Consider the following 144,179-nt stretch of genomic DNA (forward strand, 5'->3'; position numbering starts at 1 on the left):
CTTTCTCTTAAATCTGAAGGAACAAGTAAAGCTCAGACTCTTGAACACTTGCAACATGAAATCATAATGAGGCATGAAACAGAATGGAGGGGACACAAATTCACATTAGCCAGATGTGGTGGTTAATGCCTTTACTCCCAACACTTGGGAGGCAGGGACAGCGTAGTCGACCAAGTAAGTTCCAGGATAGCCAGGGATACAGAGAAACCCTGTCTCAAAAAATAGAAAGTACATATAATTTGGTGACACGACAAAACTAAGAAATGTTAGGAGCTATAGTCTGTGTATTTTTTTTAAACCTTATTTACTTATACCTTATTTACTTTTTCAAAACAATAATAGTTTGAGTTTTGCACACTGCTTTTATTTATTCTTCTCTGGAACACAGCCCAGGTTGTTTTTAAACTTTGGACCCTCTTGCTTCAGATGTTTGAATTTACAGGTATATGCAGTGCTTTTATTATATCAAATTACCACTGTCACAATAAACATATGAATTTTTAGAAAGTTTACAGTAAAAGCCTTTTTTTCTCCCACCTGCTCTTCAGATGGCATCTTTCCCTGTTGCTCAGGCATGCCTGCCGCAGGCTCCTGAGATGCTGGGACCATATCTGGCCCCTATAAAGCCACATTTCTGTTGACCTCAGAACTATACTGTACAGAGACCTTTATAATAGCTAACATTTATTGAGTGCTGAACATTTTCCTAAAATTGCTTAAATAACACTTAATTTGCATTGAAAGTGCAAACTATATTACATAGGTTCCATTACCCTGTTTTAAGTATCAGACAAGTCAGTTTATGGAATTCTATCTGAAAGTCCCGAGACTGAAAACCAGGCATTCTAGCTAAAGAGCTCATATTGCTTTTAATTATGTGAAACTAATAAGAACTCAACAAATTTAGGTTTCTGGAATCGTTTTGTTTTGAACAATCATTCTGGTTCTCATTTGCTTCTGAAATGTATTTATGAAGACGAATATGAAAGCACTATGTAACAAAAAACAATCAACAAGCAGTTAAAAGTGCTGGTTGCTCTTCCTGGGTTCAATTCCCAGCACCCACATGGCAGTTCACAACTCTAACTTCAGTTGCAGGGGATCCAACACTCTCTATAGACATACATGCAGACAAAACATCAATGCACATAAAATAAATGATAAAAGATCAATAGGAAGGAAAGAGATTGTGTCACAGCACAGAATAATTCCACAGCATATTAACCATATATTAAGTTTGAAGAGCACCAAGTAAGTAAAATGGCCTGCGTTGGCAGACTCAGACACAAACACAACTTTTAAAAAAATCCATCAACTCATTTGTTATACTTGTAGTATGTGCATAAAGATGTCATTGAAGGATTGAATAGAAACGTATGAAATCATTTGTTCATTTATTCATTAATGTCGTCAAATTCGGTATTCTATACACTATGATGTTTATTCCATTTTTCTTCTATTAGATTACATATTTATAAAAATATCCAACTTATTTTTAGGAAGAAATTAAATATTTCTGAAAAAGAATCATTTTATTACTGCTCTCTAACAACAACCCTGAAGAAACACTTTCAATCAACTAGATACTTCAACACCTTTGCTCAGTGCCGGCGTCTAAAGCTCAAGTTTACATGGTTCTGTACCACAGAACACTGCTTCACCCTGTTACATAGGATACAAACATTTTTGTAAGAAACATGTTTCTCTTTGTTACAGAACAATTTTTTTTTTTAACCCTTCCCAGCAATCACGGAAATATATTAAAAATGTAACCTTCAAAAGGCACACACACTTACACTTTCAATTCTTTATTGTCTTAAAATTGTACAGGTCCTTTACAATACAGAATTTTGTTATTTAAATGACCTCTAAATGTTAATGTACAATGAATATCTTTTTTTGAAACTCAACCATGAAATGTGAGTTCATCAATATGATTCTTTGAAACAGTCCTAAAATGCCGAGAAGTCTGAGTCCTGCACTTGAAAACAGCAGTGGTGCAGACTCTTCTTTCCTGGAAAGCCCAGATGACCTGTGTGAAAAGTGCTTTAGAAGATTGCTCGTTATTTATGGCTGATCTTAATTAAAGTCAGTCAGATTACACTTTTTTTTTTTGAAACAGTAAAGGGTATTTTAAAAAAATGAAAGATTTTGCTTTAGCAGTCTTCTGAGGCAAACTCAAAATTACGATTATCTGCATGCAATAATAACACTCCTCTTTAAATAGTTTGGAAGGATTTCTACATTTTATAAAGAAAGTGTTCAGAGTGCAAGGACTCTTGAGTTCACAGGAGGACAAATGCTGGTAACAACACTGGTATCTATTCAGCTAATGTTTATTAACAGGCAATTAATGAGGCTAGTCACAAGCCATAGTGCAGGCTCCGCCCTTGGAGAACATCTAGTTTGGTCCGCATTTCTAGTTATTTGGGTGGAAACAAAACAAAACCATTTCAATTCAGTCAAGATTTTTAATAAATTTATTGTTCCTAAGATGTAGCCACTTAAAAGGTTAAGTGCAGTTCACCAATGAAGTAATATCACCATGTTGACTTTTGTAAAAAAGGATGGCCAGTTGTTTTTGGAGTGATTTATGAGCACTGGAGGACAAATCAAAAATGGTATCATATGAAGATATTTCTTTTGTGGCTATACTTTCTTATTCCATGACACAGCTTTCACTCTGTAAAACTTTGTCCCCAAAGGAACTTTAAATCTGTTTTGTGCCTAAGAAGGAAAGAAAAAAAGGGAAACCGAATGAGTCAAATTATACAAGTATCCTTCTACCATACTGCTTACAGCTTGAGTATTGGGGAGGGCATGAAGTAGTCTTTATATCAAACTACAAAAGATGATCTTAACCAAGGGAGAATATGTGTATGTGGGGAGCGGGGTGGGAGAGTGCTGTAGCTACCCCCTTCCTAATTACCCTGGATGCCCTGGAACTCACTATGCAGACTAGATTGCTTTCAAACTTCCTTCCCCTGCCCTGAAAAGGCTAGAATGATAGGTGCATATATTCATAGTTTAGGATGGCTTGGAACTGTTGATCCTGCGCTTCTCAAGTGCTTTGCTTATAGGTATACTAGAATCCTGGCTTGTCAGTTTCATCTTAGCCTCTAAATTAAAGACTTGAGAGCATCTTTCATCAATGAGGTACCAGATGAAAAGCAGTACAGACCAACTCTACATGGAGTTCACTGCTGCAAGCAATTATGCAGTGTGCTTTCAACCTGAGTTACACTAGCTGCTCTCCTTTGTAGGTGAATGAACTGCTGTCAATCTACCTCTTATATCTAAGGTAATAGCTCTAAGTGAGCAAAAATCTGAAAATACTAGTAACCATTTCCATATAAAAAAAAATTCCCAGGTTTACTATTACAGGGTACAGTTCTTACCTTTTTGGCTTGACAGTATTCCTTTTCCATTACTTTTCCCAGGACCCAGGGTCTTCTAGATGCACCTGAAGCTAATGAACAAATTGTTAATTTATTTTTTAAAGTCCATTCATGAAAAAAAAAAAAAAAAAAAAAAAAAAAACCAAAATTTCAGAATCAAAACAGTATACCACTGAAATATATTTTTTTTTTTTTTTACTGAAGAAAAAAATAATTGGTGCTTTCCAACATATAAGTATGTATGCTTTTTAAAATACTCACTACTCAAGAAATGCTAGCAATCTAAGTAGGAGTCATGAGCCAATAACTAACTTGACACTGCCACCTACTGAATGAACTATGATGATGACCTGTTTCTCAAAGTGGTAAAACACACTTACTTCTAGGGTCTAAATAAACCAGATCTCTGAGTGGCAGCCCTTGAGTGCGGGTTGGAACCTGCAACCACAGTGCCTAGCACAGCAATGTTAAAAGGACTGGGACTCAATAAGCAATTAATAACAGCAAAAATAAAAATAAAAAAAATTAAGTCTACAAGTAGACTTCCTGTGAAGAGAGACCTAGAACAGTGGAGAAGTGGAGAGTACAAGAACACTGATGAACATTAAAATTCATTAGAATAGCAGTGCACATTTTTGGATTTACATGTTTATAGATACACATAGGAAATAATTCAAGTAAGGCAAAATGTTATTCTTTATAGTTTATGAAGAATCATTTCATCTAAAAATGTAAAGAGCTGGGATATAACTTAGAGACAAGGCATTAGGTTTGATCCTCAGACTGTGAAAAACAAAATCCCACAAGTAAAGTTTAAACAAGTGAAACAGGAGCAAGGCCAGAGGAAAGGAAATGAAGCCAGCACTGGAGAGGTACAAAGAGATGGATCAGGAGTTCAAGATCAACCTTAGATTCAGAATAGTTTGAGACCAGTCTGGGATATATGAGACTTTGTGTCAAAAAGCCAAAAATGAGCAATAAGAAAACTGTTACCTCTCTCATGAATTCCAAGAGGAAAACAAAGTAAGCTGTGTGTTCGTCTTCCCACTGCTTGTGGCTACGTAACTGCTGTCCCATAGATATTCGGGACTACTCGTCTGCCACAAGCCAGGTGGAGTAGTCAGTGTCGCTGCCCAAGAAACACATCAGTTCCTATGGGTAAGCTGATTTCCGTTTTCCTTTCTTTGTTTTAAACACGGTTGCTCTGGGTAACCCTGGCTATCCTGAACATGCTCTGGCCTAGAACTCAGAGATCTGCCTACATCTGCTGAGACCAAATGCTGGCATTAAAGGCATACTCCACAATGCTTGCCTTGGTAAACTGATTTCTAAGCAGTTCTATTTAGTCGAAGAATTCCAGAATAGCTATTCTCCTCTCTGTGCACTCTTTAGTGATCTAACAAATAATGGGCATTGTTACTGGCATGTTTAACAAAGTTCATTGTTTCTACAAAACAAAACACCAAAAAACGATGATGATGATGATGTGACAAATCAATGAATACAATGAAACAAGGTAGGAAAACAAATCAGAAATAGTATAGGAAAGACACAACTACTTATTTCACCGATACTGGAAATATATCTGAGCAAATACGCATATACTAATTGTAAACAGAATGAACATGAGAATTCTGACAGTAATATTGCAATTACTAGAGGATATCATGTTTGAATACTTATGCAGTCTGAACTACAGTTGATCTACTATAAAACACTATATTCAAAACTAGAATTATCAATTAAATAAATAAAAATTATGTAGCTATTGTAGATTTCATTAAAAAAATAAGCAGATTTCCCTAATGACTTAATTTGTGTATATATAATACACATATAAGGGAGTAAATGTGTTTTTTAAGCTTTGTATCTTAGAACTATATGTGGCACTTACCTCCTTCTCCTGGTTTGAGATCCAGGGCAGGAAGAGATTCAGAATGCAGGAAATATAAAGTAGGACTGACAGTGAACAACACATAGTTGTCATGCCGCTCATCTAGGATGATGAGGACCAAATCTCCCACCTGAAAACTAAGGAGAGGTAGGTTATTGTCCTAGAGAGACATCACACATGCCATACAGACGAGAACATCCTGCTGGTGCTGGTCTGTGGGTTCTGTACCACTGGATTCAACCAATGATTCAGGCCTAACTGCTAGGAAAACGAAGCCTGTTTCTGCACGGAGATGTTCACAGAAGTTTCCTTTGTCAATACACCATGTGATAATACACCGTGATAACACTATTTGTGATGCATTTTGTTAAGTGTTGTAAGCAACGTAGAGATGAACTAACGTAGATGGGATGTGCATAGGTCACACACAAATACTGTACAATTAAAAGGAACTCGAGGAGGCTGGGAAGCTGTCTCACTGGGTAGAGGAACCTGCTGACAGACCTGTACATTTGAGTTCCATCTCGGGAACCCAATGGTGGGGACAAATCTACTGCAGACTGTCCCCTGACCTTCACACATATTCTGTGATGCATACCCACTGAAGTGGCTTGCTGGTCCCTGCAAGCCTCTTTCATTCAACATATAGTATGTTGAAAGCATACTACACTGCCAGCATCTTTTAGAGGATAAAAATTTCCTTAATGAATATTACATTATCTAATTAAAGAAAAAAAATTTGCATGGAGTTGAAAAAAATACATAGTCACAGGATAAATTTTCCCCCAATCTTTCATTTTATACCAAGAAACATCCCTGGAATTTGAGTTCTTAAATGTGACACTCAACATTTCAAAAGAAAAAGCAACTGAACTAAATCCATGTGCTTATCAGGCCTCAGAAAGCCACAGTACAGATCTTAAGGAGCAGATGAAGAAACAGTTATAATTGCTTTCATGCACACTTAACTAGTATCTACCTCTCAAAACGTGCTCAAAATATTAACAGGTTCTGAAGATCAGCCTCAGATTTCAGTTACCAGGGTAATTTTATGTGCTATGTCCTCTACATGACAAAGTCAGCTATGGAGCAAAAGTTTTCTCCTTCCCTTTTTTGAAAGAGGGTCTTGCTATGTGGCATAGGTTGCCCTTTGACTTGTAATCTTGCCTTCACTTTTTCAGCACTGAGACTACAGGTAGATGCCATGAGCATAGTCTGTGAAGAGTTTTAAATATGCTACTATGATAGGTAAGCATCGTTCTGACTCAACACCAAAAGCTAATATATTAAAAGGAGGTAAAAAGTCTGTTGAGGCACTTATGTTAAGCTCTGATTTCTTTAAAGACCAGTGATTTGATACATAGCCAGTTAAGCAGAGAGCCATCATGTTATTTCGTCACCTAGAGAAGATAAAGCTGGGACACTAGGGCCAGAACAGCAGGAATTTGAGAATCCTAAAAAACCTGACACAAATTTAAAAAACTTCAAATTAATGAACAACAACAACAAAACAAAACAAACAAACAAAAAAAACTACTATACATAAAATAAGGGTCTTCACAAATATTTAATCCAGAAGACGGATACTGTGATTCACCCCCTTTAATCCTAACATTTGAGGCAGCAGGGCAAGAAGATGGTATGCTGCAGACCAGGCTAGATTGTGAGGTTCTTGTCTTAAGAAAATCAAGTAAGTATATAAAGTTCAGTAATTCCTGCTCGGCAGGCCAGGGTTCATGAGTTTTTATGATTGCTTTTCTTTATTACTCCAAAGCTGCTGCCAAATAACCCAGGTGAGAAACAATTGCTTTTATGTGTTAATTTGGTCTAGGAAAGCTAAATGTTAAAACTGTTCAACAGATAAAAATTTCAAAGTATTCTCTGAATTTATAGCACATAAAATAAACAGAAAACAGAGGAAAGCATAGCAACCTAAAAATCAAGATCTTCTACTTTGAAATGAGGACTTAAGAAGATACAGATGTTTTCAGAATGGACAGCAGCTGAAATGTTAGCTAGCATCAAGAAAAGCTTCAACGGTTTTTGTGTGAATGGCGGAACTCTAATGGAATGACTCAGAACACAGTCCGCAAGGATACCTGTGGAAAACTCCGCTTTCCAATGAGCTTTTATCCTACCATTATGCACACGGCACTTGGCTCAATGAGCATGAAGCTAATGATCACTGTGACAAGACATTTTCATTAATTAACAATTTGAGTCAAAACCCACAAAACAAAAATGAGATACTTATAGTAAAAATAAGATACTTACTCTCTAATGGCTATTTTTTCAGAATGCCTTGGAGATACTGAGGACAAGCTCTGAGACATCTGGGACAAAACAAATGAACAAACAAACAAACAACAAAAAAAAAATGAGTTGCACATATTTAAAGTTCTGTACTCACCAGAAAGGTCTGGTGTTCCACACGTTTTAATCTATGTTCAAGCTGAAAAGTCCTCATTTATGTTAATATTTATGTTCATTAACTTAACACTGAAATCTAAATTTTGTGCACTAAGTTTCATATACTCCATTCCAAACACTATCTGGTACAAAGGTAGAGAACTGATAACACAATTATCTGACTAGGACGGCCTAAAACTAACAGCTTTCAGAGACTTGATAGAATTAACCAGAAAATAACATATTCTATAAGTTAAAACTGATCAGCCATTTCTCACACATGTTCAATTTTATTCAAATGTTTTAAAAGCTCACTCTACAAGAAAGGATCTAGGTTTAGAGAACAGCACGTAAGTACGTCTGTGTGAGGACAGTGAACGTGTGGCCACTAGGTCTAGCAGCACGTGCTAGGTCTCTGGGCCATGTGGAAGCACTTCTACGTCTCTGGTGCCTGCTTTTGTAGGTGCTAGAACAAAGCAGTTTAAAATTCTTGAACTCAACTGTCTTATATAAGCACAACAACAAAGTACTACTAAAAATTTTGGCCAAATAGGGCTTATAAATTCCTTTGGGACACCACATTAAAAAATGTGTTTGGTGACATCATCTGATGTCACAGGCACTCTTCTTTAAAACCTTCATTAGTAGTGCTGTCAGTATAGAACATCTAATTTTTGTTGTTTATGTGAAGACAAAAGAAAAAAGCAGAGGCTGGCAATGGTGGCACATATCCAGCTGCAACCACCACACTCTGGAGGTAGGAGTATACACTCCATGCCAACTACAGAGAGATCCTGTCTCAAAAACAAAAGAAAAGAGAGGAGATGCTTCACTGCTCATTATATTTAACTGTTTGTTTCTATGTTTGATTTTGAGACAGGGTCTCTCTATGTAGACCCACTATCCTGGAACTCTCTAGATAAACCAGGCTGGCGCTGAACTCTATCTGTCTCTGCCTCACGAGTGCTGGATTAATGGGTGGGTGTCACTACACTCGGTTCATGGTTACTTGTTAAAATAATCAATTGCAGGGGCCAGGGAAATGGCTCAGTGGGTAAAAGTGCTTGTTGCATAAGCCCTGATAACCCAATAAGTACAATCCTTAGAACCATGGCGGAAGAGAGAACTTTCAAAAGTTGACTTTTTACCTCCAAATATGTACTGTGATATGTGGGTATCTGCATGAAAAGTATTTTAATTTAAAAGTATTTCAATTTAAAAGGCGGGACCTGGGTTGATGCCCCAGGTCCCGCCTCTGAGAAAAAGGTATCTGACGGGTCTGATGCTCTTTGGGTGGATGACACCTAAATGAACATCGGTACAAAGTCCCAATTTATTTCTAATATCAGAGATCAGACCTCTACTCTTGCCTGATGCGTCTAAAACAAAAAGGGGGAACTGTAGAGAGCTGCGGAATGCTATGCCTTAAAGATGGAGCTGGTTTCCGCCTTCCGCCTTCCACCTTCCCGATGGTGAGTGCTCTCTGTCACGAACAATTCCACATTTGGCTAAGGCTGAGGATCTGGCTTACTTCCATGTATGTGGACCTATCTGCATTGCCCACGTGGCACGCCTGGGTTGGCTACCCAGAGGCTATTTAAGCTGTGGGCTGGCTTTCCCCAGGGTCTGAGGATTGTTCAAGGTTCCTGAATAAACTGCATTGAAAAAAAAAAAAAGAAGTAATGGCAAAAAATGTCTATACATATTCAGCACAAGCACAACTTTTATAAAATACTTTTGATCTTTAGTCACTTAACCCTGTGGGTGCTGCCTGCAGTTATCGAGGGCAGACTGTATAGATGTCCGTATTGTTAGTGGCATAAATATGGGTGATATGTGCTTGTGTGAAATGAATCCACATATGTAAACGTGTCAAGAGTACAGTGGAGTGGTCAGTATTCCCTGTCTTCAGCCATGACTCTGTTACTTGGATATATGTTCCCTTTTACTTATTTTATTGCAGTTTTGTCATTAGCATACAAGACATTAGATTAAAACATTTTTGAACGAAGTGAAAAAAAAAAAAAGAAAAAGCACTAAACATAAGCCTGAAATTACTTGTTTCCTTTAAAATATTCAATTATTTTAGGTGCTAAGAATACAACTGCTGTATTAAAACATGACTAAAGTGGGTTACTGGAGGAATGTCCAAGTCAGGACATAGCCAGTTATCTTTACTTACAAGATTCATCAGAGTAAATGTCAATGTTCAACAGGTTACAAAACATTCCTAACTCATGAGTTAAACACACAAAAGATTACAAGTATAAATATGAAATCAGAATAGCAGTTTTCTTAATAATACTATATTTTCATTTTTTTTTCTAAATATCATAGTAAGGTAGTCAGTCTACTTGGCTAAATTCTCACCAGAATATATTATCTTCAAGTCAAGAAGGACAGAACAGAGCCTAGGGAGATAGCTTAGTGGTTAAGAGTACTTGCTGTTCTTACAGAGGATTTGAGTTCAGTCCCAGCAGCCACATGATGGGTCACAACTATCCATATGCACTCACAGGGTGCATGTACACACACTCTCACATGCATACGCAAACACACGCACACAGAAACACACACACACATTCACACACACACCAGGGAAGACATTCATGTACATAGAGCAAATACATCTAGAAAATAAGGGGGGTGTGATTCTACAATCAGCCAAAATAGCAACTGTAACCTGACTCCATCCCTTGAGAGCCAGTGATGACCAATGTGCAAAATGGCTTAACAAACACTTGTATAAATAAATCACACACATTCTAGGCTCACAAGATGACATAACAGGTTAAAGGCACTTGCCACCAAGCCTGATGACCTGATTTCAATCCCTAGGCCCACGTGGTAGGTAGCAAAAACATTAGTTTGGGTAGTTGTCCTACAGTTTCCATACTGGCACCATGGGTGGCACACATGCTCTCTTCTCTGCTTGAAAGTACAAAAAAAATTTAGAAAACTGTATCCTTCAAGTACATGATGTCTATAGCAAAATACTAAATTTTTTTTTTTAAAAAAAAAAGAAACATAATGAGAAAACTCTTACCAGTCTCTGATTTAACCGCTTGTTTTCTTCTTCTTTCAACTGCAGTGTCTACAGGTAATAAACAGACCTCCCGTTTATCCTTCAATGATTAGTGAGGTTCTTACATTCAAACTGAGCATGTGTCAGGGACATCTATTCTAAGTATTCTGATCACTAACCACTTTGTTTAGTGTCCTAAACAAGAACTTAGGACACTAAGACTTGCTTCCTTAAGTTTTCAAATTTTGTCATTATCTATGTAATGTATTAATACACGATAAATACCTGCAATTATCCCCCCCCCCAAACTTGCTAGTTCAGAGGTGGAACCTACATTTGCAATGTATTGCTATATCTTGTGTGAGTCTAAGAAGCTTAGTCACAAAACAAGAACAAAATGGCTAATACATTTGAGCAAATTTAGACACATGGATTATTGTCACACCCAGATCTAAGCTTATACAGAAAAGAGACAACTGGTAAAAGTTCTTCATGAGCCAAAGAATCAAACTAGTTATATTGAGGGTTCATTCTGTTTTCAAAGTACTTTTGACTCATAAAAAATTGTCAATTTTTTTTTTTTTAATCTTTGGTGTGTTTGTGTGGTCTGTGTCTATGTTTCTGTGGTCTATGTGTGTGTATACAATTCTTGCACGTAAGTGGAAGGAAGCCCCTTACTGCCAACTTTGTCTTGCTCATTTCATTTAATATTTATTAAAAACTTCAATTTTCATTACTTCTTATGTTCTTGTTTATCTCGAAAAATTTACTCTTGCTTTAAAATAAATGTATTGATATTACGCTGTTGATTTCTGAGCTGTTATTAAGTAAAGCCATTATTTTGTATACTTATTTTATAAAATGTATCCTTTCTGCCTTCTATAGATGTCAATCACTGTGGAAGTTACATAGTGAGACCTGATCCCACAACTTCTCAGCCACTAGGAGCACAAGCAATAGGACTTTTCAAAAACACTAACCATAGAAAGTCTTAAATGTTTTCCACCTCATCGCATTAAATACTTCACAAACAATCCACTCACCCGCTCCAGAAGCATGATCCTCTGCTTCTCTTCAGATAGCATATTTTCTCTGAAAGTCAGAGAATGGCTGTTTTTAAAGTTCAAGCACTTCCATAGAATGTACACTCTGAATTCTACATTTATCAACAAGATTTCAGAAGCTTAGCCAGGCATAGTAGTGCATGCCTTTAATCTCAGCAGCACTTGGGAGACGGAAGCAGGCACATCTTGGTGAGTTCAAGGCCAGCCTGGTCTACATAGACTACATAGGAAGAACCAGTCTCAAACAAACAAACAAACAAACAAAAAATGCTTAGAGGCTTAAAACTAATTCAGATAACTTTAGTAGAGTAAGAGCTTATAAGTTTGTACTAAATTTTCAAAAGTAGCCCATATATATATATGATATTGGTAGTCTATATTCAGACTTAGACACTTCACAAAATTAAAACTTTGCATATTTATCTAGATAATTTCTTCAAAATTCATACTTTCCCAGATTAAACACTCTTTTCTTTACCTGAATTCATTTTGAAAGAAATGTGTATGAAGTTACATAGCTCTCTCCAAATATTTTATTGATTACAGTTGGCTTTAGATCCTTTTCTTTACTTCAGAATAGTCCAATGTCTACTTGAACATCAGTATCTATACATCTAAATAAAGGTGTGTTAAATTTTCCAACACAGGGCTCTTCCCAGAGCCTCATACTCCAACCAAGTACCATGCATGGAGATAACCTAGAACCTCTGCACAGATGTAGCCCATAGCAGTCCAGTGTCCAAATGGGTTACATAGTAATGGGAAGAGAGATTGTCTCTGACATAATCTGATTGGCCTGCTCTTTGATCACCTCCCCCTGAGGGGGGAGCAGCCTTACCAGGCCACAGAAGATGACATTGCAGCCACTCCTGATGAGATCTGATAGACTAAGATCAGAAGGAGAGGAGGACCTCCCCTATCAGTGGACTTGGGGAGGGGCACGTATGAAGAAGGGGGTGGGAGGATGGGATCGGGAGGGGAGGAGAGAGGGGCTTATGGGGGGATACAAAGTGAATAAAGTGTAATTAATTTAAAAAAAGAATAGTAAAAATAAATAAAATTTTCCAGTTGTAGAAACTCATTATTTTGTTAATAACAAAAGTGGGGAAAACTGTCAAATTTTATTTTATTTTTTTTTTATTTTTGGTGTGCATGTGTGGTCTATGCATACCACATATTTGAATGGATGTGTGCAAGTGTGAAAAGCAGAGGTCAACACCCAGAGTCTTCGTTGAGATTGCTTACTACCTTTTTTGAGCTCCTTAATTTTGCTAGAATAACTGGCCAATGAGCTCTGAGCATCTGCCTGCCTCTCCACCCACACCACCATAAGGCTGGGGTGATAGATGCATGCTCTCAGTGTGCCAAAACCCGGCGGCAGAGCAAGGAACAGTTCTTGAGTAGGGAGTGAGGACTGAAAGAAAAATTGATAAACCAACACACTACACATGGGATCTTTCTGAGAGGGCTCTAGGAGAAAGCAGCCGCCTTGCTTCATTCCAGTAATCCCTTTTTTAAGTCAGAGCAAAAGCATCTCAGTACAATGAATGAATTCATAGGGAAGTCAAAACTTCTTTACCTTCACCACCTGCATATGTGACCCTTACACAAACAAAAGGTGTGACCTTGACAAGACATCCCACCTGCTGTCTTTTTTTTTTTCTATATTGTTTTGCCTTAACTGCCTCTCCTGTGCACAGAAGACAGCTGGATTTATTTCTCCCTGGAGGTTATGTTTCTGCTCTGCATTAATCTCTATCATTTATGACTTCTAATACCACATTCTCTTAGGCTGAGAACAATTAGTGAATTTTCTAATTTAATGGAATAGCTCTACAACCTTTTTATTTTATTTATTTATTTATTTTTGAGGTGGCCTCAGCTTTATTGTTCAGGCAGGGTTTGAACTTACTCTGTAGCCCAAGCAGAGCTTTAACTTGTGATCCTCCTGCCTTGCTTAGGATCCTTCAAAGCTGAGATTACAGGACTGTCACACCAGGCTCAGGCTCAGGCTCAGTGTGGCACTGATGAATTTAAAAATCTCTGATGAATTCAATGGAAGATAGACCTACTTACTGGACAGACATGGTGCTTGTCTCCATTGCTGAATCCACTTTTCCTTCATCTACTGTCTCCATGGCTGATCTTTCTGTCTCACCTGAGAGCTCAGGTGCACAAGCTCCATAAAGCTCTGGGGCTGCAGCCATAGGTGCTGAGGGAATGAAACTGCTCGTGCGCAGTTTACTCACTTCTTCTTCAAGCTTTTTCTTCTCTTCAAGCAAACGAGCTCGATCCTCAGACAGTGACTCTATCAAATCTAAGACCCCAAATTCAAAACAGGATTAATTACTGAAAATATTGCACAAATATTTTTAAAATCATATTGTAAGATAACACTAACCTTTATCCCGCTCTTGTTGCTGCATTGTACTTTTTAACTTATCACTAAGATCATTTATTATATTTTCTTTCTTCATTTTCTCCCTTGTTAAGACTGTGTTGAAATTGGTCTGAAACAACAGTAAAAGTCAATTATCTGCAAATACTTAGCAGCCAATGAAATGCAAATAAGGTTGCAACAAGTACTCTTTTATGAGGTACATTTATGGAGTCACGTGACTATGCAAAAATGGCATGTGTTCCAGTACAGGTTATATTTTCTTGGTTTGAACTTACTATCTTGAAAACAAATTTTATTTTCTCATTGTTGCCTGTATTGTTAGAAGAAAGGCATTAGCAAAGCTTGAGTTTTAGGGAAAGAAGTAAAATAACAATTTAAGAATGCTGTTATATACTTGGCTTTTTCTTTAGGTAATTTTCCTTCCTCTGAAATTTTTCATCTTTGGCTAGCTCTTGATTACCACAGTAGTGTGTGATTCTGTTTCTCCCTTATTTATTTGAGCATGTGCAATGGCCTCTGGACTTCTATAGTGACTAGACTTATTACTCTTAGCTTTTACCAACTCCCATTGCATGAAGTTCACATGTCCAATTGCCTAGAGGGATCTTGTAAGACAGTTGGCAATTTTAGTTGCAGTTTCATTTACAAAGGATATTAAGCTTGTTAAACATTTCATTTCATTTATGGCATTTCATTAAATATAGTAATACATTAAAATATAACAAATACATACATGAGAAAATGATCTAACCTGATTGTTTTATCTGCTTAGTACTTTTCCAAAACCTTTTAGAAATCCATGAATAGCAACAGAAAGATTTAACAGGAAAATTATTTGAAAGTTTCAGACAGAAATCTAACAATAAACAACAAACTAAAACATAGTTTCTGGCTAGTAAGCACGCTGATAGAACCCTCAAAGGGAATGCAGCTTAGTACTACATTATTTCTTGTTATATATATAAAAGCAAATTAACCATTATTTATTTTCATGACTTTTGCTATTTCTATAATATGAAATGGATTAAGATGATAATCATAATTCTTAACAAACTTATAATAAGCAAAAGCCAGTGGTGAGAAGCAACTCGTGCTTTACTTCATATTGTCAAGCAGCTTAGAAGTCATCTCTCAAGCCAGGAGTGGTGGCGCACGCCTGTAGTCCCCGCACTTGGGAGGCAAAGGCAGGTGAGCCTGGTCTACAAAGGTAAGTCTGGAACAGCCAAGGCTACAACCCAAAAAAGAAGTCATCTTCCTAGTAGTTTTTCTTTTTTTTAACAAAGTTTTAAACTTTGGAAAACTTGAATAATTAATAATGATTAATTTGCGTAAGTTGTTAGTTTCAGACTTTTTAATTCAGTCAGTTAATTTAGCCCCTAATTCATTACGGAAATCTGAAATTGAGTATGTTTTCGTAAAAGAGCACAGTGAAAATACTGCAGAGGAAGAGCCCCAATTTTATGTGAAAGGAGTTGTACAAAAGAAGCTTTAAGGTCATACTTTCAAAAGCAGATTCCATGTCTACATGAGTTGATAATTCTTCCATAAACTGCTAGGTACATTCATGTGACAAATTATTGTTACATTTTCTTTTTTAAGTAAATGCTTTTATCATGAAAAAGGTCAAGCAAACATTAAGAAAGTCATGTAATGGAAACACAAATAACATACATGAGCACCCTCAGCTGTATCAACAAGAACTAGCTTGGCTAACTTCTATCCAGCATTCTCAGATCTCAAACACACCTGCTGTTCAGCAATCAAAGATGTTCGGACATTTTGCATTTCTTCATTCTTTCTTTTTTCTTGTTCTTCGAGTTGTTCCAGAAACTTAGCTTTTTCTTCCTGAAGCTTCTCTTGAAGTTCAGCAACTAAGCTTAAAGACTCTTCTCTGGCTGATTCAAAAGTGGAACTTAAAATTGAAAAGAGACTTTTAAGAAACAATTATGCATATAATCACAATATATCAAATATCACAGGTTATTATTAATCTCCCAGAAACCCAAGATAATGAGAAACATTATTTCTGTGTGAACGCCATCTTTCTGGCTAAAAAGTAAACTAGGAAAGCTGTGGTATCTGAAGCAACATGGCTAATGACAGCAATGAACATGGTATAAACAGGGCTTCCACTAGCACCTAGGAAACCAATGTACTTCTTGTGTACTCCAAGATTCAGCTTTTCTAGCCCTATAAACTGAAAAGGAACCAAATGCCTGGTGACTTCTGAGAAGGAAAATTTTATTTTCCATAAAATAGATTCTGGCTCATGAATACCTAATAAATAAATATATGAAGTTAAAACAGAATTCTTCACACAAAAGAAAATCTGTATTTCTTCACTGATTCATTTTAGTCAAAACTTGTTACTCTTTAGCAAGGCAGCAGAGATGAAAATGGCCAAGTGAGGCAAAAACAGCCCCAGGTGAATGATTATACTCTGGTCATTAATCTTAAATATTAATTTGCTTTCAACCTTTAAAACATTCCTAAATACTGCCTTCATCATCCTTAGTGATGCAGAAGCAGAAAGATACACATGGTATATACTCACTTTTAAGCGGATATTAGCCATATAATATAGGATAAACATACTAAAATCTATAGTCCTAAAGAAGCTAAACAACAAGGAGGTCCCTAGGAAAGATGCTTGAGTCTCACTCAGAAGGATAGACAAACAGGATAGACATCGAAAGTAGGAGAAGACAGGGAACAGGATATGAGCCTTCCACAGCAGACCTCTGAAAGACTACCCAGTAGGGTATCGAAGTAGAGGCTAAAACTCATGGTCAAACTTTGGGCACAGAGCAGAAAATCTTATGGAAGAAGGGGGAGATAGAAAGACCTGGAGGGGATAGGAATTCCACAAGGAGACCAACAAAGCCAAAAAATTTGGGTCCAGGGGAACCTACAGAGACTGATACTCCAACAATGGACCATGCATAGAGAGGACTTTAGACCCCAGCCCATAGCTCAGTTTCCATGTGGCTTCCCTAGTAAGGGAAGCAAGGGCTGTCTCTGACATGAACTCAGTGGCTGGCCTTTTGATCATCTCCTCCTAGGGAGTGCTCCCTTGCCAGGCCAGAGGAAGATGATGCAGCCAGTCTTGATAAGACCTGATAGGCTAAGGTCAGATAGAAGGGAAAGAGCACTGCCCCTTTCAGTGGACCAGGGGAGGGGCATAGAGGGAGGAGGTGGAGGGAGGGGGCTACAAAATGAAGGAGGGAGCTACAACGTGAAGGAGGGAGCTGGGCTACAAAGTGAATAAATTGTAATAAATAATAAAAAAAAATAAAAAATGTTGAAACAAACCAGGTATGGCAGTTCATGTTTATAATCCCAGCACTCAAGTTTTCTCCAAGCTTTCTTACCCAAGACAGCCTGCGCTTCATACATTATTAACTGAACCTGGGCTACATGGCAAGACACTGTCTCAAAACTCTCTCTACTCAAGTGTTAAAACATGCCACAACAAAATATAGGCTGTTTTGTCACTATTAGAGAATAAACTTTCAGCATGCATTTGCTAGATTTTAAAAGACACTGGAATGTTTTTGGTATAGAGGTACATTTTTATACAGGATTTTTGGTTAAAAAGATTGCTCATGCTTAGTTTTTTATTATAATTACAGTGGCAATGTACAATTAATACCAGAATAACTAAAATTACTCAGAAAATCAATGGGAATCTTTTATCCATACATCCAAATTTTTTTTAAATAATTTTTTTTTATTTTTTTTTATCAGTTACATTTTATTAACTCTGTATCCCAGCCGTGTCCCGATCCCTCATTCCCTCCCAGTCCCTCCCTCCCTCCCTCATCTCCTCCCTGCCCCTTTCCAAGTCCACTGATGGGGGGACCTCCTCCCCATTCATCTGATCCTGTTTTATCAGGCATCTTCTTTATCAGGACTGGCTGGCTGCAAAGCCCTCCTCTGTGGCCTAACAGGACTGCTCTTCCCTTCGGGGGTGGGGAGACCAAAGAGCCAGTCATTGAGTTCCTGTTAGAAATAGTCCCTGTTCCCCTCACTTTGGGAAACCAATTGGTTACTGAGCTACCACAGGCTACATCTGAGTGGAGGTTCTAGGTTATATCCATACATGGTCCTTGGTTGAATGTCAGTCTCAGAAAAGACCCTGTGCCCAGATATATTTGGTCCTTGTGGAGCTCCTACATACATCCAAATTTATAGATATAGAATCTGAACACTCAGGCAAATCTTCCTCCATAAGCACTTTGTGATGCAGTCTGATTTATGGCTGAGTGCAGAAATGGCACAATTTTCTACTTCATATAACACAACTAATTAAAAGGTAAAGGGGACTTATTTTGTTTCTCCTTTGTGGTGAAAGAAATGGGGCTATGCAAGTTAAAGAGTAATCAAAGCTAGGATGCAGTGGAAATATGTCTGAGAAACCCTGGAAGTGTAAATGAGAAAACATAATATAAAAAGGGATCAGAACTGTAACAGTGGATAAAACTAGGCATAGGCAGGGTCAACAGATAATCCTAATCAGCTAATGCAGTCCCTGAACAACTATCCTTACAGCTGGAAGATAAATGGCAGTAATTTATATATTCCAAATACATAAGGTCAAAGACAAATATAAGGTCAAAAACAGCTTAGTTAATAAAAGATAAATGGCAATAATTTAGAATATGGAGATTCAAAGCCACATTAGATAAGGAAGCAGAGCATTGTATGGAATGTACTGAAGTGGGGCTACAACTGGCAATGAACAGCCATACATTCAAATTTTACTATAAACAAACTACTTCTGTATGATACCATGATAAAGGAACAGAACACATGGCAAATACGGTTGAAAGAAAGGAAATTTGTATTACTAGGAATGACACAGTACAGTTCAAATTGTGTGACTGTGGCCATGTTTGTACAATGGCATACCTATCATTTCTAAGTGTTCTTCATCTTTGGATTTCCAGGTGCACTGTTTTAGGATAACTGCTGGGATAAGATGATACAGGTAGAAGAGATGATTCTAGTCAAGCAAGCATGTACAGTTATCATACTTTTTCTCTCTCTGAAAAGAGCCCATCATCCCTCAAAACAAAAAGACTGATTAGCACAATTATAGTACACAATGACCCAGAGGATTGGGAGGAAATAAAAGCTTAAGATACAGACACCAATTATTATCATGGGCTACAAAGAAGGATGTTTTGGACTGGCTGACCTCTACTTCACATCTGTTGCTGAGGATGACCATGCCCTTCTTTCTGCCTTCGCTGGTAGGGATAGAATCCAGGCTTTATTCTAGCTAGACAAGCACTCTATCCAAGAGATAGTTTCAAGGACCAGATCCCACATTTCCTGTTGGCTATTACCAGGATCCCAAGCTGACTGCCCGAAACCTGGATCAAACAACTAATATTAAAGGAAGATGAAAAGACTGGGCTCCTCTAAAAGTTGGTAAAATCAGCCCACCACCCATTTTGCAACTGAAGTCTTCCTAAAGCACCACCATAGCCATTATTTAACTTGTCTCATTGCTCTCTTGCTACAATGTTACAAATGAATAGTTTAAATACCCACAATCCTCAGATATTTATATACTGGCCCTCTATAAAGGGTGTAAAGCCATTCTACACCTGAAAGCTTCAGAATTCTAGCTGCAGAAGCCTGGAGGTAACAAATAGTTTCAGAGGATGGGCTTAATGGCTGTTTTCCTAACAGAACGGCATTTGTCTTTTTCATCTGACACGTGCATTGACGGAAATCCAGGCATCATAACAGAAATTAAGAACAGTAATACAGAACTATACCTCTGACACCCAATCCTTCACCATAAAGGGGGAGAAGGGAAGGTATTTTTCCTTGTTATAAAAAAATTTAATTCTTCCTTGAGTATGTATCATTTAAAATTGGAAATACTTATAAAGTTCTTTGACCACTAATGAAAGTATAATAAAATATGTATCTCATGTAAAAGTACATGTACAAATGTTGTGGGTATGTATTTAGCTGTCTGTATTTCAAAACATGTCAAATTTTGGAAAATCTATATAATTTAGTGAACTCGTGTTTCCCAAATGACCAATTTATGGTGCTCACAAAAATCACACACAAGTGAAGTATCTATTCAGTGTGCAAAACAGATTAATGTATGTGAAAATTATGTAAAGCTCACTGGCCGTTTCATGCTCCACAATGAAACCAATGAAAAATTAACACCTACTGTATTTTACTTTCATAAATATTACAGGAAGACTACTTAAATATTATTCTCCAAAATATATATTAATATAATGCTGTATTTTAGTTTCAACCAAAATATGCTGCTAAAATGGGTGGTCAAGTCATTCATACATACACACACCAAGAAGGGTTTTAAAATATATTTATGACTCATTACTACTACTTTTTTCATTTGTATAAATATATACCCATATGTCCAGAGTCAAGTAAAGATTTCTCAGGCACAAAGGTAGAAAACGTTAAAAAATTTCCCTAGTGGTCAGCTGGCATCAGCACATACAATGGATTGAATAAAGGCTTACTAAACCTGTATAAACAAAACAACAAATCCTTAATTGTGTGTTTGGAAATCTAAGTCGTCTAAAGAATTGTATTTTCCACTGAATTACGAGACCAGGCAACTCCACTTTGTTTCTTTAGACATCGGGGAGGGCACACTACAGCTAGTACGCTCCAGAACCCACTGTGGCTCACCACAGACATTATGTGTTGAGACTGTGTGCCATGGGGTTGCAGAGCTCTGGAAGAGGACCCAGGTTTGATTCCCAGCTCCGACATGGCAGTTTACAATCACCTCTAATTCCAGTCCCAAGGGATCTTCTTCTGAACTCTGAAGGCGCCAGGCTTACAAATGGTGTACTTTTACACGCGCAACCAAAGCATTCATACACACAAATTAAATCCTAAAGAACTGCTAAAAAACAACAAAGGTGTTGCTTGTCTCCCCTGCATTTAGGGAGGCAGAGGCAGGTGGTTCTCTATCCAGATCACCCTAGTCTCCAGGACAGCCAAGGCTACACAGAGAAACTGTTTCCAAAAAACCAAACTTGGCCACTGGGGTGGAGGCCAATTAGGAATACCTGCAGTTCTTACAGAAATTAGTTCCTAGGACCCACATGGTAGCACAGAACTCTCTCTAGCTCCAGGGGATCCACAAACCCTCTTCTGGCTTGTACAGACACACAGACATGGTACACAGACATACATGCAAGCAGAATACTAAAACTAAAAAGACCTTAAAACAAAAAGAAAGACTGTTAAGACTCGGGGCCAGTAAATCCTTCACCTGAGCTAACTACCCTACAATTTGTAGCTAAATAGACACAAAGCAACTTAGCAAAATCCCTATTTGTTTCCTCACTCATAAACAATAATATTATGGTCAAAAAAGACCAAGTAAAATCTAGAAGTCTTCTTCATATGAGCAGTGACAATTTCTTAACACATTCTTATTTAATCTATTGTGCTCTAAAGCTAGATGGCAAATGGAAAGTAGCCACGGGTTATGGTGAATTCTATCAAGGACTAACTCCAATGCAACTGTTATTTCAATATCACCTTGTTAGATTTAAACAGCAAGACTCCTACTAACTGGCAGGAAACTAGTGACTTTAGTGGCTCAGCCTCCCCATATAAGCTCCTAATAGTACAGGAACAGGAACCAAAACCTTCTGTTACAGTAAAAATGTTAACCTAATGATCTCTGTTCTAACTATTCAACTTTGGCAAAAGCAGTCACTGGCAACAAAGACTTAACTTACAAATTAGGCAAAGAAAATAATAATCTTGCAATAAAATGTAAATGTGCCCTCTCTAGATATCCTAGCATAGTATACTCAGCATACAAGTCAGGAGGGATGGGAATATCTTCCTGGTGAGATGAAATGAGGTAAATGAAGCCACTGTGTCAGAAAGCAAGGGTACTTCACCTCCCTTAGAAGAGGGATGATGTACCATACTGCTGCTGAAACTAAGGAGAAGATGGGGAAGCTGGAGGTGGGAGTATGTGATTTGAGAAAATGTACATGCTACCTATGAAGACAAATGGTGGACAGAGCCCCAGATTCCAGCCTGTCAATCCACGACATAAATCATCTGCTGTTTAATTTTAGGATTATATTAATTCTCTAGTCTTTTGTTAGAATCTGGTAAAAAGGAATTAAGAGTTTGACTTCAAATTTTCATTAGAAGCTGGCCTTACTGGACAGAAGTCTTAGTAGTTTACTAGTAATGACAAATGGTTTAGCCTCCACAAACAATTCTGTTTGTACTTCATTGTCTTAGAAAACACCCACCCACCCTCCAAAACAAAAATTCTAGTTGGCAGACATGCTGGTCTTCCTCCTCTTCTGGACATCATACTAAGTCTAACACATTTAAAGGCAATGGCTGGTTAAACCTCAATCAGGAAGGAACTACGTAGGCATGACACATGAAGGACACAATGGCCATGGATTGTGCAGGGTTAGTCTGACATGTTTCCTCTCCAAGGGACAAATATTGCTGGGTAAGCCTCTGAATTCTGGAGGTACCACATTCCCACCTGAGTACGTTGTTTTGAGCCACTTACCAAAAACTTATAAGCCATCCTATTTGTACATGGCCCAAAGCAAAACCCACTCTTTTAGTAGGTCTTGATGAGGATACAAGCTGCTTTATCCCTTAGGCCACACATCCTAATAGATACTTGTCATATGAATAGCAGAAATAAATGCATAGAAATTCACTGGGCACTAAAGAATAATCACAATTAAGATCCTAGAGTTTGTAAGTCAATATTTTCCATTCTGAAGTTATCATTAAGCTTTCTACTTGGTTTATGTACAGACTAAAAACAAGTCTCCTAAATTTCTATGAGAGACCATAGCTGCTCACCATGGGTACTGTCTATTAGTTACCTTTCTGTTGCTGTGATAAAACATTTTGAGCAAGGCAACTTCTAGACAGATTTTATTTTGGCTTATGGTTTGAGAATATAAGTCTTTCATAATGGGAGGGAAACTTGGCAGCAACCAGCAAACACGGTGGCTGGAAGGAGCAGTTGAATGCTCACATCCTCAACCACAAGCATGATGCAGAATGAACTGGAAATGGCAAAGGCTTTTAATCCAAAACCAGCTCGCAGTGATGTACTTTCTCCAGCAAGACTGCAGCACCTAAACCTCCCTAGTGCCACAAACTGGGCACCAGTTGTTCAAATGCCCAAGACTGTGGTATTCATTTCATATTCAAACCACTGTACTGTCTTAACTCATTAAAAGCACTATGCATAGCAGCACCCTTACCAAGCAGATAGAGATGTAAGTTTCTCCTACTTTGCCTTTTCTGTACTTATCAGTGGCATTCATAATGAGGGGAAAATTAGGGAAGCCTAACTCCCAATGATTCTGCATAAATGCTAACATCTTTCAAAAGCACAGGGCAAGCATCAAAGCCACACTGATGAGCTGCAGCAGAACAGAAGGGAAGGGCAATCTTTTCAAAGGCACAGTTATAAAATCATGCAGAACATTTAAGGTAAATAAAAGGAGAAAAGTGAAGGAGTGTGGATCTATAATGATTCGAGGCTGGGTAAAGAATTTTCCAGACAGTGGACTTAGAAGGAAATTAGAGTAATTTGGTGACAAAGCTATTCATAGTGGCACAAGACTGTAATTCAAGCACACAGGAAGTTAAGGCAAGATGTTGAGTTCAAGGATAGACTGGACTATATAATGAAACCCTATATTCCTCTAATTCCCCCCACCCCCAAAAGCTGGTGATGAGAAACTTGTGAAAGTAGGGGCTAGAGATAGTTCAGTATTACAACTGATTGCCTGGCATGTTGTAAGCTTTAGTTCAGTTCTCAGTATTGAAGGGGCCAGGAATGAGATGGGAGGGGGACTTTGCGGAATGATATGGATATATTGCTCAAGTTGAGAATGGGATGTGAATGCCTTTAAGTCCTCAGCAAGGAACCTCTTAGGAATTACATTTCAATAATTCAGCAAAACTCACCCAGTCATCTGATGACAGGCTGAGCACACTGGACATCAATTAAAATGAAAACAACAACAAATACTAATCTGTCTCCACAAGGCCAGTCATTCTCCACATGGACTGAATTTTTATACTAAACCCTATTTCTGCCCAGACTATTGTTCTTCTACTTTAAAAAAAAAAAAATCTGTTTTCAACTAAGGACATTTTTAGACAAAGACTTGTATCCTTAGTCTCGTACCTATATAAGCCTTGGCTCTTATGTTAATTCCTAAAGCAGTTAGCCTGATACAACTGTGGTCCAATCTACTGATGACCATAGTAGAGAAGAGTGCCATTTTGCAAGGATGAGGTAAAGTCCAAACGTAGTAGTGCTCAGAGCCAGAGACCACTTTGTGACAATTTTCCCAGCTATATGTCACAAAAAAGGAACTTAAAACTGGTATAAATATTAATCTAAAGAAAAGCAGCAGATTTTTGGCCTATGCTTAAGAGAAGTAATTTAGTTCTCCAGAAAGCAATTCTTGGTGGTGAGACAGTTAAGTGGGTAAAGTGCCTCCCATACAAGGATGCTGAAACTACATAAAGCCACGTGTGGTAGTAGAGCTCTGTACGCCAAGCACACCTATTGGCAACCTGGGAGGTGTAAACAGAAGAGCCCTTGGAGGCTTGCAGGACTGCTAGTCTAAGCATTCAGCAGTGCATGGTAACAAGTAAAGAGGCCGTGTTTCAAACAAGGCTGTCCTTTGATCTCTACACATACAGCGTAATAGAAATGACCACCTTCCTCAAACATTTCCTGAGTTATGTTACCACTTTAGCCCCTGAGGGGCCCTGACAATGCTGAACCAATAAGTAAAAATGCAGTCTGCTATATTGCTGATTTAACTTCATACTGTCTGACAGAATAAGGATAGAAAAGACTATTAATGTAACAGATTTTTCTACGTTGTCTCTAGGCAATACCATGTCTAGTAATGGAGGGAAAAAATGAAATTAATGAAAAACAAGGTATAATAATCATAGTTACCCTGCATTTTTTTTTCAGCTTTTAATGTATAGAATTTCGGTGATTGTGAAAGGACAAAAAGAAATAGAAACAAATGTCTAATCAAGAAAGGATAGAATAATGTCAATTTGAGTCTTACCTTTGAAAAGAGAAAGGATAAGAAAATCTCAGGAATATGTGGGACAGAAGCTGCATCACGTGAAACAAACTTGGTATTAATTAAAATGTTTTTATTTAGACAGTCAATAAGGGTAAGTAAATAAGTACATCTGACTATACTAAGTTTTAAAACAGGGTACAATACCAGACTGTTCCCCCACAGCACTGCTACCACCTCTTTTGTACTCTCTTACATACTTCAGGGCAAAGACTCTACATTTCCCACATTCCCTTGAAGAGCTTCAAGTATGCTAATAAACGAACACCTGCAAGGTTTGGAGGACAGAAGAGAGGCCCAGTCCTATTCCCCAGCTGGGCCTATTCCCCAGAAGTGTTTGTAGCCAGCTACCTCACAGTAACCTCCTGACAAGTAACTGAGAACTACTCATTTTCTGCTGCAGAGAAAGCCAACAGTTGACGATTTTGATTTTGAGGTTCTTGAGTACTGTGGCAGCTCCCCAGTGAGCCAGAGAGTCAACTTTGATGAGGGCTTTCAGAGTCAGTCTTCTTGGTAGTTCATGAGAGCTTGACACACACACACTAAACATTAGGCTCTTTTATACTCCAACCTTGACAACCGTCCTTGTCAAGCTTGCACTGCTCAACTGTAGCACGTAGTTTGATAATTCAGTCTGGAGAAAATTCCCCACTCCTGTTATCTGATCTCTTTCAATATTGGATCAAATTCTTCATCTCCTACCCCTAGTTTCTTATCATTCTAGCTTGGTATCAGCAAGACTCTTACAAGGTCGGTTTGGCTAAAATTTCCTTTCATTTGATTGCTTTCTCTTCGTAAAGCTCCTACTGGTCCTGACACTGTTACCTAAAATAAACCTGAACTGGTCCATTCTGTACTAAGAACTAAACTTGAGAGTTTGTTTTGCCGACTGCAAAAATTCCTTAATATAATGTTATTACCAGTTTAGCATCCAGTTCTGGTTCTTTAATGAACCTTTTTACAGTAATTACACTGTTTTGACTTTTGTCTCCATAGTTCTGTAACAATTTCCAAAAGGCTTATATCTCTGTTAAACCCTCTCATTTGTTTCTATTTCTTTTTGTCCTTTCACAATCACCGAAATTCTGTACATTAAAAGCTGAAAAAAAAAAAAATGCAGGGTAACTATGATTATTATACCTTGTTTTTCATTAATTTCATTTTTTCAGCTCTTCTGAAATCAGTATTACATTACAGGCAGCCAATTAAGAGTATTTAAAGGTAAGAGTCAGGGATTAAATATATACACACACAACACACACTAAAAATACTTACTTTGAGAACTAACAAGATAGGACTAAATGAGTGATACATGAACCATACTCTACAAACTATTGGGCAAAATCCAATCACAAAGTTTTAAGTGGAAATACTAAACCCACCTGTGGTAATTAAAAATATAACAAAACAATAAAAAATAATAAAAAGAAATCTATAAGAAGTCTAGAATTTAAAAACATTATCTGACCAGAGAAAATTAATGAAATTGTAGTATCAAGAAAACAATAGCCAAACTTTGGGTAGAGTCCAAGGAACCTTACAGAAGAAGGGGGAAATAGACCTGGAGGGGACAGGAGCTCCATAAGAAGACCCAAAAAATCTGGGCCCGGGGGGGGAGGGGCTAAATAAACTGATGAATCAACCAAGGACCATGCATGGAGAGGACCTAGAGCCCCTGCTCAGATGTAGCCCATGGGCAGCTCAGTCTCCACGTGGGTTCCCTAGAAAGGTGAGCAGGGGCTATCTCTGGCATGACCTCAGTTGCCTGCTCTCTGATCACCTCCCCTGGTGAGGTGGCGTAATTAGGCCACAGAGAAAGAGGATCCAGACAGTCCTGATGAGACCTGTTAGGGTAGGGTCAGACAGTAGAGGAGGAGGACCTCCCCTATCAGGGGACTAGGGGATAGACATAGCGGGGAAGGAAGAGTAAGGATGGGGCCAGGAGGAGATGAGGGTGAGGGGTATAGCTGGGATACAAAGTGAATAAATTGTAATAAATAATGATGATGATGATAATTTTAAAAGAAAGCAATAGTGAACATTCTGCATATTTCCATCTGATTTAGCCAGGGCTCAATCCTAAACTGAGGAAACAAACTCTAGTACAAATATAGGAAAAGAACAAAAGTAATTGAAGAATTTAGTAAAAGCTACAAATCAAAAAGAAATTTTCAATTACAGTTTTCAAACAAGTATTTTGTCTGAAAATCCAAAATACTGACACACTTTGTTTCCTTTTCAAGATAAGGTCTGGCCTGGAACTAGTTCACCCTGAGCCCAGACTTGAGCCCACAGCAACATGCCTCAGCCTCTTGAGTAATTGTACTACAGGCACAAGCTATCATACTTAATGCTAACAATACTTAATTTCTTCCTTCGTCCCTCGCTCTTTCCCTCTCCTTTCACTCCTTTCTATCTTTTTTGAGATAGGGGTTTCTGCTTCCCTGGGTGCTGGGATTACAGGCACGTACCATCATGCCTGGTACAACAGTAAATTGATGAAATGTTATTTTCACATTTTTGATAAGTAGTATTTTAAAAGTAAAATTTCTTTGTGAAAATATCTCAGTTCTTCTAATTACAGTAAAGGAATAATTCAAGGTACTCTGAATAACACATACATGTGAAGCACAACAGTAAATTTATGAAATGTTATTTCCATGTTTTTGATAAATAGTATTTTAAAAGTAAATTTCTTTGTAAAAATATCTCAGTTCCTCTAATTACAGTAAAGGAATAATTTAAGGTACTTTGATAAATATGTACATTTGATCCATCAGTATTTAAATTCTAAGCTTAATACTTACCTTTTGGCTATTTGATTCTCAAGATCCTTAATTTTTTCTAATAACTCTTTCTCAACAAGTTCCCTCTCCAGCTTAAATTCATTTAGCGCAGTTTGAACAGCTTCGTCTTTTTCACAATTGAGCTTCTGAATTAACTGTTCTTTGTCTTGTTCGTGGGTCATGACCAATTTCTCCTTGTCTTTCTCAAGGTTCTGGATAAGTGCCTCATACTTCTCTTCTTGTTGGATTATTATTTCATCTTTTTGTCTTTCAAGAACACTCAGTTCTGAGTTCAATTTACTCTGTAGTTCAACTATTTGTTCTTTCAGTTTTTTTTCTATTTCAAATGCTTGGTGATGCAAAGATGTTACATTGTCTAATTCAGCCTTAAGTATATTAGATTCTTCTTCATGTCTACTAATTAACTCTGAAATGCACTGATCTTTTTCAATTGTCATTAAAGCTCTTAACTCTGATAAGCCCACCTGGTAATTCTCATTATTCTCATGAATCTTTTGGTTTAGTTGACTTATTTCTGTTCTCAAATTTTCTGTCTCTTGTTCAAGGAGAGACTTCAAAGTTTCCTTCTGCTGTGTTTTGCTCTCTTCCAATAAGATCTTTATCTCATCTGTTTCTGCTTCCTTTAATGCAAGTTCAACCTCTAATTTACACCTCATGTCCGACAAATCAGAAACCTTGAGTTTCAATTCCTGTAACTGTTGTTCTTTTTCCTGGACAGCTGAGGCATGAGATTCTAGTATCTGGTCAATTCTTTGTTGATTTTCCTTTTTTAATTTCTCCAAGGACACTTTGTGGTCTGTCATAACTTTCTCAAACTCCTGTATATGCCTGATGTGCAGCATGTCCTCTAATTCTTTCAGGTGGCTTTCCTCTATGCACAGAAATTCAGCTTTCAATGACTCTATTTTCTCATTATTTTCAACATGCAGCTTTTTCAGATCTTCTAACACCATCTCTCGTGACTGTTTCAGTTCTTTAATCTCACAATTTTGAGTATGCATTATATTTTCCATCTCTAACAACTTCTGATCCTTTTCATGCTGCACGGAGATAACAGCATCCTTTTCATGTTTAATCAAAGCAAATTCATTGTCTTTATTTTGTAAAGCCTCCTCAAGGGACACTAAATCTCCTTTCAATTTTTTAATTTTATTTACGTTTTCTTCACTGTCTTTTACTAGAGCATTGAGTTTACACTCATACTCATTTTTTAAAGATAGGAGTTCTTTATGATGCTTTTCCTTTAGTGTTGTTTCTAGAGAACATTTTACTTTTTCAATAATATTTCTTATTTCTAAAGCTGTACATTTTAAAGAATTTGATAAGTCACACTGCTCTTTTTGTATAAATGTTCTGAAGTCACACAGATCTTCCTTGATGGTTTGTATACTGGTGTGAGAATCCTGGGCAGCAACTCTGTATTTCTCCAGCTGGACATGCAGAGCTGCATGATCGCCAAAGCCCTCTTTTCCACGTGCACTCGTGTCCTGCATGCGCCTACTATCGATTGCATTGATGACTGATGAATAAAGAGATTCTACCATCATTTCTGGACTTTGTGGGTCACTTACAGGGTTCGGAGATGACAAGTTCTCTTCTATCACAAATTCATTCACAGCAGACATGAAATCAGACTCGGGACTTTCAGCTAATGAATCCAAGTCTATCGAAGCTTGGTGAATAGTTTGTTCTGTGTTTGGGTGGGAGATGGTTTCAAAATCAAACGTATGAGCATCAATGCTATCTGGAGATAATTCTTCTAAGGGACACACTGCCGGACATACGGTATCCTGAACAGTTAGTGGAGGAGGAGTTTTCGGTGAGGTAGTAGTTGTAATGCCTGTTGTACTTTCTATCCTTGGAGAAGCAGCTGACTGTGGGGATGCCTGACTTGTGGACACCTGGAACACAGAGTAAAACTTTTAAAGATCTGAAACAATGTAAACACCTGATACTAATTTTAAAACAATTCATTTGCCTTTTGTTCATTCAGCAGATCTGTAATGGTCTGTGACATTTCATCCAAACTTTGTGCTGCTTTTACCAAATTATGTAGGGCAAGTACATGCTGGTGTAGAGGTTCAAAGTCACAAAGTAAGGGGACCCTGAAAAAGAATGCAAGCAAGGTAGATTCTTAGTTTCTTACAAAAGCTGCAAACTCTCATAAAAACAATACAACGGCATGAATAGTCCTTCTTAAAGCAAAGATAGGCAAACTGAAAGAACCTTATATAATCCTAAAAAAAACCCCAGCATGCCAAGTCAGGGAAGCCATAAGAAAATAAATCATAAATTTCACCATTTTAAGATCAACCCAAGTCAAAAATACTTTTAGCCTTTACCTGAGGAATGGCTGCACTTCTGAAGGACAAAATGATTGAAGAAACTGTAAATCTTTTAATGATATATCTGGAAGTTCACAGTCAAATTTTCTAGGCTTCCGAGTCTATAAATGGAAAAAAAAAAACTTTACCAATATGAAGGATGAATTTATATTTCTTGCTACAATTAAAAACAATAAAAGAGATTGAAAAAATAAACATGTCAAATGATCTCACTACAATTAACGGAGAAAAATAATAGAATTAAACAAAAGATCATGCAAGAATGACAGGGCACATTAACTGTCAATCTTTAACAGTCTGGACACTGAACTGCTTGGTGGAAACTATTATGTTTGTTTTTCCCCTTTTGTCCTTAGCACCATTTTATAGAAACTCTAGGGTCCCACTAATACTAAATGGTGCCATGGGGTGCAATGTGCATTTGTTATTCCCAAATTCTCCTTTGACTTACAGAATGATCACAAAGGTCTCTAAATAGTAATCTTTGTTGCTGTACATTAGGAAGATGTCTGTCTTTGTTCTTCTCATTTTGAAAACTCTAAAAGTATTAATTTTAAAGTCCTACTAGTTGTTTTTTTTATAATACTGGCAAGAATTGGTATCTTTTTAAAATAACTCTAATTAACCACTAGTCAAAATTTAAATAGCAGGATAATCAGACATAAAACAGGTTCATAAATGTGAATTCCAATTATGCTACGTATCTACATTCTTAAGAAATACTGCTTGCAGAAACATGTCTGAAATTGAAGTTTTAATATGGGTGATAGACTCATAGCATTTCGTAAATTTCTTTGATCATGAAATGTTTCTTTTCATTTAAAAAATTAACAGACCCAGCTAACTGACCTTAAAATATATAAAATGATATTTTCATGTTTAATTTTAATGAAGATTTATTCAAGACTCAAGCTACTCTGACTCAAAGAATGACGTGGTATGGAGACAATAGGATAAAAAGACAACAGACAACAGAAAGATTATAGAAATAAAATGATGGGCTAGAGATGGCTCAGTGGTTAAGCGCACTGTATGCTCTTCCAAAGGACCCAGGTTCAATTCTCAGCACCCACATGGCAGCTCACAACTGTAACTCCAGTTTCAAGGGATCTGAGACCTTCACACTAATGCACATAAATGATGTTAAATAAATTTTATATATATATATATATATATATATATATATAAAATATATATATATATTTCTTTATATATATATAAAGAAAACAAAAGAACTGCATTCCCACTGACGATGACAGCCCAATGTGTGTTCTCAGGTGATGAAGCAGTGGCACACAAACTTTGGCAGTAACCAAGAGCTCTCTACTCAAACTTAAGACCTGCTCAACAGAAAGAGACCATGTCTGGTACTAGAAACTTAGCTAACGACTCAGTGCTCATGAAATCATGATTATTGTAGGAGAATCTACAACCATTAATTTACTAAGCCCTAATCCCTAACATAATCCCTAACAACAATCTATAAATATTTTTCCTTATAGTCAAAGATAAGTGTGCATCTTTTCTCCTAATCAAGGAAACTTCTCTTTGCAACAGAAACCACTACAGAAAAGCAAAATCAATCAAAATAAAGAGTTGTAGAATCTAGTACCAAAAAATACATCTACAAATAGTCCAGCACCAGGGCTCAAAAACATTGCAAAGTGGGAACAGAAAGACTGTAAGTGACAGTGACTTTTGTCTTCTAGTAACATCAGAGGCTATACCCACAATGTCTCACCAATATGACCATCCAAATGTGACCTGAACAAGGACTCCAATGAACTCACCAAGCTGCATGGGAAAAAAGGTTCACAATGTGCTAACCCTACACAAAGAACACAGGCAACTAAGTAAAACTGGGAGCAGCTGGGAGTAGAGGAGGCGGCCTTCCCCAGGATGAGCACACTTTCTAGTGCCAAATGGTCAATTCTGAAAATATACATACATGTAGCATTATATGGACTCAGATTATATTTTTAAATATTTCTGTATAAACACACAGGCATACAAGAACAATTTTTAAAAAGGCCATGAATCTGAAGAAGAGCATGAGGGATATATAGGAAGTTTTAGAGGGAGAAAAGGAAAGGGTAAAATATTATAATTAAAGTACATTTCAAAAATTAACAAATTAACATATTAAAGCTTATACCAAGTAACCCTTAGAGCCAAAACCATTTTATGCTGATTTAATTGTCACTCACAACTTACTCTGTTTCTGAAATGTGCTTCTAACCCTGAAAAAAAGAACAGGTTTATAATATACAAATTTGGTCATGGTTAGAAAATAAATACATACACAAAATGAGGGGGGCCAGGAGTCCAGTCCCTTAAACAGACGATTTCTTAAAAAGGACTTCCCTATATAAAGAAAGCAGGAACATGGTTATTTTACAAATTATTTAAAAGACAAAAAATAAAAAAGGAAAACGGTAAATAAATTAACACTTACTAAATAATTTCCCAAAGGATTCCCTTTTTGACCTTTCAGCTTCATACAATTGTTTTCCATCTTTGACTAAAGCACCAGCCCACTTAGAAGAGGAAAAGTTTATGTTAATAACATATAGTAATTATTAATGTTCATGTATAATTAAACAGTTAGAATTGCTTACCTCTCTGTAGTGTTTAATGAACATTTTCCTCCTTACAACCTCAACAACAGCTAGGCAATACATCTGAGGAACAGTACTAAGAGCCTCAACAATTCTGACTCTTTCTAACAGCTCTATTACAAGGCGGAGCAGTGCTTGTAGTTTTTCTCCATCTTGATCAGCATGAAGCATCACAAAACAACACCACCTACAGAATAAGATTCATTGTTTTCAACAGCCCCAACATTTGCTAAAAGTCATCTTGTAGGTAAGCTATGAAGATCAAGACTATATAAAGTCTAATTCCAGGAACAATCAATATGCATTTCAATGTAATCATAAGGGGAAATTACTCTGATTACTAGGAAGATAAAAACATGAACTCTAAAGAGCCCAAATTAAATATGACACAATCTTACTTCAGTCTGACATGCAGATTGTTTGCTAGCTCTTGTTTGGCAGTGGTACACTTCTGTTTAATATCCAACAGTTTTCTGTGGTTTTGCAACATAATCATTAGCTGATTTGCATGACTCAGGCACAGATCAGGTAGCACAGATGCATCCTTCAAGTTTTCAGCTCTCATCTGATTAGCTAAAAATCCCTTAAAGAAAGTTTTAAAAATATTTTGTAACATAAATGACATAAATACTCAATTAAGAGGAAAACAGACAATGGATAACTTTTCATTTAGAACCCTAAAATCTATTATCTCACACTAACAGGCAAACAAAACAAACAAACAAACAAACAAAAAGGCAACTCCAAGGACTAAAAACCAACTTACAATAATCTGTATCTTAACATATATTAATATAATTGACCCAGACTAACCCAAAAACAAACCAAAAGCCAATTCTTTAAAATGTCAGGGAAACACAAAATTTAAGCTACCTTAGACTTCTATAGTATTTCTTTGGTTTTTATTAAAAATAAGCACATGAAACATCAACATCAAAAGGAATAAAAAAATTTAACAACCAACAGAAGCCACAACACTCCAAAAGCAGAGGCAGAAGGACAACCTAGGCTACATAGGAAACTTCTATTCCAAGAAGTATAGAAGGTGGAATGGAGGGAATGACAGGAGGAGGCATGGTAGTACAAAATGAAATTTGGCTACTTGGTTCTGAGTTGGGGGGATTAACAAATGGTCATAACTATAAAGGATTAGTCAATTTTCCAAGATTTCTCATTTTTCTTCTTTTATTTATTGTCCTATGTTTTTGAGGGAGAATACAAGGTACTTATCAGTACAACTTTTTATTATATTATTTTTTAACACATCAAAAATAATCACTTTCATTCCAGCTGTGGCTAGTACTTTCATGGTTTGTATTTCAGCTTTCATCCACAGAGCCTGAATTCAATTTATCAAACTCAACCATTTAGAGCATGCCTTAGTTACATGTGATAACAGTTACCTGTAATCACAACACTTAGAAGGAGGCAGCAGCCTATCCTGTGTAACAAAATGACAGCCAGTCTCAAATGGGAATAACAAGATAGAACATGTCTTTTTTTCTGTTATGTGGTATATTGTTATAAATCTGAATTTTTCTCCACAAGTTCACATTTTGAGTGCTTGGCCCTCCCTTGATGCTGTTCTGAGAAGATACGGAACCTTTGGGATATAAGAATTGGCTGCAGAGATGAATCACAGGGGTATAGGCCTTTGAAAACTCTAGCCCAGCCAGCCTGTTTCACTCTTTGCTTCTAGATCCTATTTTCTTTCTAACCTGCCAAAAGCTAAGTTTTACTTCTATTAACATTGACATTGTATTTCTGCCTTTCCTGCATCTGCTTCTGGTGTCCTGACTTTCCCATCACCACAGACTATATCCTTCTTAGCTTATCAATCAAAACAAACCTCTCCTTCAAATTTTTGTTAACTACACAGTCATAGCAACAAGCAAGGAACACTCACGGATATAATGCACTCCCAATAGTCAAGGAAAAGTAAACAAATGGCGCATACCAAACAGACATCATGCTTAAGTATATACAAATGACCAATACCTGAGCAAGCTCTTTCTGTTCATTTACCAGCCGGCCACAGCTAGCAATCATCTGGTCCAGGGCATAAAGCCGATCTTCAAGCCCTTTGATGGCTTTCATATTCTGATTATCAAGTTTGGCAATAGTTTGATGGCATTCTAACATAAACGGCTGGATAATCTTTGGGTCAAGCTAAATGAGAAGAAAGCACATATGAATAAAATCTCCTGGAACCAGTTTTAGCTGTATTTCATAGTAACTGGACAGAGAATCAGATACAAAAGTGGTAGAAAATGACAGAAAAACACACAGGAAATAAAATATACTTGCAAAGAAAGGTTATCAGGACTAGTCTCATCATCCTAAACAACTAATACTAAACAAACTACAAAACAAAACAAAACAAAACAAAAAATCAAGAGCATATTTCCAGGAATCACAAATCTCAACCAATATTATAATTTAAACAATTCTCAATATCCCTAAGAAAATGTTATTGCCAAGGACATCAAGGTTATATAAAGTAGAGCTAATGACAAACCCATTCTCTGGTAGTAATTCTTATCAATTCACTTCTTTCAAAGATATCTTCCATACCAAGCAAGTTGGCATATGCTTGTAATTCAGAACTCAATAAGGCAGGAAGACCAAAAGTTCAGGCCAGCATAGGCAACACAGTAACACCCCATCTTTAAAAAAGCAAGATTTTCTTCCCAAGTGGGACAGAGAGCTTTATGCTTAATTTCTACAGCAAGGAAATGGCTTGATCAATATGTTTTCTTAATCTTAACCCTTCCTATTCTGACTTCCTACAATGTGTTTGACATAGACTGTTTTCTAGTAAAAACTCTGTGGTCACAGATATCAAATAACCTTGTTTTGTTAAAGGTTCCTGAAACTGTAGCACAGCAGACAACTTTTGCTAATCTTCTTATCCTCAGGTTCTGCTGGTTCCTTCAGATAGGACTCTGTGAGCCTCAGACTGATTACTCTGTGTGGCATTAGGCATAACATAATTTTTTTGTTTATTTTGAGGTAGGGTCTCACTCAAGGGACTCACACTACATACCTCAGGCTAATCTCAAATTTCCAGTGTTGAGATTATGGGCGGGAGCCACTGACAACAGATTGAAAGCACATTTTACTGCTTTATCGTTATTATTGCAGTACTAAAGACTAAACCCAGGGCCTTGGTAGGCAAGTGTTCTACCTCTGAGGACAAAGACATGCCATAAAACAAGCTCTGAAAATTTTCTCCTTTCACCATGTGAGTCCTGGGGATTAAAATGAGCTATCCATGCTTTTAGCCACTGAATCATCTTGTCAGATCCTGAGCTCACTTTTTAATGGAGGAAAACTAGTACAGCTTTTCAAGCCTCCGATGGGATTCTGAAACTCGTGCTAATATTAACATGTGGATATCAACCAACTTATCTTTTTCAGCTACATTTATATGTAATAGATTGCATACATTTGTGTGAGCATGAATGTGACCTCTTAAAAACCATGATATACATATAGGGGTCAAAGGACAACTTATGACAGTCAATTCTCTCCCACCAACATCTGGGACCCAGATATGACGCTCAAGTTATCCCACTGAGCCATCTCATTGATCAAGGTCTTTTTGACTGTCCTTCTGATCTGTAAAAAAGAAATTTGACTAGGTCCTTTAAATGGCATTAGAGAGGGTAAAACAGGAAGACAATTCAAGTGATGTGAACAATGACCAGAAAGAGAAAAACAATGGATTAACCTTGAATTAGTTTAACATAATTCCTAAATTATGCTGTAACAAAATTTTATTTAATATTTTGTAAAATATTTCATTCCATTTTCCCAAAAATGACAAAAACCATAACTTCCAGATAATTTTTGATTAATATTAATCATAATTATTTGTCCAGATTTCCATCATTAGATTAATTTCTACTCATGCGCTCTCTTTGACAACTGCATGGTCAACATACAACAGTTGCATTAAAGAAGCTGTAAAACCAACTCTAATCTTCTCTGGTTTTAACTATACAACTTTCAAACAACTGTCCTCCATACAGTAAGCAAATAGCTGGATGTATTGGTGTACATCTTTGCTCCCATCACTTGAGGAGCAGAAGAAATTCAAGGCCAGCCAGGGCTACAGAATGAAACCCTGTCTTAAACAGATGGGTAGAGTGGGTGCGTGGGTGGGTGGATGGGTGAATGAACAGAGAGACAAGCAAATAAATAAATAAACAAAATAATAACTTGATAGATACTAGAAGTACTAAGGGTCAATAAACTCTGGGAAGTTTAAACTGAGCTAAGCATACATGTAAGCCATCTATTAATCAGAAGCATAAATCCTCTTCATCTGTGTACTAGACATCTACAAAAAAAATAAATCAGCAATTACAGAATGTTGTGCATAAATTAAAACTGGGCTGTAAACAAAATAACTATGGAAATTATCATCTATCAAATCAGTCCATACAAATGTAAAACTAGGGATTCAAATTGCTAAGAAAACACCTTATAAACACAGGAGTAATCCACAAGTGTCAGGGGTAGAATTTAGAAATTTCAAAAACTAAATTCCAAAAAAAAAAAAAAACCAAAAAAACAAAACAAAACAAAAAAACCCCTTATGTCCCAACTCATTTCCAGAGGTAGCTATTGGAATTTTACAGTTGGAAATATACATTATGAATTATAATAGACATCGGATTAATCTATGAAACTAAGGGCTTTAAACAGAATTCTTTGAAAATAAAGGCATTAAATCTAAGGACCTTTATTTGTTATATTGCTGGCAAACAAAACTACTGCTATGAGATAAACATTACTCACTGTATGAGAGAGAGAAAACCAAAAAGTCTAATGCTGGTTTGGGAGAAGGCCTGTAATCCCGGCTACTCCAAGGGTTGAATCACAAGGATTACAAGACTACACTGGACTATACAGTTAAGTTCAAAGTGAGTCTTGGAAAGTTTGTAAAACTGCCTACACAATTCAAGGGGATACAACACAGTGCGAGAGTGCTTCCCTAGCTAACATTATTTTATGTAAAATTATTCTGAATTCTAGCACAGTTCTAGTTATAAAAATGACACTGGTTATTGGGACCACTGTTATGTAGTCGTTGTCCAGACACGGAAATTTCATCTACAAAATATTATTACTTAAGCAGAAACACTAGTCTAGCTTTCACTCTTTTAGTGTTTATATTCTGACAACTAAATCTTCAAAACATTAATGTTTTGTGTCACTAAACAACTTCCTTTCTGATATAGGTGTTTTGCATCAACTTACAGAGCAGATAGGAAGAAACATTTATCCCAGGTTTACTTCTCGAATTAATTTTAACTGAAAGCACAACATCTTACTGATGAATTTTCAAGGAGATGGAATAGTTATAATTTCTCATGAAGGGAGGTGCTCACTGGATAAAGACAACTTTCTAGATCATGGAAATGTTCAACACTGTAATTTAGTTGGTAGTGATTTATCCTTGAACCACTCAAAACCTATTTATGTAAACCCTTCTAACTACACTAAAAATTTGTACTCTCAAATAATCTTCTCAAACAATCAACTCTCAAATAATCTTCTCAAACAATCAACTCAAAAGCATGGTTACAAGTAATATGATCCAGCCTCCACGTTCCAAGGCAAGGTATGCCGCTTCAACTATAACTTAATCACCCCCACTCTATACACACACCACTACTTACCCTGCTCATAGAATCAAAGCACTTCCTGACCAAAGATTCCACATCATTAGGTCTATCTTGAACATTTATCCAGTCTAACAAAGAAACATTAAAAAAGGGCAGATCACTGTCTTTAGCATCTACTGAAGCTTCTTCTTGATGGACAGTACTTTGACAAGATTCCCTAAGTTCTTTGCCATGTTCAGCATCGGTGGGATCTGGAGCTACATGCTCCACTGACTTGTGAAATGAGGTTAACAAAGATGTGTTAGTTGTTCTAGGCATATCAGGAGAGAGCACCAGTTCAGTGGATCTTTTCATCTCAGCTTTCTCTGAGCCTTCATGTTCACTTAAAGAATTCAGTCTTCCCAAACATTCCCTGTAACTATGTCTGGTTAGGCACTCCAACAGTGGAATCTTGGCCATTACTGAAACCGCAGTTCCTAAACTTAATATACAAAACATGAGTCAGTAAAACAGTACGTTCAAATATCATCCAATGAAATCATATTGAACTTCAAAATACCAGCCTTAACCACTGCTCCCTGTATTATTCACATATAAGCTGGTTTATTAGCTAACTAAAAGAATAGCTTAGAGCCAGGCGTGGTAGCACAGGCCTGTAACCCGAGGATTCAGAAGGCAGAGGCAGGTAGTTAAAGGTCAGCCTGGTCTACAAAGTAAGTCCAGGACAGCCAAGGCTACATGAGAAACACTGTCTCGAAAAACCAAAGAAAAATAAAAGAAGTGCAGCTTAGTAGAGAGGTAACCATTAACATTAAAATACCAATTTATAGCAATGCTAGCTAGATTATACTAAATAAATAGGCAATGACTTTTTAACCAAACCTTTTCAAATAAAACCTCTTTATTAAAAACATTAAAATTTATGAAGGCTGATCATAGCAGTACCTCAAACTATAACACTACCTTTAACACAATCATATATACTTAATATACTGAAAGCATAGGATAAAATTAACAATTTTAGCTTTAAGATAACTCATACTCACCACATCAGGGAAACAGACTGAGAGATACAAGCTGTTAAAGGATATTGGGGAAAATATGAAATCTTTGATATTGCCTAAGACTATGGAAAATGATGAATCTTAATGTAAACTGATGTGGTTAGGAGGACTCCCTTAAAAATAGATATCTGGAAAGGATGTTGTAATAAGTAATTTTAAAATGATCCTTTTAATGCTAGTTATGCATTCTCTTTCCTACCAATATTTCTTCCCAAGTCAACTAAGACCAAACATGTCTTAAATAGTCAATCTACAATACTAAGGAAACTGAGGGAAAGGAGGAGTCATGTGGGCTGGGATGCAACTTAAAGAGTAAAAATGCTTGTCTAGCCAGGCTTGGTGGCACACGCCTTTAATCCCAACATTTGAGAGGCAGAGGTGGATTGTTGTGAATCTGCTGTAATAGAACTGGTCCAGGACAGCCAGGACTACACAGAAAAGCCCTGTCTTTAAAAACAAAATTAAAAAAAAAAAAAAAATGCTTTTCTAATACAGGAAAGGACTTGAGTTGAGTTCCCAGAATAAAGAAAAACAAAACCAAAAACCTGAATGTAAAATCAGGAGTACATATACTAGCATACATTCAATTGTTAATCTAAGGCTGAGTTATTATTCATTTGCACATTAATTTTAGATTATAGTCGCTTCCTTCCAAAAGCCAATGTAAAAGACTTATATTGTGATGGCATTACTTTAAAAGTAGCTAAAATTTTCCATATATATTGGCTTTTTAATTTATATGAGGTGAGATATAGGTTATAGTCTTTTTTTTCTCTCTCCTCCAATTTACATTTTCTCTGCTGCGCAAAAGACAGGAAAAGATTCTTAGTTTTATAAATTACTCTATCCAAGCAGTTTATATAATTAAACCAAAAAAAAAAAAAGGTATGTGGGGGTCAAATATGTATTTTTTTTAACACCTACATTTAAAAACACAAATTAAAGCCAGGGATGATGTCAAATGCCTTCAATCCCAGCACTTGGGAGGCAGAGGCAGGTGAATTTCTGTGAGGTGGAGGTTAGCCTGATTTACATAGTATGATCTACGTAGTGAGTTCAAGAAGAGTCAAGAGCTACACAGAAAGATTATCTCAAAAAAGCAAAAAAAAAAAAAAAAAAAACCAAAAAAAAAAAACAAAAAACAAAACCCAAAAAACCACGAGTAGAGCATGACTCTAAACTGGGCCCGTGAGGTGACTGAGAGGCTAACAGGATTGGCCTGAACCCCACAGTGGAAAAAGAAAATCAACATCCAAAAGTCATAAGCACCAAGAAACATACATACCTCTACTTACATACACAAAAAAACAATAATAACAATGCTTTAAAAAACTCTAAAATAAGAATTATTTAAATAAACATGCTGTCTAAGGAACAAACATCTAGTAACAAAAAACTACTGTTAAACGACATTTTAAACATCCACTTAATGATAAACATACTGGGTAAGTTTTAACTTGATGTCTTCTATGGATTGCAGATAATCTGAATAAATACTTTCAAACTTGAAAAGAAGTTTTTGGTATGAATTTCCACAGTCCTCCAGATTGGCCATAATGGCAGCCCAGCCTTGGTGCTGAAGATGTTCATCATGGACAAGGCCTTCACAGAAAGAGCATAGCTTCTTGGCAACCTCATACATTTCCTGTTTGAAAATGGGTAAGAATAAAAGAAAGTAATGATCTGTGTGTATATGTTTGCAGATATATACGTACATATATTTTTGCCAAACATAAAGGACTGAGAATACATTATCAATATAACACATTTTGAAATTGTAACGTTGGTCCTCAAAATAAAAATTATTTTCCTTATGTTTGCATATATATGAATGTGTTTATGTGGTACGTGTGCAGAGTATGAGCCTGGGATACTGAAGAGGATGTTGGGTGTCCTATCACTTTCCACTTTATTCCTTTGAGAAAAAAGTCTGAGCCTGGAGCTGGGCTGGTGGCCAACGAACTATTATGTCTGTTGACTCCCAGCCACTGGGATTAGCACATGCCATTATTCCCAGCTTCTTGTACAGGTGGTGGGGACTCAACTTTTCATGCTTGACCACAAGCGTGCTTACCAACTGAAGTACTCTGCAGTCCTAAGAGTCAGATAATTTTAAAGAACAGATGAAAAGCAATGTAGGAGATTTCTAAATAAGAGAAGTTCCCTGTCACAAAAGATTCTAGGCCTGTAGAAAATAAATAACATTACTCTGTCCTAACTACGAAAACAAACAAAATCCCACAAACAAAAAGATAAAAAAAAGTGAAGACTTTCAGAAGTTCATACCACTTATTTCTGAAGTTATAAAGAGAATATGAACATAAATTAGGAAAGAAAAAAGAAGAGACTAGAGAGATAAATGTCTGAAGACTCACAAAATGCTAACAAAAAAAGGAATCAGATTTTATTGTGGGCTGGCACAATGATGCATACCTGTAATACTAGCATTAGAGTGGCAGATGTATGAAGAACACACAGACATGGTATGTGCCGGGGGAAGTACAAAAAAGTTAATATTTTAAAACAAACATAGTAGTGTATACAGAACATGTACATTAAGATGTCAGTGGAGTAGTGTGTTAGAGGACCAGGACCCCCACCCCCCCACACACACAGAAAACACAATACAAATACCAATGTTCTTGGTTGTCCATCAAGACTTTGTGGTAGGACCCTAGGACTATATAGCTGAAGACAGCATACACACTCATCACAAGAAAGGAAACAAGCTGCTGCTGATCAGGAAGCTTCATCCCTGTTGGCTAGCTCTCACAGTACTGCAAGCTGCTATTTAAGCAACTAGTAATTGGAGGGTTAAGGGTTGGAGGGTCATCAACATTCTCATCCAGCTATAAACTACAAAAACTGCACGACTCGGTTAAGAATGTTGATCTTGTAAGATATGCCCATAGGTGCAAAATGTTACTGGGGCAATCAACCACTGTATGATTTAAGGTAGTTCCACAGGAGGAAACACAGGCATCCCTGGTATTGTAAATCTGGTGAATAATCCATGAGTGGAAACTCATAGCACCTAGAGGTTAACCTACTATTATTGTGCAAAATGCAGAAAGTAAATGTCAGTGGAACAACAGGATCAGCCATCACCCACCCATGACACCTGCTCACCCTTAGCGGAGTCAATCTATATGTGTAATGAAAATTAGAAATGAGAAAATACAAAAGCACAAAATAAGAATATTCAGAAAATAGCCAGGTGGTGGCACATGCCTTTACTCCCAGCACTTGGGAAGCAGTGGCATGCTGATCTCTGAATTCAAGGCCAACCTGGTCTCCAGAGTTCCAACACAGCCAGGGCTATACAGAGAAACCACACAGCTCACATATCATCCTTAATACATGAGAATAATCCTGCTATCTTTTCCCTGTATACTCATTTTTCATGCTTTTGTTTACATTTTATTACCATTCCCTCTAATCAGTTAAAATATATTAAATATTTAATATTATATTTTCTTAGGAGACCAAGAAGTTTATATAAGAAAATGATGCCACCTGACCTCAGCCTGACTCAACGGTTATGATGATGACAACAGCAACAGAATGGACTCAGCAATCCTGGGTTAAGTCATTTCCTACTACCCAGAAAATCACAAAGCCAGAATGCTTGCACACAAGAAGAAAAACATCTTTAAAGTCCATGACTAATATACGGACAAATCTCAAATAAAAAATCAAATAAAAGCTTGCTGCTCACTGAAGAGCAACTTCATCAGCATTCATTCCCTTCTGCGTCCAACCAATCAGTGTGCCTCTTTGACTGTAATGTGCAAATTGTTCTAACCTCTCTCTCCCTGCCACAAAAGAACCTTCTGTCCACATCAAATCGAATTCCTAACACTGAAACTTTATTAAATACTACCCTTTTAAAATAGAATATAAACTGTGCTACTTCATAGCTTCTAAGAAATATTTTCTTCCTTATCTAAGAGTCAAACAAACAACTTCTTGCTAGCTTGGAGTCAATGGCACTACAGTACAGTAAAAGTAAATTATAAGAGAAAACAAGCCATGGTGCATGCCTGTAATTCTAGACTATCAGAGCTAAGACAGGAGGACTGACAGTTTGAGGATTTCAGGAGTTTCTAGAAAGACCCTATCTAAAAACAAAACAAAACAAAACAAAAAAAAAAAAAAAAACTCTTAATAAAACAGAAAAGTAATTGCAACAATATATGGGGTTCCAAGTACTGGTTTAAGTCGTATGGACTGGAAAAGAACTCAGCTCCTTCTCCGAGAACTAGAAACAAATAAGGAAAACAATTGTTACTAAAGCCATCTGAGCTCTATTGTCTATTCTAACATGGGTACCTAATCTATTAAAAAATGTTCAAAATTAATTATCTGACTATCACCAGCTAAAGGCGATGCTGGCCAAGTCATATTTAAGACAACTCTCTCACGCTATCTAGTAATGCGGAGGAATAAAATTTTAAAATTTAATATATTAACCATAAAACATGAATAAATATTTTAAAGTTTTTTTTTATTAATTTAAATTGTGTGTGTGTGTGTGTGTGTACACCAGATAAGTACAGGTTCCTGTGGAGTGAAAGGTATCATATGCCCTAAAGCTGGGGTTTCAGGCAGTTGTGTGTCATCCAACATGTGTCCTGGGAACCAAACCCAGGTCCTCTGGAAGAACAACACAGGCTCTTAAACACCAATCTATCTAACTTTACCCCCAACCTTAAACACTACGTTTAAGTAGAAGAGGAGGTTACAAAGAAGCCTGTCTTTAAGAAGAGGCCTGTGAGAGCTCACCACCAAGTATCTGAGTTAATCCCCGGAACCATATGGTGGAGAGAACCTAGATGTTCTTTGACCTCTATGATTTTCATGCATGTACATGTATACACAAGTGCACACACAATAAAATACAACACAACAGTAATAATATTTAAAAAAATTATAAGAGGAGAAAAAGTTGGGTATTTTTCATGTTACCAAAGTAATTTTGACTTCCCCGCTAGCTAGTCTTGAATGCTTTCAGGAGCAATTAGTAAAAAGTATTGTTTATAGCCTACCACTGCAAGCTGTGTCCTTGAAGCAACAGTGTGAAAAACTGCAGGCATCATAAGAGACTCTTCAACTTTTATTTCCATGTCATTTTCTGTTGAAAAGGTAGTTTTAGGAATAGCAGGTGCACGGTCACATAAGATCATTTCTTTATTAAAAAGAAAAATTGGATTTGTGTCCTGTATCAAAAAAATGGAGAAATTATAGAAATATAGATGTTATAAATGATGAACTTGCACACCACCCTTAACACAAAAACAGCATCCCCGATCCCCACCTGATGAGAAAGCAGACTGCGCAGTACAGGGCTCTGACACCTACCGTCCCAGCACTGTAAGTACACACTCTTCGATCTGCAGCCATGCATTCTCCTCCATTGACCACTAGCACCTGGTGCTGAATAGCAATCTTGTATTTGCTTTGAATGGCATGCTTAAGGTCAGCCACACTAGAAAAACAAAATCGAGTATTTACATATGCCTACTGCCTAGATAAAAGGACTTCATAAAACAATACACACCATAATAAGACTACAGAATTTCAGTCTAACATTTTCTCAAAAACCAGCAGTAAACATTTTCTATTCTTAAAATTAGATACCACAATCAACTGGCTGACTGGGAATTAAATCAATTAAATGCCTATTTAATTCACTATTAAATGAATTAAACTCCTACGCTGTCACATCTAAAAGTGAGTCCATAAAATACGAGCAGCACACACAATTACTCTTCTGGGTTTTGCATAATGGCAAAAGGTATTAATGAACAGACGTGTGTTTAAGCTGGCATCTAACTTGGTAGAACTCAGAATCAAGGATTTGGATTAAGATTTTACAATACATTATAGAAAGTACATTAAATCTAAGTCATGTGGGGAAAACAAAAAAAAAAGAGTTCATAGCCATACGTTATCTATAATCCCAGAAGGAGTCTGGCAAATTTTAGGCCAGACTGGAATTAGATATTGAGAAAAGTTATCACTTCAAAGTAAAACTATATCAATAAAAACAAATGTATTTAAAACACAAGTAAGGGCGGAGGAAATAGCTCTGTGGTAAAGTATGCATTGTATAAGCAAAAGGATCTGAATTTGAATCTCCAGCACTCATATAAAAGCAGAGTGGTGGTCCAAGTCTGTAGCCCCAATACCAGCGTGATGTTTTGGCTAGCCAGGCTAGGCAATCAGAAAGCCCCAGGTTCAAGGAAAGTGGCCCCTCTTCTGACAGTCTCAACGGGGGGGAGGGGGAGTGCTGAGGGTAACAAAGCAAGACATCAGACATCTCCACATCTCCACACATGAACAATGTACACAGCCTGCACCATGTATGAAACAATCATAAAATAACCCCTTAGTAGCATTTGTGTATTCATATGTATTTGGTGTGTTTACTGGTGTATTTGGTATTTTTACTGATATGTTCACCTGTGACTGAATGTGGATATGAGCAATTGATGTTGGGTATCTTCTCCATTGCTTTCCACCATATATTTTGAGTTGGGATTTCCTCACTGTTTTGGCTAGATTGGGCGGACAGCAAACACTACAGATTCATCTGTCTCTGCATGCTGGACCCCCTGTTATCTCCCTTCCACTCTCACTAGTCTCCTTCCTTTTCAGTATACTTCCCACCTTTCTTCTACTCTCAATCTGCCCCGCCCCCTTTTAAGTTTAATTAGGGTAACTTCAAGGGCATATACAGGAGTATAAGCAACTTAGTAGTGGATCCACTAATAAAATATCTCTGCCTCCAGCACTCACTAACTACAAATTCTCAAAGAGAAGTAGAAATATTGAGGCTCTCCCCCCAACCTTAGTACCATTAAAAACAAAACACTTCCTAGTTTGTGTAGGAGTGCCTTTCCTGCATACACATATACACATGGCTATGAACCACATGTATGTCTTGTGCCCACAGAGGCCAAAAGAAGGCATTAGATACCCTGGAACTGGAGTTAGAGGTGGTTTGAGTCTGTTCTATGAACAGAACCTAGTCCTCTGCAAGAGCAACAGTGCTCTTAACTGATGAGCCATCTCTCTAGACATCTTACTGCCAATTATTTGTAGTAAATTCAGTATGTAAATGTTCTGCAATGTGATCGAATCATTTCAAGAAGGTAAATGTCCTTGAAAGTGTATACTGCTTTTCTTCTTCCTATAAAACCTCAAAATAATTTCACCTTGCTCTGAGAGGTAATCTTTGCATTTTATAAACTTAGAAGAACATTCAGTCAAATATTTGACATCCTGGTCAAAACAGAAAATGATTAGAAATGAGTTGCTAATTTAGAGAAAAATAGTCCATTTGTTTTATTCTCTCATTGATAAGCACAACAAACTCACTGACTTTATTCACAAGAATAAAAACAGCAAATGGACAAGATGGCTCAGTGGGTAAAGGCATTTACAGTCAAGCCTGAATTCAATCTCCAGGATCTGGATGGTAAAGAAAACCAATCTGCACAAACTGTCCTCTGGTTTCCACATTTGAGCCTTTGCACATCCATGTGCACAAATAAAATGTAACACAAAATTTTAAAACAAATTACGGCAAACAGCATAATGTAATACATATTGCTGCAATAAACTTTTAATTTGGAATAACCAAATTATATATGTTTATTGTGAATAATATAGTCATGCAAAAGTCACAAAGCACAATTTAAAGAACTTTAGCATTTTCAGAAAATAGCAATTATATATGATGAGTAGGGAAAGGGTACTTAAGATTTAAGATTTGCTATACGGTTACTGTTTTTGTTTGTTTGTATTGAGACAAGGTCTCACTGAGCATTCCTGGCTGTCATGGAATTCAGTTATCTGCCTACCTCCAAGGTGAGTGCTGGGATAAAAAGTGTTTACCATTCCCAGCTGGCTACTTTTTTTTATTATTATTATAGACTGATTATTTGAAGAGAATAGATTTATTGATTTCCATTATTTTTTTATGTGTATTGTGCATTACATTATGTTTCTGGTGCCTGCAGAAGTCAGAAGAGGGCACTGGATCCCCTGGAACTGAGTTGTGAGCTGCCACATGGGTGCTGGGACTCAAACTGTTGTCTTCAAGAGCCACAGGTGCACTTTAGTCGCAAGCACACTCTCTACCCCCAAGTTGTTTTAGAAGTAGAGTTTTTAAATGTTCGTACATGTATGCATGTATGAGTGTAGGTGCAGATGCCCATGAACAGGATGTTACATGAAAGCTTCATGTAATCCTCAGGAAGACGATTTACCTCCTTGAAGATAGCATCTCTCACTGTCTTGAAGTTCACCAAATTAGGCTATCTTGTATTCAGATAGTCCCAAGGATCTTCCCAAAGTTCGATTACGAGAGCACACTATGATACCAAACTATCATTCCTATGTGAGTTACGGGCATTAAACTCAGATTGTACTTGCAAAGCAAGTGTTCTTATTGTCTACGCCATCCCTACCACAGTGGGATGTTTTCTCAAAACAAGGTAATTCTTTTCAGTAAGTCAAGATGAAAAACCACAGGATAAGTGAAATACAACTCACGTTTGCACAGTTAGCTCAGTGTCAAATGTCAGAGTGGTTCCAGTGTTAACCAGAAACACATACAACTTCATGATGATCTTTCTGGAATCTGTGAGCTGTACCTCACCCTTCGATGTCGTTCCTAAGCGAAAAAAATAAAGGGAATAATTCAAGAATAAGTTCAAATACCTTCATCACTATGATAGAACAGTCTTACTCTACAACAAAAATAAAATGTGTGTTGATTTTATTCTAGAAAGAGCATACCACTAGAAAAGCAATGTGTATAATTTTTCTTGTCTTTCTACATTCAGAATTAAAAATCAGGAGATCTGGAGTTGTAGTTCAACAGAATAATTGATTTCCATGTGAAAGATTCTAGGTTTAATCCTTCGTTGAGGATTAAAACAACATAAAAACAATGTGTGTCTATGTTGGCAAGGGGATTACATACTTGTAATCCCAGCACTCAGGAGGCTGAGAGGGGAAGATGGCTTGGAGTTCAAAACCAGCCTGGGCTACATATTAAGTTGCAGACCAGCCTAAGAAGCAGTTATTTTGATCTCAAAACAAATAAAAACCTAACCCCCAAGGCACTGCTCCATCTTCTTCCTATTTCAGGAAGTCAACAAAAATAAAATTAGTCTTTATTAGGCTGGGAAGATGGCTCAGCAGGTAAAAGCACTTGCTGCTCAATCACAAGGATATGAGTTCAAATACCAAGCACCCATGTAAACAGCAGGGCAGGCCATGGGCAAGCTGATAATCCAAACACTGTGAAAGGAAGAGACAGGAAGCTTAATGGGGATTGTATACTGCCAGGTTTAGAGACAGATCTTGTCTCAAAGGAAAAAGGTATAAGAGTAGCAGAGCAAGACAACTGACATCCTCCTCTGGCCTGGATGATGCCTTGATACAAGACCATTCATATATAGCATACACTCTGTGCACACATACCCAGACACAGAACAGCCACTACTTTCAAATTAAAGAAAGTCACCCTCCCCCAATTCCTTCTACTTGGTTGCTGCTTAATCTGTATTCTGTCTCCATAATGAGCTAGATTACTCCACAAGAACCTTTTATCAAACCCCCTTTTTACCCTCAAAAGCCAGCAGCCAGAAGCTGGACAGATGGCTCAGTGGTTAAGAGCATTTGCAGCTCTTGTAAAAACTAGGTTCAATTCCCAGAGCTCCTATGGTGGCTCACAACTTTCTGTTTTTTTTCCCCAGAAGATTGAATGTTCTCTTCTGGCCCCTGAAAGCACCAGGCACAGACATACATGCAGGCAAACAATTACAAACAGAAAATAAAAATAAATACATCCTTAATTACAAAAGATCATCCTCTACTACTGTCTATAAACCAGGAATCTGAAAATAGAAAAATTTAAAGCTACTCTGCCATTAACTTGTTCAATTTAAAAAGTCATTTATGAAAGTTTCATAATAAAATACGAAGACTGGACTTTAAGAGTGTCATTATTTTAATATTTTTTAACAAGCAGAAAAGAAATCCTATAGACAAATAAAAAATGATGACATTAACCTCTCAGACTAGTTATATTTATTGTCTTCCCTTCTGGGTCTTCCAAAAAAATTTTTAGGTAAAAAAAAAGGCAAATAAAGGTCTTAAAATGTGTCATCAGTACATCAAAAACACAGCTGTGAAAGTCTAAGTGTGACTTACCTCCAGGTACTGTGAAGAGCACTACTACTTTTCTTAAAAGATTACAAGTGTCTTATATGTGCTTGCTTGATATTGGCAACTGAGTGGCATTACTGATGAAACCCAGAGAACTGGAAAAAAAGAAATTTCAAAGTCATTATAGAGAAATAATTCATGTCAAAAGAATATAAAGTTAATATAAATAATATAAACATTCTTTTCCTTTATCTTTTCCTGCCATCTATTATAGCTCTCTGCCTGATCTGCATATTTACTGAATCCACAATTATGATGCAGACTTCTAATGCTCCACTAAAGACAAAACCAAATGAACTTCCGTAACTGCTTTTTCTGCAGCTATCTTTTACACTGTAAAATGTAATGATCAGACAGGTATGGTGACAGGAGGGGAATCAGGGGATACTCAAGATCATCTTGGGCTACCCTAAAGACACGATTAGAGTAACAATAGTAAGGAAGAGCCCAGGCTGCAGAGCCAGGAAACACCTCATAACCTTTTCTTAAAAAGATGAATTATTTCCAGTGGTGTTTATTTATGTGTGTGCATACACTTGTGTACATGCATATCAATACAAGTGACTACTACACCCACAGGCACTGGGTCGAACTAGAGCTGTAATTGCAGGCAAGGCAGCTGTGTCGTTGCTGGGAACCAACTCTACCAGAGTAGTATTCACTCCCGATGGACAATCACCTCTTAATACACTCTCATTACTTTTAGACACTTCAACCATTTTAGTACCTAGGGTGGGCTAGATGGCCCAGAGTCACACAAGATTACACGATGCAAAGCCTGATGGTGGGCGGTAGAAAAAACGAACTCCCTCAAACTGTCCTGTGAATTCCCACACATGAACTGTGGCATGCACATATTCATATACATGCATATACACACAAAATAAAGAGTAAAAAAAAAAAAAGACTATATAGACCAATGAATTCTCAATGGATTGAATTTTGACAATTACATGACTCTAAACAGAACTTTTCCCAGCTGATCATCCTACAAAATACAAGGTCTAGATATAATAATATATTTGTTGCTTAAAATAAACACATTTATATTACTCAGCACATATTTATTACTCAGCAAGAGGTAATTAATACAGTACAATCTCACCAAAGGTATGTCATGACAATAAGAAAGAAATGAATGTAAGAACATAGGGAGAGGCATAATATTGTAGGTCTCCAACATCTCAGCTGGAGAAACAGGCCCCCATCCTGTGTAAAACAATGTGTACAACTCCTATGGCTTTAGATACTTACACTGCTGACTACCAACTCTCAAACCTAGCCCAAGTCTGAATCATCTATAAGAACCCTCTGAAGTTCAACATATCCAATTACTTCATAATACACACATCTTCAATCTGGATCTTTGTAAAACTCAACTCCTAATTCTCCATGCTTTTAATTTTTCATTTCTCTTTGCTTACTGATTCTGCATTCACCTAGTCTACCACACTCTAGTGCTTCTAACAGGCACAAACATCAGCACAGCTATCCTGACAATTTTCTTAAAATTTTATTTATTATGTATACAGTGGTCTGCCTACGAATATGCCAGCGCCCCAGAAGAGGGCTCCAGATCTCATTATAGATGGCTGAAGTCATGCGGTGGCTGGGAACTGAACTCAGGACTGCTGCAAGTACAGCCTGTGCTCCTAACTAAGCTTCCAGACCTTATCCTGACAATGCTAACACTTAAATATAGATTATCTACTCCTATTCCTACTTTTACTGTAGTAAAACCAGATTCTCAATGCTTACAGCAGCTGTTCAATCTCTTTATTTCCACATCTCTAATACACTATCTCTCACTGCCTTCAAAGACAACAGTCTATATAGGAAGCAAGGCTGTATTAGTAGTGTAGCCTGAAATCAACACTAAAGCCACAGAGCAAGAAAACTGCAAGTTACAGGGCAGTCTGAGCCACACAAAAGATTACTTTCATCCAACATTACCAGGAAAGGACAATGACAAAGAGAAAGGTTCCCTGCACTGACATTGCCCATGGCAGCTCAGTCTCCAAGTTGTTTCCCTAGTAAAGGGAACAGAGACTGTCTCTGACATGAACTCAGTGGCTGGCTCTTTGATCACCTCCCCACAGAGGAAGACAATGCAGCCAGTCCTGATGAGACCTGATAGGGTCAGATGGAAGGGGAGGAGGAACTCCTCTATCAGTGGACTTGGGGAAGGCAAGGGAGAAGAATGAGGGAAGGATGGGATTAGAAGGGAACAAGGGAGGAGGCCACAGCTGGGATACAAAGTGAATAAATTGTAAGAAATTAAAAAAAAAATTAAAAAGAAAAAACAAAGACAAAGAGAACCTTGTTATAAATGCTAAATGAATCCAGGTTCCCCTGCTCTGTAAGCTTTATTGAAATCAGCTGACAGCAGCAGCTACCAGTCTGTAAGTATTTACAACTAGGAAGTTGTTTATATGGTTTCAAGTTTTTTGAACTAGGCATTCAGGTTTTAGGCCAGACCGCACTCAAAATCTTCATTCTTCTGTCTTGAGTTTCCAATGCTGGGATTATAGGCAGTCTTTACCATGTCCAGTTTTCTATGTTTCCTTAAACACATTCATTGATCTTTGGGGGGGAAAAGCATAATGTTCATATTGTTGTTTTATGGTAAGAAAACTAAGAAGTTAGTATCATAAGTAAATGAGTGCTGACTCAAAGTTACATAACCCAAGGCTTTTTAGCTGTTAACAATTATTGTAAATATTGAAGACAGCAAACTTACTGTTCTCATCCTTCTAGGCCTAAATACCATATTGGTCAAACAAGTTGGTGTCATCTCTGAGCCTTCAGGAGGTAGTTTTTCCTGGTTAGAATTCTTTCAGTCCCTGTAATTCTACACATTCTGGTGTGATCACTCTTTCCTCCTGTCATACCTTCACACACACACACACACACACACACACACACACACACACACACCCGTTTTCTTTGATAGGCAATCACATGAAACTCATTATTTCATTAGTTATGCTTTATATTCCATGTAATTATGTTTCTCCTTACCTCTATTAAAAAGGGAGCTTTTCAAAGCAACTTGGCTCAGCCCAACACAAACATGTAACTACCTAGCCAATTCTTGTAGACACAGCAATGCTGAAAGGGCTGAGCCAGTCTCAGAAGACTTTGGACTTGTAAACTGTTGAGATTGGGAAAGACTCTAGGGACATTTGGAGTTAGAATAAATGCATTTTTCATTATGATATAGCCAGGAATACATGGGGCCAGAGAGTAGAATGTGGTAGCATCTAAATGAGAAATGTCCCACAGGTTCACATATCTGAACAATTGGTCCCTAATTGGTGGTACATTTTGGGGGTTCATATAACTTTTAATAGGTGGCACCATGGTAGAGGAGTTCCATCACTTGACAAGGAATTTGAAAATTCACTTCACACTGCTCCTGAAGGTATGATCTCAGCTTCTTGCTCCTCCATGCCTCACCACGATACACTCTTAGTTCTTTACAACTATAAGCCAAAATAAGCGCTTTCATCTATAGGTTACTTGGGGGCATGGTACCTTATCACAGCAATAGAAAAGTAGCACATTAACACTGACTAAAAATTATTTATGGTTAGAGTAACTAGTCTTTTGCTGAATGTAGAGAATCCAGTAAGAATGGCAAGTTGCTGTCTCCAGGTAACACACCTGGGTCTTTAAGTTAAGCATTATCACAAATGCTTCCTAGTCCCCAATGGAATACTAACGCCTAACAAAACATTCCCTTTTGAGACTACACTATATATTTACTTATTAGCACTCAGAGTTTAATCTCATAGCATATACTCACTTCTTATACTTAGGATTCTTTTGAAAAGACTGATTTCTTAAGAAGTAAAACTGGTATATTAAAAGAGTATTTGTTGGTTTGTTTGATGTTGAGAAATAGCCTCACTATGCAGCCCAAACTAGCCCTAAACTTGTCTCAAGCTCCAAGTGCTGGGATTACAGGGACACACCACTATTCCTGACTGGAAACATTTATTATTTCACAGCTACTAGATTATGTTACTAACTTGCTACTTTTACCAATTCATATTCCTCAGATATATGTATCCGATTTACAGGGTTACCATAACCCATGCCAGTAATAATCCACTTCTTTATATTTGTATGCCATCTTTGACTGCCAATAAGGCTGTTACTCATTGAGATTCCCTACTGTGGTCTTTCCATGATTTGAATGCTTGGCCTAAAGGGAGTGGCACTATTGGGGGTGTGGCCTTGTTGGAGTAGATGTGGTCTTATTGGAGGACATGTGTTACTGTGGAGGCCGACTTTGAGGTCTCCTATGCTCAGACTAAGTCCAGAGTGGCACTTCTGTTACCTGCGGATTAAGAGATTGAACTCTTGGCCCCTCCAGCACATAAATGGACTAAACCTCTGAAACTGTAAGCCAGACCCAATTAAATATTTTCCTTTCTAGGAGTTGCCCTTGTCATGGTGTCTCTTTACAGTAATGAAATACCTACTAAACACATCAGGCACTATATTAGAGTATAACAATGCAATCACCAAGAAAGCATAGCCTCTAAACTAGTATAAACTTCAGTCACTAGAAAAGAAAAATAGGTTAACACGGTATAGGGCTATATTATTTAAATATTAGGCAAGGCCACCGACACACAGCCACAACTCATATTTTATACACATAAGTGCCAAGCATTTGTTATTTAGCTCAAGTACAACAATTTCTAAAGATATGTTGAAAAGCAACCTCTGACCATGCTTTCATCCACTGTTTTTTTCTTTGGTTGGTTTTGGTTGTTGCCTGTTTTTGTTTGTTTGTTCGAGACAGGATTTCTCTGTGTAGCCTTGGCTGTCCTGGAACTTGGTCGTTTGTAGCCTTGAACTCACAGAAATCCACCTTCCTCTGCCTCCTAAGTGCAGAGATTAAAGTGCCTGGCTTCATCCACTGTTTACAACTGTAAGGCTGATTTGGGGTGACTACTGTGAATTCCAAGACTGGCAGCTTGACTAAGAAGCTCCCTCTTGAATCTGCACCCTGATTCTCTACACACTAATAACTGCAACTAACAAAGTCCTGCCCAAGAATAACAGAGACACCAAATCACATAATAAGGTTCCACCCAGCCCCAAAGCAGACAAGCAGCCACAGAACAGAAGCTGTAGAAAGGTTAACTCCAAAATGCTTAGGGAAAGCTTGCTTTCAAACAGACAGAAAGAAGAAAAAGGAAAAGTATGGTTTTCTGAATAGTTAGAAAAGTGAGCAAGGCGACTTCTGAAACCTTGAGCTGCAGGGCTATCTCTCTGTAAGCAACAGCCTGACTTTATTTTGTATCCTTTGTAAAAGTTGTAACTCAGTATAGTGTTCTCCTAAGTTTGTGAGCTATTCCACCCAAGTCGGGGGGTGCTCATCAGATGTTGGGGGTTTTGTCTGTTGACCTAAAGCTAGAGAGGACCCGTGAATCACCGTGCTTTCTGTTAGTCTCCAGAACCTTTCCTAACTCAAGAGTTGGATTAACTCACTGACCACTCACACTGTGGTTTCTAAAGGGGCCATAATAAGTGGCTGAATTTACTCTACAGCAAAAATGTCCAAATCACATACGACTAGAACATCTTAATGTTCCACGGGGCAAGAAAAACTAATTAAACCATGATAAAAAGGCAAAGAAACCAAAATGGCTTTCATTAACACAGTTTAATCATAAAAAGTATTAGAAATAACTGAATAATCTCAAGTCCATAAAAACTCATGTGTCTATAACAATACCTTAAAAAAACCAAACCAACCAAACAAAAACCCCTGGGGCTAGTGAGGTAGCTAAGCAGGTAAAAAAGCACCTGCCTGACAACCAGAGACCATCCCCAGGATTCAAGCTGGAGAGAACGGACTCCTACAAGTTGTCCTCTGACTCCCACAGACATAAGCTGTGTGTCCTCTGACCATATACACAAAACAAATAAATGTAATTTAAAAATTAAAATAAATAAAACACCTTGGTAAACAAGTTTCAGAACCCATTATAAAAACTGGAGAAAGAAAAGTTAAGCTCTTACCTTTCTTACATGAAATGTGCTTCAAGATAACCCACTACCAGATAACACACAGAATACTTACATTGAAGAACACCAACAAAAGTACGGATGAAATATAAGGATAGTCTTTTTGCACTGAAATTACAGATCAACAGATCATAAATATGATTAAATCCCTGGAATTACTTAAAGGTAGGAGGGAACCAACTCTAAAGTTGTCCTTTGACCTCTACTGTGGGACACTCATGTCATACACATATGTATGGTGTCCAGAATATGTGCGCTGGTGCCTGAGGAGACCACACAGTTAAAGCAATCTGGGAAATTTTGACAGAGTAAGGAAGGCTAAAAGACATGAATGGATCCCTTGGCACTCTGGGCAGGAGGGTATGATAATGTAAACATCTCAAATGATTTAACTAGATACATTTTGTTGCCTACCTCCCAAAATTAAGTTTCCATACCGATCAACCATACAGTGAATACAGAATAGATAAAAGCCTAATTAGTCACCATATGAACACAATCTACTGAATATAGAATGATGATCATTCCCTAGGACATCAATCTAGCTTCTTCAACAAAACAGCCCCTCCCCCAAAAAAAAGCTCTTAATAAATTTACAAATAATAAATGCATGTACAGACCTACCTGGGAAAAAAAAGCCAAACAGCCAAAGAAACTAACCAAAACCAAGTTTTAGATTAACCTTGAAATCTAAGCCCAAGTTGGGTATCCAATATTAAAGAATCTCAAGCTGGAAGTTTGTTACCATGGAATACTTGCCTAGCATGCATAGGGTCTTTTAGTTTGATCTCTAGCACAAACCCCATTCATCCAAAATTTCCTTTCTTTTTCAGGCTGGACACTCTGCTGGGGGTTAAGAACTACTGCTAATTTTCCTGGGGCCCTGAGCTCAGTTCCCAGCACCATATTGGGGTGGTGGCTCCTAACTCAAGCTCTAGAGGGATCCATTGCCTCTGGTCTCCACAGGGACCAGCACACAACATTATCAAAATAGTATTTAGAAACTTGCTTTCGTTTGGTTGATAATGGTTCTGTAGTTAGAACAAAATAAACTCTGAAAAACTACCATGTTAAATGATACTTGATTTAAACTATTAGTCTAATGAAAACAAGTGAAGAAAGGTGAGCAAAAATGAATTTTGTTGAAAGATAAACTTAATGTTGAATGGTGGCCCCCAGCAAGTGAAAAGGATACAAAATATTCACTAAAACTAACTCTGTTCACTTGTCAATCTGCACAATAAAACATTAAAGTAATAAATCATTTTAATCATATTCAACATTCATACTAAAAGTATCAATGTATTATTGTGAATAATAATAACCCTTTAAGCAATTGATACTTGTTAGGGTAAGCAATGATTCTATAAACAAAGACTCTATAAGCAAAGATTCAGACTTCCCTTAATTCAGTAATAATACTAGAAACCTCACACCTTTTTCTTTAAAACTTCCGTCAATAGAAATGCCAGTTTTAACAAGCACAAAGTCAAAAAAACCAACAATGCCAGATATTGAATTTCTACTGCACTGCCTTTTGAACACACCAGCAGGAGGGAACTGATGAGCACAGACACTCAAGACAGTACAATAAAGAATAATAAGAATAAAGAATAATAAGGAAATAGTAAGTACAATAACAAGGAAATGATGGCCAGGCATGGGGGTGCTAGCCTTTAATATCAGTAAATTCTCTTCAAGTTCAAAGCCAACCTGGTTAACAGAGTGAGTTCCAGGACAGCCAGGGATACACAAAGACCCTGTCTAAATTCCTCCCTACAAAAAGAAAACCACTTTCCAAGGTGATTAAAATACATAAAAAATATTTTACTATTATCATTAATAATAAACACGGGGTTACTCATTCTTTTTGTGTAGGTATTGTAGGAAACATGAGATATGTGTAGAGAAAATGTTGAGGAGTGTTTAGAGAGAAAATTATGAAAAATGACAAATCTCTCTTAAATATTAGGTTAGCAACAGTCTTACAAAACAGTAAGCTTTTATGAAAACATACTACTTTTATTTTTTTGAGACAGGGTCAGACCTTGAACTTGTGATCTCTCCCTGCTCTAGCCAGAGAAATGCTGGAATTACAGACATATAGCACTATGTCTGTTACCTTCCTGCCATAATATGCCCCCAATAGACATAAAAACAACTGAATGCTAAAAAAACAAAACAAAACCTCAACTGATCTTTCAAATCCCTGTAACACTATTTCTAGGCAGCAAAGTATTCTGAGGTCCAGCTTTCTTTGCAAAAACAGGTAACATTCCTTGCAATGCCAAATAAGAAAAGGAAGACAAAAGTCTAGCTAAAGCAAGCTGAGAACTAATGGATGCTACTGCGATACAGTGTGGATATACTAGTCTCCCATGGCCAGGTTTTTGTTTATTGTGTCTGTAAAAACAAAACCAACCAACCAAACAAACAAAAAACCCTGCAATATAAAAGTAAATCTTACTTTACTTACTTACTTTACTTACTTGATTAAATATCAAGAAACAAGTTATGCAAATACTATACTAGGTAACAGAAAAGAATCCACACAAAGAAAGCATAAAAATCCATACAAAGGTGGCACAATTTAAAAAGGGGGGGGGGTCACTTCTCTGTCCTGCTTGTGGACAAGAATACAAGCTCCCATACCATGTTTATCTGCCTGCTGCCAAGCTCCCTGTTTTAGGGTCACAGACTCACCATCTCAAACAAACTGTGAGCTCACAATAAATTGTCTTCTATTAACAGAAAAACAAAACCCTGCACCTATAAAATCAAGTGCAGGTAGAAACTAAGTTTATCCTCACTGAGCACATTACCAAAACTTACATTTACACAACTAATCCTAAAACAACATTCCAGGGTGGCAAGATGGCTCAGAAGGTAAAGGCACCTGCACTCTCAGCACCCGACCCACATCGTGAGAGAAAAGGACTGTCCCTAACTATCCTCCCATCTCAACACTGCACTCCAACACACACACACACAACAATAACTTAATTGGTGCTCTGATCAACTTTTAACTTCGGGCTCGCTCACTGTTCATCATACACACTTGCCCTTAATTTGTGTATAAGCCCTTAACTCCATGAGTTGCTTGTATGATCTGAACTTAATTGTTGCATTTAATTTTCAGAATTAGCATAAAAAACTCACTGTGGCTTGAGTGTTACAAATGTAGTCATCTTTTTTCTTTATTCTTGAGAAGATGATCCCATGGATTCCCAAACCTCTGTAGCAAGTCCTTTATCTAAATGTTGTAGTGTTTACCTGACATACAGCCTCCTGAGTGTTTTAATCTACAACACTATAAATGTTTGTTCTTAGCGTGAACTGCTCGTGGGAGTTATTACTGGAAAACTTTGTGTATAGTACTTACAGAACTGCTTGCTTACTGCTTTTTATCTGAAGTTCTCTCAATACTCTTGCCTTGGCCTGAGCTCTGGAAGTTCCAAGTATGTACCACCATAACCACTCACAATCTTTTAAAGACGTATTTTTATTTTGTGTGTATAGATCTTTTGCCTGCATTTTTGTAAGCACATCACATGCATGCCTGCTACCTATGGAGGGCAGAAGCTGTATCTAATCTCCTGGAACTGGAGTCACAGAAGGCTTTGAGTCTCCATGTAGGTACTATGAATAAAATGTGTCCTCTGGAAATGTAACAAGTACTCTTAACTGCTGAGCCATCTCTTCAGCCTTCCCCCGCCCCGAATTCCCAACTCCTATTATCTGACTACCTGCTTAAGTATTGTCACTTTTTGTCACTAGTTTCTGCTCAATAAGATAAAACTATTAATGTATATTTCACTGGGCCAACACTAGAGAGAAATATCAAAACGTATCAGTCATGCTCAAACGTACTAGTGTGAAAGAGATACACAATTTTAGGATTTCAACTGGAGGATGGAAAAGTTGAGGGTTTTTTTTTCTAATCGTAGTATTATGATGATGTAACCCCTGAGTGACCCCAGCACTCTGGAGCCTAAATACCCTGGAGGATGGGTTACAGGGTATGGAGTATAGGGTATGGGATATGAGGAGGACGGGGATGGCCTGAATATACAGCCAAACCATATCTCAAAACAAAAATATAGTTACAAAAAAAAAAGGAGGTAGGGGAGGGCATAAGGAAAATCCACTATCTGTATATATACACTAAACTAAGAAATGAGAGCTAAGATGGCTACAACACACCATTTTTAGTGTTCAGATTGCCATTAATTATTAAATGCTGAAAATGTAACTAAGAGTGGGGTAAGGTGGCATACACCTGTAATCCTAGCACTCAGCGAGGCAAAAACAGGCCTCGAACTCACTGAGTTTGAGGTGTACAAAGTGAGTCCAGGACAGCCAAGGCTACACAGAGAAACCGTCTTGAAAAACTTGAAGGAGGAAAAGGAGGAGGAGGAAGAAGAAGAAGAAGAGAAGAAGAGTATGTAACAGTGCACCTTCTGGTTCGTTTCCTCTTTCTTTTCTCTCCCCTTCCTTTCTGTATTGAGACGAGTATGATCCTCCTGTCTTTGTGGTCTGTACCTGGCTCTACTGGCAGATTTCTGACAGGAATATAAATTGGTGGAACTCTTAAGGAGAGTTAACTTGCAATATCCTGGTAGCCTCCAACTCAAATTCTGACCTCATTGACTCCACCTCCTAAGGATGGTATTAAGTGTATGCCACCACATCTGCTTGTTTGTTTGTTTGTTTGTTTGTTTGTTTGGGGGAGGGCTTGTCTGCTTATTTATTTTGAAATAGGGTCTCTATGTAGCCCTAGCTATTCTGAAACTCACTATGAAGACCATATGTAGCTCTGTTCCACCTTGATTCCCTGTTGGGGTTGTTCTGGAGCTAATACGTATTCAAATGCTAACTGCTTGCCCCCAAAGATTCTTACTGTCCTATGAGCAACTTCAGGGATTCAAAATGACTTTGTGTAAACTTGCCTCTCAAATTTATCCCTGATTAGATAATAAAAGTTGCTGACAGCCTGTAGTTAGGCATAGAGAAGTGTTAGGTGAGACTTCCTAAGAAGGGGAAACTCTGGGAAGAGAAAATCCTTTCACCAGGAAACATGAAAGGAGACAGACTACAGGCCTGGAAAGTATAGCTAGCTGCGTGGCTGGATGGGGCTAGGTGCTCCGGTTAAATAAGATGAACTAGTTGAGAGTCTGCCCCGCTAAGGCCTAAGGTTTGAAATATTATAGAGTTTTAATATTTATTTTTATACATTAAGGGCCACCAGGATCTCACAACACCACCAAGGGTCATACAACTCATATTTATTCCTCTAATTGCTATCATTAGAGAGACAGAAGAGCAGATGACACTGGGTGGTGATGGTACATGCCTCTAATCCCAGTACTTGGGAGGCAGAGGTAGTTGGGTCTCTTTGAGTTTGAGGCCAATCTGGTCTCAGTTATAGAACAGCCAGAGCCATACAGAGAAACCCAGTCTTGAAAAGCAAAAGCAAAACAAAACAACACAATCAACAACAACAAAAACCAGATGACTCAGAAAACCTATATTCAAACCCTACCCTACTATGTAACCTTGACTGGCCTCATCTACCAATTTTCTCTCATTTGATAAGAAAATAGAGAGAAATCATTTATTCTCCAAGATGGTTCTAAGAAGCTGAAGAATAATCTTCATATATATGATAAAATTATACAAACTCTTCCACATGTATATGAAAACATTAGTTAATGTCAGTAACAAATTCAGACCTGCCCCCAACTCAGAAATAGCAGTGGCTGGTACGAAATTATTCCCAACTACAAATCTTACTGTTAAACACATGTCTACAAAGGAATTTTAATCCAGCAACATGACTACTCTGGCTGAAATACAGACATCACCTTTAATCCTAGGTGACAGAGGCAAGCAGATCTCTTGAGTTCAAGGCCAGCCTGGTATAGAGCAAGTTTCAGGAAAAAAAAAAGAAAGAAAGAAATTTACATCCAGGCCTGGTGGTACACACTCTTAATCCCAGTACTTAGGAGACAAAGGCACACAGATCTCTGAATTCTCTCAGTTGAGAGTTGAGAGGCAGTGCTGTAGAGTTGAGTTCCTGGCAGTTCAATTCATAGACAGTTTTCACTGGAAGCATTTTACACAAAGAGATTGAAAAGAAAGTAAGTTAGACACTGGTGAAGATAGATCAAGCCAGACAATTTTACCAGGACAGTTTTACAGAGACAGGATGAAGAGAGAAGACACTAGACACAGGTACACACAAAACAATGAGGAGCCAGGTTAGAACAGATTGCTAAAGTTAGTTTGAGGCCAAGCAAAGCAATTCGGTGAGAAACTGACAGAAGCCAGATTGAATCAGTCAGCTTAGAGAGGAGTTTGAGCCAGAACAGCTAAGTTAAATCAGCCAGTCAGGGTTCAGACAGAACTAGAAAGGGTGGGCTTATTCAGCAGTAAGTCTCAGAGGCTGAAAACACTGTAGGTAAGATTGTATGAAAGCTTCCAGGATTAGGCTTAAATTAGCAGATGAAGGTAGTAAGCCTCTGAGACAACAACTGAAACAGGCAAATAAAAGTTACTTTTACATATATTTAAATTCTTTTCCTTTTCTTTCCTGATTTTGGGAATTGAATCCAGTATATGCTAAGAAATAGCTGCCCTGCTCACTAGTAGGGATGGTGAGGCATGTCAAGAATCCTAGCATTGGGATATAGGAATAGACCTGGGCCTCACAGGGTGACTTGACCCCAAAAGGGTTTGGAGGTATAAAGAGCTTGCCCAGTAAGAGCATAGATGAAGCTTTGGGTTCACTACCCAACACTGTATAAGCCAGGTGTGGTAATAAGTACCCCAGTAAGCACAATACTTGAGAAGCGGGGGAGGCAGGATGATCCTAACTTCAAGGTTATCTACATAGTTTAAGGCCAACTATCTACACAGTTTAAGCTGAGCTACTAGTGACCCTGTCTAAAACAAACAAAAAGCTAAAACCACGTAAACTGCTGACCTATATAAACATACCCACCCAAAAAACACAAATTTCAAATTGATACTTTCCCTTTAAATCTTTTTCATCACTTTATTGTGTACAAAACTATCATTCCCTGACGCCCAAACTCATTTCCTTTTAAATTCTGCCATCTTTTCCTTTAAAATGTAACTCCTAATTTTCAATGGCATAACCTTTGGAGTCTGCAAATGTTAACTTTCTATTCCACTCTAATCCTTCTTCAACACTCCTACAAGCTGGCATCAAATTCTGTTTCTCATTATCTTTCCCTGCCTTCTCTGAAGCTATCCTTTGTGTGCTGTAAGGTTTGGCTAGGCACCCTAATAATTCCATTTACTTCCTTTATTTAGTTGGCAACCCCACTGCATATGTGAACTTGACAACTGTGACACATAATTAACCTAGAGAGATAGTGTTTGGAACAAGATTTATCTGTATTTAGATTCTACCTACTCCCCTGGGACTCAATAATTCAACATTTGAATTTATGCCCTATAATCTGAAATGATACCTTTACAAAGTTGGTAAGGAGAACAATAATGTACATTAGAATCCTTTACAGTGCCCAGGAGTGAATTAAAAAAAAAATCACTAAAAGTGGTGGATATTAAGCTTCAATATTTAATAGCATCATAATTAACTCCAGTTCCCTTTTCCAGAAGTATTAGTAAAGGATCCCATACAAGAAGAAAACTATACCAACATTTTATATTTTCAGGACAGGTAAAAATCCCACCACTATCAAACTCTGCTTATCTGAATTTTATAGTCCAAGTATGGTCCTATCATCATTTCTGAGAAACTGTCCTGAGCTCCAGGTAACCCACAGAATTATTTTCCCCTCTCAAAAAACAGACCTCTAACTACTACATAAGATAGTAAGGTGGCAGGAAAAGAAAACCCACACAAAAGGACAATTTGCTCCTCCTTAGTTAGATCCTTTGCATTTATAATTAGTTAAAAATGATGAAGGGAAGATCTATAGAGATGACTTAGCAGTTAAGATCTGTTCTGTTCTTTAAAAGGGCCTGGGTTTAGCCAGATGTGGTGGCATAGTCCTGGAATCCGAGCACTCTGGGAGGCAGAGGCAGATGGATCTCTATGAGGCCAGCCTGGTCTATAAAGTGAGTCCAGTACAGCCAAGGCCTCAGAGAGAAACCCTGTCTCAGAAAAGAAAACAAAAAATGCTTAGGTTCAACTCCCAGAATCCATACGCCAACTCCTATGGCTACACACCCATACCCAGTCAAAAAGTCCAAGTTTCAATTTCATGCTTCTCCTTGAAATCTTTCCCTTCACTTTACTGTTTACAAAACTATAATTCCCAGTATCCAAACTCCTTTCCCCTTAAATTCTGTCCATCTTTTTCTTTAAAATGAAAATAAATCTAAATTCTAAAAGAATGTAAAAATTCTTTTAAAACGTTCCCCTCACTTTATCATTCTCCTGGCATCCAAACTCATTTCCATTTAAATTCTGTCTTTTCCTTTAGAATGTAATGCCTAATCTTCTATGGCATAACCTACAGTCTGCAAATTCTTCCAACTTTTTATTCTACTCCCCAACTCCAATTCCAGAGTACCCAATTCCACATGAAATAACTTAAAACAATAAAAATAAAAATGATCCCATTATATTTATACAGAATATGTAGGTGATGCTTGACTTCCACGTCCATATATAAAATAACCAGAGTTGGAGGTCAGCCTGGTCTACATAGCAAGTTCCAGGCCAGCCAGAACTACATCAAGAGCACCTCTTTCATTTTATTAACTGTCTAGCCAACTTTTCATTTGGGGTAATTAAAATTTTCCTCTTGAAAATTACCACTGTGAAGATAAGACTCACCAGTCTAGCCTTACCATCAACTTTCTAGTAACACACTAAAAGCTCAGAATTAGCTTTCTTACATAGGGGAATTAAAGTGAGAAACCCCAAATAAGACACTGTGATTTCTAAAACTAAACAGTCACTAGACCCCCAATACTGGGGGAGGGGGAGCTAAACAAGCCAGGTATGGCACTAAGTTCTGGGAATAGAAATACTTTCAATGTGCTTTCAAGTTTAATGAAGCAGGAGATCTGGATGTTACCAAAGAAAGCAAACGAAAGGCCTCAAAGAGAAAAGCAATTTGAAATAATTTTGTCTGTTCTTAGCAATCCTATCACTGAGTGATCACTGGTTGCTCTATCAATGCAAATAACATCCATCACGGAAACCATTCATGTGGCCCAAAGCAAGAACAGAGTATCAGCCTCTGCAAATCAGATGCACCCCCATATAACGCCACTCTTGATCTGCCAAGAAAAAAAGAGAGTAAGACAGGCATCTTCTTCACATTCTACAAAAGAAAACCTTTTTCATAAAGGTTCATAGTCTAATGTGTACAGTCTCTGACACTAGACAAGCATGCTCAGATAAGCATCAAATGGAGATAAAATATGAAAAGCTTCCATCGAAACCAGAGCAGAAATACTTCTAAACCAGAAATGGAACTGAGGAATATATCCTTAAGATTTATTCTTTGAACATTTGGAAAGCACATGCATATACACAATAATGTGGTTGTATAAAAATGAGGCCAGGCCAACCATAGTTAAAAGTGTCTGTGCCTTGTCTGTCTCTCCCTTCTTCTCTACACACACACTCTAAATAATAATGTACGTGAACATGAGTGCAGGTACCTGAAGAGAACAAAAGACGTTGGATCCCCTAGACCTAAAGTTACAGGTGGTTGTGAGCAATCTAATGTGGGTGCTGGGACCCAATCTAATTGGGGTCCTCTGGAGGACCAAGTGTTCCTAACTGTTGATACATTTCCAGCCCCCAAATTTTTAATGATTACATTTATTCATTTTATGACTGCACTTGCCATAGTACATGTAAAAATCATAGAACAAGTAATAATATCCAGTTCTTTCTTTCAACCTTGATGTCATACATACTAATGTCTACTTGCCTGGACTACATAATATGGAAATCATTCCACACAGGATATTATCATATTTCTTATTTTGGTGTCCTATCTAATTCATCAAAACTATATAAAACCCACAACTTTAGGGAAAAAAAAATTTAGTTGGATATTTTACTTTAAGGTGTATAGTAAGTATGAAACAAGACCAAATTACCTATACATAATGCTGAATTAGCTTTTATTCCATTAAACCAAGACTATAAACATTGGGCAGTATCAAAAAAAAGCAGTATCAAATGACCATGGAAAAAAACAGTATAGTACTGAATTCTTATTTTGATACATATTCTATAGGCAGTTACTCAATTTTTGTATGGGTAATGAAGAAAAAACTGATGTATACAGTCTCGAATTGTAACAAGATGAAAACATATCAGTTACTTTGTTTTCATAATTACAAGTCAATAATATCAGCATTCAAAAAAGCAAAATCCTGTGTGAATGTAAATGTAACTTTTATTATCCAGATGTAATTGTAGTCTTGGAGGATTACTGCCTCTGTCTGCTAACCTAGGCCTGGAAGCTTCTGGCCTCCATACAATCTAATCTAGACCTAGAATGTTTCCAGCCTCTGAGACTTACTGCTGAATAAGCTTACCCTTTCTTGTTTTTTCTGAGCTCTGGCTGACTGGTTCAACTCAGCTGTTCTGGCTCAAGTTCCTCTCTAATCAGAGTGATTCAAACTGGCGTCTCTCAGCTTCTGACTGAATTGCTCAGGTTGGCCTCATACTAACTTTGGCAATATGTTCTAATCTTCTGGGTCCTTCTCATTTTGGCTTGTTCTCTCTTCAACCTCTCTCTGTAAAAACTGCTTCCTCTCTCTTCCTACAGTACTCTTATATAGCCTCCCTCTATGATTTTCTCCTAAGGGTTGGGTGTGTATTATTCTGTCAAATCTTTCTCTGATTCATCACTTTGTCTGCCACTCAATTACACATCACTTTCAAACATAGGTGCTTCCTTCTGCAAACTAACTTTACCTTCACTGTTTGGGATTAAAGGCGTGTACCACCATACCTGGACCTAAGCTTTTCTTTACCTGAAACTTGCTCTATACCAGGCTGGCCTTGAACTCAAGAGATCTGTTTGCCTCTGTCTCCTTTAAAAGCAAGTGCCACCAACACCCATCATTGTCTGCATTCCATTGGGATCACTCAGACCTAGAGAGTCTTTGGATGTGATCTCTTGCAATGTTCTGAATTAAAATTCCTCCACAGGTGAAGAAAATGTTAATTTTATAATCTTCAGGCACTCATTAAACACCTGAGAAAGCTGAAACTACTTATAAAAGGCTGCTTGTGAGCATGCAAGTTCCACATAGCTTTACAAAATCTCACTAGAATCTTTAGAGAAGAGTGGAAGGAAAATAATGTTTTAGGACCCTGGACAATGACCAGTTTTATAAGCAAGAATACTAGAAAAATGTGCTAAGTAATATTATGTTTTTAATCTAAAAAAGTACACCGTTCAACCTCATACTCTATAACCTGCTTCTCTTTCTCTTTTCTAAACCTTCTTTAAAATGTTCAGTTGTCATATAGACACATACAAAGCATGTATTCATCCTGTTCACTGGTACATTCTTGAATACAAGTGTACTTTGTAGGTTCAACTAACATTTGGGGGATAGTTGGGTCCAACTATTCCTCAGACTTGCTGGATCTACTGACACTCAAGTCTGTGACTTTACACATGCAGAGTCCATACGGTCTTTTTTTTTTTTTAGTATGATTTATAAAACATGAATGTCTACAAACACCTCTTCCTACTACTGCCCCTTTCTCCCAGCAGCCCATCTTCAATAACCTTTCTCAAGGATAGACCTTTAATCAGAGCCTTTTCTATTTCTTCTCCCCGTCACCCCTCCAAAAAAGTCTTTTTGTCAGGTACTCATACTTCTTAAATTCTCTTGGGTCTTTACTCAAGTCAATAAGAGACCCCTTATCTAAAGTTTCAAACCCATCCTCCAATACATATAGACACACTCTTCGTAACCTTCCTTCCTTGCCTAAACATCCATTATACATTCTTACTCTTCTTTTGAATGATAAGAGATTTGAGTTTGTTTGCTGCTCCATACTTACCAAAACTTATCAAAACTATGAGATGTGTTGGGTATGACAGCTCCAGCAAAAGGAGACCAAGAGCTGTAGGACAACGTGAACTACACAATATGCACCTTTAAACAAAGCTTGCTGAATCAGTGGTGGAAACTTTTTCTCAGGTCTAACAGTGGCTCAGGGACGTAGCACTTTGCAGAGCAAATTTGGAAGCTCTAAGTTCTATTCCTAGGAGTACAAACAAACAAGGCAAGAAACAAAAAATAGAATGGTGATGAGGGTCTCAGTTCTTATCTCTTTTTTTCCTTTAGCTTTGTTGGATTTATATTTAAAGTCAATCTGCTGTGCATGCTAACCCTGACGCTTGTCATAAAGAGCCAAAAAAAAAACCTCTCTTCTCTCTAGGCAGAGGACTGCTTCATTGTCTTCCCTGATTTCCAGTAACACAGAATCAGGGCCATAATAATAGCTCAGAATTTAATCAAAACAAATTAAGATACTTTTAAAATATGGCCTAAGTCAACTAACTAATTACATTACATGGGGTCTGACACACCATGACCTATCTATCTAATACCATTTTTGCTGTTTTTCTTTTTTCAAGACATCCTCTCACTCCGTTTCCCAAGGCCACAGTAACCCAAACAGCCTAAAGCTATCCTCCTGTCTCTGCCTCCAGGAATGCTAACCGTAGATTCTAGCTAGATTCTAGGTAAAGATAAAGATGTAAACGCTAAAAAAAAAAAAAAAAAAAGACAAACACGTAAATGGAAACGGAAGGTTCCACATTTTGCCACATTTTGTAATAACACTAAATAAAATGTTCTCGCAAATAATAATAATAGCAGCCCATTTATCGATCCAATAATCCAAAAAACAAAAACACCTACTTAGATACAGTAAGGACGTTTGATTAAGCACACATGCCGGTCCATTTTTAGGCTGTTTCTAAACTGCTAGGTTTGCAAACACTCAGATAAGTAAGTCTCATAGGGCCTAAAGTCCTTAACAGAAAATGGTTAGCAAAATGGGCAATTTTTAACGCTTATAATAGACATGACAACATCCCCACCCAATTGAATATCTTGCAAGGACTGTATCAGTGAGTGAGTGCACGAGTGTTCGGTGGCAACAGGCCTATGCCAGTGCATGGAATAATCACACTTTAAGGACTCATGACGGAAAGGGCAGGATTACGAAATCATAGAGATAGTCACCATAGCACATCCACCACTCTGTAGAGAAACTGTAAGACACTACGCCCGGAAGCTGTCATTTTTGCCAAGTTTTGGAACCCCGTAAACACCCCCACCCCAAATCCATCAGTGGGGCGGGAGGAGGCTGAGTCATTCCGAGGAGTAACTTTACACCGATGCTCGCACTCTGGGGTCGGGACAAAGGCATCACCTCTAGGTTCCTTCCCTCCGTGCACTCTGTTCGGCCGCGGCCCAAACCCTCTCGGGTTTCCCGAGGCCGACACGACACCGCGCCGGGCCCCGGCGGCGGAGGCCGCGATCCAGGCCGTGAGCACCGGCGCCCCGCCGCTCCCGCGATCCCGTCAGCGGCCGGTGGGCATCGCGGTCCCCGTAGGGCTGGCGCGGCCGCGACCCAGCGAGCCGGTGCCGACCGACGCTCCGGCGGTGGCGGCAGGTGTCCACCTGCCCGAGCCGAGCCCGCCGCCAGAGGTGGGCAGGGGCCGCACTTACCCGGCAGCGCCTCCTCCGCCCGCGGCAGCAACACAGCCGGCGGCCCTCCGCACCATCTTCTGCCGCCGCCCTGGCCTCGGCGGCGGCTACCAACCGCCCCTGCGGCGCCGCCAACCGACACAACCGTCGGCGCCCGGCGGCCGAGCGCCCGGCGCGGCCCGGAGGTCCGGCGGGACGGGAGTCGGGTGCAGCCGCTGCTCCGGCCCCTCGGCTCCGCGCGGACACTGGCGTCCGCGAGCCGAGGCACTGGCACCCGAAGCGACCGGAGCTTGGCAGGGCTGGGTCGCAGCCGCCGTGGGGTTTGTTATTGTCGACTCGGCCCTTCCGCCGCAAGGCACGCCGGGAGACAGCCGGCCGGGGGAGGGGCGCGCCTGGAGGCTCAGCCGGGCATCTGCGCAGATCCGGAAGTCGCTGGGACGCCTCTGCCGGCGCGGCTCGGCCGCAGAGCTGAGCGCCGGGCCGGCGGCTTGTCTGTCCTTCCGTGACCCGGGAAGGTATTCTGGTGCTCGCCGTGGACGGCCCCAAGGAGAGCCTGACCTTCTGGCCGCGGGAGGCCGACCCCGCCAAAGCTGGAGCAGCCCCAAGCGGGGAACCCGAGGCTGGAGAGTGAGAACCAACACAGCTCCGGGGCCCTTGTAGGCCGCCCCGAGGTCCGTGACTGGGTCAGCCGACTGTCACCTGGGTCACTGAGCCCGGCCGCCGGGATGGCCAGCAACTAGGAAACTATGCTTGGCATCTTTGCAAGGGTGGGGGCGGCACGATGTCAGTTCAGGTAAGTAAAGAGCACGTCCAGCAGAGAGCCGAAGCAAAGTGGACTGGACTGTCAGCAGCATGACGGTACAACATTGAGGTCGATAATGGGTCAACAGTAGCATCAAGATTGGAGAAGAGGACGTCAATTTCGGAGAATATGGCATTTGTATTCGGGCTGAGGCAAAGACTTGAAGCTACAAAACTTGAGTATTAAAATCTGATGAGCAGATGTTACGTGCAGACTAATTATGCGACATAAGCTTCTTAAATTGCTATTTCCAGGAATGCCTGGTAGGAGTAAAATTTTAGGAGTGCTCTCTCTAAGCAACAATGAGACGTAGCGAGTATAAGCCTGAGATCTTAAGTCCTTTATATATTGTGGTGGAGACTGGAAAACACTGGTAAACATTAGCTGCATTTCAAAGTTGTTTTGGAAAGGAGCTTGTTTATATCACTTTGTTTTTAACTTTACCCTATCCCAGAAAAATCTTGTCTTTGTGTATTGACTGTTGTATTTAACTGGAATTTTATTATATTACCCCGGCAAATAAAGCAAAAGTGGGGGGGAAGAGCACTGAATTATTATGCACCAAGAAAAGTAGTGAATTGGCAAGACTAAAAAGAAAATTTTCATTAGCACATCAAATTAACACATGTAAGCTGTGTGGTATGGAAGAAGAATGGAAAAGAAAAACAGGGCTGGTGAGATGGCCCAGAGGATAAGGTCATCTGCTGACCACCAAAGCTGAAGACCTCAGTTTCTTCCTAGGACCCGCATGGTGGGACGAAAGAACCACTACTCGAAGTTCACTCACACACACACCAAAGAGCAAGCCGGGGCTTGCGTTCCCCCACAGCTAATCAGTGGCTTCCATCGGTGCAAATGCAGTCCAGATTGCAAATGTTAAAGCATCCCATATCCTCATGACCATCTGTTAAAAAATATGATATACTTCTCCCAGACTTCTTTGGGAATCTGTTACTATAAATGTCTGATTGTTGCTTTAAAATTACTCCAATATAAATGTTTAGAGTTTATATGCAATTATTTACCAAGACTAAGGTGAAAATATGTTACATGAATTCTGCTAGTTACACCTCTGAGTACATAGGAGATAAATGTTACTAATTATGAATATCCTTAAGTTTTCTGTCAGAAGCTATTTTCCCACATTCCCTTGAACATTCGATTCTCTAAAATAGACAACAGACTCTTCCTGCAACACCACCTGAAGCTTCTTAATCTAGCCTTGTTTTTGGCTTCTGAGCTTCTCTCAATGAAACTGCAAACAGATTTACAAGGACCTTAAAATTATATTTTATGGACAGTGCTAAAACTGTATTTAAACTTACTAATGCATGGGCCATTCTTAATTCTCACTTTTTGTGTTGACTGTTGACTCCTTCATGCTGCCTCTACATACATCCCTGTCCGTTCACTTGATTTCCCCCCTATTCTCAAGTAATAAAATACTGTGAATGATGATGCAAAGATGAGGTGCCATGTGAGATGAGAAAGCTACTTATTCTTGGCCTCCACTGACTTTTAAATTTAACATCTGTAAATGTTTCAGTGAATGTTCAGTAAAGGAGAATAAGTAAAGATGCTTTCAACCAAAAAGTGACTCCATCTCTTCCACATGTGTGACAAAGCAAGCCCAAGCACATGCACATGCATGTGGAAGCGCACACACACAAACACACACACACACACACACTAAATAAGTGTAATTTACAGCCTGGTGCAGTGGCATGTGTCTATAATCCCAGCACTTGGGGAAGAAGGGCAGGTGGATCTACAAAATGAGTCTAGGACAGCCAAGGCTACACTGAAAAACCCTGTCTCAAAAAAAAAAAAAAAACAAAACTTGATTTACTTTAGAAGTGTAGAGGGATTATTCAGAGTATTGATAAACACCTGAGTACTTCAAATCATTCAGATTGTTAAATCTATTTTTCTCAGCTTTAACTTTAGTGTCTCCTGGTCTTTACCTGACACATCTGTAACTCTGATCTTTTAAGTGTCTAACATGCTGATTGTAAGCACCTGTTCAACTGTTAACTCTGTCCCCTCCATAATGATATACAATCAGTACTTGCAGTTGTTGACAGCACCTCACAGCATGCTCCAGCCCTGTTTCTGGCTGGCCTTGTACTAGCCTTCATTATTTTTCTATCAAAAACTGTCCAATTATGTCTCTGTCCTTCCTAAGAATTTTCAATGATTTAATTTTGTATATGGATACAGTTTGAACATTGCAGGATAGCACAACAAATCTTACCTGGATTGGGATTAGATACCAATCCATCTCACACTATAGTTGATTAGATTTTCCCCTTCCTATGAATTTTTAAATGGAATGAATTTTTAAATTCATAAGATTCTGGAGAAATTGACAGAAATCATAAGATATTTATAGAATACAATAAATTTTATAAATATTAAAGGCCAAGTAAGTTTCTATGAAAAAATCTGTCCAGTCCTGTATCTGTACATTGAGATGTGGTACAACTACTGAAATTGTATTTCAGAAAAACATTAGAAGACAATGGAATTCGACTACTGTAATTCACATTTTCATATTAATCCCTGGAAATCTGAATACATTTAACCATGGGTAAGGATCCTAAAACCTGGCCATTCATTCTCTATGCAAATAATACTTCAAAAGTGGTAGCTTGGAAAATAAAATTCTAAAGATTTTATTTCTAGAAAAATCTAAAGTGAAGATGTAAACAGGTAGTGGTATGATTAAAAAAATAAAGTAAAGAAATTTATCAAAACATGTTTTCCCTCCTTTGGTTTTTCAAGACAGGGTTTCTGTGTGTAGCCCTGGCTGTCCTGGAACTCTCTGTAGACCAGGCTGGCCTTGAACTCAGAGAACAGCCTGCCTCTGCCTTCCAAGTGCTGGGATTAAAGGCGTGAACCATTACCTTCCAACAACCAAGACTCTTTAAGTAAAATGCAGTGATTTTTTTATTCCTACCTTTTCTACATCTTCTGAACTCTATGCCTTTTATAACCTGAAATTAAAGTTTCTTTCCAGTTTGCTAAAATTCTTTTATTTTAGTACCAATTTTTTTCAAGTGTATGTCCTCAAATGTTCTTTCAGTTTTAGTCAACTTGCCTCTTTACTTGTGTTTATGAGAAGACACCTTGCAGGAGACAGTTATCTCCTTCAATCAATTATGTGGGTTCTAGAAATTGACTCAGGTTATCAGGCTTGGAAGCAAGCACACTTACTCTACGAGCCATCTTATAAGCCTCTCCCTTATATTTAGTGTGACTTAGTTTTAAATAAATGTTGAACTGAATGACTACAAACCTGTGTTCTCAATTTTACCTTTTCCTCTACTCTCCAAACTGTACTCCCCTCAAATTCCTAGTCCCTATCCTGTCTCTAAATTCATGAGAGAACTTCCACACTTTTCTGCCATTGAAATCTTCAATTTTAGTCGAATCTGTTGTCATGCCAGTCACTGTTCTGAACTTTGTGTTTGTGGTAGTCAGACTTTAAATACAGCCCATTTTACATCTCAGTTTGTCTTTCTGTAAAACCACTTGATAAGTGCTATGAGCTACCAGAGAAAAGCCGCATCTCCGTTAAAGTTGTAAGGGTTGATTGGAAACCTCCTGATTGGAGAGAGCTCAGATAGTGAGGCTTCAGAGGTAAATTATCTTAGGCTAACAACCCTCTTAGAATCCATTTGTTGCCTACCTCAGTATGACCTAACAGTCTTGTGAGTTATGTGACATGTTTTGGAATGTATTACCCCAGCAGATGGCTCACTTCCTTCAATCCAGAAGCAAAGAATGTCATCAAATAGCAAGTATCTCAGACCCAACTGGGGCTGCTCCCTCTGTGCTGTACCAATGTTTCCACCAGTTTGAAAAGTACCTTGATTTGTGGCTTTTGTTTTTCTTTTTTTTTTTTTCTTTTTTTTTTAAAGGCAGTTTATTCAGGAACCTTGAACAATCCTCGGACCCTGGGGAAAGCCAGCCCACAGCTTAAATAGCCTCTGGGTAGCCAACCCCAGCGTGCCACGTGGGCAATGCAGATAGGTCCACATACATGGAAGCAAGCCAGATCCTCAGCCTTAGCCAAATGTGGAATTGTTCGTGACAGAGAGCACTCACCATCGGGAAGGTGGAAGGCAGAAACCAGCTCCATCTTTAAGGCATAGCATTCTGCAGCTCTCTACAGTTCCCCCTTTTTGTTTTAGATGCATCAGGCAAGAGTAGAGGTCTGATCTCTGATATTAGAAATAAATTGGGACTTTGTACTGATGTTCATTTAGGTGTCATCCACCCAAAGAGCATCAGACCCGTCTGATACCTTTTTCTCAGAGGCGGGACCTGGGACATCAACCCGCATGCAATCAGACATGCTCTTCTCTGGGTCGAAAGCTGCTGACCCTGAGTGCAGTGCTTAGCCTCGCATCCTGAGCGTATCATTTTAGCTTTTTATGGTATCCAACCATGCTTGGGGAGAATGTCCTGCTTCAATGGCTGTAAAGGCCTGAATGATCATGGCTGCATCACACTGTTGTGAGACTCTAATCTTGCATATATACCACAGGCAAACCAAGGAGACCAACACCAGAAGGCCTGCTAACGCGCTTTTGTTTTTCTTAAAGATGGCCTGGAACCCTGTATTTAGACCAGCCTGGCCTCAAGCTCAAAGATTTCTCTCACATAGTGCTGGGTTTAAAGGCCTTTGCTACCATGCCTGGCTTGACTTTCTTAAACTACAAAAACTTAATAAAACTATTACAATGGTAGAACAGGTTATTTGGGGTAAAATGAATAACAGTATGATGAGGCCTGTTTCTTTTGGGTAGCATAACTATAGCCATTTCTGTTTCAGGTCTAACAGCCACATCACCTGAGCTTGTTGCTGATAAGGAAAAAAAGAATCACTGTACAAGGTCAAGTTGACAAAAAACTACGTTTGTGTTCAGCATACCCTGTGGCCTTGTTCCCAGAAATTCCCCAACCCTAAGCTTAACTGGCCCTAACCATGAACTTTACTTGGGATGAATCAAATTAAAGGTCAGCTAGAAGGACCAGTGTGGTGGCACACACCTGTAATTCCCTTAATCTTTATTTAAAAAAATATGTATGTACTTTACACATAGATAGCTGATGAGTTTGGTGACAAATAGCTGAAAATTGTGGGGTTCATTTACACTTGGACAGTGATCAAATCCTTTTTGTTGTTTGGCTATTTCTTATATTAAATAAATTTAAATACCAGATGTGTTAGTGTATACCTTTAATCCCAGCGTTTGGGAGACAGGAGAGGCAGGTGATCTCTGTGAATTAGAGGCCAGCCTGGTCTACATAGATGCTCCAGGCCAGATATATTAGTCAGGGTTCTCTAGAGTCACAGAACTTATAAAATGAACACACACACACATACACACACAGAGAGAGGAAATTCATTGGAATGACTTACTGGCTGAAGTCCAATTAATCCAACAATGGCTAGAGTGAATGAAAAGTCCACAAATCTAGTGGTCGCAGAACCCCAAAAGGCTGGTGTCTCAGCTGGTCTTCTGTATATGCTGGAATCCCAGAGAACTAGACTAGCAAGGCAAGGGCAAGCAGGCAAAGAAAAAAACAAAAAAAAAAAGAGCTTTCCTCTATTGTTCTTACATAGGTTTCCAGCAGAAGGTGTGGCCCAGATTAAAGGCTTGTCTTCCAGATTCAAGATGTGGATTAAGGGCTTGGCCTTCCAACCTCAAGGTCTGAATCAGAAGTCTCTGTCTTCTAGCCTCAAGATGTGAATTCAAGGCCTCTTGTCTTCAGGCCTCAAGATCTGGATCACAAGATATAGTCAAGTTGACAACTGAGAATAGCCACAAGTCCACCCCTCATTCTACTTGACTCACAATCCTTAAATCATGATTAATATCCAAATGAAAACAATAACCAGGTCACAATAATGCCTAAACATAATATAACTATCCCATGTACAGTTGCAAATGCCTTATATATTGAACCAGGTCATAATTACCACTAACATGATATAACCATCCCCCATAAAACTACAGAGGCATTATAAAATTGGGGGGACATCCTATTAGCATCCTCTTAATTCATGCTATAACATATAAGAAAATTGAAAAAAAAAAAACAACAAATATCTGTACAAATGCATTCTTAATGAAACGAAACAGAATACTCCTGTCAATGATGATTTTCAACTGGTTATGTGGCCCTAGATGGTATTTATAACAGCTGTCCTTTACCATGCATTCTGTATTACTTCTGCCCTCTTCAAGCACCCCCGCAGGTCTTGGTTTTTTTCCTGGAGAAGTGACCCATACTTTTCATTCCTGATGGGTCTTTGCCCTTTGTCATCCTGAGCAGATTAGACTGTTGTGGCTTCCCATTGACTTTAATCACAGGACAGGATTGTGCCAAGAGATGCCCTAAAGGGTCTCCTGTACTCCCAGACATAATATTTCTTACCTCCATTGTGGAGAAACAATCCAATTTCCCCATGGTAATATGGATCTATTACCCCTCCTAACCCTGTTACTCCTTTTAGCCTGTTGCTTTAAGGGCATTAGTAGCCCAGAGTAACTAAGGGGTAGTCTGAGTCTCCAGTTCTATAGAATATTTGTTGTAGCTCCTGGAAGGTACACTCCTCCCTCTGGAACCAAAATTTCTATGCCAGCAAAACTTAGTGTTGTGGGAACAGAAAGAAAAAATTTAGTTAGTTGGTTACTGGGGGATGGGTAGAGAGGAATGCATTCCCCCTTCTTCTCCTTGATTCCTGGACTCATGGATTCTGCCTGAGAGACTGTACTATGTATTGGGTGCTGATTCAAAGCATATACCACCTGGAGAACCCTGCCCCAGTCCTCCAGTTCTGCTGCCACCTAACTGGAACCCTTACTGAGTTTTCAAAAGGTCATTTCATTTTTCTATTAGGCCAGCTGCTTCAGTATGGTGGAGAACATGGTGAGCCTGTGTCTTCTGGCGTCAAGATATGGATCAAAGGCATGCTATCTTTCTGCATCAAGATCCAGATCACAGATGTGTCCTTCGTTTCTAGACTGTCAGTTCGCTTCAACTATAGTCAAGTTGACAACCAACTGTAGCTATCACAGCAGCCAGCATTGAGCACCACTGGCTTAATTTATAAACTATTGGCCTAGTTTTGTGTTGAAGAATAGTTAAGTGGCTAAGCTTTGATCTAGCACATTTTCTCTCTTTGTTTTTGGTGATAACTGTACTGCCAGCTTTGTCATCTCCTATTATAATTTACACTTTTATTTTTGTTGTTGTTGTTGTTTGTTTTTGTTGTGATGGGGTTTCTCTGTGTAACTCTGGCTCTCCTGGAACTTACTATGTAGACCAGACTGTCCTTTGAACTCAGAGATCCAACTGCCCATGCAATTAAAGGTGTGCACCACCATACCCAGCTTCATTTTACTCTCTTAATAAGTTGCCCCACACATCCAAGTACTCCCCTTTCCATGTGTGGTAGGATACAGAATATACTCACAAGGCTGTGAATTGAGTTGGGCATATTTGAGTTTAACAGCACATTAAAAATAATGATAGCAAACCATGACTGTAAAATGGCCAAGACACAAACCAAGGGAGTTCAGTCCTATCATTCTGTGTCTGAGCAGATGCCCCTCAGAACTATAGCATTTTTCTAAACATCTTGTGACCACCTCAGCCTAGCTTAATAATATCCATTCACATAATAAAAAACAACAACAACAACAAAAAACTACTGATCCATTACATTCTCCCGGCCCTTTTTTGCACTTTGTGTAAACTTACTGGGAAAAGTTTGAATTTTGTAATATTAATCAAAACCAATAAAATATTGCTGATTCACATATTTTTCATTTTGTTTAATGAGTATGAAAAATAATTGCCTTAACTGGCTATTGGGGCACATGCCTGTAATTTCAGCACTCAGGTGGTAGAAGCAGGATGATCAGAAGTTAAGGTCATCTTTAGGTACATAGGGAATTCAACACCAGTTAAGGCTAAAGATCCTGTCTCAAAATATAATAATTTTGGGCTGGAGAGGTAGCTCAGAGATTTAGAGCACTGGCTGTTCTTCCAAAAGTTTTGAACCATGTGGTGGCTCATAACCATCTATAGTGAGATCTGGTGTGTTCTTCTAACATCTAGGTATACTTGCAGGCAGAACACTAAATAAATAAATCTTTTAAAAATACACACACACACACACACACACACACACACACACAAACAAATGTATATATAACACAGGATAACCATACTAAAATCCACAGACCTAAACAAGCTAAATAACAAGGAGGACCCTAGGGAGGATGCTTAATTCTCATTCAGAAGGGCAAATAGCACAGACACCAGAAGTGGTTGAAGAGAGGGAATAGGATGGATGCTGACCATAGATGTCCTCTGAAAGACTACCCAGCAGGGGATTGAAGCAGATGCTGAGTCTCACAGCTACACTTTGGGCAGAGCACAGGGAGTCTTATGGAAGACTGGGGAAATAGAAGGACCTGGAGGGAACAGGAGCACCACAAGGAGACCAACAAAGCCAACAACTCTGGGCCCAGAGGGTCCTGCAGAGAATGATGCACCAACAAAGGGCTATGCATGGAGAGGACCTAGACCCCTGCTCAGATTTAGCCTATAGGCAGCTCAGTCTCCAAGTGGGTTCCCTAGTAACCCCAGTAAGGGGAACAGAGACTATCTCTGACATGGACTCGGTTGCCTGTTCTTTGATCACTTCTCCCTGCAAGGCCACAGAGGAAGAGAATGCAGACAGTCCTGATGAGATCTGATAGGCTATGGTCAGATAGTAGGGGTGGAAGAGGAAGGAAGGGTGGGAGCAGGAGGAGATGAGGGAGGGGGCTACAGCCTTGACAAAGTGAATAAATTGTAAATAATAATAATAATAATAATAATAATGAGGAGGAGGAGGAGGAGGAGGAGGAGGAGGAGGAGGAGAAGAAGAAGAAGAAGAAGAAGAAGAAGAAGAAGAAGAGACATGTTTTCTGAGCCCATAGTAACTGTTACTTTAGTATTCTCTAGCCCTTTAAATTGAGTTCATGAATGCTGTACACATTAAGAGCCATTTAAGGTAAGAGCCTAACATTCTGTTTTTTGGGACTTCAGAACTACATAGTTTTCATAGTACTATATAGTTTTCAATCACTTCATAATCATCCCCTAATAAGTGCATTTTACTCATCAAGATAAACTGATGAGTATTATCCTTTGGGTTACTGTTTCCATCTCAGTTTTCAGTTAGATGTTACTTTTATTTTATTTTGTTTTGTTTAGGGGTTTTCTGTGTGGCCCTGTTTCTCTTAGACTCACTTTGTAGACCAGTCTGGCTTTGAACTCACAGAGATTCTTCTGCATCCTCCTCCTAGAGTGCTAGGCTTACAGCCGGGCTACACTGTAGGTTCTTTAAATCTACAGTTATGAAAATCGTGGAAAATATTCATTATAGGGATTGGATAGAGACCACTTTGCCTCAGGATTTCTAACATGTAATATGTTCTGTTCTAGCCTCAAAACACACGACACAATTATTACATAATACCAGTGTACAGTTATAAAGTTCTTCAGTGAAGCTTCCTCTTTGTCATGACATGTGGGCTTGAATTTGAGCTCTACAGAACTGGTGCATCACTTTCTCAGAGTGACCTAGCCAGATATAAAAACTCTGTGTAAATACAGCTGGGTGTGGTGGCTGTTATGGAGCTTGGACTATTTCTTCCACGCAAAAGATGACTCACAGGGCTCTGTTTACCTTAGAGTAGAAAAACTGGTCTTGATGTAGTTTCTTTGACCCAAGATTTTCTTTTTTTTAAATTCTGAATTGAAAGAGTGAACAGAGTCGCCAGGAGGTGATGGCTCACACCTTTAATACCCAGCAAAGGCAGGTGGATCTCTGTGAGTTTGAGGCCAGCCTGGTCTGCAGACTGCACAGTGAGTTCCAGGACAGCAAAGGCTACAGAAGAGATCGAGATCATGTCTGGAAAAAAAAAGTAACCAGACTCGTAAGAACAATAAAAGGTTATACAGGACATGGGAATGTGGCTCAGTGGTATAGCACTTGCCTAACAAATAAGAGGAAATAGACTCAAGCTACCATTGCAAATAAAAACAAAAAGGCTATAACCTGTCAACCTAACCTGTCCATCCTAGTCTTGACACCAGCTGTGTCTTGAACCACTTCCTTTAGACATTACAGTTCCTAAGGATATCAACAATCGTCTGCCAAGTGTCTACACCAGGATGCTCAGCATGCCTTGCATTCAGTGTCTTACTGATTTATGGTAAGTTCACTCAACAAATACCTGTCATGGATCAGACACTCTAACAGGTATTTTTGTATAGCTAATTACAGCTATGTTACCCATGCTGTTCCTCGCCTCATGGCATACTGGCATCTGCCTTGTTCACCTCCTATAACAAGTCCCGACAGAGCTCTTGAAACATGTTGTAGAGAATAAGCTTAATTATCCATCAGAAGGTATACAGACAAACTGTAATACATTCACGCAACTGAACACCACTCTGTAATAGATAAAAAGACACAAACAACAGCCACAGCCATCAGTATGGATATGTAGAAAAAACATTTAAGTGAAATTTTAAGCATTTAAAAAGATAATGTATTAGAAAGAATGAAAAGGTCAGGCATTATAGCCTGTCTTGGTGGTGCACACCTTTGATCCCAGTACTAGGGAGGCACAGGCATGTGGGTCAATGTAAGTTCAAAGCCAGACTGGTCTACCAAGTGAGTCCAGAAACAGCCAAAACTACACAGAGAGACTGATACTCCAACCAAGGACCATGCATGGAGATAACTTAGAACCCCTGCACAAATGTAGGCCATGACAGCTCAGTGTCCAAGTTGGTTCCCTAGTAATGGGAACAGGGACTGTCTCTGACATGAACTCAGTGGCTGGTTTTTTGATCACCTCCCCATGATGGGGGAACAGCCTTACAGAGGAAGACAATGCAGCCAGTCCTGATGAGACCTGATAGGCTAGGGTCAGAGGGAAAAGGAGGAAGACCTTCCCTCAGTGGACTTGGGAAGGGGCATGGGAGGAGATGAGGGAGAGAGGGAGGCTGGGATTGGGAGGGGATGAGGGAGGGGGCTACATCTGGGATTTATAAATTAGAGTTCTAATTTATAAATCAAAATAAACCAAAATATATGAAAAAAAGAAAAACAAACAACAACAAAAAGAAAAGAAAAAGTCAGGCACATTTTGAGAGTATACAAATACTGCCATCTTAAGGAAGAAGATTTTGCCAATTGATTTGATTACAAATTATAATTAAAAGTAGCGAATCTAATTTCTCCTATACAAGTATTTGAATGCACAGAAAATAACATGAACAGTAACAGTTGATACAATATTGTTTGGGGATAAAAGACTATCCTCTACTAGTGAAGAGACTCATTAAATCGTGGTACAAAATAATCCTCTGTATTCAGGAGAAAGGAAAAAAGAAAGAGAGAGAGAGAGAGAAAAAAAGAAAGGGAAGGAAGGAAGAAAGGAAAGGAAAGGAAAAGGAAAGAAAAAAAAAGAAAGAAAAAGGAAATACATACAATGTATATAATTAGGTCTAAGACACTTATAGAAAACAAGAGTGCTGTAAACTTCCCTTATTTCCAGAAAGTTATTCTGTGCACCTGGGGTAAACTTGTGAAAAAGAAACATTTCACTGTGCCATGGAGACCTTTGTGTCTTGAAGCATATTCTATCCATTAGAAACTTTCAGCTCTCACACTGGAGGGAAGGCGTGAGGTGGGGCCCAAGTTTAGGGGCACAGAGCAATGTGGCCCCTCCAGAGCTAGACTCTCAAAATGAGTAGCAGCAGGTGAGGAACTTTAATCTGGCCTCTGTGTAGGCCTCCTGCTTTCTATAAATGTTCTTAGGTTGCTGTGGTCCTAATTTAGAGGCAGTAAAATGGCAGAGACTGGGTTGAAACTAGCTCTGGACCCTACCCATGCCTCTTAGCAGATGAATTATCTCAAGCAAACAAACAAACAAAAACAACAACAAAAACCTCACTACCACCACCACTACCAAAACCAAAACCTCCAACTTTGCCAGGAGAGGTGGTGCTCGCCACCTGGTGTGATCTACAAAGCGAGTCCAGGACAGCGATAGCCAGTATGACCAGCTTCTAGTATGCCTTTCCCTATTCTCCATCATCTACTGGCAGTTCCTGAGGCATCTGTCTCTTCAAAGATGGCTCTACCAGTTCTAAACAAAGCAATGAAAGAGTTTTCTAAAAACGATGATTGTGGGGTTGGGGAATTAGTGCCAGTGGATGGCACATACCCATAACTCAGGACTTGAGAGACTAGGTCAGCTGTATCACAACTAGGAGGCCAGTATGGCCTGCCCTGCCTTGAAGAAAAAGCAAACTGGGTTCTTTTATGTATGTTATATTTCATTCTGCCATATATCCGACTCTGTCTTAAAACACTGTCTAGTTGGGGGAACACTGTGCATCAAAAATAGAAAAAGAACTGTATTCGGTAGCTCCTTTTCTTGTTGTTATAAAACTATAATGCAATTTGTGAACAAATGAATTTTTTTCTTCCCCTCTGCCACTTTTCTCCTTTGCCTTTCTCTCTCATCTCACCATGTCCTATGAAAGATTTAAGTAAAAACTGTCCTTATACAATTGTATCTAGGGTTAAACCTCTGCTCATGACCTGAGCTACCAATAATTTCTTTTTGTTTGTTTGTTTGTTTGTTTGTTTGTTTTGTCTTGTTTCTCGAGACAGGGTTTCTCTGTGTAGCATTGGCTGTCCTGGAACTCTTTGGAGACCAGGCTGGCCTCGAACTCACAGAGATCTGCCTGCCTATGCTGGGACTAAAGGCATGCACCACCACTTCCGACTTTACCAGTAATTTCTTAAATATGAAGTCTTCTCTATCATTCATTTAAGATACTGCTATCTTAAATTGTTAAGTAAATTGTTAAGTAAAAAGTTGAGGTTTGACAAAAATGAATTTGCATATTATTTGCCCACTCCTGCCAGAAACTATTCCAAAGATAGCATTGGGTGCAGGAATTATAACTCAGCTGTAGAATACATACTTACCATGGAACAGGCCATTGATTTGATTCCCAGCATCCACCTTCCCAAAGCTGCCCAAAAATGGCCTGTCAGATTACAGATAAGGAGCCTGGAAAGCGTGGCACAGTTGATGGAGAGCTTGCTTAGTATTCATGAAGCTCTGGGTTTGATGCCTCATACTACGTAAGTCTGGTACGTTGGTTCATATCTTTTTTTTTTAATTTCTTTTTTTTTATTTTATTTTTCTCATTAGTTACATTTTGTTAATTCTGTATCCCAGCTGTATCCCTCATTCCCTCCCCAATCCCACCCTCCCTCCCTCATCTCCTCCCTGCCCCTTTCCAAGTCCACTGATAGGGGAGGACCTCCTCCCCTTTCATATGAGGTTCATATCTTTTATCCTAGCACTTTTAAGAAGTTGAGGCAGTTCTAGGCCAGCCAGAACTACACAGTGAGACTCTGTATCAGAAAGATAAAAGATTATAGAAATCTGGCCAGACTTGGAGTATGTTTCCAGACAAGAGGATGAGAAGTTCAAGGTCAGTTTTGGGTACTAAGCCAGAGGCAGACAGAGGGGGGGGGGAGGGGTGCTAACACACTGCATGCCTTTCTTTATAACACCAGAGGTCACTGTGAGCTAGAAATTTTCAACACTCTTAAAGGGCTGAGCTGATGCTGTTCACAAGACTTAATCTGAATACCTGCTTATTCATGATATTATTTCTAAACCTCCATTTTTACTGCTCTATATTATTACACTTAAACATTTAAATTGATTTTTATTCAATTAAAAATAAAATTTATTTAAGATTATAGAAAGCATTGACTCAAAGTAGTTTTCCTTGAAGTAGCTTTAGAATCCTTTTTCCAGCAAAAATTTAATGCAGTTTCCTAGTTCAGGAGCTAACGCCAGACTTGGAATTAGAAGACGACGTGGATTGTTAAATTTACTTAATGTGGGCTTTGGCTTAATAGATCTTCATTCCTGACCCTGCTCACATTTCTGAATTCTAACTAAAAAAATCACAATTTTCCCATTCTACCTATATTTCCCTCTGCTCACTAAATAAGTGTTTTTAAGAGACTCATGGAAGCCAGGCATGGTGGCACACACTTATAACCCCAGCACTCTGGGTAGAAGAAGCAGTCGGATTGCTGTGAGTTTGAGGCCATGCTGGTCAGTCTACAAGTGAGTCCAGAACAACCAAGGCTACACAGAGAAACCCTATCTTGGAAAAGAGAGAGGAGAGGTGGGACTCTTAGGTTTAAGAATGCAGGCTGAGTGGCTAGAGAGTTGGCCCAGTAGTTAAGAGCACTATCTGCTCTTCTAGCCATCCTGAGTTCAATTCCCGGCAACCACAAGGTGGCTTATAATCATCTATAACGTGATATGATGCCCTGCTCTGGCATGTAGGTGTACATGTAAATAGACCACTTATGTACATTAAATAAAGAAATAAATCTTTAAAAGACGTATGTTGTTCTTGCAGAGGACTGGAGTCTGTTTCTGTCTCCACACCGGATAGCTCACAATTACTTGTAACTCCAGCTCTGGGGGAATCCCGTGTTTCCGTCTTTGCATACCCACACACATACACATACTGAAAAAAAATCTTTAAAAACATTCATATTATGAGTTTGATAAGGAGGCCCTCTATTAGACCAACACTTTTCAATGTGTACAGGAACTATGGCAGAACATAAATTGAGGGGGGCTGGGGGCAAACTCTGTGTGCAGCAGATACTCCATGTTCAAGGCTCATAATTAGATGTCCTGAACAAAATATATTAAACAAAAAAGAAAGGAGATGGGCACGGAAACTCATGAAACAAAATGAAGCTCTCATCTCAAAAGGAACAAACGAACACTTATTCTGAGGTAAATCAGTGGGATTCTTTCCTGCAAACATAAAGTTGCCTCAAGTAAATGTTCTAGTGTGAAAGTAGTTACATGAACTTTCTTTTTAGACTCCCAGGAGCCTCTCCTGTCTGAGAGATGCATCCCCCCACCCCATCTGATCCCCACCCCATTATCTTCCCACTTTCTCTCCCACCTAGCTGCCTCCCTCTATCTTCTTCAGATGTCCATTCTATTTTCCCTTCTGAGTGAGGTTCAAGCATCCTCCCTTGGGCCCTTCTTATCTTCTGTGGGTCTGTGGATTGTACTATGGTTATCTCGTACTTTATAGCTAATATCCACTTACAAGTGAGTACAAACAACACGTTCTAGTGTGAAAGTAGTTACGTGAATTAAAAAAATAAATAAATAAAAAGGTCATGAAACCACCCTCACTTTGTAGTCCTGACTGACCTAGAACTCATTGCACAGGTCAGTGTGTTCTAGGACTCAGATCTGCCTGCTTCTGCCCCATCCAGGGCTGAGATTATAGATGGATCCATCAGAAATTTACATGCGGGTTCTGGGGATCCCACCTCCATTCTCCAGGCTTACGTGAGCCATTTCCCAGCCTTTAGTGTTCTAGCCTGTCAGTTCTGAAGAACTTGAAAAACGGTTGTGTCTTGTTTCAGAGGATTTCGGTTACTGAATGCTGGCCTGTAATCCTGAAATAGGCACTGAAAAAACCAACTTTACTAAAAAGCATTGACTGCTTACTTGGGCCAACAAGATTAACTGAAAGTAAGTTAGAAGCTTGGCATCTCTGCCTTCATTTTGTGTTTGTGTCACTCTGACTCAGGCTTCAGCTTAGCTTGCTTAGGCATGTTAATCATTCAAGGAGTGTCTGTTGACATAGCCAGTCTTAGTACTTCAAGGTTGAAGGTAAGGACTTCTTATTTTCCTATAGCTGTATCCATCTGAGATTCCAGGAACAGCAAGGCCTCCAAGGATAGATCATAGGAAGATAAGGGTAATTAAAGCAGAAAATGAGGCACCTCCTTATAGCTTAAGTAATCAACTTGTAGGAACAAAGTTGCTCAAGTCAGGACTTCTTCAGATCACTTTGCAGAGCCAGAGCTGAAGGACCGATCAAAGTCAACACAGTGACCAAGATTTCTGATAGTTATACATCTTACCCTATTTCCTAGGAACTGTATTTATTACATTTAAGCCTCAAGGTCTTGTCAGAACCCTCCAAAAAAGGAAAATGAGGGTGACTGAATTCTTTTATTTGTTCCTTTCCTCAACAGGTCGATTAAACCTCTGTCTTTTATCTCTTTAATTGTTGAGTTGGTGCAGAGGCCAAGCCAAGCTTGTTGAGACTGGAGCTTTTGTCCTTCCATTCTGATTACAGTTTCAGCACTGCAGAGACTTGCAAGAGTATCATACAGGTGGAGGAATCCAGGGCAGCAGACCTGTGCCATGAGCCTCATCCTCAAACATATGGGAGAGGAATGCTTGGCACACATGTGGCCACTGGACCCCAGAACCTTCTTTTTTTAAACGATATTAACCTGTGCATTGTGTTTCACACCTGTAATCTCAGCACTTGTGAAACTGAGGCAGGAGGATTGCCAAGAGTTCCAGCTAGGATATAGTGTATTATGTAACATGCATAGAGTTGCTTCAATAGTAGGTTTCTTTTTAAATCCAGCTTTGCCATGTTTTAGCTGGGTAGTGTTGGGGAAACTATTACACCATTTGTTTGACTTTGAAAAATTAAATCTGATCAAAAAGTGCTCAAAGTGCTAATAAAAATTTTTAAAAATTAAAAGTATAGAAAAAAGATGTACAAGACACAGTCAGGAGTTCAAGGTCACCCTTGGCTACATACACACCCTTGGACATCAGCATAGGACATGCATCAAAACAGATGCCAGAGTCAGGAGTTCAAGGTCATCCTTGGCCCCATACCTAGTTGGAGGCCAGCACAGGCTGCAGGACACCATGCATCAAAACCAAAAGAACAAGAAGCGTGTATGTTAGTTACTTTTCTGTTGCTGTGACAAAATATCATGACGAAGGCAATTAGAGAAAAGCAAATGCTTATTCATATTTTGTTTCTAGATGTCTAGGAGGCTCTCATGACAGGTAAGCATAGCAGCAAGTGGCAGGCTTGCAGAACAAAGCAGAGATCAAACAGGGAAGGGGGCTAGACTTTAAACATGCAAAGCCCAATCCAGTGCCATCCAGCCAGGTTCTACCCTCCAAAAGTTCCACAGCCTCCCCAAACAGCACCACCAACCAGGAAACAAAAGTTCAAATACCGGATTATATGGAGGATTTTTTATTTTTTCATTTAAGCCATCAGTGTGCAAGATGGTTAGTCGTCAGGGAGATACAATTTGAAACGATAGTCAAGCTACTTTACACCCAACTAAATACTAAAATGATTTCAAATATGAAATATTGGCAAAGATAAAGACTGTAACTCTGTGTTCCCCTGAAATTGAAAATGATACAGCCACCATGAATCAAATTTGACAGCTAAAGTCTTATGCTACTGAGCAATCTTTTGCTTGTATTTTGTCTGGAGAAATGAAATCATATATTCACATAGAATAGAGCATGGTCCTAAAAGCTCTGCTCACTAGAGTTAGTGTCAGGACAAGGACGTAGTTCAAATGGCGGAGTGTCTCCTCAATATATGCAAGGCCTTGGGCCCACTCCTGCCACAAACAGAGACAGTGTCCATCAGTACATGAGTGAGTCAGTCAGGGCAGATAGACTTCTGTAGGGTTGGAACTATCACTGGTCCAATCCACAGAATCTGGCAACAAAACATTGGCATCTCCAAAGCATTGAAGAGTGAAAGAAGCCAGACCAAAAGGGGTCATTCTATACCCACCCCTACATGGAACATTGTTTATTACTTCACTCTGTTTCTATGACACTCTAGGAAAGGAAAATAATTCATAACCCCAGAAGATACCATGGGTTCTAGGGACAGGCAAGATACTGACTTTAATGGGACTTTCTTGAGAGAGGGCAAGATATTGTACGTTTGGGGGGTGAGGAGGGATGAGGTCTCAATCTGTAACCTAGCATGACCTTCCTTGAACTTGAAGCATCCTGGAGAGGAATGGGTACCATGAACTGAACCCAGGGTCATCATCTATACCAATTCAATTTCCTAGCTGAGCTAAGTTTGCCACAACCCCATTGGCAGTCTTTTATATGGTAATTTGGGTGATGATTACATGGCTTCATATACTTATCAAAATACAACTTATACATTCAAAATTATGTTTTAACTTTAGGAGGAGGCAGGTGTGGTGATGCTTGCCTGTAATACTAAATATCTGAGGTGGAGATTAGATACAATGATTTCTAGGCTAGCCTGGATACAAGAGACTTAGTCTCTAAAAATGAAAGAAAGGAAAAGAAAAAATGTACCCAACTTGGTGGTTACCAAACTGGGTAACCCAGCCTGTAGTTCACAGCATTAGTGAGTTTGGGCTAGAGGACCCCAAATTTGAAGATAGCCTGGGCTATGTAATTGTTGCTATGTCTGAAAATAGAAGAAGGAAGGAAGGAAGGAAGGAAGGAAGGAAGGAAGGAAGGAAGGAAGGAAGGAAGCAAGGAAGGAAGGAAGGAAGGAGGAAGGAAGGAAGGAAGGAGGAAGGAAGGAAGGAAGGAAGGAAGGAAGGAAGGAAGGAAGGAAGGGAAAGAAAGGAAGAAGGAAAGAAGGAAAGAAAGAAAGAAAGAAAGGAAGGAAGGAAGGAAGGAAGAAAGAAAGAAAGAAAGAAAGAAAGAAAGAAAGAAAGAAAGAAAGAAAGAAAGAAAGAGAAAGGAAGAAAGAAAGAAAGAAAGAAAAAGAAAGAAAAATTTGATTTATGGGGGTTGTTTTTTTTTCGAGACAGGGTTTTGTGTAGACTTGGCTGTCCTGGACTCACTTTTTAGAGCAGGCTGGTCTTGATTTCACAGAGATCTGCGTGCTTCTGCCTCCCTGAGTGCTGGGATTTCAGGTGTGAGCCACCATGCCTGGCTTATTTTTTACTTTCTTTATTTTTTGTGAAGTATAACTGACCAGATAAAACTTCCGTAGAATTTCTGATGAAAATAGTAAGACACAGAGAGAGCCAGACAAGGGTCTGAGATTACAGAAATCTTGAAAGCGAAGCTACAGACTGCTTACTCTGATGCAAGGTATTGGATAATTGTTAGGTGTGCCAGGGGTGGGACAGGATGCCCTTACTCTCCTCACCACTTGGCAGCGCTACGCCAGGGGGTAGAAAAGGGTAAGGGAAAGAGTCTATGAAGTATCAAAGGAATGGTAAGCAGACTATGACAATGAAACTAACTTTAAAAAAGAAAACTAAACACAGGAGGTTGAAACGCTGCACAAAGTAGGTGGTTTTGGTTCCCGCCCAGCTGGCATTTGACACATAAGGCAGTGGATAGTTTGTCTAGAAGCACATTTCCTCCAAATGCTATTTGTTGGTTTGTTTTGAGACAGCACCTTGCTCAACGTCCCAGCTGACAAGGAAGTTATTGTGTAACCCAGGTTGGCTGCAAACTGAAGGCAGACCTCTTGTGTTGACCCAGCTCCCTAAGTGCTGAGATTGCAAGGGCCTGTGATAATAAGCATCTTAGCAAACCGCTGTGTTTTGGTGAAGCTTTTTGTTTATTTTTTTCTTTAGTGTGGTAGTATGAATCCGACTGTCCCCCATAGACTCATGTATTGAAAGCTTGGTCATAAGGAGTGGCGCTATTCGGAGGTGTGGCCATATTGGAGAAAGTGGGTCACTGGGGCAGACATTGAGATCTAAAACACTCAAATCTGGCTAGCGCACCTGAATCGTCAGTTCTGCTACCTGCGGATCAAGACGTAGAACTCTCAGCTCCTTCTTCAGCCCTGTGCCTGCCTGCTTGCTGCCATGCTTCCAGACAAGATGATAGTGGACTAAACCTCTGACACTGCAAGCCATCCGCTATTAGATGTTTTCCTTTATAAGGGTTGTCATGGTGTCTCTTCACTGCAATAGAAGCCTAACTAAGACACAGGGTCTTCTGTAATCCAGGCTGGACTTTAACTCACCCTGTATCTGAATATAACCTTGAACTCCAGATTCACATGTCTCCTCCAGCCAACAGCTGGAATGGCAGGCATGGCAACTACACTCAGTGGCAACTGCTTTTTGACAACTTGGATTCTGGAGCAGTGGCAACAGCAGACAGATCTCTGTGAGTTTCAGGCCAGCCTGGTCTACATAAATGTAGGTCCAGCCTAGTCAGGGTTCCATATCAAGACCATGTCTCAGAAAGAAGAAGAGGGAAGAAGAATAAAGGAAGTGTCAGAGTTAGTCCTCCTGTCATAACTTTCCCATGTGACTCTGTAGTGTTGACTTTGCAAATAAATTTACAAACAAATTTACAAATGAGACATTTGTTCATCCCACCAAGCAAAAATAAAGACCACCATTCAAATTAAGGCCAATTAAGTAAGTTTTATTTACTATGCATAGGATTTGACTCTCCAAAGCAGGATTTGAGAAAGCTGTGGATTTTGAGCCTTCTTTTATAGAGAAAAAGGTGCAAACTGGGGGTTTTCAGGAGGATTTTGCTAGCATAGGACTTGGCAAGCAAGTTACAGAAGCAGACAACAGATAAGAATATTTGACAGAACATCTCAAGAGATCTCAAGATGCCTTGGCAGAACATCTTATTAGGGCAGAGTTCAGGTTATGTTAAAAATATGAGTTAAACTCCTTAGGGTGGGGAACATGTCAAATTCCAGAAACAGGTGAAAGCATGATCAAACTTGAGTTTTACAGTAAACAGAAACAAACTTATTCTTACTTTGTAACAAAATGTCCCTCCAACCTTAAGATGGAGTCAGGCTGGCCCATCATTTCCCCCTTCTTTTATATGTCTCCTTGGTAGGGAACTATCATTTCTGTCAGCTGCATGGGCTGATGCAGAGGGCTGGTATTTTGACACTTTCTATTTTGCAGTAACAAAACTTGTAATGCATCAGAAGATACATAGCCTGATTGTGAGCAGCATCAGAAGGGCGTAAGTGGGCCTCTAGCACATGAAATGTGAGTGGTTAGCCAGGAAAACTATTGGGGGATGTTTTTTGCATACTGTGCATTCAAACGATGATTTCTGTTCTCAGAGAGTTGGTTGCAGTCTAGACTTTGGCATTGTCATCATTATGAAGCATCTCCTGTTTTGGTATCTTGCAAACACTTTTCTCCATCACCTTCTGATTGGTCAAATAAAGAGCTGAGCAGCCAATAGCTGGGCAAGAGATGATAAGGCGGGAGTTCCACCTAGGAAGTTCACCCAGGAAGTCCAGCCCAGGAAGAGGGACGCAGGTGGGGACAAGAGAAAAGAGAAGTTGCCATCGGGCACAAATGAAGAAGGTAGTACCAGGGTGAGACTAAGATGGCAGGTAACAAGCCTCATGGCTAGGAAGTAGGCCAGGCCACTATTGGTGGACTAGAATAGCTGAGTGTCTGCTCAGATATAGTTCTTGAAGCTTTTTAATAAAGATAAAGGTCTCCCATGTGTGGGAACAGGGGAAAAAAAAACTTACCTTTACATAGGGCCAGTTGAATAGGGGTTGTAGCAATTATTTCCTCCTTGGCAATCCTAGAATTAGCTTTTAAGATCACTTCTTACTACAGCTCATGGTTTCTCTAATTACTCCTGATTGGTTAGCATAGAAACAGCAAGTTTCTCTCTCAGCTACACACAGCCCTCTTGTTTCATAAAGGGCAAGATGAGACCTCTGCTGTCTTGCAATTTTGCCAAAGCGTCTACTTGTTCTAATTTAGGGACTGAGTTTTTCAGAAGGCCCAAATCCTGTTTAATTTGGACATTTAGGGTTTTTGAACCCTTGATCGTATAGATCTGGTACTGATGTTCCCAGCACTGCAGGAGCAGCTACTCCTGTACCCACTAAAAGTGGAATTAAAATGGGAGCCACCCGCATGGCTCTGGGATGGTCTGATGTTACAGCTCGATGTAAGGGGTCTGCATCCCCATCATCAATATAAATTTGAGGGATAATATAAGTGAAAATACAAAAAGAAATGGATGTGCCCCATGTGCCGTGTGGTAGACCAATTAGCAATTCCATCAGTGCAGGCCTACCAGGCATCGGAACAAGCAGGAAGAAATGGCCGCTTGTTCTCTATGCCAGTGGTAGTTAGGTTCCACACAATGGTCACACAATCAGCCAAATAAAAAGATGTCAATGAAGCCTGGCACAGTGGTGCATGCCTGTTATCCCAGAACTCAGGGAGGCAGAGGCAGAAGGATCTCTGTGAGTTTGAGGCCAGCCTAGTCTACAAAATGAGTCCAGGACAGAGTGTAAGTAGTTTAGTAGAAGCTGAAATAGCCCTGAGAGTAGTCAGCAAGTCCTTAGGATGTGTGCTGGCTGTGGCAGATTGTGGACGTGATAGAAGACTCTGAAGCACAGGGAGAAGAGTTTTTAATAGGGCCTATAGGTTTTGGCCCCAATTTCTGGTTGAAACTGTTTTCTTTGAATTATAACAAAGGTAGCTGTCAGGGACCACCTGAGGGAACTCGCCAACTTCAGAGGCCACCTGTGGAAACTCATCAACCTGCCTCAACTTGCCCGTTCCCTTACCTGCAGTAAACATACTGCTTGGAGATGTCCGTTCCCTTACCTGCAGTAAACATACTGCCTGGAGATGCCCGTTCCCTTACCTGCAGTAAACATACTGCCTGGAGATGTCAGAGACCACCTGTGGAAACTCATCAACCTGCCTCAACTTGCCTGTTCCCTTACCTGCGGTAAACATACTGCTTAGCAGCAGCAGAGATGTGCTCACAGAACCGTGGCTTATCACAAGATGTTTCAGGCCCCTGGCCGAGAAGAATCTGTAACGTTTCACCCACCCTACTTCCTCATCCTGAACCCTTTATAAAAGCTGATTCTGCTCAGTAAAGTTAGTCCTTGACAAGCACCTGTTTGCTTGGACTCGTTTTTTTTCTCTTGCTCATCTTTTCACAGGATCGGATTCTCTTCTATCCCCCCGAATAACAAGCTCCGCTGGCCGGAGCAGGTAGCAGGTAGCAGGATCATGTCCAGAGAGATATAACCTAAGTCCTGACATTCATCTAGTATTTCCAGGAAAACCAGGTATCTTCCACAAAGTGTAAAGGTTACAGGATTGAATGATCCTTGCTAATAACTGGGGTCAGCCTCACTAGGGTTTAGGGTCATAATATTAAGATCAAATTTGGATATTTCCCAGGGAGAAATAGTTACACAGCTCTAAGAAACACAAAAAATACTCACGCTCACTCAGCAAGCCCCATAAGCTGGCCGGGCATAAATCTGGGTGCCTTGTAGGCTTTCTTCTTGGCTAAGATTACTACATGTATGTCTTTTTTTTGAGCAGGCACCATGCCAACCCACTTGATTCATGCCAAACCCATAACTAGGCCATGCATTACCAGTAAGACCTGGGTTGAATAAATTGCAAAGGTCAGTCCTCAGCCTGGGTTGGTTCTGTGTCCTGACTGTGATCCTGTTGTTGCTAATCTAAATTCCCAGTCCCAGGAAGGAGGTTTGTGGAGATTACCACAGCTAGATCTTAAGGGAATGAATATAACCCAACAGATTAGGACTGTCATTTTGGTATACACAGCAATAAGAACTTAATCTTAATAGGGTCACATTCTGTCACTGCCCATTTTTGTTGGCCAATTTTATATTCTGTAAATATAAGTAAATACCCTCCTCGGGTACCTTCTTGAATCCAGGCAGGAATACCAGCAACCTTAACAGCAGTGGGCAAACGAAGAATCATGATATAAGGTCCTTTCCACCTAGGTTCAAGCCGGTCAGTTTTGAAGAGGCAGATAAGTATAACATCACTGGCTGAAATGGATGGTCAGGTGGGTGGTAGCCAACAGGCTGAGCAGCCTGAGGAAAGATGTTATCCAAAGTTAACTGTAATCCTTTTAAGGATCTGGAGAATGGAGTGGGGCAATCGGAGAGTCCTTTGTGTACCTGAGTGATCATGGGGAGTCTTTTCCCATATCGCATAAGAAGTGAATTTTTGTCAGCACAGGGTGTAAGGAGCCCTCAGGGGTGCATGAGGCAACCCTATTACCACCAGTCTCAAGATTATATCTAGTTAATTTTTTAAATAGTTCTATTCATTCTTTCTACCTTTCCTAAACATTGAGGATGATACACACAATATAATTTCCAATTTATGTTAAGAGCACTGATTTTCAACCTTCCCGACGCTGGGACTCTTTAGTACAATTCCTCATGTTGTGATGACCCCAACCACAAAATTAGTTTCATTTCTGCTTCAGAACTGTAATTTTGCTCCTGTTGTGAATCATAATGTAAATATCTGTTTTTTCAATGATCCCAGATGACCTCTGTAAATGTCATTTGACCCCTCCACCCCTATCCCTCATGCCCCAGAGTGTCATGAACCACAAGCAGCATCCTTGGCAACCTGATCTGCATAGCTATTGCTTTGAGTCTGTGGGCTATTGTCTTTTTAGTGCCCTGGCCAGTGTAGAATAGTCGTTTGGTAGGTAGCCAGATGTTCTCCAAAAGCTGTATAATCTCTTTATTTTGGGTTGTCTTTCCTTCTGATGTTAAGTGGCTCCTTTTCCTATATGTCTGTCGTCCATAAACATGAGATGTGGCAAAAACATATCAGCTATCTGTATAAATGTTAATATTTTTTCCCCTTCAGGCCTATTTTAGTGCCTGAATCAAGGCTATTGTCTCTGCTCTCTGGGCAGATGTGTCCCTGCGTAGGGCTTGTACCCAATGACCTCTTGTACCCAGTGACCTCTTGTTAGTCTGTGACCACTGTTGCCCCTGCATACCTGATTCCTTCTTTGATGAAACTGTAGTCATCAGTGTAGCGGTCTGCATATCTGTCAACAAGAGACCATCAGGTCTGGTTGGGTACCTTGGATGACATTCAACGTTTAAAGACAGTCATGGACTGTCATCTCTGGGATGTTGTCTGACAGTAGGGTGTCAGGGTTGATGGCCAAAGACTGTTTTTCTTGGGGGGGTGGGTTGGTTTTTTGGAGACAGGGCTTCTCTGTGTAGCCTTGGCTGTTCTGGACTTGCTTGGTAGAACAGGATGGCCTGGAACTCACAGAACTCCACCTACCTCTGCCTCCCACGTGCTGGGATAAAAGGCGGGTGCCACCATGGCCAGGCTGACTGAAGACTTGTTAAATAGTCTGTCTTTGTCTAAAAGGAGAGCTTGGTATTGAGTCAAGCAGGTGTTTGACACTCACTGGAGAGTTGTACTCCTGAGGAGGGACTCTTTTGCATGTGGGGCTATTAGAGTTTGTCCCCACATCAGTTGTCTGAATCTTTCACAAGGCTGGTGGTAGCTGCTATGGCCCACTGGCAGGGTGACTACCCCAAGGCCACTGGATCCAGTCTTTTTTCCAAGGACCCATGGTTCGGGGCAATGTCCTTTTTTTTTTGTGGACAGAAAGATGGAATGGCGTGGTAACATCAGGGAGAGTTAACATGAGGGTCTGCATGAGTCTCCTTCAAGTCCTTAGAAGCCTGCTCGTGTTTCTCAGTCCATTCCAAGGGGCATTGCTACCTACAGTGGCTGAATGCAGAGGTCTGACAATCTTAACAAACCCAGTATCCAGAGGCAACAATATCTGATGGCCCCAAGAATTCTCTAAGTTGCTTCTTTGTGGTTAGGATAGGGTTTCTCATTATAGCCTCTATGCAGGCCTTTGACAATAGTCTTTTCCATTTTTTTTTAAATTAATACCCGAAGTAGGTGACCTGTAAAGTCTAAATCTGAGTTTTTGTTTTGTTTTTGGAGATCTGGTAGCTTAATTGATCCATAGTCCTTAAGAGTCCTTGAGTAGCCCTAAACAGTCTTATTTATAATTGCCAGCCAAAAATAAGACATCCACATATTGTAGTAAGGTAACCAGTAACCTTTGGGTGCTCACTGCAAAAACAGCTTGAGTCCTGGTTAAGGGCCTTTCAAAAACAGTAGAGGAATTCTTGAATCCCTGAAATAACTGGGTCCAAGTCAGTTGTCCCAATATTCTCAGTTCAGGATCTGCCCGTTAAAAGGCAAAGATGGCCTAACTTAAATTTGACTAGATGAAAGGAGAAAAACACATCTCTAAAATCAAATACAGTATCAACCTTATTATGTTCAGGTGGTCACATTCTGAGCAGGCTATAAGGATTGGAAATAGTTGGGTGGAAAGTTTCTTTTTGTAAATAGGTTTGTTTTATGTGCGTGAACGTTTTGCCTGTGTGAATGTATATGCACCACATGTGTTTCTCATGCCTTTGAAGATCAGAAGAAACATCATATTCCCTGGAACTAGAGTTACAGATGACTGTGAACCATCACGTGGTTGCTGAGAATTGAACCTGGGTCCTTTTGGAAGGGAGAGAGCAACCAGTATGCTTAACCACTAAGCCATCACTGCAGTGCCGGGTGAAAAGTTTGTATACTCTCATTAATCTCCCTTAACTCTTTTACTGGTCTCTAGATCAGTAATAGAGACCTTAAATCTTGTACTAGTGTTGGGTTCCTGGTTTTTGAACTGGTAATAAAGGAGTGTTCCAGGCAGACCGGCATGGGTTGAGTATGCCTGCCTCAAGAAGGTATCTGCTGTGGGTCCTTAGCCTGTCCCTGTCTTCTGACCTGATAGTGCTTAAGTGAATTGGCATAGCCCCGGAAGTCAGTTGTACTATTTCCAGGAGGATTATCTTTAGCCCAGGCAGCAGGAACATCCTTTTTTTTTCTTTTTTTATCAGATTGTTTTCTTTAGTCCCTCTTCTGGGTTTCAGGTTGGGCCTTGGTTAAGGGACAGGTGACAGTCAGGGCTGGCACTAGGTTCTCTATTTGTAGCTTAGGCATCTTCCCTGAACCTGAGAACAAGTTGCTTGGAACTTAGGCAGGAGATCTCTCCCCAGAAAGGAAACCAGACATCCGGGAATAACACTGAAAGAATGAGTCACAGTTTCTCTATCCAAATCACAAATCAATAGTTTGTTTTGTAGTCCAGTTACGTTTTAAAATTTCCTCTGTAGACCCTTGTACTTCCATTGTTTTCTTTTTTTTTCTTAAGGTGGCTCAAGGATTTGAGTAACACTCTGATATGATGCTCCTGTATCTATCAAGAGGTTTACAGGTGACTACCAATTGAGGTTACCGTAGTCTTCCAGGGGCCTCTGCCCCCCTATTCTTCCACAGTCTGGACTGGTTCTGGCCGAGGAATGCTCATCTGTGGTCAGGGAGGGCCTATCAGTTTTCCCTGGAGGCATTCATTTTTCCAATGTCCCAATTCCTTGCAGTAAGTACATTGGTCCTTTTGTAGAAGCTTTTTATTTTTCTTGTAGGTGGCTTGTCCAGGGGTTGAAAGTGCTGGGAGCATGCAGTGCTGACAGAGAGGCCTGATTTATTTTATTCTACGTTTTTTAAAACAATCTTGCTGTCTCTATTGCCAAACACTTCTTGGGCTGTTTGCAATAATTCTGACCTATTCTTTCCTGCAAAACCACCCAATCTTTTATATTTTCTTATGCATATCTAGGGCTGACTGGGTTACAAAGGCCAAATTGCCTTCAGGTTTGCTGGGTCCTCCGGATCTGTGAGTACACACCAGTAAGCTTCCAGAAAGCACTCAAGAAAAACTGAAGGTGATTCATCTGAGCCCAATTTTACATCAGCTACTTTAGAAAGATTAATGGGTTTTCGAGCCAAGCTACCTGCCTGAGGCCTTACAGTAGAGGCTGGTGCCATTCACTGGGTTACCTCCTATCTCCTTCTGTCCCATAGTCCCAATATGGTTTTCTTCTGAAAACCATATTGCTCATCAATTGTTGCCGTCCCCAGGTCACTGTCTGTCAAGAGTGTCTAATCCAGGCAGCTCAGTGGCTGCTTCTGCTAGGATTCCGTCTTTCTTTCATAGTGTGAGAATGTGGAGAATTTGTTGGCAGTCATCTCAGGTCATGAGGCAGTTAGAGAAAAACAAGGTCAATCAGGGAAATCAGAGAACTATGACCTGTGCTGAGAGGGGAAGCTAGTTATTCCAGTTGTGGAGATCCCTTGTAGTAAAGGAACATACAGATATAGTACTTCCAGGGAGCCTGACAGAGAGAAGGGCAGGGCCTAGAGTTGTTTCTGCTTTGGGCATAGAAATGGAAACAGAAGCTGCAGGTCCAACAGGCAGGCTGGGGGCTTGAGGGTATGGAGGTATGGGAACAAGTGAATTGGGAGTTGCTTTTGCTTCCAGAATAGGAGTGGAAACAGAAGCCACAGACCTGCTGAGGGAAGAGACTGAAGCAGTCGTCAGGTGGTGGTGGTGGTGTGTGTGTGGGGGGGGGACACACACGTAGAGTCTGGACTGTCTTGACTCTTTGAGAGGAAAAGGTGGAAGGTGGTTCTAGTGGAGGAGTGGGGATACAATGAATTGTCCAGTGGAATTATTGGGCAGAGGCTGAAGAGTGGGAGGATGAGAAGCCAAAGGTCTTAGGAGAGGTGAGGGAGCAGAGGATAAAGAGGAATGCATTGAGGGAGAAAAGGTCCTCCTAAGAGTCCTGTCAGGCAGGATTTTTGGAGGGATTTGGTTTCCATCCAGGGATCTCTGGGGAGTCTTCTTTGCTATGACCAAGGCTTGGTCACCTTGCCAATTAAAACCATCCAGCCCCTCATCCATGGGTGCAGGTTGGACATTGCTTCTGCCCAGGGTAGACTATACCTCATCTGGTTCAGGTGGTCAGGCATACCAAGAGTGGCATTGGCCACTTGCCCAGGCCACCTGGGAGTGGAAGATGCCCTCTGGGGTCCATTCAACCCAGAATGTAGGCCATTCCAGCTCACAAAAGGATTGGAGGTAGTCCTTGATGATAGGATAACCAAAATCTTACTTAATTATAAGACAGTAATATTTGTCAAAGTTCAAAAGTTTGTCAAAGTTCATTAAAAGATGGTTTAGAAGGAGTGTGAGGTTTACTAGTCTTGTTACCCATTCTGTCCATCTGTCCAGTCACTCCAAGCGCAGACTACAGAAGACTAACAGCAAGGAAACAGAAGATATAAAAACAGAAAATACAGAACAAGACATCGGGCAGAACCAGGCACAATAAGTAAGTAAGTAAATAAATAAATAAAATTTAAAAAGAGACAGGGAGAGCTATGTCTTGATTGTCCCCTGGACAGGAGTTTATGTACCTTGTCAGGTACCTCTCTGTCCCCAGACAGGCAGGATCCCACCAGAACCAGCACCAGACTTTACAGAAGGAGAAGCTTTACTATGACTTATGGATGGAAGCATTCTCAGGGGTCTGTTCATTTCCTTTTGACTCTGCCATCCACCTCAATAGTCAGTGGAAGAGAGAGCATCTTCCTGGGCCTCAGAACTTCCTCAATGTGTGCACCTCAAAGGGAAACAGTTCTTTCGGTTCCTGAGACTGGGTTGGGGTCTCAGGGATTTCACTGGGGCCTCCAAGAATGTTGATCCCACCAAGCAAGAATGAAGGCCACCACCCAAATTAAGGCCAATTAAGCAAGCTTGATTTACCATGCATAGGACTGACTCTCCAAAGTGGGATTTTCAAGAGCAGTAAGGGTGAACTTTTTGGCCCTCCTTTTGCAAGGTAAAGGGTACAAACTGGGGATTTTCAGAGGGATTTGGCAGCATCGGACTTGGCAAGCAAGCTACAGACGCAGAGAGCAGATAAGATTATTTGACAGGTCATTTTGGCAGAACATCTCAAGATACCTCAAGATTCCTTGGCAGAACATCTTAATCTTTTCAGGGCAGAGTTCAGGTTACATTCAAAGTAAGTCAGACTCCATAGGGTGAGGGATGTGTCAAACGTCAGAAATGGGTTAAGGCATGGTCAAACTTGAATTTTACAGTAAACAAAAATGAACTTATAACTTGTAACAAAATGGCTTCCAAACTTAAGGTAGGCTCAGGCTGTTCATCTAGTCTTAACCATCTGCCCTGACACATTAGAAGCCTGGGAACTCACACAGCCCTGAACATCCAAAGCGGCTAGAGGAACTGCTGAAAGCATAAATCTCCACCACAGAACACTTATTTCAGTTGCCAAAATCACTCCTCTCTTGGCTGGGCTTTTTCCTGTGGTAGAGTGTTGCCTCAGTTGAGACCCACAGCACTAACAACCAACAAACAAAAAAGGCCTTTTATCTCTCTCCTGAGTTTCAAAAGACTTTAGCAATTTAAACTTGCCCTCCAAAAGAAAAAGTAACTTCCCCATGTCTAGGTTTGTACAATGATCATGAATAAATTTTTCTTTAAAGCCATTTTAATGTGTATGTGTATATATATATATATATATATATATATATATATGTTGGGGTAATTTAATACTCAGTTGAAGACTTACTTGAAGGCTAAGAAGGTTTAGCTCTCACATTTAACCGTTTTTTATTTGAAAATCAGTTATGAATTAAATATAATATCTACAAGAGAAACTTTTAAAAAAACATTTATATTTTTAAAAATTGGCTTAACAGCCAAACTCTGTGGCACATGCTTTTAATCCCAGCACTCAGGAGGAAGAGACAGGTGGATCTCTGAGTTATGTAGTGAGACCTCAAAAAAGTGAAATAATAGAAAAATTAATACTCAGTATTGACCAATATTACTTGTTAATATCTGTTTATCCATTTGAGACAGAGTCTCGACCTATAGCTCAGATGGGCCTCAAACTCTTAATCCCTTTTGATCATCTGTGTATGCTACCATACCTGGCTCCATTTTCACTTCTTTATGATGGCAGAAAATAAACACAGGAGTCAGTGAAATGGTTCAATGGGTAGAATTGCTTCCTTCATAAACCCTGCATTTGATCCCTAGAACGATGATAGATGTTGAGAAGAGCTGGGTAGTGATAGCACATGCCTTTAATCCAGCACGGCAGAAGCAGAAACAGGTGATCTCTGAGTTTAAGGCCAGCAGAAAACCAAGTCCTAAAAGTTACCCTCTTATCTTTGCATGCCTGTCACAAGTGCCCACAAATCACAATCACATTGAAAAGTGTAAAAATAATAAAAATAGCTAAATTGGAAAAAAAATCATTTACTTTTTAAAATGCATGACAACTGGCAAAACAAAACAAAACAAAACAAAAAAACCAAAAACACCTCTTAAAAGAAGACAAGAGAAATTCTTACCCTTTTCAGTAGCATGCTAAGTAGGAGAAGGGATCCATCTGTGTTGTGTTAATTCTAAACTCTGGAACTTCGGAGATTCTTTTTTAGGGTCTTTATTCACAACCCTCTTCCCATCGGCTAACTTAAATTAAAACAAGTCACTTTTAGTGACAGTCACTTCTGTCACTGGGAAAACTGGATCTAGAGTTATCTCAGGAAAGGCAGGCATGGTGGTGCACACCAATAATCCCAGCCCTGCTGATATGGAGACAAGAAGGTCAGGAGTTTAAGGGCAGTCTTAGCCTTTGAGCTTAAATTCAGATCCAGAAAGCATCCCAGGAGACTGTGGTGCCTTTGACATTGTATAGGGAATGTCTCAGGTTCTGTAGTGGATAAACCCAGACTGTTTTATGGACCATGGAAGAAGTTGTCCAGCACTCTATGCTTCAGGCATTACCAGGAAATAGTAAGTGGGGGAAATCTATCAGACGAAGTCCTTTTACTTTGTTTTCTTTTCCTCCTCTTTCCCACCCTGCAGGCTCTGCTATAGCCTGGACTGGCCTTGAACTCACTATGTAGCCAAGGGTGATCTTAAGCAACTACCCATCTTCCTGTTTCTACTTCACAAGATTACTGCTGTATGAAACCCAGGTTGTCCAACAAAAACAAGACTTTTTTTTTTAACTAAAAGTAAATTATTCTCTCATACAATAAATTCTGACCTATCAGATTCTGGTCCCTCCACTTGCCCACCATTTTCCTTCAGAAAGGAGCAGGCCTCCAAGAGACAACAAGACAAGGCAAAACCCCTCAGACCCGGGCTGAACAAAGTAGTCCAGTTAAGAGAAAATGAGTCCCAAGAACAGGCCAAAGTGTCAGATATACCACATCCCACTGCTGGGTATTTCACAAACACACCAATTTAACAGCCATAACAAATGCACCAAGAACCTAGTACAGAGCCATGCAGGCCCCATGCTTGTTGCATTAGTCTCTGTGAGCCCAGGTGAACCCTGCTTAGTTAAATTAGTGGGCCATGTTCTCCTGGTGTCCTGCATCCCCTCTAACTCCTACAATCTTTCCTCCCCCTCTTCCATGGGGTTCCCTGAGCTCTGAAGGGAGAGGCCAACTGGAGATCTCCAATTTAGCCTTTCTTTCATAATATTTGGCTATGAGTCTCTGCATCTGCTCCCATTTGCTGCCAGAGGAAGCCTCTCTGATGACTACTGGGATAAGTCATTAATATGACAGAATATCATTAGGAATCACATTGATTTTTTAATTTTTTTTAATTTATTTAGCCGCAAATGATATAAAATATCTTGGTGTAACTCTAACCAAGCAAGTCAAAGACTTGTATGAAAAAAACTTCAAGTCTCTGAAGAAAGAAATAGAGGAAGATATCTGAAGATGGAAAGATCTCCCATGCTCATGGCTTGGCAGGATTAACATAGTAAAAATGGCCATCTTACCAAAAGCAATCTACAGATTTGGGAATTCAATGCAATTCCCATCAAATTACCAACACAATTCTTTACAGACCTTGAAAAAAAAAACTTCATATAGAATAACAAGAAACCCAGAATAGCTAAAACAATCTCTACAATAAAAGATCTTCTGGGGGTATCTCCATCCCTGATCTCAAGCTACTATAGAACAATAGTAATAAAAACTTGTGGAGAGCCGAGACTCAGACGCCACTAGGTGGCGCTGACATCCCGCCCTCAAAACTGTAAACAGCCTCTAGTACACATGCGCGGATTGCGTAAGCACCCTAAGCATGCTGGGCCTGAGTCATCAGGCGGGGTAAGAGTGAGCAGCCAATCAGGGTATTCACCTGTCACTCAGGTGCGACCCGGGCTTATATAAACAGCGCCACATCGGGGCTCTCTCTCTCTCCTCCCCTCCCCCTCCCCCTCCCCCTCCCCCTCCCCCTCCCCCTCCCCCTCCCCCTCCCCCTCCCCCTCCCCCTCCCCCTCCCCCTCCCCCTCCCCCTCCCCCTCCCCCTCCCCCTCCCCCTATCGTGTGACCGTAATAAAGATTTTGTTGCGGGAGGATTCCTTGAGTCCGCGTGCATTTCTGCCGGCGAGACGATCACGCGGCTCCCAACATCTGGTGCCGAAACCGAAACCCGGGAGCAGGGAACCTGCTACCGCCAGTGCTGGGTAAGGAGAGCCCCCGTTAGCGGGGAGGAATTCAGAACTGCAACATTAAGGTTTGTCCTGAAAGACATGTTCGACCTTGATTTATCCCATTTATCCCGTTTCTCATTTCGGCTAGCAGAAGTCCTTATGGCCTTCCCTGCTGTGATAGCTGCCATAGCTCTCCTTTTTTTGGTTTCGTGCAAACTTGAGGGCTGCCTCGGAAGGAAAAGGATTAGCAAAAGGTTAAGGATAGGGGAGATGCGAGACGACATGCCAGAATCAGGACGTGAGAAGAGATTAGGGGCCCCAATGGATAGAAATAGAGACGTCTCTAAGTAAAAAGACCCTTCTGTGGACGTTAAAGCCATGGAAGAGAGAGGTCAGGGAAAGGACGCCCTGGTAAAAAAAGGTAAAAAAAAAAAAAAAAAAACCAATAAAAAAGCCTCTTTATCCAATAAGATTAAAATTCCACTAAATGCCTGGGTGCAGCCATCTTGGCTTTCATCAGAGGCTTCCACGTGGCTGGCAACTGGGCGCAGCCATCTTGGCTTTGGGAAAAATGGGCGGGACCTTGGGTATATCAGCGGTTTCCATGTGGCCGGTGCCATCTTTGATTCAGGCAAAAGAGGCCCTGCCTCCCGTGTGCTCTCCATAATTCATTTAAAGGACTGGTGATTGTTCATTACAAAATGTTTTTTATGCTCTTTTAAGAAAAAAATTCTAGCTAATAGGTTTGGTATGGCTAAAATAATTTTTACAGTTTAAAATTGTTCTGTTAAGCAGTTAATTTTAAAGCTTGTTTAATCACTAAAAACTTTTGGTTGTGGGGGATTATTAGATGCTCCACAGTGTTTACTATATCAGCAACACCTAGTGGCTGTACTTGGTGTTGTCAGTCGCAGCCTGCTAATGCTAGCACATGGCCTGCCGCCATAATGGTTCAGCAATAAAAAGCACGTAAAGCTGTAGTTTGGCTGCCATATTTGCTTAAGGATTCCAGCTGAGTTCAGTTGCATGTGGCCAGCCGCCATACTGGTCCGGAGATAAAGAGGGTGGAGCTATGAGTTTGCCACCATGTTGTTCAGGTACTGTTCAATTTTAATGTCGTATCCTTTGTTGCAAAAAACCCTACAACAATGGGGATTGCATATTGCCACTAAAAAGGTCCAAATTTCAAAAGTGGGCTCCTTTCTAGGGACTGTTATTTATCCGGAACAAATAGTTCCTCAAAAAATAGAAATTCACAGGGATCATTTACATACCTTAAATGATTTTCAAAAATTATTAGGTGATATAAATTGGCTTAGGCCATTTTTAAAGATTCCTTCTGCTGAATTAAAACCCCTATTTGATATTTTGGAAGGGGATGCTCATATTTCTTCACCCAGAGCCTTAACACCGGCTGCAAGCCACGCCCTGCGAGTGGTAGAAAACGCTTTACAGGATGCCCAATTAAAACATGTAGATGAAACTAAGACCTTTGACCTGTGTGTCATTAAAACTAAACATTTACCAACTGCTGTATTATGGCAAGATGGACCCATAGTGTGGGTTCATCCCAATGCTTCTCCTACAAAAATTATTAAATGGTATCCGGATGCAGTCGCTCAACTCGCACTTCGTGGGTTAAAAACAGCCATTACATACTTTGGGAAGGAGCCAAAGTCTTTAATAGTGCCTTATACGGCTCACCAAGTTCAGATACTAACTGCTGCCTCTGATACTTGGGCGGTGCTAGTTACCTCTTTTAGTGGTTCAATTGATAATCATTACCCAAAACATCCTATTTTGCAATTTGCTTTAACTCAGGAGGTAGTCTTCCCGCATGTAACGTCCCAAAAACCACTTCGGTATGGATTGGTAGTTTATACAGATGGGTCAAAAACAAAAATAGGAGCTTATGTGGTTAATAATAAAGTTATTTCTAAACAATATCATGAGACCTTGCCTCAAATTGTGAAATGTTTAGTAGTGCTAGAAGTTTTAAAAAAATTTCCAGGTCCTTTAAATATTGTTTCTGATTCTAGTTATGTGGTAAATGCAACCAAAATCTTAGAGGCTGCTGGATTAATTAAAGCGTCTAGCAAGCTGACAAAAATTTTTCAAAGGATTCAGTTTGCCTTAATTACCAGAAGATCCCCTGTTTTTATTACACATATTAGGGCTCATTCCGGTCTACCGGGGCCCATGTCCCATGGAAACGACCTGGCAGATCGAGCCACAAAGATGATTGCATTTGCCCTCCTTTCAAATTTAAAATTGGCTAAGGAGTTTCATAAAAGATTTCATGTTACAGCTGAGACATTGCGTAATCGATTTGACATTACTAAAAAAAAAGCTAGAGATATTGTTACCCAATGTCAAAATTGCTGTCAGTTCTTACCTATGCCTCATGTTGGGATTAATCCCAGAGGAATCTGTCCACTACAAGTGTGGCAGATGGATGTTACCCACATTTCATTTTTTGGTAAACTTCAATATTTGCATGTTTCTGTTGATACTTGCTCTGGAGTTATGTTTGCTTCTCCCCTGACTGGAGAAAAGGCAGCCCATGTTATTCAACATTGCCTAGAGGCATGGAGTGCCTGGGGAAAGCCCAAAATTCTAAAAACTGACAATGGGCCAGCCTATACTTCTCAAAAATTTAGACAGTTTTGTCATCAGATGGAAATAACCCATCTGACCGGTCTCCCATAAAACCCTCAAAGTCAGGGTATTATTGAACGTGCTCACCGCACCCTAAAATCCTACTTAATAAAACAAAAGGGAGGAGTCCAGGAGGTTCTGCCCTCAGTGCCACGAGTGACCGTTTCATTGGCACTCTTCACTGTCATTTTTTTAAATTTGGACAGTCAAGGCCATTCGGCTGCTGATCGCCACTGCTCAGGGCCTAATAGGCCCAAGGAAATGATTAAATGAAAGAATGTCTTAACCCGTCAGTGGAAAGGCCCGAATCCTATTTTAATAAGATCCAGGGGAGCTGTCTGTGTTTTCCCACAGGAAGAAAACAATCCATTCTGGGTACCGGAGCGCCTCACGCAAAAGCTCGTGACAGCTGAAGATGATCTTTCAACAGATACACCTGCTACTGCTTAAAGAGTCAAGGGCGGCAAGGAGGACCACTAATTCTACTCGAGTGGATTCATTGCCCACAGACTGGCTTTACCCTGGGTTTCTTCTGCCTTTTCTTACTTTAAGATTGGGTGGGGGTTGGAATGTTTGGTGCAGCGTTATGTTGTGGCTTAGTGTTTTTACTCTGGTCGTTCTGAAAACTCAATACCCAAAACAAACGTGACTAGGTCGTAATCGTGCAAGTACTAGCAGCCTTGAAACAAGGATCATCTCCCAAAAATTTGGTTATCCAAGTTAAAAAATTAAAACAGACTGTGACAGTCGATGTACCTCAGGGGTTTTACCCATTGCACTGAGTCGATGAGTGATCCAAGTCTCAATGTTTGCCTTTGCCTAAGCGGCTATGGTACCTAAATAGGAGAATGACAGCCCTTGCACTCCCTGGAATTTTATTCCATTGCACGGGAATGGGTGTCACCTCCTTCTTTAATCTTCTCCCTTAGCCCCTGCACCCAGAGGACCTGTTTCCATTGCACCTGGTGGGGTAAGGGAGTAATCTAAAGCTCTTGATCGCTTACTCCCCAAAGAAGGAGTTCGCTTGATCGAGCTTAGGGCCCTCTTGTACCGTGCTTATATAGGCTTTAAGGCAGTTTTCATTTATTTAAAACGAAAGGGGGATGTGGAGAGCCGAGACTCAGACGCCACTAGGTGGCGCTGACATCCCGCCCTCAAAACTGTAAACAGCCTCTAGTACACATGCGCGGATTGCGTAAGCACGCTAAGCATGCTGGGCCTGAGTCATCAGGCGGGGTAAGAGTGAGCAGCCAATCAGGGTATTGACACATCACAAGCACGCTAAGCATGCTGGGCCCGAGTCATCAGGCGGGGTAAACGTGAGCAGCCAATCAGGGTATTCACCCGTCACTCAGGTGCGACCGGGGCTTATATAAACAGCGCCACATCGGGGCTCTCTCCTCCCCTCTCCTCCCTCCTCTCTTCCTCTCCTCCTCCCCCTCTCCCCGCCCAGGGCGGGCGGGCCTCGGGACGCCACGGCGTCTCTTGGCCAATGCCCGCGGCCCTCTCCTCTCCTCTTTTCATCGTGTGACTGTAATAAAGATTTTGTTGCGGGAGATATTCCTTGAGTCCGCGTGCGTTTCTGCCGGCGAGATAATCACGCGGCTCCCAACAAAAACTGCGTGGTACTAGCATAGAAAGAGAATGGTGGACCAATGGAATTGACTAGAAGACCCAGAAATAAACCCAAACAGTTACGGACACTTGAGTTTTGATAAAGATGCCAAAACCATACAATGGAAAAAGGATAGCATCTTCAGCAAATGGTGCTGGTCTAACTGGATGTCTACATGTAGAAAAATGCAAATCCATATTTATCACCCTGCACAAAACTCAAGTCCAAGTGGATCAAAGACCTCAACATAAAACCAGACACATTAAACCTGTTAGAAGAAAAAGTGGGGAAGAGCCTTGAACTCATTGGCACAGGAGACAATTTTTTGAACAGAACACCAACAGCACAGGCTCTAAGATCAACAATCAGTAAATGAGACCTCATGAAACTGAAAAGCTTCTGTAAAACAGAGGACACTGTCATCAGAATAAAACGATAGCCTACAGATTGGGAAAGGATCTTCACCAACCCTATATCTGACAGAGGGCTAATATCCAGAATATATAAATGACTGAAAAAGTTAAACAGCAACAAATCAATTAATCCAATTAAGAAATGGGGTACAGAGCTAAGCAGAGAATTCTCAATAGAAGAGTATTGAATGACAGAGAAACACTTAAAGAGATGCTCATTGTCTTTAGTCATCAGGGAAATTCAGATCAAAGTAACCGTGAGATTATTCCATCTTAACCCATCAGAATGGCCAAGATCAAAAACTCAAGTGACAGCATATGCTGGAGAGGTTGTGGAGAAAGGGGAACTCTCCTCCATTGCTGGTGGGAATGTAAACTTACACAACCACTTTGGAAATCAATCTGGTGCTTTCTCAGACAATTAGGAATAGTGTTATCTCAAGATCCAGCTATACCACTCCTAGGCATATATCCAAAATATGCTCAAGTATGTAACAAAGACATTTACTCAACCATGTTTGTAGCAACTCTATTCATAATAGCAAGAATCTGGAAGCCACTTAGATGTCCCTCAACTGAGGAATGGATGCAGACATTGTGGTTCATTTACACAATGGAATACTACTCAGCAATTAAAAACAAGGGAGTAATGAAATTTGCAGGCAAATGATGGGAATTAGAAAAGATCATCCTGAGTGAGGTATCCCAGAAGCAGAAAGACGCAAATGGTATATACTCACTTGTAAGTGAATACTAGACCTATAATATATGATAAACATCTAAAATGTGTATACCTAACGAAGCTAAGCAATCAGGAGGACCCTGAGTAAGATGCTCAATCCTCACCCAGAAAGGCAAATAGGCCAGACATTGGAAGAGGAAGAAAACAGAACAGAACAGGACCATACCACAAAAGGAACTGAAAGACTCTACCCAGCAGGGTATTGAAACAGATGCTGAGACTCATAGCCAAACTTTGGGCAGAGTGCAGGGAATCTTATGAAAGGAGGGGGAGATAAAAAGACCTGGAGGGAATAGGAGAGCAACAGAGCCCAAAAATCTGGGCACAGTGGTCTTTTCTGAGACTGATACTCCAACAAAGTATCACCCAACAAAGGACCATGCATGGTGAAAACCTAGAAACTCAGCACAGATGTAGCCCATTGCAGCTCAATGTCCAAGAGGGTTCACTACTAATGGGAACAGGGACTGTTTCTGGCATGAACTCAGTGGCTGGCTCTTTGATCACCTCCCCCTGAGGAGGATACAGCCTTACCAGGCCACAAAGGAAGACAATGCATCCAGTCCTGATAAGACCTGATAGGCTAGGGCCAGAAGGAAGGGGAGGAAAACCTCCCCTATCAGTGGCCTGGGGCAGGGGCATGGGAGGAGAAGAGAGAGGGAGGGAAGAATTAGGAGGGGATGGGGGGGCACAGCTGGGATTCAAAGTGAATAAATGGTAATATATTTAAAATGTTTGTTTGTTTGTTTAGGCCAGTCGTGTTTGATTTTATTCTAATTCTCTGAGCTATCCAGTCTTCAGTTCCTGGCCGCCTAGGTAGTGTCAGACTGGGGCTCCCTCTGCTGGTATGGGCCTCAAGTTAAAGTAAACATTGGTTGGCCACTCTACACATTCTGTGTCATTGCCATTGCTCCAGCATATCTTGCAGGCCAGACAGATTGTAGGTCAAAGATTTTGTGGCTGGGTTGGTGTTCACGTTTCTCTTTCAGTAACTTGTAGAATTCATTCCTGTGCTAAAGAGACTGGAGAAGTTTCCATGCAGGTACCTGTTTGACCTCTCTACATTCAGTGAGGAGTGTGCATTGAATGGGGCCCTACTGTAAGTCTAGCATCAGCCTTTTTTTTTTTTTTTTTGTCCACAAGACCCCCATGGTCAACTACTTGACCTTGCATGGCTACAAAAGATGGCCAGTCAGATTCCATATCTCCATTACTAGGGTCCACTGAAGTAGTTTTCCACACTGCTCCTAAAAATCCCCTACAATTGCTCTGTATGACTAGCCAACATATGTCACTGCCCTACCCATATCGTTTGCATTTGGTTCTTCCTATGAAAACCTGCTGTGAGACCTGGTTGATGGGTTGATGTCACGGTTAGGCTCCCAAGCTCCTTTCTGTGTCCCTGATCTGACCAGTCTTGGGATGATATATATGCTCCTTGTAGTTTCATAGGCATCTCCTTTAGGTGAGGAGATTTTCCTCTATGATTTTGCTGAAATTATTTTCTGGGCCTGTGAATTAGGATTTTTCTTCTTCCTCAACAACTATTATTCTTAAATTTGGTCTCTTTATAGTTTTTCAGATTTCCATTTTCTTTTACCAATGTATCTATTTCTTCTAGAAATAAACCATCCACATCTAACTGAGACCAGAGTCTGAATATTTTGTGTGGCTATGCTTATACTAGAACAGAACTCTAGTGAATAGATATGGAAAGAGTAAACAGTCTTGTCTTGTCCCTGATTTTAGTAGAATTGCTTTGAGTTTCTCTCCATTTAATTTGATGTTAGCTGTAGACTTGCTGTAGATTGCTTTTATTATGTTCAGGTGTGTTGGTTGTATACCAAATCCCTTGAGAATTTTATCATAAAAGGGTGTTGAATTTGGTCAAAGGCTTTTCTGACATCTATTGACATGATCATGTGCTTTTTTTTTCTTTAAGTTTAATGATATGATACATTACATTGACTGGTTTTCATGTTAAACCATACTTCTTCGATCTCTGTGTGGAAAGCTGCTCCTTAAGCTGCATTGTTATATTTTCACCATGGCCTTTACCTTGACAAAGAAAAGAGGAAGTTTTGCCAAATTCCTTAAAAGCTTGTTCCAAATTCCTTAAAAGCTTGTCTGTGTGACCTTGGACCATAACTGCTTTAGGGAATTAGTTGTAGAATAGGACTTTATCCGCTATAGGGAGATAGTTTTTGAAATGTAACTTGGGCATTTCCACAAACCTTTTCTTTTTCAATTGATGTGACTTGGCTTTGTTTACCTATAAAAAATGAACCCTGGAATAAACCCATGCTGCTTCAGTCAGACTGACAGTCCTTTCAAGCCGTTCCATGTGTAGTGTGTTTTGTTTTAATTATTTTAAATCCTCACTCCCCATTCAGGTACTGTTTGACTCTGGCATCTCTGGGATAAAGTCTACTTGATCATTATGGAAGATCTTTTTTGATGTGTTCTTGGATTTTGTTTACAAGTATTTAGTTATTGGATTTTGTTTACAAGTATTTAGTATTTTAGTATCATAAGGGAAAGGGCCTACAACTCTTTATCTTTGTTGAATCTTTAGGTGGTTTGGGCATCAGGATAAGTTTGGCCTCATAAAGTGAACTGGGCAATGTTATTTCTGTTTCTATCCTGTGGTATAGTTTGAAGAGTATGACTTTAACTCTTCTTTGAGAGTTTGGTAGAATTCTGAGCTAAAACTATTGGTCCCTGGTTTTTTTTGTTTTTGTTTTTGTTTTTTGTTTTTGGATTGAAAGACTTAATGATTGTTTCTATTTCACTAGGGTGTGTATATCTATTTAAATTATTTATTTGATCTTGATTTAACTTTGGTAAGTGGTACCTATCAAGAAAATAATCCATTTCTTTTAGATTTTTTCAATGTGGTGGAGTAAAGGTTTTTAAAATATGTCTTTATAATTCTCTAGATTTCCTTGGTGTCTGTTGTTATGTCCCTCTTTTCACTTCTGATTTTGTTAGTTTGGATATTATCTTTTAGTCTTTTAGTTTCCATAGGAGTTTGTCTATCTTGTTGAGTTCTCAGAGAATCAAATCTTTGTTTGTTTCTTTCTTTTTTTTGTATTCTCATTGCTTCTGTTTTATTGATTTCAGCTGCCTGCGTGATCATTTTCTGCTGTCTACCTTCTTGGGTGTGATTACTTTTTGTTCTAGAGTTTTAAGGTGTGCTGTTAGGTTGCTGGTATGAAATCTCTCCATTTTCTTTTTAATGTAGGAAGTTAGTGCTGTGAAAGTGCTTCCTAGAAACCATTTTTATTTGTCCCATAAATTTGGTTGTTTTGTGTCCTTATTTCACTAAATTCTAAAAAGTCTTTAATTTTCTTTTTATGTCTTGACCCACTTTTCATTCAGTAGAGAGTCGGTCACTTTTCATGGGTTTGTAAGCTTTTTCTTGTTTCTGTTGCTCTTTAGCTTTAATACACGGTGGTGCCATAGGATGCAGGGAGTTATTTCAATTTTCTTCTATCTATTGATGTGCTTGGAGAAAATTCAGTGAGGTGCTGAGTAGAAGGTATGTCCGTTTGTGTTTGGGTAAAATGTCTGTAAATATCTGTTAGGTCATTTGGTTTATAATGTCTCTTAGTTCCAGTGTTTCTGTTTAGGGTTTATACGGATGACTTGCCCATTGGTGAGAGTTGTGTATTGAAGTCTCCCCCATCAATGTGTGAGGGTCAATAGGTGATTGAAGCTGCAGCAGTGTTTCTTTTACAGACTTGTGTTTGGGGCACAGAGGTTAAGAATTGAAAGTCATTTTGGTTGATTTTTCTTTGATTAGTATATAGTGTTCTTCCTCATCTCTTTTGGTTAGTTTTAATTTGAAGTTCATTTGTTATTTATTAAAATGGCCACACCAGCTTGCTCTTTACATCTATTTGCTTGGAATATCTTTTCAAGCCTTTATTCTGAGATTATGTCTATCCTTGATGTTGAGGTTTGTTTCTTGGGTGTAGCAGAAGGATAGTCTCTTTTTGCAGTTAGTCTTTATCTTTTTATTGGAAAATTGAGACAATTGATATTGAAAGATATCAATAACCAATATTGTTAATCTCTGTTTTGTGTTTGTTGTTATTTGTGGTGTTGGTGGTGGCAGTGTGTGTGTTTGTGTGTATGTATGTATGTGCATCACCTGCTTCCATTCTTTTGGTTTTGCTGCTGAGTGATTTTTTTGTTGTTGTTGGTTTTAAGGGTGTAGCTAATAATTATGAGTTTCAAGTTTTCCTTCTAGCACCTTCTGTAGGGCTGGATTTGTAGATAGGTATTTCTTAAATTTGATTTTATTATGCAATATTTTATTTTCTCTATATTTTGATTGAATGCTTTGCTTGGTATAGTAATATGGGCTGGCATCTGTTGTCTCTTATCATCTACAGCACATCTGTCAAAGTCCTTCTGTCATTTAGTGTTTCCATTGAGAAGTCAGGTGTAATTTTAATAGGTCAGTCTTTATATGTTACTTGCTCTTTTTCACTTGCAGCTTTTAGTATTCTTTACTTGTTCTTTATGTTTCGTGTTTCCGGTCCAATCTAGTTGGTGATATATATGCTTCTTGTAACTTCATAGGCATTTCCTTTAGGTTAGGAAATTTTTCTCTATGATTTTGCTGAAATTATTTTCTGGGTCTGTGAGTTAGGATTTTTCTTCCTCCTCTATACCTGTTATTCTTAAATTTGGTCTCTTCATAGTTTTCCAGATTTCCTGGATGTTTTGTGCCAAGGATTTTTTAGGGGCTGGAGAGATGGCTCAGAGGTTAAAAGCACTGCCTGCTCTTCCAGAGGTCTTGAGTTCAATTCCCAGCAACCGCATGGTGGCTCACAGCCATCTATAATGACATCTGGTGCCCTCTTCTGGGCTGCAGGTGTAAGCATGATAAATAAATAAATTAATCTTTTAAAAAATATTAAAAAATTTTTTTTAGATTTAACATTTTCTTTCACCGATGTATCTATTTCTTCTATCATGTTTTTAATGCCTGAGATTCTCTCTTCCATTTTCTGTATTCTGTTGGTGAAGCTTGCCTCTGTAGCTGGGATCCCTCCTGCTAATGTTGCAGTCCACAATGACTGGAAAGCTGTGAGCTTGGTGCTAAATGGAGGGCTCCTTTTGTCAGGTGGCTTCCTTTTCCCTACAAACCTCTCCCCTGCTGCCCATAGGATAGTTAAGTACTGTGTTCCTGTTCAGATGATAGGACTGTGCTGCCAAATGCACATAAAGCATTCTTGGGACTCCTAGCCCCGGCCAATAGTGTACATTGATGCTGAGAACCTTCCACTCTCTCCCAAAGAACTATATAGCCTTGTTCACCCTGAATAAAGTTGAGCATAAAGTTGAGCAGTCTTTCTGAAGCTGATCCCAGAAGGTCATTTTTGTCATTCTCTGTCTGAGTCCTGCCTCTGCTCCCTTTGTCCTTTGGGGACAGGGGCCAAGGATTCCCCCAGAGGAAGCCCTCACAGTTTCTGTTCATATTTCTAAATTTTTCATTTTCAGAAGTCCCTTTCCCTCAGCTTTTGTTTTCTTTATTGCTTTAATTCCATTTTCAGGTCTTGAACAGTTTTATTTCTTCCCTTCAACTGTTGTTTTTTTTTTGGGGGGGGGAGGGTTCTTTAAGGGATTTATTCATTTCTTTTCTTCAATTGCTTGTGTTTTTCTGGTTTCTTTAAAAGATTTATTAATTTCTTCTTTCAGGACTTCTATCATCCTCATATAGTTGGTTTTTAAGGTCTTTCTATTGTCCTTCAGCTATGTTGGACTATTTAGGGGGGCCTGCTGTGGTAGGGTAGCTGGGATTTGGTGGAGACAGAATGCCCTGAGTTTTATTAATTATGTTCTTATGCTGGCATCTAGGAATATTCGTCAGAGAATGTATTGGCTGTATGTTGCCTGTTGTACCGAACTGCTTAGCTGGTGTGTACATGCCTGGAGGGGAAGGGTGGGTAGTGTGTGATCCACAGGAGCTGTTGATAGGAGGGGAGGCTGCAGCAGATGTTCTGTTACACACTACGGATGACTTTGATTATTGAGTATGGGGGAACAGAATGAATCCAAAACCAGGTTTTATTTTCAAGGACCTTAAGAGTTTCATGGAGGGTCACAACAATAACGGGTCAGGGCTTTGGCTACTGGTGAGCTGTCTAATTTCTGGAACGCCACCCAGAGATTTAGAAAGAGATTTAGAATGATGTAAGGCTGAAATTCTTCTTGAAATGATTTGAAAAATTCTAGGTTGAAAGTGTAGAGAGCATGTGATATGGAGTCCCCCTGTTTGATCTCTTAGCACCAGTAAAAGATCAAACTAGGTAGAAGAATTTCCCTTCATCCTATTCCATCATTTCTTCAGGGCCATTGCCTATCAAAGGCCATGACTGAAATGGAATGTAAAGTAAGATGTCATTGACATAGAGACATTTTTGCATGAAAATACTATAGTTATTTTAATTTTTTTCATTAATTAATTACGTTACATCCTGATTGGAACTTCCCCTCTTCTCCTCACCTCCACTTCTCTCCCTTTACCCCCTCCCTTTCTTCTCAGAGGGAAAAAAAAGAAGAAAGAGATAGAGACTTTTAAATCAAGCTGGCATAGAACTACTGTGAATTTACTTGGGCAAAAGTAATGGCCCCTGGGAGCCATAGCAAGCTGAAGAGAAACAATCTCCTGCCCTAACCCATTCCACCTTGTTCTCACTTAATGAGGCCCTTTGAGTGTCTCCCATGTACAATTAGGAGAGGCAAAGTGCTTACTAGCTCCTGAGCACCTCAGAGGCTATCCTTTGAGTGGATATAAGGCTCGTTATCTCAATGAGATCCTGCTGAGTCATGGTTGCTCTGTGTGGTCCCGGTGGGCGGGACTACTTTGAGTCTCAGATTGAAATACAGTTACTAGAGATCATTTGTATGCATCTGACACTGCTGAGAACTCTGCATAGCTTAATCCTCAGGACACCAAGGCAGGATGGTGGGGAGAGTGCTCTAGTAACTATGGGTGGTTAGGTGGCGGGGGATTTTTATTTTGTTTGCCCATAGGTGTAGCTAATGATTTGGTAGCTGTTTGGAGAACTGAGGCTAGATTCGGACAGCTCAGACTGAAGGGCATAGACTAACAGGCCATGGGCAAGCAGCAGCCTCAGACACAAGTCAAAGATCCAGCTGGATGGTGTGCACTTGTAGTCCAAGAGGCCAAATAATAAGGGAAAAAGGACTGGATAGGAGTTGGTTTGCCATTCTATGTTATGGCCACAAGACAAGGAAGCTGAGACAGAATAGAAACATTTGAGAGAGTTAAGCAATGGAAATGATTTGGAGCAAGAAAAAGTACGGAGTCTAAAGAAAATATGGATAAACAGAGAGGACCTGCTGATACATAAAACCAAGCCTATCACCCAGCACCATTTCCAGTGTCAGACAAAACTAGGTTAATTATACACCCAGACAAGCCTTTGTATATCTAAGGACACTTTACAGAAGTTACTGTTTATGATAATTTCACTGCAATTATTTCCGCTATCATTCTCTGGTCTTCCACTAAACGTTGACACAGGATCATTATCTGGCTAGTCAGTAGTTCTTCAATGTATGCAAGACCCCATGGTATAGTTGTGTACTTACAGTAGACAAAAATGAATGTCTCTCCTGTGGAGGGCTGTGGGTTATACAGAGAAACAGTAGAACTGCGAGCCAAAGCCTGTGTCCACACATTGGAACCTTATACAAGAGACTGACCTTTCCAATATCAATAAAAAGACATGAAGTTAGTCATGGCAATGCATGCTCATATTCCTAGTACTTAAGAGGTAGAGGCAGGAGGAGTTCAAGGTCAAGGAGGAGTTCAAAAGTTCAGGGTCATCTCTGTGAGGGGTTGGTCTGGTGCTCTGTGTTTTCAGATGCTAAATTCTGGGCCCAAAGATCTGGTTGCAGTCCAGATAAATGCATTATCATGTACACTAAACAATATTGTGTAAACTTTGCTCCCCAATGATCACTGATTGGTTAATAAAGAAAGGCTCTACAGCTTGTAACTGGGCAGAAGAGAGGTAGGCAGGACTTTGGTTCTAGGTTTGGGGTGTCAGGTAGTGACCACAGGCCAGAAAAAGGAGAAAGAAGGAGGAAAATAGAGAAGATGGAAAGAAAGTATGTGGCCTGGTGCAGGTGCAGCTCAGACAGGACCATTTTTGGCAAATAACTTGGGGCATGGAGCTAGGAAGTAGCCAGACTAGCTTAGAAAGTTAATATAAACCGTACCTACCCAGTGCTTAAAGCCTGTTGCATAAATCAATAGGCTTTGGTTTCAATTATTGGCAGGTTAGCTAGGTTAAAAAATAACCTACTGAATTAATAAATATTTTACAATACATCCCGACTACGAACTTCCAGACTATATGAAGCCCTGTCTCAAAGAGAAAAAAAAAACTATATATATATATGAAGCAAACAACAAAAGAGATGGTAAAGATATCCACCTCATAATGCCGTGCTACCTGAAATACCACTATGGGGCTAAACTCTGGAAAAATCTATTTAGTCAGTAGTTATTAGTGATTAATCAAGAAAACTTCCCCCAAGGCAGGACCATCCCTTCCTTCAGTCACCATCCATTCAGCTTTTTCTAAGGGCTGGAGGTCATGGAGGGCCTCACATGCCTCTGAGGTATGTCCCTAGGCCCCTAAACTTGAACCTGATATGTGTTTTCTACTAACAAAATAATATAAAATTATTTATTTCTCTCTATCTACTGTTTCACCATCATTTTTTAAAATCAGAACTAACTATTAAGAACAAATTAAAGCCACAGCATGGGCAGGGAAGCCCCGCAAGCTGGAACCAGGGGAGCTGCAGAGCTTTCTAAGGCCCATCTCTAGTGAACAGCTTGTGCCAGTCCATCCCCATCTCACGCCGTTCCCAGCTTTTGACAGTGTCGTAAGGGCGGATTCATCAGCTTTAGAGTGCTGCCTCAGTCCCCAGAACCCACATAGCAGAAAGAGAGAAATGACGCTCAAAAGTTTTCTGCATGGGGCTAGAGATGATGTTTCAGAAGCTACAAGAACTTGTAGCTCTTGCCCAGGACTTAGAATACTCATCTGTAACTCCAGTTCTAGGGGACGCAGCCTTCACAGACAAGCAGGCACATGCATAGTGCCTATACATATATGTAGGAAAATGTTCATATACATAAAAATAAAATAAGCCTGAGAAAACAGAAAAATGCTTTTCTCTGGCCTCCACACATGCACATCGTGTGAGCGTGCATACACGCACACACCACAGGTATAGTGCCACTCGCTGGGACCCCCTTGCTCAAAACATTTCAGATTCAAACCGTAACCTAACATGTGATTAATTTTTAGTTATTTAAAAATACATTTTTTAAAAGATGTCCTTTTATTTAGTGTGTGTGTGTGCGAGTGCACAGGGAGTCCAGAACTGTGTGTCAGGACCCTAGAAGCTGATGTTACAGGCAACTGTGAGTCAGCAACGTGAAATCTTGGCAGATAACAGTTTTCAAAACTGTCTTGATAAAAGCCTCAACAGACACAGACCCGGGACAGCTCGGTTTCATTTCTAGCTTCACCTTCCTGTTTCTTGCAAGGTGTTCCATCCTTATCCTCTCCTTTCAAAGCTGCCACCGTCTTCTGTTCTTATTTGCTTCTTTGATGGAGGAAAGAGCTAGAAGGCACGATTCCAGCCTCAGGCTGCTCTGTTAGCATGGAGGCACGTTTCTAGTTTCTTCTAATAAAGGTGCTTGCACACACACATGGGGCAGGGGTATATCAGACTGACAGAGGGGCCCACTGAAAAGTTTTCAATGGCCAAAACTAAAACAATTTGAAAAACTAAATCAAGTAGTACTGACTGGTAACCCAAAGCAGAAGCTAAATGACAGGGTGGATTTGAAATGAAAACAGAAGTCCTCCTGCTTCAGCCCTTCTTAACGCGTAGTGCAAACAGGTTTCCTAGCTTGTTACGTTGGCTGAGATCTGAACTTTGGTCATTATGATTGCATAGCAAATGTTCATTCATAATCACTGAACCATCTCTTCAGCCCCACTACCCCATTCATTTTTAAAGTTATTTATTGGTTCTTTTTTGGCTTCTTGGTTGGGTGTGACAGAGTCCTCTCTATTATATAGCCCTGGTTATGTTGGTAGCTACAAGTAGACCATAATGGCCTCAAGCTCAACAGAGCTCCACCTGCCTCTTTCTCCCAAGCGCTGGGATTAAAGGTGTGTGTTAGCATTCCCAGCTGTTCATTGTTTACTGAGCTATTGAAAGCTGTTTGAGGCCTGCTTGCTGAAATGTTAGTGTTAGAGGTTGCTTTTTTGAGCAAATTCTCAAATCTGCTATTTTTCCTAATCCCTAATTTAGGCATGTATGCCTGTGTGTGGGTATGTACACTTAGAATTTCCTTGTGTTAGAGTTACAGATGCTTGTGAGCTGCAGGAAATGCATGCCAGACACCCAAACTCGGGTGTTCTTCAAGAGCAGGAAGCACTCCTGACCCCTGAGCCATCTCTCCAGCTCTCTCTCCTGGGATCTTCTATTGGACAGTATTAGAAACCTTGATCTAGTCGTTGGTCCTAGGGTGTTTATTGTTGCTCCAAAGGTTCTTTAAGTTAGCAGGGCAATGAGGCACATATGTATATAACACACTATGAGCATACGTTCATAAATATGTGTATCCATATGTAAGCATCTGTATCTACAATGAACTGAAAAATACATTTCTACTGATATCCTGAGAGTGTGTCCCAGCTTCCTCTTCTCGATTATGTGTAACCCTCTAACAGTGAGATCCTGGCTCTGTGTATCTTCTTTGTATCTTCTCCAAAATACAGCGATATTCTAATATATTATGTATCACATCCTCATTACACAAAAAAAAACTAGGGAGGTTAGAATCTACAAAAGCATCAAAGGTCTCTGTTCAGGGAATTCAAAGAAGTACTATTGAATAGGAGGATTAGTGAAAACTTCAGAATCTTGAAAATATCAGATGTACTTCTTAATGAGAGAATGGCATTTGATCTAAAAGCTATGAATCAAGCAGGGTACAGCGCTGGCTTCAGCCCTCCAAAGCTCTGCTCCTGTGCTGGGGGAATAGAGTGGTGCAGGAGCGAGGCAGTAAACTGGCTGCTGCTCACTGAGGGATGTGGATTTGCTTATTGCCTGTCATTGTTTTGTTTTATTCTGCAAGACAAGGTCTCACAAGGTAGCCTAAGCTGGCCTAGAATTTATGTTCTTTCTCCCTTAGTCTCCTGAGTGCTAGCATTATAGTCAGGTGTTTTTGCTCACAGTGCTTAGAAAGCAGATCTCTGTGAGGTCAAGGCCAGCCCAGTCTACATGGTGAGTTCCAATGACAGCCAAGGCTATATAGTGAAACCTTGTCTCAAACAAAAACAAACAACAACAAAAAACCCCAAACCAACCACCCAAACAAACAAACAAACAAACAAAAACCCCACAATATAAAACAAATAAAAAAGGAATGAAATCTCACAAAGATCTCTTATTTTTTTATTTTTTAATTTGGTTTTAGGCAACTTCTGTCACCATCCACTTATTAAAGCTGTTATCAAAGCTAGAGGGCTGGGTGTGATACACACTTTTAATGCTCAGGGAGATGAAAAAGAAGAATCAAGAGTTCATGGTCATCTTCAGCTGCACATTGAGTTCAAGACCAACCAGCCTGGGCTCTCTGAGACCTTGACTCAACTCCTCCTTCCCACTCCCACAAAAAAAAAAAAAAAAAGGAAAAAAGGAAAGTAAACAAGAAACAAACTATGGAATATTGCTCAGCTGTGTAACCTCCAAAAATTACTGTTTTTTTTTAAGTTAATTAAGAGCAAGCGCACCTAAAGGTGCTATTTAATTTTTATTATCAATTTCCCTTTATCTTTCATTTACATGTCTCTTGTGAACTACGCTAGCTTTAGCCTTGTCCTGTCATAGGTGCCCCCACTCTGGAAACAGTCCATGCTTAATCTGGTGTCTCATGGCACCTTGTGGCTGTCTGTAATGTCAGTTGCATGGGATCTGATTCCCCCTCCTGGCACCTGTGGGTACTGCACACATACAGACACACATACACACACACACACACACACGTACAGGCACACATGCACACATGCACACACACAAATAAATCTTTAAAAATTTTAGGGGCTGGTGAGATGGCCCGGCAGTTAAGAACACTGACTGTTTTTCCAGAGGTCCTGAGTTCAATATGGTGGCTCACTATGATAACGGGATTTGATGCCCTCTTCTTGTATGCAGGTGTACATGCAGACAGAGCACTCACATTAAAAAAATACATACATAAATAAAATTAAAAAAAATAAATCTTTAAAAAGTTTAGCCAGCTAATAGTTGTATGCCTCTAATTCTACCACTCAGGAGGCAGAGGCAGGCAGATTTCTGAGTTCAAGACCAGCTTGGTCTACAGAGCAAGTTTTAGGACAGCCAGGACTACACAGAGAAACCCTGTTTTGAAAAAAACAAAGTATATACATACATATACATACATACATTATATGTATGGCTGTTTTGCTGCATGTATGTATTTACTCCATGTGCATGCTTGGTACTCAGGAGTACAGAAGAGGACACTGGATCCCCTGGAACTGGAGTTATAGATGGTGGGAAGCCACCATATGGGTGCTGGGAATCTAGCGTCAATTCTCTGCACCAGCAACAAGTGTTCTTAACTGTGAGCCATCTCTCTACCAGCCTAGCACCTCAGAAGCTCAAGCCGAAGCCTCCCCAGGGAGACATTATCATGGCCTACTCCACCCCATGGGCTGGCTGGTAGGAATAATTCTGGGAGCTTCACACATCTTACCACCAAATGGTTCCACAGAACAACTTCCTATCTTGATTTGGTTCTGTCTGGCTTGGGGTTTTTGAAGCAGGGACTCACAGCTGAAGCTGGCCTAGAATTCACTATGTAGCTCAGGCTGCACTTGAACCCTTGGGCCGCTGATTCGATAGATGATAGCTACCACCCCTACACCCCCTTTTGAGCTCTAAGCTCTAAATAAATATGTTGGTTGTTTTGAAGGAGGCTCTTATCCTGCAGCCCACCCTCAGACTTAGGATGATCCTCCTGCCCCAGCCTTCCAATTGCTAGTATAGGCACGTGCCACCATAATCTGGTTCTTCTATGGGTAAATTTGCATTTTTCTACTTTACAAATCCGACAGATTTGGAGCCAACTACATACCTGTCCAAGGTCTCATAGTAAGTGGATGGTGGAAGATGGATTCTGAAGCTCACACACTAACTGTGGGTGTATGCTTTCAAACTCTTTCTCGTTTTAAAATAAGTAATCTATCTGGATATGGGGTCCTTGCTTACACACAGGTTATGTGGGTGTTAGTAGGTACCGTTCAGTTCTTGGTTTTAACAGTCTCACCTGTGATGTTTTAGGGAGGGGCACTACAGCTTTCCCTGAGGGCCGTCTGGACAGTACTGTGAAAACTGTTGAGTGTCAGCCAGTCGAAGATGGAAATTTGAACCAGGAGAGTGAGGAAGCATTCTTTTCTTTCTCTTTTAAAACATTTTTGTTGACTTTGCGTGTATGAATATTTTGCCTGCATGTAAGTATGTGTACTACATATGTTCTTCATCAGAAGGGGAGATCAGATCTCCTGGAACTGAAGATTTGGTTATGAAGCACATTGTGGGTTCTGGGAGTGGGATCTGATCCCCTGAAAGGGCAATGAGTGCTTGAAGAGGCTGAACTATCTCTGCAGGCTTTTTGTTGCCTTTCTTTCCTAGAATGCAATCCTGTGTCAGATGGAAGAGAGCTATCAGCATCATCTGAGCTTGGAGGAAAACAAGTTCTTAAGCCCCATTCCTTCTGGGAGTTAGGCCCCAGGACTTAGGCCCCAGGACTCCCTTAATGAACTCCTCAGTTGATTTCTTTATTTTTAGTTTTATTTTTTGGTGTCTGAGGAAAATAATTTTTGGAGTTTAAAAGACAAACACCAGGGTAGGCAAGCTATAGATCTTATAGCTAATTAGAGGAGCATACAGAAGACAGGCTGGCATGGAGGTCAGCCACAAGGTGGCAGACAACTGCAGGATGAGAGGGAGAGCAGGGGAGGGGTGAGTGGAGGTGGGGTGTGTATTGGGGGAGACCTTTAGGGAGAGAGCAAGGAAGCCCAAAGCTTTGGCTAGGGACTTTTAATGTATACTTACACTCTGGCCAGCATCCAAAAGAAAAATACAGAAGAAAAGAAAAAGAAACAGGCCTATTTGAAGAAGTAATTCCCTGTCTGATGTGTGGGTGGGAAGGATATTTTCTGTCTTGCAGGCTCCTATTTGTTTGTTTATTAAGGCAGGGTTTCTCTGTGCAGCTTTGGCTCCCCTGTAACTTGTTCTGTAGACCAGGCTGGTCTGGCCTTGAACTCACAGAGATCCACCTGCCTCTGCTTTCCTAGTGTTGGGATTAAAAGCATGCGCCACTACCACCTGGTAGTAGGCTCCTCTTTAATGTGGTTATTGTTGCCTTTGTTGTGCAGAAGCTACTCAAGTTCATATAGCTCCATTTATTAATCAGTCTTGTTTTAACAATCTTTGCCTGTATCTTTTTTTCTTTTTTCTTTTCTTTATTAATTACACTTTATTCACTTTGTATCCCCTCCATGGTTCCCTTCCTCCTCCCGTCCCAATCCCTCCCTTCCTCCACCCTCTGCATGCATGCCCCTCCCCAAGTCCACTGATAGGGGAGGTCTTCTTTTCCTTCCTTTTGATCCTAGTCAATTAGGTCTCATCAGGAGTGGCTGCATTGTCTTCTTCTGTGGCCTGGTAATGCTGCTTCCCCCTCAGGGGGAGGTAATTAAAGAGCAGGTCAATCAGTTCATGTCAGAGACAGTCCCTGTTCCTATTACAATGGAACCCACTTAGATACTGAACTGCCATGGGCTACATCTGTGCAGGGGTCTTAGGTTATCTCTATTCATATTCCTTGGTTGGAATAGCAGTCTCAGGAAAGACCCCTGTGCTCAGATTTTTTGATTCTGTTGCTCTCCTTGTGGAGTTCCTGTCCTCTCCAGATCTTACTGTTTCCCACTTTTTCCTAAGATTCCCTGTCCTCTGCCCAAAGGTTGCCCATAAGTCTCAGCATCTACATTGATAGTCTGCAGGGCAGAGCTTTTCAGAGGTCCTCTGTGTCAGGCTCCTGACTTGTTCCCTCTTTTCTCCTTCTTCTGATGTCCAGCCTCTTTGCCTTTCTGGATAGAAATTGAGCATTTTAGCAAGAGTCCTCCCTCTTAATTAGTTTCTTTAGGTGTACAGATTTTAGTAGGTTTATCCTATATTATATGTGTATATGAGTGAGTATATACCGTGTGCATCTTTCTGCTTCTGGGATAGCTCACTCAGGATGATCTTTTCCAGATCCCACCATTTACCTGAAAATTTCATGATTTCCTCATTTTTTATTGCTGAGTAATATTCCATTGTGTAGATATACCACAATTTGTGCATCCATTCCTCCACTGAGGGGCATCTGGGCTGTTTCCAGCTTCTGTTTGCCTGTATCTTGAAATGTCCACAGAAGCTTTAAAATCTGGGTTATTGCAGAAGTTCATTTAATCTATTTTGAATTTGTTTATTTATTTTTGCAGGGTGAGATAATTGGATCTAAAGATTTGGTTCTTCTTCATGTAGAAATTTAATTTTTCTGGCACTATTTGCCTTTTCTATAATGTATATATCTGTGTGTGTGTGTGTGTGTGTGTGTGTATGTGTGTGTAAATCTATGTTTTTGATTGCTTTGTTAAAAAAATGGGTGACTGGGCCAGGCATGGTGGTGACCCCTTTTAATACCAGCACTTGGGAGGTAGAGGCAGGTAGATTTCTGAGTTTGAAGCCAGCCTGGCCTACACAGTGGGCTTCATGACATCCAAGGCAGCATGCTGAGACTCTGTCTGGAAAAATAAAACAAAACAAACAAGCATGTTGACTGTAACTGTGTGTACTGTTTATGGTCCTATATGATATTTCCTTGATTTACAGGTCTGCTTTGGGACAGTACTATGCTATCTTTGTTAGTATGGCTCTGTATTATAATTTGAGATTGGGTATTGTGATATTTTCAATGTTATTCTTTCTACTAAGGATTGCTTTTGCTATTGGAGTGTGTGTGTGTGTGTGTGTGTTTTTCCACATGAAGTTTGGGGTTGCTTTTTGGCTTCTCTGGGCCACACTGGATGAAGAAGAATTGTCTTGCAACACACATGAAACACACAAGCACTAATGAAACCTGATTGGGGGAAAAACTCTGTCTATTTAAACTTTCATGATATCTGCATCAGAGAGAAGCAAAAACTTCCTCACATAATAATCCCAAATTGTTAAACTGGGCATGACGGCACAGCCTGTAATTCCTTTACTTATGGATGGCACAAGAGAATCGAAGTGAGTTTACATAGTGAATACATAGAGAATAAATAGTGAGTTTAGGGCTAGCCTGGGCTACATGGGATTCAGTCTTTCTCCCATACATAAAATCCTAACTGGGGAGTTTTTGAAAACTGTCAAGCAGGTCCCACACCTCCATATCTAAGTAATAAAACTTCACTGACATTTGCAAATACTTTTATTATAAAAGTAAGAACCAAGTGGATTCCCTAGTAAGGGAAACAGGGACTGTCTCTGGCATGAACTCAGTGGCTGGCTCTTTGACCCCTCCTCCCCTGTGGGAGGAGCAGCCTAGCTAGGCTGCAGAGAAGGACATTGCAGTCAGTCCTGGTGATGAGACCTGATAGGCTAGGGTCAGATGGAAGGAGAGGAGGACCTCCCCTATCAGTGGACTTAGAGAGGAGCAGGGAGGAGATGAGGGAGGAAGGGAGGGATTGGGAGGGAATAAGGGAGTGGGCTACAGCTGGGATACAAAGTGAATAAACTGTAATTAATACAAAAAAATAGAAGAAAGGACAAAGAGCACAATGTAAAACTAGTGTGATCTTTGTTGCTGTGTCTTTGAAACCAATACATCAACATCTGGTTTGAACGAAGTAGCCCGGATTCTCAGTGAGTTCTCAGGTGCCCATTAGTTATTTTGGTTCTATTTCTCTCATTATTCTGGACTACAGTGTGCTTCCTTTTTGAGTGGATTGCTCACAAGTGTAGGCGCTGTCATAAAGCATTGGAAGGATATGACTCTATTGTGGTGAAAAGGATATTCGTCCCTGTGAAGATAAGGTTTATAAAACCCTAGTAAGGCGTCATAAGCAAATGTTTTTTTAAGTTGAACATCAGATTGCTGCTCTATGCCTCTCTTTTGAAAATTGGCAAGACAGCTGGGCATGGTGGCTAATGCCTTTAAAAGCAGCACTCAGGAGGTGAAGGAAGGCGGATTGCTGTGAGTTTGAGGCCAGCCTTCTTTGTATAGAGAGTTCCAGGCCAGTCAGGCAACAGCAAAACCCTGTTTTAAAGAAAGTCCTCTTCTGCCCACAGTACTATACACATGCACTATGCATAGAAATGCATGCAGGGGAAGCAGTGATACACATAAGTTTGTTTTTTTTTTTTAAAGGTAAGGCACATACCTACTTTTAATTTCTGAGGGTGTGTTTAGCAGATGTGTCAGGGTGGGAAACATTATTTGTCTTGAGTTTGCATTGTATCCATGTAGTTTGCAATGCTGCTACAATTCGAAACACTGTATCACTAACTAGGTTTTCACCTTGAAGACCTATATTTCATTTATTTAAGTAAGTGGTTAAACAAACAAACAAACAAAAAAGGTGAATTGGTAAGCTAGTTTTCATCAAGTTCTGCCACAAACTGTGGTTTGATAGTGTAAATAGCCGGATAACATTTGCAAACCATAATACCTTTGCATATTGGCCTCCCTTCAGTCATCTTTAGAGGGGTACTGATATCACCTCCCTGGCATGGACACTTTGAAGGAAGTCCGGGAACTGCCCACAATTTAGTCCCTACCCTTATGACACAGCGTCTTGGTGATGACTTGCCTGACAGTATCAATTCCTAGTGACTCTGCACGCACACTTCTTTGATGTATTACATCACAACACTTTATTAACATGAATTTTGGGTGGCAAGGGCATTGTTTTCTATTACTTTTATATGTCTCTTTCTCGTGTAGCCCAGGCTGGTTTCCAAGTTTCTATGCAGAAGTTGGTCCTTAAACTCCTGGTCCTCCTACCTCTACCTCCCAAGTACTGGGATTGCAGACATTTACTCTCACAGTGAGTTTTATGCAATGCTAGGATGAAACCCAGGGCTTCAGTGAAAACTATTTTTAAATGTTGTGTGTGTGTGCATGTGCAGAGATCAGAGGACAACTTTCATGGGTTGCTTCTCTCTTTCCACCATGTGAGCCCTAGGGAATCAGACTCTGGGCATTGGTAGGCTTTGTGGCAAGTGCCAGCCTCTGGTGTCTGTCTCCTTTTTTCAAATTCTGATCCTCTGATTCTCTCCTTTACCAGTTCATGCAAAGCAACCTCTAGTCTTCCACATTACCCAGCAATCTCTTCTCGATCCCTCTCTGTCTATCTGTCTGTCTGTCTGTGTGTCTCTGTCTCTCTCTGAGACATTGTCTCTTCTATCTACCTAACCCCAGGCTTGTCTGGAACTCACTATTGTAGCTCAGCATGCTTCAAACTCATGCCCTGTAAAAGTAACTTTTATCTGCCTGATTTAATTGTCATCTTAGAGGCTTACTGTCTCTGTCAGCTAACCTAGGCCTAGTCCTGGAGGCTCCTACTCTCCGGACATTCTAACCTAGGCCGAGAACATTTTTAGCTTCTGCGACTTACTGCTGAATGAGTTCACCCTTTCTCCCCCTTTCTGAATTCTGGCTGGCTGGCTGGCTGAATTCACTGTTCTGGCCTCAAACTAACTCTAGCAATCTGTTTTAATCTTCTGTCTCCTCATTCTTGGGCTCATTCTGTATTCACCTGTGTCTAGCTTGTTCTCTCTTCAGTTTCTCCTTATAAAACTCTACTGGTAAAAACTGGCTATGATCTCCACAAACTGAACCGCCACAAACTCAACTCCACTGCATTACCTCTCAACTCCCTGACTCAACAGAACTGCCCGAACAGAACTGACTTGAACTCAAGAGATCTGCTTGCCTCTGTCTCCTGAGTGCTGGGATTAAGTGAATGTACTATCACATCTGGACCTAAGCCTTTCTTTACCTGAAATTTGCTCTATACAGGCTGGCCCTGAACTCAGAGATCTGCTTGCCTCTGTCTCCTGGGATTAATTGTGTGCCTGTATTCCAGCCCTGTTGGTGGATTAAAATCCCTCTATAATGCCTTTTCTGTCTCAGTTTTCCTGAGAGCTGGGATTGTAGATGCATTCCACAATGACAAGCTCTTTTTCTTATTCTTCTTCTCCTTGTTGTTATTATTATTACTACTATTATAGTTTTTATAGACAGGGTTTTCCTGTGTAACAGAGACCTGGCTCTCCTGGAACTCTCTTTGTTAACCAAGATGGCCTCAAACTCACATAGATCCACCTGCCTCTGCCTCTGGAGTGCTGGAAAGACATACACCACTACCCCAGTCTATTTCTAAATATGTGTATGTGTGCATGCACATGTGTGAGTTTGAGCATGTGAGTACAGTGCCTGTTAAGGCCCGGAGAGGGATTGGGATCCTCCAGGGCTAGAGGCACAGGTAGTTGTGAGCTGCTTGATGTGGGAGCTAGGAACTTGGGTCCTCTGCAAAAGCAGAAAGTGCTTTTAACCACTGAGCCATCTCTCCACCCTCACAATTATTTTTATTATTGTTACTATTACTACCATTATAAACTACAGGCTCTGGTGGAGAGAGAGAAGAAAATTTAAGACATCAGTGTTTATGTTATGGTGAACTCAGAGCTTGCTAAGATGTTAAACCTTTCTAATAAAAGTGCTGTCTAGCCAGGAATGGTAATTGTGGCACAATTCCTGCACTGGAAAAGTGTTTGAGCATTGGCTCAGAGAACTCTACTAACTAGCTACAAAAGGCCTCTGTCCAGACTCAGGACAGCCAGGTCTGCCAGAAATTATTCTACCTCAGACACACCTCTACAACTAAGCTCGCTTGTACCTTGGGCCACATAGACATGTGTTTTGTGTTTTTCTCCAGATCCTAGGTGCTCAGACTGAGTCTATCTGCCCTGCTTTGCTTATGACCCTTTATTGTTGGAGTTACTTTTCTCTTCCTTCTACATCTTCAGAAGCTTTCCCATAAGCAGTTAGCATTATAATTACTGACTCAGGCTCTACGTAGGGAACCTGGACTCATTCAGAAATATTATGTCATTTGGTCCCTGGGTGAACCAAGAGAATGGCATTATTTTTGTTTTATGAGAAATAGAGCTGTCCATTTTTCAAAGCCACTCTTTGGATTTCTCTTGATGTGACTGCATACATCTTAGATGAAAAACACCATAATTGCCCCAGAATGATGGTGTGCAGCACCACTCACTATAATTTCCCAGCACACTGAAACTAAAAACCATTACAGTGATATGACATGACAGTGTGGCTGTCAGCACCAAGGATGTAGGGAATTGACTATTACCTTTCCTTCCTCCATTCCTCCCCTGAACTTTTTTCCCCTCCATCTCATCTCTCCCTCCATTTCCAATTTTAGTTGTCTAAGGGACGTTAAAATGCTGTGTGTGTGCTTTATACCCTGTAATTTACACACACACACACACACACACACACACACACATATGTATGTATATATGTATGTATATTTTTTTCCCTCCGTCTACTTGAACTTACTGTGTATCCCAGGCAGGCCTAAAACCTGTGATCATGCCTCAGCCTTCTGTGTAGCTGGGATTACAGGCATATACCAGCAGGCCCAGTTCGACAATACTTGTAATGGGACCAGTTTTCTGTTTTACTAGGTAAGTTCCTTCAGTGTATCCAGATAAATTACTATCTGGAAGAAGGCATGTGTATTAAGTATTTCATAAAAAACAAAAGAAAACAACAACAACACGAGTTTGACACCATCTCTTCTGCTCTTTTGCCTTCTTTACAAAGGATACTGTCCTTCAGTTCCATAAGACAGGCATTATATATATATATATATATATATATATATATATATATATCCCTGATTCAGGAACAGCATGAGGGATTAGGGTCCATCTAGCTAAGGGTGTGTTTATCAATAGGTGGCTAGAATCTTCTGCCCTTTGTGGTCACTCCTCTGTGAAGTTTCACTGCTTACCTTGGTGTGAAGAGTGTTATACACATCACTAGATAAACCCTACGCTGGATGTCGTTAATCTGTGGGGCCTTTTCCAATTGGACTGAAAGCTGTGGGATTAGTAGAATAGCAATTCCAGATCCTTGTTTAGTAGTTTTTCATTCTAATGTTAATATTCACCTCATTTTCACAGTCATTTCATCTTTTACAAAGTATGGAATGTTTGCAGAAGCCTGACCACCTGGAGGGTGCTTCTCTGCCACACTTAGGGCATCTGTGCCAAATGTTGCATGCATTTGCTGTCTCTGCTGCTTCATGGCTGGGGCAAATGACACAGCCATCCCTTCAAAAAAACTGCCATAGGGAACAGCACATAGAAGGAGCAATGACCCAGTTATATTTCCTCCTTTGCCAGAAGTTCTCAACACTGAAAGTTGTTGTTTATATTCATTCTGTTTTAAGACAGGGGTCTCCATACAGGTCCAGGCTGGCCTTGAATTCATGGCTTCAGTCTCCTGAATGCTGGGATTAGAGGTGATACAACTTATGGTTCTGGTGTTTTTCTGATTTCCCTTCCATACCCTCTCCTTCCCCCTTCCTTACTTTTATCTTCTTGAGATAGGGTTTCTCTGTGTAGACTTGGCTGTTCTTTGTAGACTGGCCTTGAACTCACAGAGATCTGCCTGCCTCTGCCTCCCTGAGTGCTGGGACTACAGGCATTCACCACCTCACCTGGCTTCCTCTTGCCTTCTTAATAGAATTATTTACTCTTTTTTTTTTTTTTTTTAAAGATGACTATATCTTGTGTCAAGCTGACATAAACTCACATGGCAGTTCACAACTATATGTAACTTCACTTTTGGGGATCTTCTGACCTGTGTGGCATACACACCCATACACTCAGGCATATACATACACACATACACATAAAATAAAAAAAAGTTAAAAGACCTTGAGTTTAGCTTAAAGGAGACATATATATGAACTAGACATATGACCAGAATGTAGAAAAGCAAAGAGACATGGAGAATTCCATAGTCTCAATGCAAGAAAAATGGATTCGTATGTTTTACCACAAAAGCTGTAACAGTGGACCCCAAGTGTTATCATGTTTCTTTAAGCTCCCCTAAGCTCGTAGAAACAAAGAATCAGCGGGAAAGGAACACTTGAAGGAAGTAGGAATGAGAAGTGTGCCCACTTCCAGTAGATGGGGCTGTTGCTTTGTTACACAGAAACTGGGGAGTGTTGTCAGCACCATTTTGCCTCATTCAACCATGGTTCCAGTTGCAGTTAGGGTTAGATGGACTATGCCCTCCTGTGTTGTCTGGAATTTAAGTCTCTGAGAAACCAACTCCTTAAAATAGTTAATCCTGACTAGAAAGCACAGTAGCCTTGTGTAGCAATCTTACTCGGAGCTGCAGCTGTCTAGGAGCACATGGTCTAAGACTATATCAGACCTAAGTAGACCAAGTGATTGTTTTCCTCCCTTCTCCAAAAGCTCTGAGGAAAAGCTATCAAAAGTTATCTGAGGAAACATGGTTGAGGGGAAGAAGAGAGAATCTGTTTAGTGGGTGAAAAGAGACACAGAGAGAGAGAGAGAGAGAGAGAGAGAGAGAGAGAGAGAGAGAGAGAAAGAAAGAGAGAGAGATTTGGGAAGTCTCTTCTTCCATGTTGTTCCTGTCTCTTCAGTCCAGGCAAGGAGGGGTATATTGAATGAAGTGGAGGAGCCTCTGGGAGCAGCCAAAGATAAATTTCCTGTCCTGGGGAATCTTTTTTATTTTTCTTGGAGTTTGTTTGGCCTGACTGTTTCCTATTTTGATCCTTAGTGCTCAATCCTCCAACCCTAAGATTTCTTGCATCTATGTGGAGAGTCCCTTAGAGGTCCAGCCCTTGATCATCCACTCTCAAACAACCTCCAGAAACCTTGACTACCAGGGAACTTTGGCCTTGCCCTCTACAGTTTTCCTGGTTGCTGTGGCACCTTCCAGGTTCTTTTCCCACATTTCCAAGAACCTTTCTATCTTGGGGTCATGACCCATTCAAAAGAGTGTAGCTCACCCTAGACCCAGGAAGCCTCAGCAACAAACACAGGGAAAACACAGGGATGTGTTTCTTCCATGGGAGGGGATCTGAGCACTTTCCCAGAAGGGTTTGATGTGAGTCCTAAATTCGTTAAAAACAAGAACACAGGAACAAAACAAGCATAGCTTGGCAAGGCAATCCCTTTTTATTTTTATTTTTATTTTATTTTATTTTATTTTGCAAATTAGGACGTTCCAGAACCCAAACTGTGCTAACAAGCACACTGGAGCCAAGATAGATTCCATCTTTTATTGTTGATGTAGGTGGTATGACCAAGTGACATCCCATTGCTACAATTGGCTCCTCAGCACAAAGGGGAAGAGGAGGTTCAGGAGAAATGAGTCCATGTCAGGCTGACTGCCTTTGATAAAAAACAACAGCAATGCAAAACCGAGTTCTTATGATAGGACAAACAACCTTTTCTTCCATTAGGACACACTGGTGCACCACCATGCTGACCTTTGACTCCTTGCTAGTTTATAGAATTCCACATTTACCTTTAAAACTCAAAGCACATACAGAAAGAGTCAAATTTCTTCAGAGATTTTCAAACTGGTTAAATATTTATTTCCCCTGCTTCTTGTTACAGCAGCTTTTATCTCTTTTGCTCTCCTCTACCTCCATTGGGTATAGGTGATCTGGGTCAGGGGATGACGAATGAGACCTGATGGCGACCTTCAGGGAATCACGGATGCTATTTAATGGGGAGGTTCTATGTCTTGGTGCAGTGATTGGTGCTGGCACAGATAATCCTGCCAGGTGGGTGATGAATTTGTGCCTCTTTCACAGGGGGACCCATTATCTTCATGCTGGCTATGGCACCCTGCAGCGTTCATTATTCCTACAGTCTCACTGTCTCAGTTAGGCTTTCTCAGCGCTGCTAGCACCCATTATCCAGAATTACTCTTTTCTGCTCAGCTGCAGAATTGTTATTTTTATTTCTAACTGGCAACAGCTTGTCACCCCTCTGAGATATCTCTCTGTTTAAACAAAGTTTTATGGCAGTCCTTTGCATAAACTGTTCAATATTTTCTGCTGTAGTTAGAGTTAATCCTAAACTTGTCATGGCCTCCCTGGCTTCCTGTGATCTGGCCCAGCCTCTAGCTCTATGCCCTCCTTACTGCAGGAAGCAGACACGCCTTGCCTTTTTGTAAACACTTCAGACTCATTTTCATTTGCTGTGACCTGGTTCCTTCTTTTCATGACGGGCTCAGCTTGTATAGAGGGCCCTTCCTCCTTTTCAGCCTTCTGTAGCCTCCTCCCACCCACACAACCTCATTTTTATCACATTACCTGTTCTGTTTTTTTCTAAAGGAAGATTCGCACTAAAAAGCCTCATGCTTAGATTATTATTGTTAAATTTGTTTTCCTACTCTCCATTTAAACATAAATCCCACGGAGTAAAGAGCCATCTTTATCTGTTTTCCATCATATTCTTCATGTACAGAAAAGTATGTTATCAGTAAATATTAACTAGACAAGGGCAATATATCAATACCAAAGATTAATCAAACATCAGAGGGATTTCTGCTATAAAGATAAAGGAAAGCTGTTATACGGAAAGCAACATTGGAGTGGGACTTGGGCCCTGTGCTCTTCCTAAAATGTCTCCAAATTATTGACAGAGGCAAATAGAAACAGGATTGTTTCAACATGCAATCATTTAGTCACTACAGTTAATTTGATAAGCCACTCCTCATGATGAATTTGAAAATTTTCCCCCTGTTACACCAACTGAGAATAAATAAAGTACAAATATTTTTAGCTGGGTAAAGCCTTTAATTCCATTACTTAGTAGGTTGGGGCCTAGGAATTGAGAGTTCGGGGCCATTTTAAACTAAATGATGAGTGAGAGAGTCTTTTTTTTTCAGTTTGAATTTTATTTATTTTTTAATAGTTTTTTATTTTTAAATAATTTTATACATTCACTTGTATCCCAGCTGTAGCCCTTTCCCTCTTTCCCTCCCAATCCTCCCCTCTCTCCCTCATCTCCTCCCTGCCCCCTTCTGAGTCCACTGAGAGGGGATGTCCTCCTCTCCTTCCATCTGGCCCTAGCTTATCAGGTATCTTCAGGATTGTTGCAATGTCCTTATCTGTGGCCTAGCAAGGCTGCTCTTCCCTGGGGCGGGGGGGAGCTCAATGAGCCAGACATTGAGTTCATGTCAGAAACAATTCCTGTCCCCCTTACTAGGGAACCCACTTGGATACTGAGCTACCGTGGGCTATGTCTGAGCAGGAGCTATCGGTTATAGCCATGCATGGTCCTTGGTTGGAAATACAATCTCAGAGAAGACCCCTGTGTTCAGATATATTTGGACCTTGTGGGGCTCCTATCCTCTCTAGGTCATACTAGTTCCGAGTGAGAGAGTCTTAGGGTTTTTATTGCTGTGAAGAGACACTATGACTGCACCAACTCTGATCAAAGAAAACATTCAATGGGGCTGGCTTACAGTTAGTTCAGAAATGCAGTCTATTATTGTCATGGCAGGAAACATGGTGGCACGCAGGCAGACAGGATACTGGAGGATTTGCTGAGAGTTCCACATCTGGATCCATTGGCTGCAGGCAGAGAGCTGGACTGAGCTTCAGAGACCTCAGAGCCCAATCCCAAGGGACACATCTCCTCTAGAAATACCACGCCTACTCCAGCAAGGCCATACCTCACACTCGTGTCATTCTCCATGGGCCTATGGGGGACATCCATTTTCATTCAAACTACCATAGAGATAGTTTCACACAAATATAGCAATAAAAAAAAAAGCAAAAATGAAGGTGACAATAACCGGAAGTGAAACCGGCATCAAACATACATGAAAGATACTTGGAGAAGATACTCAGTCTGTACTTGAGTTTAGGAAAAATAATTGTTAGTTCTCTAACAAAATTACTGGACTCACTTCTCACTTTCTTTCTCTCTTAACACCGAATCTGTCCCAATTCCTTTCCCTATTTGCCTTTCGGTGTTTTAAGAGATGAATACCCATCTGAGAGCATCTGTCATCTCGGATAATTTTGGGAAAGTGTTTATTTGGACACTGCCCTAGTTTGGTCTCAGTGATAAAACTACCAACCAAAAGCATCTTGGGAAGCAAAGGGTTTATTTGCCTTCTGCTTCCACATCGCAGCCCATCACTGCACCTCACCGATGACGGAAGCAAGGGTAGGAACTCAAGGCAGGAACCTGGAGGCAAGAACTAAAGCAGAAGCGGTAGGTGGAAGCTACTTACTGACTCGCTTCCTATGAGTTGCTCAGTTGGCTTTTTTATACAACCCAGGACCACTTCCCGGAGGTGCTACCACCTACTAGTGGGATGGCTTCTTCCACAGAAATCACCAACTGAGAAAATGTCTTTCAGGCATGTCCACAAACATGGAGGTTGAGTAGAGGCTCTTTTCCCCAGGTGGCTCCAGTTGGTGTTGACTAAACTAACCAGCAAATTACATGGTGCAACCTGGATTTCTCAAGGCCCATCTTTTCATAGGAGTTTTGCGTCAGAACATCTATAACGGGTATGCCAAGAGCCCCTCCTTAGTCCATGAGCCTAGGCCCCCCAGCCCCCTCCACCAGTGTTCTCTGCCTCATTTCCAATGGCATTCCTTCCACCACCCAGAAAACTCAAGGAAGAGCTTTTTTGGCTAGCTCCCTTGTCTACATTGACTTCAGTGGGATCCCTGTGCTGGAGCCTGAGGGACCAAATTCATGGACAAAAACCAATCAAGATATAACCAGGGGAACTGGGAAGCTTTGACCCAAAACAGTCTCCTCACTGAATTTAGGGAGGGAGAAAATAAATGGAGCTATGTTCCAAAGAGAAATCATTTCCTGGGGCCCCTTTCCTAATACCTTTTTTTTTCTTTTATTTATATCATAAAATATTTGAAAAACTCATCAAGTAAAACTGTTCACTATTCTAAAAAACAAAACAAAACGAAAAACCTGTAAGTCCCTGGTCACAGGGCAGGAAGGACCAAGAGGTACTCTCACTTTGAGTGTGATGGGGTACCAATCCGTGCTGTACAATCTGAGATTCTATTCTGTGCTGTTTGGATACCATTCCAAATGTAAGCCTAGCCATTGCCATTGCTTCTCACATGTGTAACTTTTGCCTTTCTGTTCTTTTTAAGGAACATTTTATTCCTTTTAAGATATTGTCTTCCTGGTTAATCTTAAAACCTTACCATGTAGATGGCCTATTCCACCTAAAGTGAATCTCCTCATATGCACTGAGATATTTCAGATTCCCCATCCTAATTCCTTTGGCTGCTTACAGCCTACCTGTGCATCAATAGCTCTATAACATCCTTTGTTTTTTTGTTTTGTCTTGAGGGATGATTTTGTATAGCTTTGGGTGGCTTCCTAATCATTATGTAGCTAGGGATGACCTTGAACTACTGATCTTTTTATTTCCATTTCCCAGGTGCTGGAATTAGAGGTGTGTCCAAACACGCCTAATTCTACAGCATCTTTGAGAACATGTTTTCTGTGGGTGAGGGACGACTGCAGTTTCCCCAGAGTATAGATGTAACCATTTTTCTTCTGGCTACAGCAGCTTTGGGACTGAAACCCATTGACCTGTTCTGTATTTATTGGTGGTGTCTAAAATGCTATCATGGCCTGGTGGACAGTGGGCATGGACAAGTGGATCCTGGAAAACTATTTTATAAAATGCATTGTCCAGTTAAAGATGACCTGCAAGGCCTGGGGCTGAGGCTCATTTTGGGAGAACAGCTTGAGTAACACACTTGAAGCCCTGGGTTTAAGCCTCAACACTGCATAAAACTATGGTGGTGGCATGTGCACCACACAGACTGCTATTTGGGAGGCAGAGGCAGGAGGATTTCAATTTTGCATCTAGCTGACATCACAGGGAAATAGCCCATTATAAAATACCAAAAGGAAAGGGAGGAAAAAAAAACTTTAAAAAAGTGCTGTTTTTTTTCCTTCTGCTAATAAATACTTATTTTCTGATTGTTACTTAGGACATTGTTCTTACTTTAGATTTTTGTGGTGTTAGAGGACTATCTTTTTTCATTTGTTATGTATTGTTTTTAATGGTATTTTATGCAGAAAGTAAATGTTCAGTATCCATGGAATCCATACATTTCATTTCACTACTTATTTCATAAAGGCAAGCAAGAACCCCTACTCATCTTCCTTCTACTTTCCCCTCCCCCACCCACTCTCCTTCCACCAGGTTCCACAATCCCCAACTCTCTTCTACAGCATGATTTTTTTTTTCATTTTAAATAGATTTTCCTTCATTCCTACCACACCAACCGACAAGGCTTGAAATATTATATTTAAGTCACTGTTTCTTTTTCTTTCTTTTTCTTTTCTTTTCTTTTTTTTTTTTGAGATAGGGTTTAGGGTTTCTCTGTGTAGCTTTGACTGTCCTGGACTCAATGTGTAGACCAGGCTGACCTCAACTCACAGCAATCCACCTGCCTCTGCCTCCCTGAGTGCTGAGATTACAGGCTTGAGCCACCATGTCCAGCTAAGTCCCTGTTTCTTGAAGAGCAAACTAAACTATTTAGGGCTGCAGCTCCTGGAGCATTCCCTCTAAGAAGCAGACTAATGGCATCATGTTGCTCTCGAGTTAGTACATTTTTAAGGAAATAAGTGACCAGGACATAAAACTATCAGTAGTGTTGGGCTTGAATATAAAGATATTCTGAGCTTTCAAAAATGTATATGAGGAAGGGACCACACCTTTGATCCCAGTACTCTGTGAGTTCCAGGCCAGCCTGGCCTACAGAGTGAGCTCCAGGATAGCTGAGAAACCCTGTCTTGACAAACAAACAAACAAAAATGTGTATGAGACTAGAATTCATTCACATATATCCTAAAAAATTGCTCTGAATGACAATGGTGCTATTATGCTAGAATAGAATTATGGAGGTGTAGACCTTGGGATTCTGTTTTTAACCTAATTTTATGCATGAAGAAATGGAAGCTGAGACTGGCCAAAAACCTTCCCAAGTTCAGGCAGCTGCTGGCAGCAAACGTAAGCAGAAATATAGCTTGCGGATATGTAGTCAGCTTTCTCTGAAGCATGCTGCTGTTAGGCATTGATGCTTGGGGATCATTCAAACCTTCTCTTCCTCTAACTGTTCTTACCTCTGGCTTAGAATCCTATGTGTTCTAGGAGGTATGGCTAGAAAGATGCAAATTCCTCAAGTTGGACAGGTTTGTGATCAATAGTGGATTTGGTAAAGTTGTAATGAGGAAACGAGGTGTTTTATTTTTTTTAAAGATAAAACTTAACTTTTTATAAGATTTTTTAAATTATATCATTTATGTGCGTGCACACACATGTGATAGTGTTCATGAGGAAGTCAGAGGACAACGTGTGAAAGTTGGTTTTCTCCTTTCACCATGAGGGTCCTGATGAGAAAACTCAGGTCACCAGACTTGGCAGAAAGCACCTTTAGTCACTGAGCCGTTTCATTGTCCCAATATTTTGTTAATTTTTTAAATATAAGAATCCCGTTCCTCTGAAATATTTTGTTTTATATTGTTTGAAATTCAATCTTTGTCTTATAGCTCAGGTTGGCCTGAAACTTGAGATTCTTGTTCCTTGGCCTCTTAACATTACAGGAGTTCTTTCAGGATTAAAAATACTCTGATACAGGTGTTCCTCTGCTCTGTTACCAACACAGTGTGAACAAGAACTCCTGGAAAGAAACCGTGTTTGCAATGACTGATTAAAACTGCAGTGGTACAGAAGTTGGAATGTTACAGGTTCAGAGGCGACACTATCATGGGCTAGCTTTAGCTCCCTGAATAGCCATTCCTCATCCACCTCTGTGTCAGAACTAATGTCCTGTGTCAAAGTTGAAAACCTTTGAAATCTATTAACTTTGCCGACTACTCGCTTTCATCAACTTGAAAGCTAAGAATATCATCTGCAAAATTAACTTATTCACCTGAAGTAACTGTCTTCTTTCTCCAAGGCCTGGAAGCTTCTAGCCTTTGTACAATCTTTTTTATTTATTTTTATTTTTTGAGACAGGTTTCACTGTATAGCCTTGGCTATCATGAACTTTGTATATAGGGTTGGCCTAGAATTTACAGCTACCCACCTGCCTCTGCCTTTCTGAGCGCTGGGATTAAAGGCTGGGGTTAAACTCAGAGATCTGCATGCCTCTGTCTCCTGAGTACTGGGATTAGGGCATCTGCCACCATGTCTGGACATAGATATAGATATAGATATAGATATAGATATAGATATAGATATTTTTTTAACCTGAAACTTGCTTTATTACCAGGCTGGCCTTGAACTCAGAGATCTGCTTGTCTCTGCCTCCTGGGATTAAAGGCATGTCTGTATTCCAGACAGATCACCCAGATAGAGAAGGTCTTTGGATGTGGTCTCTTGCCAGGGCAGCCATGTTCTGAATTACAATTCATCTATAGTCATCAGATAACGTCTTGAACCTATAGAAAATCTCCCATTTCACTGGAACCACCTCACCAATGGTATTTTAGACTTTCCTTAATTTATAATTTTGTTGCTGTTGTTGTTATGAAAGTGCTTCCACATTGGACATTGGGGTAAACTAAACCTGTGTTCCTTGGTGATGGTCACTCAAAATGGCTCCAAAATAAACTCATATCCTCTTTAAGATGATAGCTATGGTTCTTATGTCAACAATGGATTCATATAAAATATTACAGAAATTCTAAATCAAATATTATTTTTTTAAAAGTTTTTCTAGACAGGGTTTCTCTTTGTACCTGGTTTTGTAGACCAGGCTGGCCTCGAACTCACAGAGATCCACCTTTCTCTGCCTCCCCAAGTGATGAGATTACAGGCATGTACCGCCACTGCCCGGCCAAATATTATCTTTTAAATGCTTCATTCTATGACATACAAAGAAGTAGAAAACAATATTTAAATTTTTTTTTTTGTTACACAGCTTTATAATTTGTTGTTGTTACATAGAAAGTTACTGCTTTCACTGCATTGCATCTGTTAAGATAGAAGCTTGTATCAGAGAGCTTACAAATGGAATGGAAAGACAATGTTAAAATTAGAATGAAAGAACAATTTAGCTAATAATTGTGTGAACTGATCTGTAAATGACGTTCAGAGGTCTGAAAGGGTCACACTGCTTAAAATGACCACAGAGGGCTTGCGGGAGGCAGAGGCACAGCTTGACCTGATTCTTCAAGAAGACAGGACTCACTAAGTGATGGGTTAAAGAAATGAGAAGGGGTGTGGCCTTTGCGTAAGAGGATGGCGGTCTAGTCCTGACGGAGAAGAAAGCTGAAACCCAATGAGAGTAACAGAGAGAAAAGGGGGTTGGCTCTTTCAAGCTCTGTAGAAGCAAGTGGGGCAGTTCAGAATTGATTCAATGAGGGGTCATCTTGAGGTCAGAAAGGTGGCACTTAGGAAGCAGAGCTGAAATGGTAGGAAGCTATTTCAGTAACACAGCCTTAGAGAGGAAGGGGTCTTAAGTAAGGAAGGATTCCAAAAATAAAGAGGGAATTGAGACTGAAGACAGAGAATGTGGAGAAATAAAAAGAACTTAAAATGCTGGCCTCTGGCTTCCGATCCTCCTGCCTCAGCCTCCCAAGAACTGAGACTGCAAATGTACATCCCAAATCTAATGAACATGCTTGTTGGGTTTTCACTGATGTTATTAAATGTACCTTATTGCTTCCTTTGTCTTGGTAGAAAGTGATTAAAGCAGTGAGAATATGTAAATAGAATTGGCTTGCAGGAAATATGAGTTTCTAAGAAGTATAATTAAGTTTGAATCTAGCATTTGATAAAGGGTATTTTGGTGTCTAATAAAGGGTGAAGACATTAGGCCTTTAAACTTAAAGATCACGCTCATGGGGAAAAATAGGGAAAAGGAACAAGCTTTCAAGAGACCCTGCAAAGGGATTGTTTCAATTTGGAAACACTGTAGATATTCAAGCTATAGAAAGCCACAAAACATGCATGCTACATATTTGATATTTGATATTGATATTTCAATTTGGAAACACTGTAGATATTCAAGCTATAGAAAGCCACAAAACATACATGCTACATATTTGATTATATTCGAGGAAATAAAAATTACTGGCTGTCAATTCAAAGCACAGGAATATTTGAGTTTCATAAAGTCATCTCGTCACAACACCAAATCTGAATATTTAGGAGGAAGCCTTTGTTAAAAAAAATTCTGTGTTTAAATTTTTAAAAAATATATATTTTTTATTTTGACTTATGAGTGTATGCATACATGTGTATTTCCAATGTATGTTCAGGCTCCTGCAGAGGTCAGAAGAGGATCTTTAATCCTTTGGAGAGGGAGCCGCAGAGAACTGCTGCAAGATATGGTTTGAACGGCTAAACCATCCCTCCAGCCCCGTACTTAAAATTCTGGCCATCCAGAGCACATCTCTTTCATACAACAAACCTTGTGAATGAAATCGAAGCTGCAGGGATAATATTAGAAGCAGATGAGAAGGCAGATGCGATACGACACCCACGTGATGTGGTGAATGAGAGGAGTCGGGATAACAAAGAGGAGATTCCACTCCAAACACTGAGTGGAAAAGCACTAGGCCTCACAAAGGGGAGAAGGTGATAGTCGGCTTTGCAGTTCTAAGAAGCAGAGGGCCATGCTGCAGAAAGGAGCAAGCAGTATAGCTACATTTGCGTGGTGCCTTGTAGATACTCATTGTACACATCTGCTCTTTTGTAGCTTCTGAAGATTTAGTCTCAGTGCCCCATGCCTGTGTGACAAGCAGTTTTTTTCCACTGAGTCATCTTTTTAACTTCCCTTTTAAATTTCCTTTTGGGACAAGGTCTCACTATGAATCCTTGGCTGGCCTAGAACTCGCGATTTCATCATGTAGACAAAGCTGGCTTTGAACTCATAGAGATCAGCTTCCCTCTGCCTCCTGGGTGCTGGGAGTAAAGGGCTATACCACCACACTGAGCCACTTGAATGTTCTTATTTGAAACATCTCTGTGTAAAGGGATACTGTCTATGTAGGCAGCTTTTGCAGAGAGTGTTAATTGCACTAGAATTCCTGTGAGAGGCTTCAGCCAGACTCTGCAGAGAGAGTCTCCTCTTTTTTCCTAATATCCCCATAATTTTCTTTATCTTTCCACCCTGCCCAAATCTCCTCCACTGAGACATCGATCTCTTCTTAATCCTAAGGTTTTAGGATTTTATAGAATTACTTTGCTGCCGAACATGAGCACAGACCCTGACCATACAGGGTTCAGGAGTCTTAGCCTACCTACCTGCTCTTGGGAGGTCTGTGCTTACAGGTCAAAGAGTTCTCCTTGACTGGGGATCTGGCAGAGAGTGTGATGTCCCTTAAGACATCCAAGCCACATAATCATTAAAGCAAACAGCAGCTTATTAAGCTGGATCCCAAGATTATCATGAAAAATAACAGGGCCTATTGATCTTAGGGTGCCTGAGAACCATTGAGTTCATCAACCTTTAAAATGTGCAGGGCAGAATATAGCATTGATTTGGGGTGCATAAATCTTTGCACAGTCTGTTCTTATGCCGCTCTTACAAGAGAACAGGCTATTGCAGTTAGTTGTAGCATAGCTGCCTTCACTGTCTTAGCTTTTGAGTTGAGGACTGGTAGGCTAAGCAACAACATATTGATAACTATGCATCGGCCCTATGCAAGCAAAAAGCAGAAAAGAACAATTTCAAGAGGGAATCCAGTGGCTGAATGGTTTAAAAGGAACATTATGTGAGGCAATCATTGAGCATATTATCATTTTTAAGAATGGAATTTGTACGGAATTCTGTTCACCTTGGGTGGAGTAGGCCTCTACTCAGCTAGATGGTGTCACCAAACATCAGGAGATATTTATATGTTTGGTAGGGTAGTGTGAAGGAACCCGAGTTGTTACTATCTTCTAGGATGCACCTGTGTGTTTGTACTGGGTTATAGGAAAGTGGAGGCTTGGTTTCATATTCTCGGTCTTTATAAACAAAGAGCAAATAGGCCCTTATTTTAGTTGTTGACTACAGTACTTTTACCCAAAGGCATAAGGGACTAGCACAGTTAATGTCTACATTTTAAGCTGTCATGAGTCATGAGGCTGCTTTGTAACTTGTTTTTCAAACCTGCTTGGGGCAACAGAACCTTGTTTCTCTGAAAATAGACATTTTCAGTTTATGTCTTTTTTTTATTTTCAAGACAGGCTTTTGTTTATTTGTTTGTTTCAAGACAGGATTTCTCTATATAGCCCTGGCTGTTCCTGAACTCTTATATACACCAGGATGGCATGGAGCTCAAAGAAATCCACCTGCCTCAGCCTCCCGAATGCTGGGATTAAAGGTGTGTGCCACCGCCGCCCAGCTTCAGTGTGTGTCTTTGCTGTGTGGTCTATTCCCTTTCTGTTTCTTCATGTGATGGACTTACACCCAGCTCTAGGAAAGTGGTAGTAGAGCCAGCTTTGTTACCTCCAAGGCTTGTGAAAAGCTGCTGTGGTCTAGCTGGAATCTTTAACAACAGGCCTTGAATCTCTGTCACATATTGCATCACCCATAGCGTATCACCAGGTGTCCTTCAAAGTCATCTCACCTCAACAGAGTCTTGGATAAGCTCTCTTGGAATAT

The 144,179-nt window shown here is 39.9% G+C and overlaps 1 protein-coding gene and 1 non-coding gene across 3 annotated transcripts; both read right to left on the reverse strand.

Moving 5' to 3' along the window:
* Positions 1–1,792: 1,792 nt before the first annotated feature.
* Rb1cc1 (RB1 inducible coiled-coil 1) lies at positions 1,793–69,969 on the reverse strand. 2 transcript variants are annotated; one of them, XM_060385910.1, is made up of 25 exons: positions 69,833–69,969; positions 68,151–68,354; positions 50,039–50,148; positions 48,371–48,491; positions 45,170–45,296; positions 44,857–45,027; positions 41,251–41,453; positions 38,799–39,225; positions 35,107–35,277; positions 33,507–33,691; positions 33,109–33,295; positions 32,946–33,027; positions 32,793–32,854; positions 30,488–30,591; positions 30,124–30,250; positions 28,146–30,046; positions 15,938–16,103; positions 14,192–14,300; positions 13,867–14,107; positions 11,770–11,818; positions 10,748–10,795; positions 7,567–7,625; positions 5,293–5,429; positions 3,399–3,469; positions 1,793–2,727 (listed from the first exon to the last, which is right to left on the reverse strand). In XM_060385910.1, the coding sequence occupies exons 4-25, from the start codon at positions 48,439–48,441 to the stop codon at positions 2,650–2,652; spliced, it is 4,776 nt and encodes a 1,591-aa protein (XP_060241893.1). In that variant the 5' UTR covers positions 48,442–48,491; positions 50,039–50,148; positions 68,151–68,354; positions 69,833–69,969; the 3' UTR covers positions 1,793–2,649. The 2 variants fall into 2 exon arrangements, with proteins under 2 accessions (XP_060241893.1, XP_021508017.1); XM_021652342.2 differs by lacking the exon at positions 68,151–68,354.
* Positions 57,553–57,691, reverse strand: LOC132654942 (small nucleolar RNA SNORA8). The gene has a single exon (XR_009592543.1). It is a non-coding gene; the product is annotated as a small nucleolar RNA SNORA8 (small nucleolar RNA).
* Positions 69,970–144,179: the final 74,210 nt, after the last annotated feature.

The sequence above is a fragment of the Meriones unguiculatus genome, chromosome 6, assembly GCF_030254825.1.
Source record: "Meriones unguiculatus strain TT.TT164.6M chromosome 6, Bangor_MerUng_6.1, whole genome shotgun sequence".
In the NCBI taxonomy this organism is placed as follows: domain Eukaryota; kingdom Metazoa; phylum Chordata; class Mammalia; order Rodentia; family Muridae; genus Meriones; species Meriones unguiculatus.

What these genes read in the sequence shown, in the direction of transcription:
- Rb1cc1 (XM_021652342.2), bottom strand. Translation starts at nt 48,441, where the DNA reads ATGAAGTTGTATGTGTTTCTGGTTAACACTGGAACCACTCTGACATTT. An exon ending in CTTTGATTGCTGAACAGCAG is followed by an intron (nt 14,301 to 15,937) that starts GTGTGTTTGAGA and finishes CTGTTGTTTCAG; the next exon opens with ACCAATTTCAACACAGTCTT. An exon ending in GAAAAAATAGCCATTAGAGA is followed by an intron (nt 5,430 to 7,566) that starts GTAAGTATCTTA and finishes ACCTCTCCTTAG; the next exon opens with TTTTCAGGTGGGAGATTTGG.